General features: G+C 41.1%; 5 protein-coding genes and 1 long non-coding RNA gene across 6 annotated transcripts; 4 read left to right on the top strand and 2 right to left on the bottom strand.

The window, feature by feature from the left end:
* Positions 1-50: 50 nt before the first annotated feature.
* LOC134216847 (uncharacterized) lies at positions 51-648 on the top strand. The gene is made up of 3 exons (XR_009980849.1): positions 51-286; positions 343-469; positions 530-648. It is a non-coding gene; the product is annotated as an uncharacterized LOC134216847 (long non-coding RNA).
* A 6,964-nt stretch (positions 649-7,612) lies between these two features.
* On the bottom strand, positions 7,613-10,747 carry LOC134216846 (carnitine O-palmitoyltransferase 2, mitochondrial). The gene is made up of 3 exons (XM_062695637.1): positions 10,432-10,747; positions 9,618-10,381; positions 7,613-8,979 (listed from the first exon to the last, which is right to left on the bottom strand). Exons 2-3 carry the CDS (start codon positions 10,372-10,374, stop codon positions 7,769-7,771), a joined length of 1,968 nt encoding a protein of 655 aa, XP_062551621.1. The 5' UTR covers positions 10,375-10,381; positions 10,432-10,747; the 3' UTR covers positions 7,613-7,768.
* Positions 10,748-45,709: 34,962 nt separating this feature from the next.
* Positions 45,710-81,700, top strand: LOC134212706 (cysteine sulfinic acid decarboxylase). Its single transcript, XM_062690792.1, has 4 exons — positions 45,710-46,629; positions 74,796-74,952; positions 75,026-75,236; positions 80,707-81,700. The coding sequence occupies exons 1-4, from the start codon at positions 45,916-45,918 to the stop codon at positions 81,305-81,307; spliced, it is 1,683 nt and encodes a 560-aa protein (XP_062546776.1). The 5' UTR covers positions 45,710-45,915; the 3' UTR covers positions 81,308-81,700.
* A 13,198-nt stretch (positions 81,701-94,898) lies between these two features.
* Positions 94,899-95,862, bottom strand: LOC134216845 (membrane protein BRI3). The gene is made up of 2 exons (XM_062695636.1): positions 95,669-95,862; positions 94,899-95,540 (listed from the first exon to the last, which is right to left on the bottom strand). The coding sequence occupies exons 1-2, from the start codon at positions 95,736-95,738 to the stop codon at positions 95,149-95,151; spliced, it is 462 nt and encodes a 153-aa protein (XP_062551620.1). The 5' UTR covers positions 95,739-95,862; the 3' UTR covers positions 94,899-95,148.
* Positions 95,863-97,803: 1,941 nt separating this feature from the next.
* Positions 97,804-137,843, top strand: LOC134212705 (intermembrane lipid transfer protein Vps13D). The gene is made up of 10 exons (XM_062690791.1): positions 97,804-98,295; positions 113,903-114,636; positions 117,252-119,377; positions 119,449-119,588; positions 123,441-123,584; positions 123,811-126,503; positions 126,625-127,075; positions 127,127-127,905; positions 129,084-134,531; positions 137,490-137,843. Exons 1-10 carry the CDS (start codon positions 98,199-98,201, stop codon positions 137,559-137,561), a joined length of 12,684 nt encoding a protein of 4,227 aa, XP_062546775.1. The 5' UTR covers positions 97,804-98,198; the 3' UTR covers positions 137,562-137,843.
* A 1,690-nt stretch (positions 137,844-139,533) lies between these two features.
* On the top strand, positions 139,534-141,396 carry LOC134216844 (protein valois). The gene is made up of 3 exons (XM_062695635.1): positions 139,534-140,049; positions 140,406-140,947; positions 141,008-141,396. The coding sequence occupies exons 1-3, from the start codon at positions 139,690-139,692 to the stop codon at positions 141,189-141,191; spliced, it is 1,086 nt and encodes a 361-aa protein (XP_062551619.1). The 5' UTR covers positions 139,534-139,689; the 3' UTR covers positions 141,192-141,396.
* Positions 141,397-144,179: the final 2,783 nt, after the last annotated feature.

Below are 144,179 nucleotides of genomic sequence, written 5' to 3'. Positions count from 1 at the left end.
TATCATGAGGCTAACACGATGATACTTTTATGCCCAGGGAAGTCGAGACAATTTCCAATCCGAAAATTGCCTAGACCGGCACCGGGAATCGAACCCAGCCACCCTCAGCAGGGTCTTGATTTGTAGCCGCGCGTCTTACCGCACGGCTAAGGAGGGCCCACTACTCGGTGCGTTATATAAACGTTAAAATCGATTGTCCTCGAAATAAGACCCCCTACGATTGGTAGAAAAGGCGTTAGCTCTTTGCTGCCGCAAGAAAACGCATGAAGGAATAACATAAATTGAGGTTAGTTATCCATTCGTTCAACAAGGAACATCCTCCCATCAGCTTCCATCTTCTAGGCAAAGGGTTAACCGTCCGGATCTCCGCAATCGGATAAGCTAGGCAGGCAAAAGCAGCGAACTCGGGTCAGGCAACAGTACCGAACGTAAGAAGCACGGCTTCGCATAGCCAAGTTAGCGAATCAAGGTTAGTTTAGCGCTAAAACATAAATGCGTTGATCTAATCAATTATGATCTTCGAATACAGGCAGGAAACGCAGGCAGCGAAGCGGATAATCCGGAAAGAAAAGGCTTGAGTCTGAGGGCGCTGTTCACGCTCCAAGGTGTCCAAATTTCACCGAAAGAATTGAACTGAGTCGAAATTCCGACCAAGAGTCCGACCAAGAGACTAAGTCGTTCGACAGGGCTCTTGTTTCTGGTTTTGGCTTCGTTTGAGTCACCGTGCCGTCGAAAGAGCTCCAAGGCACGGTCGTAGGAGCGATCTAAGGTGTGGATTAGTCGGCAGGCCGCCTCCCCAACCAGTACTTCCGGAAGCAAGAACCGGTGGTAGTGATCCGCGGGTTGGCAAAGCAGCGGTTGACCGTGTAAAAGGGAAGATTTGGTTTGAAGAGAGCAGTGCTCGTGAGTAGCCCCGTGATGGGAAAAAAGGGGGGAATGGTGTGGAAAATAAGGAAGGAAGCGTAGACGGTTAGCAGGCATGCAGGGTAGAAGTTAAGAGATGGGGAAAAAGTAAACAACCCTGTTAAATAAGCAGATCAAACGAGGAAAATAAAATGTTTGCACACAGCTTTTCATGAATTGAGGCGTTTTTATGTTTGTTAGCCGGTCCGATCCTTGCTCTTTGCCCTCTGACAAGGACGAATCCAACAACCTCATCCTCCCAAACCTTGGTAATCACCCAGTGCAGCGCTCTAGCCAGTGCTTCACCACCGTGTTTAAACAGCTCTCCTGGTAGTTGGTCAACTCTCCAGGGGCTTTGTTGTTTTTCAGCCGGCCGATCTCCTCGTTATTTTTATCGCCACAAATTTTTGTCAGGACGTGGCCGACGCCGACGTTAATTTCAAATATGATTTATTATTAAACTTGTAGGTATTATGAAATTGGCTAATTAGTTTCTTTATCGTTTGATTACCATTCTTGGGTTTGTTTCAATTTTGTTTGAACTACAATCTCCGAGTTATGAATAATGTCGCAAAAATGTCAATTATGATGCACGTGCATCACTTAAATACACTCCACATGCTTTGTAGTACATATTCTTTGTATTTAGCTTCAATCATAGCTACTCGACCTAGGCGAGAGGTAGTTAAGCCGAAGCGGTTTTAAGATTATTTGATGTATTTTTTTTTACTTGCCCTAACATTTAATTACTAATTAGTAAGTAAGTAAGTAATTAGTAAGTACTAATTTAGTAAGTACGTAAATTTGTTGCTTTTCTAAAAAGGGGAATGTTGTATTTGAATCACCCTATTATATATGCATCAATGACAATAAACCAGTTATGAATGAATAGTAAACTACACCACATGTGTCCCACAAAACAAATATAAAACGTATTTCATCTACTAAATCAACGAAATTCGCGACTACAGTGAGAAGACACAACAATGCAACGACAACGATTGAAATTAGCTTTCCGATTACTATCAATGTGGTTGAACAGCCGTAAATATTACTTTATTGTGAATTTTAAACCCGTTTATTTTTTACTCTCCTTACGTTGAAGAAATGATAACACAAACCCCTAATCCGGTATTCAAATGAACAATCGCTCACTTTGAGCGATTGATCGATTATTCTCGCGAAGAATGAACAATTGAACAAATTAAGGAAATGCTAATACTGTTGTGTAGAAGTTGCATAGGTCACATCACTTTCCATGGTGAATCCCGATCTATGTTACTGGTGTAATCAACTATTACAACTTCCTTCCCGTGGTAATTGTGGAGATACAGAGGTATTCTCGGTCTCTAGTAGCAACAAGCAACAGAGCAACAGAAACAGATGTGAAGATCGCGAGCAGAGTTTAAAATAAAAATAGGAAGGTGTAATATTACAAAGTTAATGACAAACGATATATTATTAGACGGGGGAATAAATTTCCTATCAAACTGTGTATAGTATATCGTAGTATAATCAACGGTTGATGAAATATAGTAAATATAATTCATTCGCGAAATCAGCATTTACTTTTACTTCTAATTGGAAGCTAAAGAACAAAGCGGCCTACGGCCGTGCCGTTGTGAGAACAATACCGACAACAAGCTGGCCAATATGTCGGTACAGTGTGATGTTTGCACTAAACCAATAAATGCAGTCAACGATAGAGTTTTCTGTTTCGGTGGCTGTGGACAAGTTTTGCATGCGAAATGTGCGGAATTAACCAGTGCGGGAGCAACAGCTCTGCGTGAAAATGTGTGCATGAAGTATATGTGTCATGACTGCCGAAAGAAACAAATCTGCTTGAATACAATGATGGGTAAATGTGATGAAATTTTGGAAGCAATTAAATGCATTGAGGGTCGCATTGAGAAGATTGAGTATAATTGTGAAAAAAATAGTGCTTGCGAAATGATAAAGAACAGTGAGAACATTTTGAAAACATTTATCCAAAAATGTATTGAAGAGCAAATGATTAAAGTGAAAAGCTATGTAGATCAATGTCTAAGTGCTGAAAAACAGAATTTGAAGAATAATGCCCCTGGTGTAGACGAAGGTTTAGCGCGTATGAATGGAAATCCATCAACCAGCTATGCCAGAATCGTTAGTGGTAAACAAGTTATTGTGAATGATTCTGTATTGCGTTCGGGTCGAATCCGAAATAAAAGTGTGTCAACTTCTAAATCTGTTGGCAACGGTCAAACGTATGATAACGTACAAAACGGTGACAGTGAAAATAATAGGGAAATCGAACAAAAAAGAAAAGGTTTGAAACCAACACTTGAGTGCACGGTGCGCATCAAACCAGTCACAGAGAAAACTAATCAACAGACAAAACGAGAGGTAAGAAATAAAATCAATCCATCCCAAATGGGAATAAAAAATGTGCGAAATGGTATGAATGGTTCAATTGTGGTGGAATGTGGAACAAAAGTGGAGGCCGAAGGGCTTTTGCACAAAGTTAGAGATGAGCTAGGTCGAAGTTATGAGGCAATAATTGAAAAACCCAAAAGACCAAAAATTAAGATTCTTAACGTTGGGGATGAGTACGAATCTGATGATTTGAAAGAAATACTGAAATCTCAGAATGATATTAAAAATATTCAACATTTTCAAATTGTGAAGACGATTAAACACTGCATGGGTGTTTTTACTGAGTTTACAATTATTTGTGAAATAGACTCAGTAACATTTGAGCAGGTTATGACCAAAGGAAAAGTTTTCATCGATCTAGATAGATGCAGAGTGACTGAATGTGTTGATGTTTTGCGTTGCTTTAAATGTTGTGGATATGGTCACAAATCAACTAAATGTATTAATGATCCTCATTGTGCGAAATGTGCTGGAGATCATGATGTAAAAATGTGTTCGTCTGAACAGGTGAAGTGCTGTAAATTGTATAGTATCGAATAAAGAGAGAAAGACGATATTGGATGTTAATCACACTTCTTGGAGTTTTGAATGTCCGATTTATTTAAAAAAGCGTAAAATCTCAAAGCAATATATTGGTTATGATAAATAGCAATCAATTAATACAGCGGACATTCTTTTCCTCAATATTGCTGGAATATCTAGTCATTTTGAAGAGATCGAGATTATTGCTGCTGAAAAAAGACCAAAAATCATAATGCTAACGGAAACACATCTTACATCAGATGTTGATGTTAATGAATATAGTATACAAAAATATAGTATTTGTTGTTGCTTTTCGAACTCAAGACATACTGGGGGAGTAATGATGTATATACATGACTCTATAAAATACACTGAAACTAGTAATACTACATCTGGCCAAAATTGGTTTTTAGCAGTAAAATTGTCAAAGGACTAAAATCAGGATTATATGGTTTGCTATATCATTCACCAAACGCTAGTAATAATGAGTTTTAGATTTTTGGAACACACTTGGTTTGAGAACGTTATAAATGGAAATCAGATGAGCTTGATTGCAGGAGACTTCAACATAAATTGGAACAATGCAAGAGAAAGTGATAATCTGCGAAATGTTGCACAATGTTTTAATCTAAAACAAAAAGTTAGAGAAGTGACAAGGCGTACTAGACTGTCGTAAACAATGATAGATTTAGTTTTTTAACGAAGACTATATTCAAGTGTTAATTGCACACAAAGTATCTGATCATGAAACTGTGGAAAACAATTTTATAGAAAGAACTTAACAGAGGGAGCATTACTTGACCGTAAAATGCTGGAAAAAATAAGATGCTCTAGTGCCTCTTTTTGAGCAATAAAATACAAAATGATAGTAGCAGATTGTTGAGTCAAAAAGCAGATAATTTATCGCAAATACTGAAAGAAACAGTAAATCAACTTGTAACAGTTAGAAATATTAAATGTCGCTCTCGCAAAAAATGGTACACATTAGAACTTAAAAATCTGAAAATATCAAGAGATAATGCATATAATACAGCTAGTTCGAGTTGGGATGAGTCGGATTGGCAACATTATTGTACTTCCAGTTGAAAACCGAAGTGAGCTCTCGCGACAATCGAGTTTTCTCCCGTTTCCTTTTGTCGCAACTACGTCGCGACTAGTGCGCATCATGGCGCACGGCGGTGGCATAGATGCGCACTAGTCGCGATGCAGTTGCGACATCATAAAATAAGGAAAAACTCAATCGTCGCGAGAGCTCACTTCGGTTTTCAACTGGAAGCACAATATAAAATACTTAGAAATGAGTACTCATACTCAATTAGGAATGCAAAGGCTGAGTATACTCAGAGGAAAATAGACCAGAATAAAGGAAATAGTAAGCAACTGTGGAAAACGTTAAAAACATTATGGAGAAATAGGGAAAAGTCTGCGAACTGTATTAGCTTTGATGGGATAAACACGGAAGATAGTAGAGAAATTTGTGAAAACTTCAATACCTACTTCATTGATAGCGTTCATGATATTCATAACAGTATTGAAGATGTTGTTGATAATTTCAGCAATAATGATGTGCAATTACCTGTAAATTGGAGTGGATTTCGTCAAATAACGTTAGAAACGCTAATGCGTGCAATTGATAAAATAAGTAGCTCGTCGGGTATTGATAATGTGAATCTACAAGTACTGAAAGACTCATTAGAAGTAACTGGTGGACTTTTACTAGAAATTGTTAACGAATCTCTTCTCACTGGAGAGTTTCCGAGTGTTTGGAAGCAATCAATTGTTATACCAATTCCAAAAGTAATGAGGACAACGAAAGCTGAAGAATACAGGCCAATTAATATGCTACCGATATATGAGAAGGTGTTGGAAATAATTGTAAAAGATCAACTGTTGGAATATCTAAATGATAGAAACATTTTGATTGAGGAGCAGTCCGGGTTCAGACAAATTCATTCCTGCGAATCAGCCCTAAACTTACTCTTGTATAAGTGGAAAAGAATGATTGAAGAAAAAAAGACAATTATTGTATTGTTTTTGGATCTTAAACGAGCATTCGAAACAATTTCTCGTCCTGTAATGGTAAATACTCTGCGTAAATACGGTATTGGAGGAAAAGTCCTTAGTTGGTTTGAGACATATTTGTCGAATCGGACGCAAATTTGTAAATACAATGATGCAACTTCAGTCCCCAAATTAGTACCTTTAGGAGTACCTCAGGGCAGTGTTTTAGGGCCATTGCTTTTCATTCTGTACATCAATGATATGAAGCAATGTATTAAGTATTGCGATGTTAATCTCTTTGCTGATGATACGGTATTATTTATTGGTGAAAAAGATCCTTTGTTAGCAGTTGAAAAAATGAAAGATGATATTGTAACACTGACTAAATGGTTGAAATTAAAAAAGTTGAAACTGAATATACAAAAACAAAATCAATGGTTGTAACCAACAAAAACAAATAAACTATGACGAATTAAAGCTTTATATTGACGGAACAGAAATCGATAGAGTAACGGTATTTAAATATTTAGGTGTGCATATTGATCAGAGATTAAATTTTAAAGAGCATATAGATAATATTGTTAAAAAAGTAGCAAGAAAGTATGGTATGTTAGCTCGTCTGAGAAGTCAGTTAACTTTTTGGAGTAAAATCTTTTTGTATAAGTCTCTAGTTGCACCGCATATGGATTACTGTTCGTCGGTTTTGTTTCTGGCTGGCGACACGCATCTCAAAAGGCTACAAAAACTGCAGAATAAGTTTATGAGATTCATTTTGAATTGTAATAGGTATACTCCAATCAATATTATGTTGGATGCACTACAATGGCAAACAGTCAAACAACGAATTACGTTTAATGTGCTGGTGCTAATTTTTAAACTAAAGAACAACCTCATGCCAGAATATTTAACAAACATTATTGTTAGAGGACGAAATTTACATCAGCATAGAACGAGGCAAATTGACGATTTACGTGTTGTGCCATTTACAATGACGACAAATCAAAAGTCAATGTATTATAGAGGAATACGAATTTTTAATGAATTACCTTTAGATATAAAAAATGCAAGAACTGTTATTGAATTTAAAAGAAAGTGGTCTGAATTTGTAAAAACTATGTTTATGTTAAGGTGAAAACTGTATGAATTAATTCTAATTATCTGAAGATAAATAAATGAACTATTATTATATCCCAAAAAAAAAAAAAACAATAACCACACACTAGCATTCCCTCCCTTTCCCAACTGACTGTAAGGACTTGACCGGCGCCGTTATTGATAAACATTTATGAGCTGCTGAAACGTGCACAGATGGTAAATCCCAACCACGATTCACTTGGAACGTTCACGTTGGAACAGTTCCGTTCTGATCTATCACAAGTCAACAAAATGTGTAATCAATTAATTAAATAAAGCCACAAAAAATGTAGGAGGGTGGTGACAAAGGAAGCACATAGTTGGGCTTATTCTACGAGTGGAGTGACGTGAGATTGCTCGAATTACGTAAGAAGAGTCGTATAGCTCCATTTGAATAACATGGTCACCTCACGTGAGAATTGATAAAATCGACTCACCTCTCGTCACTCGACTCGTAGAATAAGCCCAAGTATTTGCTCCAGCCTTATTAATGCACGAGAAAGGCATCATTACAGCGATGTAGGTAAATCAGGATGTATTTGAGTTCCATTTGGTAATTGAAGATATAATCTAACTTTATCGGTTACTGAACACTTCCTCATTGATTCATCCGTCATCATCTCGAAATAAAAAGCAAAAGTTATATATGCAAATTTATTTCAAAACATTCTAAATATATCACATCGGTCTATTTTAAATATGAACCTTGACCATAATAAAGGGGATATCTTAATTTTTGCAACCAAACTATTATATAAACATACAAAAAAAACTTGAATTCATGTAACTCAACTATCTACTTCGCAGAAGGACGTGAATTATTCAAAACATTGGAAATGTCTTCATAGGCACTTTTCAAGCAGTCTACAAATTCCCGCCCGTTCCGGTTCGGTTTATAGTTGGTCACAACGCTGCCCAGGAACCCTTCCTGAATATTGTAACCGATGCCATATCCATCCCGAACCACGGGACCGAAACCGCCGGCCAAGAGGGCCGGTGACGAGAGCGTACTGGTGGACAGAATGTTATGATTGATGGCCGCGTAAGCGGGGTCCTCGAAGATGCACGGTAGCGGTATTTCGTTCGACTGGGCAGTGTGGCGCAATCCAAACAGATGTCGGTCAAATCCTTGCCCCATGGCCGCATCTTTGGTCAATTGTCCGTGAATGGTTGAACACTTGTCCATCATGGACCTCAGTTCGGCAGGCGAAGAAGGATTCTGCTTCCGCTCGATGGCTTCGCAAAATTCTTTGGTGGCCGTCGTGCATGGGCGCATAGTTTCCGTTCGACCGTGACGGAACGCGGCAGTGCTGCAAGATTCGTAGGTTGCTACGAATTTAGAGTGCTGCTTGTAGAATGCCAATTGGAATCCCAGTTGCATGACTGAATCGGGACTAATTTTTTGCTTTTTGCAGATACTTTTGTTGATACCTTCATATTTCATGTAGTTCATATCGAGTGCGTCGATTATGGCGTTGTGATGATTCTGGGCAGCAATTATTCCATCCCGGATTTTGTCATCAAGCTTGAATTCAATCAACCTTACCACATCTTCACTACGGTTAGCATCGTTCGGTTGCAAGTTCGGCTCTACAAAAGGATTTTTGATTGTTTCCTTATAGATTTCTTGGAAATAACGCAGCACGGCCACTCCGTCTCCCCAGGAGTGTTCGAAATTGACTCCGGCTGTACCATCTTTTGATACTATCAGAGAAAAAGATTTGTCGAACCATCGATTGGTACCATCACCGAACAAAAAATCTCTTATCATTGGCAAAGGATTTTCCGTATCGATGGTGCCATTATCAAGACAAAGGCAAAATAGAGCGGAATCGACTGTGCGTAGGGCTTTCTCGTTACCGATTTCACTCAGATGGTAGCGAACTTTGGCCCAAACATCTCGGTTTTCGGTGGTGAGTATTCCTAATGGATTATCGGACGGTGGGCGGTTATCGTTGAGTACGTATTTAAATCGCGCAAGCAACGTTTCGGGTTTTTCAATGTTTCCTGTAAGTGCATTCATGGAAATGATTAGTTTAATCCTAATAGCTTAATTTTCTAGTGAGATTCATGTTTCTCTTTTCCTATCAAGAATACTATCAGAAATCAAAAAGAGGAGGGATTGACAAAATTAACATAAGAAATTCTACTCCCGGCTACCATACCTAAGGAGAGAAAGCAACTGTTGATGTTTTATTGCTTAAGGGTCGTACACTTAGTACGTAAGCGAAACTGTTAGAAGGGAAGGGGGGGGGGCGTCTGCCATTTTCTTACGTTTCGTATACATAAAAAATGAAATGTATGAAAATAATTTTACATAGGGGGAGGGGGTTCGAAAAACCCAGAAAAAAATAATGTTCTGTCCCTTAGCTAACGAGAGACCGTAGCTTTAGCGACACCCTTAAAAGTACCATGGAAAGATAATGTGGAAGGTATTTTTTGTTTGGAGCGAAATATATCTGTAGCCTACCCCTACCTGTCTGTGGTGATGGTTTGCGTATATGAGTGCTATCAGATTGGGCAAAATTTGTTAAATCGACGTTTGAATCTTTGTTTACAAAATTGCATACGTTATTTTGAATAAGTAACCCGAGAATTGTTGATCACGATAGAGAATAAATAATAATTATTGTCCATCAACTCACCCGCTTCATCCAACACATCTACTGAGTACATGTGTCCATTCCGCAACACCAACAGATGTCGTGATTTTTCGTTCCTGTAAATCCTATCTTTCCCCGTTTCGGGAATTCTCGTTGCTCCAAACAGTCCCTGGTACTGGCTCATATCCAATGGGAAGGCCTTAAAAGCGTAGGCCACATAGGTGGACACAAAAGACGGTGTCAATGCGGTAACCTGTCTAAAGGTATTCGTGTCGCTCTTGGCCGGGTTCAGGTGAAATATTTCCGGTTCGAGCAGGTGAGCCCGAAGGGACTTCATAAAACGGAGCGAGCTGACTACCAGGTTGGTCGTTCGAATCAGCTGATCGTTATATTCTGGACGTACGTCATGGTTCATCATCAGCAAGGGGTTGTAATTGATCGGCAGTGGCACACGATCCCTTAGATACATATCAAACCATGGTTCGGAGATGTAGCTGGTATGCTTATTTTGGGAATCTTTTTTCTTAAGCAGATCCTGCAGTTTAGGTCCGGTTGAGGAAATGAAACGGTCAACATTATCTTTCGTTTTCCGAAAAGCCTCATCGATAAGCAGTGGTTTTTGAGCTGCTAGATAACGTTCGCATGTCTTCTCCAATGCTGGTATCGGCAATCTTGGCAGCGAAGGCTGGAAGTGCAGCATTGGGATTCGAGTCCTTTGCAGATACTGGTAGTCATCCCCTGCAGCTGAAGCTTTGCCACGTTGAAAGGCAAGCGACGGAAAGCGTGAAACTCGTAACATGCTAGACCTAAAAGCTTAAATGACATTTAATTGAACACAATCACTGAAAAACTTTACCTTCTTTGTGCTCGCAATGCAAATGGAATGGAATGACTCGACCGATGTGCGCTGGCAGGTCAGTGAAATACAGATCAAAGTCCAAATCTGATATGTAACTTGTTTTATCCAAAAACTGCTAAACAGTCGGTATGACTGTCCTTGATAGATTACTTTTCAAATTGATAACAAAATAAATACTGATTTCAGAAAGATAACACTTCAAAATAAGGATGAATAATGAGGAAAATCATTGAGCACCTTGAGCTCCAGCAACAAAATTAATCAACGGGAAATTACAAAAAAAATAATGTCAAACATAACGGTACGATGGGTACGATCAGTAACGAAATCTTATATACGAATGAGGAAACCAAAACAGAATAGACGGTAAATAAGGTGGGTGTGACGTGTACACGCAGAAACAAACATACCAAGAATTAAACAAGCTATATCCCAGATTGAAACTAGCGTAGCTTTTCAAAAAATCCTATTAAGTACAGTACAGTAGTCGTTCGATAACTGCAAAATGTTTACTTTTCAGTTAACGAATGCCGTTCGATAACTGCAACGCATTCTAGACGTCAAACGGTTGTCAATCGACGTCAGATGCAATAAAAGTGCATCCGAATGTGCAGCGCAATGCAGCTATGCCATTCCGAGTTTGGTACATCAGTTTGAAATTTACCTCGTCAAACCATGCCAATCCGCAAAATTTCTTTTCCTTCATCGAATTGCAGTTAAAAAGCATTGCAGTTAAATGACTTGCAGTTATCGAACGTCTACTGTATTCATTCATTTATTTAGTCTACATCTAAACAGATTAGGTAAACACTGAATCAACAATTTGACGCCACAATACACCAGGAGGGTGAAACGCCTGTCATCCGCGGTACAATCGCACTCTACCCAACATCGTTTCTGGTACTTCTGTTTTTGGTACCCAGTTTCTGGGTAGTATACCCTAATTCAGCGCTCATTTTGGGTGATTGGTTCGTACGCAGTTAGTGCTAATTATCGGCAATTGATTTCTCCTAGCGAAAACTTGCAATTAGTTGATGTACATCGAGCCTTTTGTGTTTGTATGGCTTTATGTCGAAAAATAGCTCATCGATACTTCCGAAGTTTTATTATCATGAATTAAACGAAACTAAAACAAAAACATTTTGCGCCATATTGAATGAATGGGGGGTAGGCGTATTAGTCTCCTCTTCAGTCCCCTCCAATACACGGTTCGAGGCCGCATCTCTTCATCCTCCAATACGCCCCACGCTCGCCAAGTCGTTTTGCACCTTGTCAGCCCATCTCGTTCGCTGCGCTCCACGCCGTCTCGTACATCTCGTACCACCATCTTTGCAGGGTTGCTGTCCGGCATTCTTGCAACATGTCCTGCCGATCGTACCCTTCCGGCTTTAGCTACCTTCTGAATACCGGGTTCGCCGAGCTCGTGGTTCATTCTTCGCCACCACACACCGTTTTCTTGCACACCGCCAAAGATTGTCCTAAGCACCCGTCTCTCGAATACTCCGAGTGCTAGCAAGTCAAGCATTGTCCATGTTTCATGTTCGTAGAGGACAACTGGTCTTATTAGCGTCTTGTTCATGACACATTTGGTGCGGTGGCGAATCTTTTTTGACCGCAGTTTCTTCTTGAGCCCGCAGTAGGCCCGACTTCACGACTAACGACTTCACGTATTTCACGACTAACATTGTTATCAGCCGTTAGCAAGGATCCGAGGTAGACGAATTCCTCGACCACCTCGAAGGTATCCCCGTCTATCGTAACACTGCTTCCCAGGTGGGCCCTGTCGCGCTCGGTTCCACCCACAAGCATGTACTTTGTCTTTGACAAGTTCTTTGTCTTGTACAGTTCTGCCACCTTTGCATATGTTCTGGTCGTCCATGTCATCCGCGAAACAAAAAATTGACTGAATCTGTTGAAAATCGTACCCCGGCTCTTACACCCGGCTCTCCGCATGACACCTTCTAGCGCAATGTTGAACAACAGGCACGAAAGTCCATCACCTTGTCTTAGTCCCCGGCCTGATTCGAACGAACTGGAGTGTTCGCCCGAAATCTTCACACAGTTTTGCACACCATCCACCGTTGCTTTGATCAGTCTGGTAAGCTTCCCAGGGAAGCTGTTCTCGTCCATAATTTTCCATAGCTATACGCGGTCTATACTGTCGTGCTAGCAAGTCAAGCATTGTCCATGTTTCATGTTCGTAGAGGACAACTGGTCTTATTAGCGTCTTGTTCATGACACATTTGGTGCGGTGGCGAATCTTTTTTGACCGCAGTTTCTTCTTGAGCCCGCAGTAGGCCCGACTTCACGACTAACGACTTCACGTATTTCACGACTAACATTGTTATCAGCCGTTAGCAAGGATCCGAGGTAGACGAATTCCTCGACCACCTCGAAGGTATCCCCGTCTATCGTAACACTGCTTCCCAGGTGGGCCCTGTCGCGCTCGGTTCCACCCACAAGCATGTACTTTGTCTTTGACAAGTTCTTTGTCTTGTACAGTTCTGCCACCTTTGCAAATGTTCTGGTCGTCCATGTCATCCGCGAAACAAAAAATTGACTGAATCTGTTGAAAATCGTACCCCGGCTCTTACACCCGGCTCTCCGCATGACACCTTCTAGCGCGATGTTGAACAACAGGCACGAAAGTCCATCACCTTGTCTTAGTCCCCGGCCTGATTCGAACGAACTGGAGTGTTCGCCCGAAATCTTCACACAGTTTTGCACACCATCCACCATTGCTTTGATCAGTCTGGTAAGCTTCCCAGGGAAGCTGTTCTCGTCCATAATTTTCCATAGCTATACGCGGTCTATACTGTCGTATGCCGCCTTGAAATCAACGAACAGATGGTGCGTTGGGACCTGGTATTCACGGTATTTTTGAAGGATTTGCCGTACTGTAAAGATCTCACACTTGTCGCCTGTATTGTAGATGAGGTATACAACCCCTTCCTTCCACTCCTCTGGTAGCTGTTCAGTTTCCCAGATTCTGACTATCAGTTTGTGCAGGCAAGTGGCCAGCTTTTCCGGGCCCATCTTGATGGGCTCAGCTCTGATACCATCCTTACCAGCTGCTTTATTGGTCTTTAGCTGTTGGATGGCATCTTTAACTTCCCTCAAGGTGGGGGCTGGTTGCCTTCCATCGTCCGCTGAACTGACGTAGTCATCTCCTCCGCTGCTTTGACTTTCACTGCCTGTACTCTCAGCGCCATTCAAATGTTCCTCATAGTTCTGCTTCCACCTTTCGATCACGTTCCATTTCGGCTCGCGACACAAAGCCTTTTTTTTACAAGGGAGAATGCATTTACACACTAACCCAGCACACGTGCATTGTAGTTGACAAACTACGACACGGAAGTGTACTGGAGTGTCGGACCCGACCGTACCGGTAATACCGACTAAACTCCCTTGGGCTCCGCCATCGTTTCCCCCAGGAACTACCTCCCTGTACTACTTCTGGGGGATGGCAGTACTTAACGTACTCGCTCATTCTCGCTCACACAGGCACCCGTCCCATGCGAGTCTTACTTGGGTGCTCACTCTATTGCACCCTCAAACACACCCTACATACTCTGTTGCACCTCTGTCATGCCGTGTGGGTCTGACTTGTGTGCCCACCCTTCTCATGCCATGTGGGTCTGACTTGTATGCCCACCTCTCTCATGCCGTGTGGGTCTAACTTGTGTGCCCACCCTTCTCATACCATGTGGGTCTGACTTGTAAGCCCACCTTTATCATACCATGTGAGTCTGCTCACCTCTTTCATTCGCGCTGACACATACTACTCTAGTCGTTCGACCTAACACTCGCTCTGGCATCCCTTGTGGGACATTTCGCTTAGGTTCCCACTTCTGACATACCATGTGAGTCTGACTCACCTCGTTCATGCCATATGAGACTAGCTCAACTCAAACATACCATGTGAGACTGATTTGTATGCTCATTCCTTTCGTACCGTCTGAGACTGACTTGGATGCTCACCCACACTCCTCTTCCACGCCGCGGGGTATCAGTAGTCATAGGAACCAACATTCCTGCGCTACTCCCAGCGCGGCGTGTGCAGTCTATACATACACCTATTCATTCACACTTCTGCCATGCTTCGAGGTGACGATCTCGGTTGCCACCCGCTGCGCCAATACCTCTGCATGGGCAGACCATTCACACACTTCTCCGCGTTCGGCACGTTCGCTCTAACTAACCAATCACAAGTTGGTACTGCTTGTCGATTGCTGCTCGGCGCGCCAGATTCTCTGCAAGCTGCAGGCAATCTGAGTGGTTGCAGTCGAGACTGCGTTCCACTTCTCCTCCGCTTGACACATCCGCTGGATAAGGTTATCCGGAGTTGTGTCCCGGCCGCAAACGTCTAGCATTGCTCTTCTTTCGACGTCGAAACGAGGACATACGAACAGTATGTGCTCTGCAGTTTCGTCAACACCTGGGCAGTCAGGGCAGACGGGGACCTCCGCGTGCCCAAACCTGTGGTGGTACTGTCGGAAACAGCCATCCCTAGTAACATTTTAGTTTTGTACTGGTTTTATAACACTCTTGTAGAGTAAATTATGGTCTTCAAGAGCGTTATAAAACTTAAAATGTTACTTGCGATGGCCTGACAGGAATTGTGTCAGATGGAAGTGAACCTCCCCATGGGGTCTCCCCACCCAGCTTGATATGTTAGGAATCAGCCGGTGGGTCCACCTACCTTTCGAGGAGTTATCCCACTCGCGCTGCCATCTGGCAACCGAAGCCACCCTGGTACGCTCGCGGGCTCCTCTGGTGCCACGTAGCTCAAAACACTCCTCGTCTTCCCGGATGACCAGCCCGACTGGCATCATACTCGCTATCACGCAGGATGCGTCGTGCGATACCTGCCGTACCTAGGGATAGATGCGGCAACGCCTGCCAGTAGCCTACGTCTACTGGCGCACACCTTGGAGCTGTTGGACATCATCCTCGATAATGCCGCCACAGCAGTCGAAGCCTTCTTGCACGCATATTCGACATGGCTACCGAAGGTAAGCTTGTCGTCAATGATGACCCCAAGAATCTTCAGACTCCGCTTTGAAGTGATCGCGATGTCTCCAACGTGAACAACTGCATGTTGTTTGCAGCCTTTGCAGGGTGCGTTGAGCTTCTGATAGAACTTGCGTGTTTCTTGAGAACGGCACAGCTGCTCCACCTCCCCGTACTCCGCTTCTTCCAGACAGCGTTTCTTCTCCTGAAAAAGGCTGGTCTGTTGTCTCCGCTTCCGTCTATATAATGTTCCACGTTCTGCCGGGTACCTTGATGCAGCGCGACCGCCCGCGCTGTGTCCTTCTCCACCAGAATCTGTCTGCACTCATCGAGCTCACCCTCTTCCGGCAACGCTGCCTTGAGATGCTGCGCGCATGCAGTGGCGACATCAGATTGCTTCAGTCGCTCTAGGTCGTACCGCGGTGGTCGTCGGTACCGAACATTGTTGATGACGGATGGTTTTGGGCGCAGTTTAACCATCACCAGATAGTGGTCAGAGTCGATGTTGGCGCCACGATATGTCCTGACGTCGATAATGTCAGAGAAGTGCCGTCCATCAATCAGAACGTGGTCGATTTGTGATTCTGTCTGCAGTGGTGATCTACAGGTGTACCGATACGGGAGGCTGTGTTGGAAGTAGGAACTGCGAATGGCCATATTCTTGGAGGCGGCGAAATAAATTAGTCGGAGACCGTTTGAGTTCATCAGCCGGTGAGCGCTGAAATTCCCAATAGTCGATCTAAACTCCTCCTCTTGGCCAACCTGAGCGTTCAAATCTCCTATGATGATTTTGATGTCGTGGCTTGGGCAGCTGTCCTACTCACGTTCCAGCTGCGCGTAGATTGCGTCCTTATCATCATCAGTGCTTCCGGAGTGTGGACTATGGACGTTGATTATGCTGAAGTTGATGAAGTTTGATCCTCAACCAGCACATTCTTTCATTGATCGGCCCCCACCCGATCACACGCCTTTACATATTGCCCATCACTATGAAAGCTGTGCTCGTGTGTGTTGCGCAGCTCTGGTAGATGGTATGATTACCTCTAAACGTTCGCTCCATTGATCCCTTTCAACAAACCTCCTGCAGTGCTACGATGCTGAATCCACGGTCCTTGAGCACATCGGCGAATATGCGTGTGCTCCCGATGAAGTTGAGAGATTTGCAGTTCCACGAACCGAGTTTCCCTTTTCGTCGCGGTGGTCTTCGTCGATGGTTCCGGTCCGTACACTCTTGTTGATTGTTCGTTGCGTATGTTTTTTAAAATCTGGCTTGCAGGGCCTGACACCAAACCCCCTAAATTTCCGGAAGACCATTCCTCCTTATTCCCGGTGGACCATGGTGCACAGTTTCACTAAGAGTCCCTCGCTGGCGCTCGGACGATGATCAGCCGTCCCTAACATGGAGAACAGACGCTGTTGTGAGCAGATTCTGACATGGAGAACAGACGCTCAGTAAGATTTGCACCTCCGGAGAGGAGCAAACCCCCCGTTCCCTGTCAGCATACGACCATTCCCTCCGGGGTTGGTTACTCGATCTTCCCTAAGATTGCTCGTATCTCGACCAGCACCACGAGGAGGTAGGGATAGGAGTCGCTGGGTAAGAGGCTAAGGATCGCTAGATAGGGTCTGTTTTATTCCTTCAGGTACGCGAAATACCAATATGGTACGCTTTACCCAGCATTTGCCGTGCCAGATGTGAATACGTACACACGCTCAAACACGTAGGACCAACATTGACTCCACCCCCAAAAAAATGCTTCTGTGGCTGCTTTGTTTAACCTGTGTGAAGTTGTTCGAACAAGCGTTTGGCAGTTGGCGGCTCGGTTGGAAAAAATCAAAGCGGTTTGTTTTTGGTTTGACCTTTTGGGGGCGGAGTCAAAGTTCGCCGAACATGTTTCAGCGTTTGTAGTGAAGTCGCACAAACCCCTATATATTAGCAACCCTATAGGGCACTGCACGGGCTGCTTTGTCTCTTTCTCGCTGCAAAGAAATTAGAAAACAACAAGGTCAGTAAACGTCAAAAGTTATGAGGAACGAACGAGAGAGAAATGTTTCCGTGCAGTGCCCTATAACCAGAGACCGGCGGAGTGAAAAACTGTAGAAATGGCAACGTATGAAAATGCATGAAATCGTCAAAATAATACTGGCAGCACTTGAACTTTTTGCTTGCTTCTTATGGAAGCAAAAAGTAAACAAGTCGAATTGGAACCGCTTTTGACGGTTCGATTGGAAACAAGATGGCGTCTTCGCCGATCTCTTATTCTAGTATTTCTACTATATATTTTTTGATGGTTGGTGTTTCAGTTAACGGTTCGGTCGTTTTGTGTGATATTGTTCATCGAATAAATTGAGTGTTCGTGCCGCTGTTTGTGGGACATGGTCGATGTTTGATTAAGGGTTTGTCTCATTTGGAGTATTAAACTTGCAAGTGACAGTTCGAAAATTAGCTAATAACCCGGTTATAAGAATGGCTGGTGCTACCCAGCAATTTCAATAAGACATCGATGCAAAATGATTCGATATCTGTCAAAAGTAATCATGCTCTGCGAGCAGGGTTATTCGATAATTATTGAAATGTCACTTTTAAGTTTAATTTCAGTTTAATTCTCCAAATGAGACAGATCCTAAACGAGGGGTGGAGTCCATGTTGGTCAATCTGCTTGACCGGTGTGTACGCTGCATGACTCTCCTCTAATGTGAACGTGTACTATAGACGAATCCAAGTAAAAATAAGAAGAAGACACACGACGGTGTTAACTTTGACAGATCCTACAGTACAGCATAGGGAGATAATTTTAAAATGCTTATAATAAATTCTAGAGAAATTGTAATTAAAATCTGATTAATGTAGGGTACGGAAAAAGTTCTGAATTACATATTCGGAAGCTTATCTCAATTTTTTGAATATTTTCCAAAAATGTATCTATCATACAGTTCGGAACTTTTTCCGTATCATACTTCAATCAGATTTTAATTACATTTTGTCTAGAATTTATTATAAGCATTTTAAAATGATCTTCCTATGCTGTGCTGTAGGATCTGTCAAAGTTAACACCGTCGTGTGTCTTCTTCTTATTTTTACTTGGATTCGTCTATACACATGTATAAGTGTTGGCTCGGCAAATGGATTGTGAGTGATTCGACTATGCGTCCAATTTGGGAATCTCGAGCTCATTCAGTAGCCGCTAGGTTGCGAAGGCCGACGGAGATCCTTCGTAGCTTAGTTGGTTAAAGCGGTTAAAGCACCAGTCTAGCGTACTGAGGGTCATGGATTCGAGTATCATCGAAGGGAAAGTGGTTACCTCCTCCAATACATTTTTCAAATCAATATCTTTCACATAATGTACATATTCAATTTACATATAGCTTTCAGAACATTGTAAATTTATCTATTATTAATTGCCTATGTTCCGGGTATTAAACCACCCGACTTGGACATTAATTTACAATGTTCTGAAAACTCGCGTGTGAATATGTTATATTATAGGCTTTTTGGTTTGTATAGTTATTTTATATCGAACAATACATCTTTCGAAGTATTTATGATTGTACATCTGTATCAAGCTCGCAGTACCACTGAGAATTTAATTGGGCGTCTCCATCTCCGGATTGAAATTCCAATGCCATTGCTGCCAAGACTAACATCCTAATACATTATTTGTGGAAGTTCAACGTAAAACATTAAAACTGGAGGAACCCCCGAATATTTTATTATTCGATATAAATTTTTTAAATTCGATATTACATATTATATATGAAATCACAATTCGATGATAAATTACAATGAACGACTACTTATTATACAAACTTCCTTTCTCTAATCGGCGCCATTTGTTTGCAAAACAAAAACCAGCCGGGTGAGAATGCAGAGTGTTGACTTCCGTATGCCAGATTTGTTACCCAGCGATTCTCCCAGGAGTGAAAAGTGGTTTTAATGGCAAATTAACCTTGACGATTGCCATATACCAGTTTATCCTCTGCTTATGGTAACAGTACAAGTGCATGCTGATTGGCTGCAGGATTCGAAAGCTTCGCAAATAATGCGTTCCGAGATAACTGCTACCAATATATTTTTGTTATAGATCATTGCTCTCTAGTTCAGTGAGGAACCAGATTGCAGACCGTAGGGGAAATCGTCAAATATTGAACGTCTGTTGTTGTACACCCATATATAATACATGTGCGATCGGTTCAACAAAAGGAGAGGGTTTGCCCTATTTGGCCAGAAAACCAGGAAAGATGTTAACTGGATCAATGTTGAGCATGTAGTGGATCACTGGAGTTGCATGACAAGCAAATTCTGTCGACGAGTTACTTACAAACTGGCAAATGAATTTCATTATTTTATTTATAGAATAGACAGGTGTATGGTCTTGCGTTGGAGCAATCAATTTTAAAATGGATCTATATGAACCGAGGGCAAGGGTGAACCACTCAACCACGGGCTATTGCATCCATATGGAAATGGTCACATGTTTCTTCAGTGCGTGATATAACTCGTAGTCGGAATACCCATTTAGATTTGCACGCTGGGCATTAACATGCTGTTGAATTTCAAATTGGATAATGGACTAACTAGCCGGAAGCAAATATTTTTTTAATGTCCATGCAACTGTTATATAAATAATTTCTCCTTTATACGTGAAGTTTGATTCTTATTACAAATTATGCTACTCCTGAACCGTTGTTTACTTATAACTACACAGCAAATAATTTTTAAAATTCAACCACGTGTAAAATTGCAGCTGGTCACAACCAACGAATAAACATTCGATATTCAATAAAATTTGATTGAATTTTACAAGCAAGCACAGTTTAAATTCATTTTGATTTGAAAGAACAGTAACATTAATTGAATTTTGCGGTTATTTGAATGCTCCAAATATGTGCATGAAAATACATTTAAAATCACAACATATTTTCATCTGTGTACTAGTACAGTATTTTTATTTAAAATTTCCCTGTTAGGTGATACAGACAAGATTTACAATTACATTTGCTTGAAAGTATATTTGATCGTTATCGATAATACTTATGTAAAAAATCTACTTATTTATTTGGGGATAAGCGAAGACCACTTGATAATGTGGTCTTCGGGATAAGGCTTTGCTGATTCGTGTTTCAAAGTTTCAAATTATTCGGTCCTTCCTTTGTTGGAGACAAGGGAACTTCACAAAGCCAAACACAAACTTGTTCTCTCTAATAAAAGTTAACATGTTGGATACAGGGACCCTCCTTAGCCGTGCGGTAAGACGCGCGGCTACAAAGCAAGGTCATGCTGAGGGTGGCTGGGTTCGATTCCCGGTGCCGGTCTAGGAAATTTTCGAATTGGAAATTGTCTCGACTTCCCTGGGCATAAAAGTATTATCATGTTAGCCTCATGATATACGAATGCAAAAATGGTAATATTGGCTTAGAAACCTCGCAGTTAATAACTGTGGAAGTGCTTAATGAACACTATAAAGCTGCGAGGCGGCTCTGTCCCAGTGTGGGGATGTAATGCCAATAAGAAGAAGAAGATGTTGGGTACAGAACTATCAAATTTAGCGCCCCATCCTCGCCAGCAAAAGATGTTCTGGACAGCGACAATCTTCATCTTGTAACTAAAATGTCTTTTCCTTTACTTCATTCCATGGTAGGCTACTGACTGATGATTCTGCCAGCAGCTACAAATCTCTTTATTCAAAGAACAGGTAGGTATATTTTCGACAAAAACATGTTTTGCGGGAAAGAAAAGAAGGTCTGATTAGCTCGTTTTCTCATTTCTTCCATCCCGTTGCGGTTATACAATTTTTGTAATTCTCTCCTATAATTTTGCAACTCTTTTGACTCCTCATTACACTGAGCCTCTAGTCCTGAGCTCCTCCTCGCCGAACAATTCCTCCTGGTCCAATCCGTTGCCCGTACAAATGGCCTCCATTCGACGTTTGCAAAGCACCCTCTGTTGACCAGCTCCTGAATGTTCCGACGCTCCTTCTGGACTCCTGCAGACCAACGGCCGACCTCTTGATGAATTCCGTTACCCACCCCACGACTTATGCGGCCGATCGTCGCTGTAGCGTCGACGGCCAATCCATTCCACTGAGATGTAGATCTAGAATTGCTGCTGGGACCATAACCTATTGGAAAACAAGGAAACCCCCTCACGAAAATAAAAAAAAACAAGAAGTTGCCTTTAACTCCATTCCACGGCAGGCTACTGACTGACAATCCTCTTTATTTAAACACTCGGTATATACGGTAATCTATAGCATAGCAATATTCCTTAATTTACCCAAGAGCAACTACAACTAACTGGGGCCTGCTTCTTTCCTATCCACGATCTGATATTCCAATAATGCAATCATAGGCAGTTTAGTTTTTGAAAAAATCTTTGTTTATGAATCAGTGTGCGATCGATCGTGTTGTTGTTGAGCACGCCAGCTAGTCTAGGGGAACACAAAGTGAAACAATTAATTTCTGCATCGAAGTAGAAAATTGATTAGTGCGGAATCGATCGTGTTGTAGAAACCTTTTAAACGAAGCACATTGATTTTGCGTTGGATTGATTTGAAACACGGTTTTCGTCTGCGTGTTTTCAACATAACTTCGTTCAAAATCTTTTTTTTTGTATTAATTTTATTAGCTAATTATCTAATACATGCATTTATCTTTTGGACTAGGTGTTCCGTGTTTTCTTAACACTATCATCCTTATTTGCTATGATACATTTTTAGTTATTATTAATACATTTTAATTGCCTGTGGTAGTTAGGATTTTTTTTAGATTAAACCATGTTTTAAACTTAAACTAAACTTAACAACTTTACTTAATTTATACTGTGGGTACAAGGAGCTAATCATTGCAATAGAAGTCTTGATGTCTAAAATTGGAAATTATTTTATTGGACATTTGTTGCAATGACTAAGGGTCTGTCTCATTTGGAGGATTAAACTGAAATTAAACTTAAAAGTGACATTTCAATAATTATCAAATAACCCTGCTCGCAGAGCAAGATTACTTTGACAGATATCGAATCATTTTGCATCGATGTCTTATTGGAATTGCTGGGCAGCACCAGCCATTCTTATTACCGGGTTATTTGCTAATTTTCGAACTGTCACTTTTAAGTTTAATTCTCCAAATGAGACAGAGCCTAAATATTAGAAATTCTATGGAGTTCATTGGTACTATACCACGGAGGCAACTTCAGAATCATTTTCAAAATTTAATTTTGAATCCTCTAAACTAAACTGCCTCTGCCTTCTTTCTGGTATTGCAGCAACTAGTCCATATTAGCACAGCATACAACATGGCTGGTCTAAAAATTTGTGTGTAAGTGTGTGTAAAAAGTTTTGATTTTCTGTTTATTAGTGGATATAGACACTTAATATTTCTGTTACATTTGGCTTAAATGCCTTCAATGTGATTTTTAAAAGTTAATTTTTAATCTTAGGACTTCTGCTAAATATCTAGACCAATTAATTGGAACCCTATTCATAGTGACAATATGTCTTTTATGAGGTTTCAAATAAGTAGCTCTCAGCTTATTATGTGGGAAAATTATAAGCTAAGTTTTGGAAGCATTCGGCGTAATTTGCCATTTTTGCAAGTAAGTGGAGAAAATATCCAAACTTTGTTGCAATCTACTGCAAATGACAGGAAGGCTTCGCCCATTGGCTGAGAGGCCTGTGTCATCTGCAAAGATTTTTGACACCCTTGTGGTAAATCAGGTAAGTTGGAAGTAAGAATGTTATAATGCCCCAGTATGCTGCCTTGGGGAACTGGTAACTATTTATTATATTATGGTCAATATTTTTGGATCAGTTTAATAAGGCACAGAGGAAAATTAAAATTCATCAATTTTACAATCAAACCTTCATGCCAAACACTGTCAAATGCTTTCTCTATATATCAAGAAGAGCAACTATAGTCGAATATCCTTCAGATTTGTTGAGTCAAATTAAATCTGTAACTCTTAATAGCTGATGAGTGGTTGAATGCCCATGGTGAAAACCAAATTGCTCATCAGCAAAAATAGAATTGTCATTAATATGTCATGTATGAGTCATCATTCTATTTAAAATAATCTTTTCAAAGAGTTTGCTTTTTGAAGAAAGCAAACTGATTGGGCGATAACTAGAAGCCTCAGCAGGATTTTTGTCCGCGGCTTCAAAATTGGAACAATTTTGGCGTTTTTCCATTTATCTGGGAAGTATGCCAATTGAAAACATTTGTTAAATAAATTAACCAAAAAGGATAAAGAGCTCTCAGGAAGTTTTTTGATAAGTATGTAGAAAATACCACCATCGCCATTATTCTCAAATTTGGTATTTCTCAGAATAGCGAAACGTTTTTTAAAATCATTTTGCCAATCTCGCCAAATAATCGCGAGTTCTTTGGTATTACCTTCGCCTCAAATTTTTAAGACGGATCAGTAGCTGAAGATCGTCGTCAATAATAATGGAGTTGAATTTAATTTCACATTTAGGAATTGCAATGCCTCTGGCTTCGACAATTAAATGTGTCAAAGATACGAGAGCATTATCAATATCACTTTTGGTATCGAGAGGAATCAAGATCAAAACCCCTATCGATATACGTTTTATATAGGGGAGACTGGATAGACTTGATCCCCTTTTCTGATTTCCGATGTATCACAGCCAAAAATAAATAAACATACGCGATTTCCACACAGACTCTCTAAGAAATATAGTATTTAACTTTACTGATGTATGACTGTCCTTAAATTATTGTTGTTATTGATATACAATCGATTTTTGGAGTGCTGTCAAAAATCGACTTTTAAAATATTCGGGGGAAATTGATCCCTCTCCAAGAACTTGTTTTGATAAAATTAGAAAGGTGCCCTAAGATTTTTTAAATATTTTTCCTTCAAAATACGCGGAATTTTCAAATTGCTATGCGTATACGTGAACGATTTTTGTTATTGAATTCGACAGCACATGCAATTTTAAAATTTGGGGGGACTTGATCCCCTATTTATGCTATCTACGCAATAATTATTCCTGACAACCCTTCATCAAATCTGTCAAATCTACAAAAAATTAGAACCCTGAAAATAGATTTATATTTTTTTGAATTTTTTCGCCTAATTTTTGTATGGGTGAATAATTCGGGATCAAGTGTCCCCATATTGAGCCAATTACTTCAAATCCAAATATCCCAAAACTTTGATGGAATGTTAACATTTTCATCAGTACAGATCATTAAGCATATTTATGGTCTTGTGCTGTGAAAAATCGAAAGCATTTGGTCATTGTTATAAAAAGTTGTTCAAATTTTGCTTAACCAATAAAAAAAATTTAGGAAGGTCAAAACATAAAAACCGCCCTGCAGAATAAATAAGGTTGTCAATCCAAAAAATAACTCACCACATAAAGGTCATTTATCTAGAGGATCTACACTAAAAAATACGGTGGAAGAAAACTACTTCAGTCCTCGATAAAACAGGGGGTGATCAAGTCTCCCCGGGGATCAAGTCTACTTACCTTTCCCGTATATCCCAATCAGCTCTTTGATAATTAAAAGTAGAGCTGATTTGGATTATCAATGACTTGTGATATTTCAAACGTCACAGGAAGGTTATCAGCATTAGCGTAACTAGCCGCGATGCCTAGAAAGGCTATAGCCCCTTCATCTTTTTTTTTTCTCAATTTTGAGGTTCTTTTCAACATTTTACCACCTCATTAAGTTATCTTAGTCGTAATGTGATAAATACGGTTCAGACACCTAAGGCAATTGCGAATCAATCACACTCATCCATATTCTATTTTCTCAAGCACGTGTTCTCTGTTGCAGCCCACAGAATCGAAGTGTAATCGTTTACCAGCCGATGATTGCTACAAACAACGAATCATGTTGATAGCGTATGCCTATTGCCCCTAAGTGACTAGTAACTACGCTACTAGTCAAAGAACAATATGTGACGGATCGTCTCGACGGAATCTCCAGAGATTTCGACGGGAATACTCCAAGCATACCCAAGGGAACCTCCGGGGATTCTGAAGGCAATCCACCAGGGTATCTGACAAGAAGCCACTCTTCGAGGGATTTCAAAGCAAATCGTCGAATAATTTCGAAGCAAATTGTCGAGGGATTCCGAAATCCGAAGTACATCGTCGAGGGAGTCCGAACTAAGGACTTCGAGGAATTTCAAAGCAAACCGTCGATGTATTCCTAAGCGAATCCTCGAATGATTCCAAAGCAATTCGTCGAGGGTTTTCGAAGTAAATCATTAGAAGAATTCCGATCATCGATTGATTCCGAAGCAAATCATTAAGGCAAAATGTCGAGAGTCTCCTAACCAAATATTCAAGGGATTCCGAAGCAAATCGTCGAAGTATTCTGAAACCAAACTTCAAGGAATTCCGAATTAAATCTCCGAACGATTCCGAAACCAATCTTCGAACGACTTCGGAGGAATTCTGAAGCAAATCAACGAGAGATTCTGAAGCAGATTCCCAAGGGTATTCATCAACGATACCGAAAGGAATCCAGTGTGAATTCTTCTGAATACCGGTTGGAATATTTTGATGATTCTGAAAGGAATTCTTTAGAGATTCAAATGGGATTTCTACTCGGAATCTGATGGGAACTCCTCGGATGCTGATGGAAATTGTGGAGCTTATCACGCTGCTATGCAAGTGGAAGTCTGTTTGAAAACTGCCAATCCAGTCCGTGATGGTTGATCCTCGGGTTGACCCTATGTCTTTGACTGCTGGCGAAGTGGCACGATTGCTTTGGTTGATATTTTGGTGGCATTCAGTTGCTGTCTATCAAGCTTACTTTGATGCTGTCAAATCAATTAGATATTGCCTTTTTATAATTAAAACATAGTGCAATTTCACTGCCACACAGGAATCTTTCTCAGAAACGAGAAACAAGCTCATTTGTCTTCCACTAATTTAATTATGATACGTTTGATATGGGAGATAACTCTCTTGTCTTCTAACTTTCAGAAATCCATTATGCTATATGCTGAAAATTTATATCACTGATAACTAACTTTTCAAATTCTTGGGGTGCTAGTTTTTATCTAGGGATGGATAAGACCACCCCTCCCCCTGTGTACGCCCATGGTTATCAGAGTCAATCACAGCATGAGTTACCAATTGGCCACACAGCTGACTTGAATCCGTTAAAACTAAATCAATTGTTGAAGGATTTCGACTGGAAGAAAAACAAGTTGATCCATTGGGATATTGTATATGTAGTATAATATCCCGCAGAACAATCTTCAAATAAAATTTTACCATTAGAATTGCTTTGAGCATTATTCCATGAACGGTGTTTGGCATTGAAGTCACCAACTATGAAAAATTTGAATTTGTTGCGAGTTGAAATTTGAAGATCAGCTCTCAACAAATTCCTTTGCTGCCCATTGCACTGAAAAGGCAAGTAGGCAGCAATAAAAGAGAATTGTCCAACATTGTTTGAACAGAAACTCCCCAAGGTTTCTCAAACTTAGGTTTCGAATGAAGAATATAGTTTATGTTTGATACGTCTATTATTGACAACGGCGGCCTCACAACAGGCGATCATTTCGGTAAATAAAATAATTTAGATCTCTTTTGATGAAGAGTCCATCAGGTTTTAAATATGTTTCAGTTATAATGACAATGTGCACATTATGACCTGAAGGGAATTTAAATAATTCATTTTCCTTGCCCTTTAAAGAGCGGCCATTCCAATTAAAATTTTCAAAAAAATATTTGGATTTGGATCCATTAAAACAAGTCCAATAACATTTTTTTAGCAAATTTGATACCAACCAGAATAGTTTCAGTTTTGGTATTTGCTCTGAACATCGCATCAATCATGTGATGCAATTGTTCAGTTAGAAAATTAAAATCGGAAGCAGACATGCTACCTGAATCGTCAGAACGAACGTAATTCTCCGTTGAAGAATGGGAAGGACTGTTCATTAAAGTAAGTGAACACCTTTTTATGATTTAATTGCATATTATTCGGCAACTCGGCCGTACGAAAACCATTTTTCTGTTAAATATCTTGGCTGTGCCCTCCTTAGCCGTGCGGTAAGACGCGCGGCTACAAAGCAAGACCATGCTGAGGGTGGCTGGGTTCGATTCCCGGTGCCGGTCTAGGCAATTTTCGGATTGGAAATTGTCTCGACTTCCCTGGGCATAAAAGTATCATCGTGCTAGTCTCATGATATACGAATGCAGAAATGGTAACTTGGCTTAGAAACCAAGCAGTTAATAACTGTGGAAGTGCTTAATGAACACTAAGCTGCGAGGCGGCTCTGTCCCAGTGTGGGGATGTAATGCCAATCAGAAGAAGAAGAAGAAGATCTTGGCTGTGCATATGCACAGCACATGTTTCGAAATGGACAAATTGATATGAAATTTGCGAAAAAGAATCCACGTGTCTTGGAAGGGCTCGAACCCTCAACCTCCTACTCTCTAGATAGGCGTGATAACCCCTACACAACAAGACCACTTAAAGGTCACGTTTGCAGAAAAGCCATCAGAATCCGAGTACCAACCTCCACCGCGGTTAGCTCTCTTTTTTGCAAATTGAATATCTTTTCGGATGCTTGATTTGTCCAATCTCCACATGTGCTTTACTGTTGTATACACGCTTAAAGTAAATTACACATCGCATGAATAATTTTCACACATGACGACGATGACACGAGAGAATAGCAATCTGTGTGAAAATTATGTGTAAGACATGCACAGTCGCTGTGTAATGTCTTTTATTATTTTAATATGTGTAAGAAACTTTGCTTCGAACTGTCAAGTCCATTTTGACTGCCATGATGGCGGTTGCGTCCGGCATGCACCGCAACGAAAATGACTTTTTCTGTGGATTTTCCTTATGTTTCGATACGATACAACTAAAGTGTGCGACTATAAACATCGCACTTTAGTTTGGTCATATCGAAACAAATGGGGACTCCTCTGAAATAGTATAAAAATGTTGCGATAATTTTCAATTTACATGAAAAAATATAATTGAGGTTAGGTCCGTTTTCCGACCGCTCTCTCACTGTGTGAAATGAACTCATCGGAAATCGTTCACCGTCAATTACACTAAAATGAGTAACATGGCAGTTACTCATAATATGTGTTGTTCCAGGTAAGCCCCTTTTTGTGTGTACGAAACACAAATTTGTGTGAATGACTTTAAGCGTGTATCCACAGTCAAGCGAGAGCACATTGTTTATTAAACGAGAGGATCGCACTCCATGCCCCCAACAACGGGCTGGGCGGACTGATATAGAATGCGAATCAATCGCACTCTGCTGTGGCTTTAAGTGGTCTTGTTGTGTAGGGGTGTGCTGTGCATATGCACAGTCAAGATATTTAACAAAAAAAACCTTTTTATGAATGGTTTAATGTTAAAACTTAACGAAAAATTGGTAATTTTCGCTCTGTGTGTAAAGACATTGTTTATTTTTGCAGCACTGAACAATTTGGAAAAACCTTAGAAATTCCGAACTCGCAGATCAATTCTGCACAAATGGTATGGGCCTTTTCACGAGACGTTTTTGACAATTCACAGTTCAATTGACAGTTCTTCTATGAAAGTGACAGCTTCGGACTTGCAGGCCTGTTCAGCGGTTGTAAACAAGTGCAGTCTCGGCAGTGTCACATGAAAAGGCCTATACAGTGCATTTTGATGGACGACGAGATATACGTCAAATTGGACACCAGTACACTTCCAGGGCCAGGGCCTGAAGACGTGCGATATATCCGAACCTAAAAAATTGGGGAAAAGGTTTTGGCATGCCAAGCAATTTGCTCCTATTACTTGACGAGTTCCCCGTATTTCACAAACAACGGTGAAAATTAAAGAAAATAATGTATCAAAAAACGAGTTCTAACCTTCTACCGAAAGCATAGGGGAGACTGGGTAGACTTGATCCCCTTTTCTGATTTCCGATGTATCACAATCAAAAATAAATAAATATACGCGATTTCCACACAGACTCTCTAAGAAATATAGTATTTAACTTTACTGATGTATGACTGTCCTTAAATTATTGTTGTTATTGATACACAATAGATTTTTTGGAGTGCTGTCAAAAATCGACTTTGAAAATATTCGGGGGAAATTGATCCCTCTCCAAGAAGATGCTGGGTCATTAGGCCGATGGCCGTTAGGCCGAAGGTCATTAGGTCGAAGGCCATTAGGCCGAATGGTCATTAGGCCGAACGGTCATTAGGCCGAATGGCTATTAGGCTGAATGAGAACTGGGGAGTGAGAAGTGAGTAGTGCGCAGTGAGGAAGAAGTAGAAAGGAAGAAGGAAAAAGGAGGAAGAAGTAAGAAGGAAGAAGGGAGAAGGAAGAAGGAAGAAGGAAGAAGGAAGAAGGAAGAAGGAAACAGGAAGAAGGAAAACGGAAGAAGGAAGAAGAAAGAAGGATGAAGGAATAAGGAAAAAGAAAGAAGGAAGAAGAAAGAAGAAAGAAGAAAGAAGAAGGAAGAAGAAAGAAGGAAGAAGGAAGAAGAAATAAGGAAGAAGGAAGAAGGAAGAAGCAAGAAGGAAGAAGGAAGAAGCAAGAAGGAAGAAGGAAAAAAGAAGGAAGAAGGAAGAAGGAAAAAGGAAGAAGGAAAACGGAAGAAGGAAGAAGAAAAAATGAAGAGGAAAGAAGGAAGAAGAACCAAGAAAAAAGAAGGAAGAAGGAAGACGGGAGAAGAAAGAAGGAAGAAGGAAGAAGGAAGAAGAAGGAAGAAAGGAGAAGGAAGAAGGAAGAAGGAAGAAGAAATAAGTAAGAAGAAGAAAGGAAGAAGAAAAAAGGAAGAAGAAAGAAGGAAAAGAAAGAAGAAATAAGGAAGAAGAAGAAAGGAAGAAGGAAGAAGCGAGAAGGAAGAAGGCAGAAGGAAGAAGGAAGAAGGAAGAAGGAAAACGGAAGAAGGAAGAAGAAAGAAGGAAGAAGAAAGAAGTAAGAAGGAAAAAGGAAGAAGGAAGAAGGAAAAAAGGAAGAAGGAAGAAGGAAAAAGGAAGAAGGAAGAAGGAAAACGGAAGAGGGAAGAAGGAAGAAGAAAGAAGGAACAAGGAAGAGGGAAGAAGGAAGAAGGAAGAAGGAAGAAGAAAGAAGGAAGAAGGAAGAAGGAAGAAAGAAGGATGATGGAAGGAGGAAGAAGGAAGAAGAAACAAAGAAAAAGGAAGTAGGCAGAAGTAAGAAGAAGGAAGAAGGAAGGAAGAAGGAAGAAAAAAGGAAGATAGAAGGAAGAAGGAAGAAAACGGAAGGAAGAAGAAATAATAAAAACCCAGATTAATCCACCTAGCAGTGATGGAGCCTTTCTCGTGAGTTATAAAAATAGTATTTTGGCCATAACTTTTGAGCCCATAGTCCGATATGACCAATTTTCAATAGGAAACAATGGGACAGGATTCCGCGTCGGTCCGCAAGCAAATCGGTTAAAGATAATTGCCTAAAAAATGAGTGAGAAATTTTCACGCGCCCGTTTTTGGTATAAAAAAAATTGTATTTTGGCCATAACTTCTGAGCCCATAGTCCGATCCGGCCAATTTTCAATAGGAAACAATGGGACAGTACTATGCGTCGAATGTAACTTGTTGCGAGCAAATCGGTAAAGGATAAGTGCCTGAAAAATGAGTGACATTTTTTCATAGTTTTGCACACACACACACACACACACACAGTTCGGTGCATGACCGTCGAGGGATCGAGACTACGTTGCAGTGGAGCAGTGGATTAGCCAGCCAGTCAGCGAACTAGCCTAAGCTAGGGGCCGGAATTTTAGAAGAAGTGCATGAGCACAGCCCCCCCCGAAGTAGTCGCAGCATCCCGTGGTCCCGGGGGGATCGAGGCAAGGAAGATAAGGGACCCGGTTTATCCGGGAGGCACATTTTTAGCAGGTCGGGAGGAGCCCATCCCTGTTCGCCTTCGAGCATAGTGTGGATGCTCGAGGTGTCTGTCGCGCAGATTTTTGATGGCCTTTAACCCTTGTAAAAAAAAACACACACACACACACACACACAGACATCACCTCAATTCGTCGAGCTGAGTCGATCGGTATATAACACTATGGGTCTCCGGGCCTCCTATAAAAAGTTCACTTTCGGAGCGAACATATAGCCTTTACGTATACTTTGTATACGAGAAAGGCAAAAAGAAGGAGGAAGAAAGAAGGTAGAAGGAAGAGAGAAGCAGGAAGAAGAAAGAAGGAAAAAAGAAGATGGAAGTAGAAATAAGGAAGAAGGAAGAAAGAAAAAGGAAGATGCAAGGAGGGAGAAGGAAGAAGGGGTAAGGGGAAGAAAGAATTTCTCATTTCTTCTTGCTTCTTTTTGCTAATTCGGCCTAATGGCCATTCGGCCTAATGACCATTCGGCCTAATGTCCATTCGGCCTAATGACCTTCGGCCAAATGGCCTGACACCCTCCAAGAACTTGCTTTGATAAAATTAGAAAGGTGCCCTCAGATTTTTTTAAATATTTTCCCTTCAAAATACGCGGAATTATCGAATGGACCAATCAATAAGCAAAAACTGCCGCCATGAAATGAACAGATTGCGCCACCGTAGACATGTTCTGTCAAACACACATGAATAGAAATATGCATAGAGTAGAGTGGGGCAAGAGTATGCACTTAGTTTTCAATCGATCATGTGGCCCTTATGAAGCAAGCTTCTGCATATCAAATCAGTGTCGATGATTCATATACTCTTCCTTTATGTTACCCAGTGGAAAAAATATTGAAATTATTGAGTTTAGTTTTAGTAGAACCCTTATTGCAAGACAAGTGAAAACGCACTCTTACCCCACCGGTGGGGTAAAAGTGCGCATCAGGTAAGGTAATAGTACGCATTTATCCAATCATGTGCTTTGAGTATATATTAACACAAATAAGAGTTAATAACATTTAATTGATGTTTAATGAGCATATATTAGGGAATGTTTAAAGATTACGTAACTCTTAAAGGGGAGGGGTCCTAAAATGTGCATTTTCATTCGAAAAACCATTGTTTTTTTTATATATACAAAAAACTACAGAGGTAAAAATATATATCAGGTTTCGTGTGGCGTATACAAATGCATTTTCCTTAAAGAAAGTCCACCAATCACGTAACGTAAAATTTGGCAATTTCATCACCCCTCCCCCCTATCTTACACTATTTGTATGAAACCTCTAAAAATTATATGGATCGTCACGCATCTCGCAACCCCTCCCAGCTAAACGTTGCGTAATTTATGAATGTTTCTATTGATTAAATGAAATTATCATTTAGATGAAATTGTGTTTTCGTACTATGTTCAGGTGTACAACAAGTCCTAATACAATTTCATTGTTTCGCTTCAGTGCTTTGTTCGCTAAGTCCTTTTTAACACCGAATTACTTCAACTTATCCTAAAAACTTGTGATAACTTCGAATTCTGTCCCTTTTTTCTTAGTTGTTGATCTTTACGCTTTGGAAGAAGTCTTATTACGGCCGGAGATACGGGTTTGACATCATAAATTGAAGATTCATATGCGTACTCTTGCCCCACCGATTCCTGCGTACTTTTACCCCACAGTCCCAAAAATTATTCAAGTAATGGTTTTGACTTCTTGGAAAACCAACCGGATTGGTGTTCTGTACCATAAAGTACTCTATACAATAGGTTATCGAAATGGTATAATGTTCACCTGATTGAACGTATATATGGTAATGAAATACTAGTTGCGGAAATCCAATTATTTTTAGCAAAATGACCAAAAAGTTATCTAACTCCATATCTCTCTTGTTGTTTATTCAAATCGTTTACAATTACACATGATAAAAGTTGGCCAGAATACCTGTCAAACTGATGCAGTGTTGCTAGTTTATCTTTTTTTATTACTTCAAAAAATCGAAAACGTACTCTTACCCCACGCGCACTCTTGCCCCACTCTACTCTATACAGTGCCGCCGTTGTTTTGATGCGGTGAGTGCAAAATGAGTTACCTTGATTGATCCATTGCTGTGCGTATACATGAACGATTTTTTTTTAATGAATTCGATAGCACATGCAATTTTAAAATTTGGGGAGACTTGATCCCCTTTCTATGAGATCTACGCAATAAATCATTTTTCCTGCCAACCCTTCATCAAATCCGTCAAATCTACAAAAAATTAGAAGCCTAAAAACAGGGGGTGAAGTCTTCCCGAAGATCAAGTCTACCCACCTTCCCCTACGGATCTTCTACAGTTTTGGCCGGATCTGGCATCGGCTCACTACGCTTCTGCTACGTTGGAGATGCTGAAGAAGGAAAAGGTCGATTTTGTAGAAAAAAATGCTAAAATCCACCAAACTGTCCTGAACTGCGTCCTATCGAAAAATACTGGGCAATAATTACGCGGCATGTTAAGGTAGATGGAAGAGAAGCAAGCTCTGTTGACTGCTTCAAGAAAATTTGGTCTGTGGCACAATTGAAAGTTACGGAAGAAGTTGTGCAGCATCTAATGGGAGGTGTCAAGAGAAAAGTCCGAACATTCTTCAGAAAAGAGAAGTAAAATATTCAAAATCACGTGAATTCGTTCATATGTATGTTGATTGTCATTTATATAAAGCAACCATATGAATTTGTTCCAAAATAAACATGTTCCTTTGAAAAATAGGTGTCCACTTCCTTTAATGAACAGTCCTTATGAAAATCGTTCATCGTTCAAATTTTCAGAAACGAAATTTTGCCTGCCTGCAGCTTGCATAGGTAGGTATGTTTGAAAAATTTGAATTCGGCGAACTGTTCGTTACCCGGTGAGAGCAAAGGGTAGGGTATGAGGGTAGGAGCAAAATTTTTGTTCGTTGATTGTGGTGGGTATGAATTGTTCGACCGGCAAATGATTACGGATTTTGAGCGTTTGTAATATGTTTACCCGTCGAATCAGGGGTCCTATTAAAATTTCCCGTCATCAATTTTGCATGGAAATTCAAAACTTTTGACGTAGGACTTACGTCTCTCTTTACTATACCGGGTGTCATTTCAAAATATTCAAACCGACCGCGTTACGCTGTGTTGAAAGATTTTAAACGTTAATAGCGTTCGTCTCCGTGGACGAATTTCTGCGGTAAGCCCCTCAAGCGACAGATTTCAAGTATGCCTTCCATGTCCATGCTTGATAAGACCCGAAAAACTTGTTTCAATAGGCATGAAACTGTTTTCAATGAAAAACATTGAGATCAAGGGAACCTATAAATATGGGTACCTCTTCTTGCATCATTCCATTATCACCTTCTCATTGGTGCAGACACCAGCGAATCATTCCCTGTGTCGCATCGGACCGAGTCAGACGCATTTAGTTTGGATCTCTCACGCGAACTCGATCAAGTGCTTTTTTACGTTGCCAAATAAACGGCACCGAAGTTTCGCAAGGTGAATTCCTGGCGACCAGAAGGAAGCGGGCTGTAATTGGTAAATTACCAACCGGTAATCATTACAGCGTCGTGAATATCAGCATTCGGATAGAGCATAATCCATCTCCGTACGACGACGTTCGTAGACACCTACAAAGGCAGCAACAAAACGGCTAAGTACCTATTCGCTTTGTATTGTTTGCATGCGGTGGAGTTGGGTACACTTTTTCTCGATAGAAAGAATCGGACAGTGCAGAAAGAGTGGGCATTAGCCTGGTCCAAAAAATATTTTTCTTAAATAAATTTATTTAAGTTTTTTTATCTTTGATACATGGACGAAGTGAGTGGAGGCGAAACGCCACCCAAAGACAATGTCGTTCACACGCGATTTTACCAGGCCACATCACCTGGTCCTGGGTTGTTTACTTTCGGCAGAAAGTGAAAAGTATTGATTTTTAGGAATCAAACGTGACTTGACGCGTCGTTTTCCGAAAACTGATTTTCATCAGATCAATCGGAACAAACTACGTGTAACCGCAGCTACATTCCAGGATGCAAATGCTATCGCAAAAGACCAGAACTATAATGTGGAATATTTGGTTTATGTCCCCTCGCGGGAGGTTGAGATTGAAGGCGTAATTAACGCAGCGAGCCTGACTTGCAAGGATGTACTTGCAGGAAAAGGCCGTTTAAAGAATGCCCTGCAATCTACCGTGGATATTCTGGACTGCAAGGAATTGCATTCAGCAGCCATGGTAGATGGTAAAAAGTATATTCGAAGTCAGGTTCGCTACGAGTAACGTTTGCCGGTTCGATACTCCCAAAATATGTAGATATCGAAAATATGTTGTTTCCGGTGCGTCTTTTGTACCCAGAGTTTTCAATTGTACCAACTGCAAACAGTTGGGGCACACTGCCGAGTTTTGCGACAACAAGCCCCGTTGTGGCAAATGTTTTGAAAAGCATAGGGAGGAGTCCTGCCAACAACAAGTTACAAAGTGCGCTTATTGTGGCATGGACCTCCCCATGGTTTGCAAGAATGCCAGTGTACAAAAAGCGCACCCAAAAGTTAAGCGCTCGTTGGTACAGCGCTCTAAGCAGTCATATGCAGAAATGGTGAAGTCGCAAGACACATCCGCAACTGCCAACGCAACGGCTGCTATTTCAGCTGCCGTTCAAGTAAGTGATTTTATGATGTCATTTCCATAGACGAATCGGACTCTGACGTAGCCGATATGGATGATTCTGCGGAGGTACACGTACCCGAAAAGAGGAAGAAACTGTCTTCCCAGGGATTGCGCCGTAAGAAACAAAAAATCATCCCTAGAAGCTTGCCTAAATCTGATGGTAATGGGGGATTATTTAAAATTCCGAAGCAACCTGTCTATACTGCTCCTTTTGACCCATGTTGCAGTAAGACATTCCCGCCATTGCCTAAAACTGATGTTACAAAGAAACATCAGTCAAGGAATATCTCTGAGCAGAAAACTGCTACTCGTACTTCCAAGAAAAGAATCTCGTCCAAGCGAGGATTGATATCCTTTAAGGACCTTGTGGATCGTATTTTGAACTTATTCAATATTCCGAATTCATTGAGGCCAATCATTGACCTCTTTATTCCAACAGTTGAAAGTTATCTGAAGCAATTGACTGTTTCATGGCCCCTTCTTGCAGGACTTGTATCTTTCGATGGATAATACGGCCATACAAGATACAACCACTGTGCTGCAGTGGAACTGTCACAGTCTGAAACATAAATTGGACGTGTTTAAGTTTTTAATTCGCAACTCCGATTGCGATATATTTGCACTCTGTGAAACATGGCTCTCTTCTGAAGATGAAATCAACTTCCACGATTTTAACATTATTCGCCAAGATCGGAATGATCATTATGGTGGCGTTCTTTTGGGAATCAAAAAATGTCACACTTTCTACAGAATTCCCATTCCGACTGTTAATGGTTTAGAGATCGTCGCTTGCCAAGTAAATGTAAGGAATAAAAACCTTTGCATAGCTTCAGTGTATATTCCCTAAAATGCCTCACTTAATCGTCGGCATCTTTGGAGCGCAGTCTCTCTTTTATCATCCCCAGTTTTAATACTGGGTGATATGAATGCACATGGTATTGCATGGGGCGAAACTAGAGACGATAACAGAGCGCCTATTTTCTATGATTTGTGCGACGATTTCAACTTGAATATTTTGAACACAGGCGAAGTAACTCGAATAGGACCTCAAGGTCAGGAAAGTCGAATAGATCTGTCTTTATGCTCTAATTCACTATCATTAGATTGCACGTGGAAGGTAATCCAAGATCCCCATGGTAGTGACCACATGCCGATAGTCACCACAATCAAAAGCGGCTATCAACGATCAGTGCCAGTTAATGTTCCTTTCGACCTCACGAAAAACATTGACTGGCAAAAATTTGCATCGGCGGTAAAAATAGGTATTGAATCAACTGATATTCTTCCTCCACTGGATGAGTATCGAGTCCTTACCGAATTGATTCATAAAAGCGCACTAGAAGCTCAGAAACGACGCGTTCCAAGTACATCTGTCATAAGAAGACCAGCCACTCCTGGATGGGATGATGAATGCACTAAGTTGTATTCCGAGAAATCTGATGCCTTCAAGGCTTTCCGTAAACACGGAAGGTCTGAGCTTTTCGAAGAGTATTTGAGGCTTGAAAGAAAGCTCAAAAATCTTCTCAAGGCTAAAAAACGTAGCTACTGGCGACGTTTTGTTGAGGACTATTACGAGAAACCTCAATGACAACACTTTGGAAAACGGCCCGCAACATGCGGAACCGCATTTCCACCAATGAGAGTGAAGAATACTCCAATCGATGGATATTCAACTTCGCAAAAAGGTCTGCCCAGATTCCGTACCAGCAGAACCGCTATTTCGAGAATCAGTCACTGATCCCGGTTCTTTGGGTGGACCATTCTCAATGCTGGAACTTTCTATGTCTCTTCTTTCATCAAAAAACCCTTCTCCGGGAGGCGATAAAATCAAATTCAATCTTCTTAAAACCTCCCAGATATCGCTAAAGACGATTACTTGACCTGTACAACTGTTTCATGGAGTACAACATTGTGCCCCCAGAATGGCGCCAGGTCAAAGTAATAGCTATTCAAAAGCCTGGGAAACCAGCGTCTAATCACAATTCATACCGACCGATCGCCATGCTATCGTGCATGAGGAAATTATTGGAGAAAATGATCCTTTCAAGAATTGACCATTGGGTCGAGCAAAATGCATTACTGTCAAATACTCAATTCGGTTTTCGAAAAGGTAAAGGAACAAATGACTGTCTAGCGTTGCTCTCTTCAGATATACAGCTGGCCTATGCGCACAAGGAGCAACTGGCTTCAGTTTTCTTGGATATTAAGGGCGCTTTTGATTCTGTTTCCATAGAAGTACTGTCGGAAAAATTTGTACAGTAGTGGATTACCCGTTATTTTGAATAATTTCTTGTACAATTTGTTGTCAGTAAAACATATGAACTTTACTCTCGGCACTCTGACAACTTCCAGAAATAGCTACATGGGCCTTCCCAAGGTTCATGCTTAAGTCCTTGTTTTACAATTTCTATGTTAAAGATATTGACAATTGTTTGGAAGGACAATGCACTCTTAGACAACTTGCAGATGATGCCGTGATCTCCCTAAGAGGTTCATGTGCAAATGTCCTGCAAAGACTATTGCAAAATTCCTAAATAACCTGACTGTTTGGGCCAGACATTTAGGGATCGAGTTCTCTCCGCAAAAACTCAATTGGTAGTGTTTACTAAGAAGCGGTACCCAGCTCAACTGAAACTAAAGCTGTTGAAAGATGACATAAACCAATCTTTATCTTCTAAATACCTTGGGGAAAACCCATATTGATTATTTGTTAGAGAAATGCCGAAAAAGGATCAATTTTCTCCGTTCTATCTCTGGAACTTGGTGGGGCGCTCACCCGGAAGACCTCATCAAACTATATAAAACGACTATTCTCTCTGTTTTAGAGTATGGCTCTTTCTGCTTCCTCTCAGCAGCTGATTGCCACCTGATCAAATTGGAACGAATTCAATATCGCTGTTTGCGTATTGCTCTTGGCTGTATGCATTCAACGCATAACATGAGCCTGGAGGTGCTTGCTGGAGTCACTCCTTTAAAGCACCGCTACTGGGAACTCTCACTTAGAATACTGATCAAATGTGGAACAAGTAACACACTTGTATTAGAAAACTTCGATAATATGCTTGAACTGGCTCATCGTTCAAGATACCTGCGAGTCTATCTCAACTACATATCGACAGATCTCTGTCTTCCATGTTATAATCCACCTCGAGTTCTCTTCGTCAACGACAGTTCCTCAATTGAATACGATCTGTCCATGAAACATGCTATTCAAGGAATACCAGATCATCTTCGACAAATATCTATTCCTTCCATTTTTTCTGAAAAATACGAACATGTCAATTGCAATAACAGATATTTCACTGATGGTTCTCGCATTAACGGATCCACTGGCTTCGGTGTTTTCAACGTAAATTCAACCACCTTCCGAAAACTTCAAGAACCGTGTTCGGTTTATGTTGCTGAGCTGGCAGCAATTAATTTCGCTTTGGGGATAATTTCCGATCAGCCCGTAGACCATTATTTCATCTTCTCGGATAGTCTTAGTTCTATCGAGGCACTCCGGTCGATGAAACCTGTTAAGCACGCATCTTACTTTCTTACAACTATAAGAGAGCAGATGCGTGATTTGGTCGAAAGATCATTCAAGATTACCTTTGTATGGGTCCCATCCCATTGCCTAATCTATGGCAATGAGAAGGCGGACTCGCTAGCAAAGGTGGGCGCACAGGAAGGTGAAGTTTATGATAGACAAATCTCGAATAACGAGTTTTTCCCATTAGTCCGTCAGAGTACTCTTCAAAATTGGCAAATGATTTGGTCACACAATGAACTTGGACGGTGGCTATTTTCCATAGTTCCTAAAGTTTCTGCGCGAGCGTGGTTCAGAGGTGAGGACTTAAGTCGAGGCTTCATTCGCACGATGTCGAGGCTTATGTCCAATCACTATTCACTAAACACACATCTCTACAGAATAAACCTGGTCGATAGCAACCTATGTAGGTGCGGAGCCGGTTACGATGACATCGATCACGTAGTTTGGTATTGCTCGGAAAATGACGCCTCCAGAGAGCAACTATTGGATACCCTTGTGGCCGGAGGTAAACAACCTTCCGGGATATAAAGGTGTTTTGGGAGATCGCGATGTGATATATATGCAGGCCATCTATGCCTTCCTTTGCTTGGCTGACATCAAAGTTTAATGCCTATATTCCTCTTTCTCAGTTGTTTTTCTTGGCCGATTCTGTTTCTCTGTACCATGTACACCGAAGCTCTGGCCATCCGGAAGATGCTCCCTGACGAACCAAAATCGAGCACGACGCCACGCAAAATCGTTTTCAACGTTCAACGTCAAACGCCCGGATGAGCAGCTGAAATAACCTAAACCCAAATCCCTACCCCGTCCGTCCTGTATTAAGTTTTTTAACCTTGAGTCGCCACGAGTATTATGGTCCATGTTCCTTCCCAACTAGCTGTTAAAATAAGATGATATACCATGTGAAAAATATCATACTTGAGAATTGCGGCACCGCAAAGTGTCACACATGACTGAGCCTACCAAATAAATGAACTGGTAAAAAAAAAAAAAAAAAAGACACCAGCGAATGAGCAGCCGCTGGGTCTGCCGAGAAGCCATAAAATAGCGCAACGCGATTTTTTCCTTTCATTCTGACCGGGACAAGCGAAGCAACCGCATCATCGATTGAACAGCACTCACACCTTTTAGCAGGGAATGAAGTCTGCACCGACCGCTTTTTCGGCTCGACACCATCGAAGCGTCAATCATCAGCCGAAACCTAGTCAGTACATCAGCAGTCCACCCTACAGACCCGACAAAGCAGCAATGCTGAGCAGATACCGGCAGCAGCAGCAGAGTAGAGTCGAGACCGGCCGGCATCGGTGCTGAGCCGAGACAGGCTGAAGAAAAGCCACATGATGCAGCATGTATGGCCAAAAATCAAACGGTTCTTCAGAGAGCCAATAATAGAGATCAATATCAATGCTTTCAATACCCTTTGGGATAGAAAATGTACTTGGGTGCCAAATCCAATATTCTAGAGATAAAATTTTATGCATGATTTTCATAAATAGCGTCAAAACTAACAGTGGATAATTTTTCTGATTTAACCGCGAAGTGGACGAAGGACTTCGCTTGACCATGCCTTTAAAGATTCATAAGATGTCCAAATCTCTCACAAAATCTTATTTGGATAAAAAAAAACACCGATAACAGCTCAAACATTAATAAACTATCAATCGATTTTTCATCAAATGTTGGATTTTTTGGCATTAATAAAAAAAATATGTAGATAAACATTGTTTGATACTGACCGCACACAAAGCGAACGTGACTGAATGATCGTCCCGTGTTACCAATTCTAAATCTTATCACCCGAAATCCCATGTCCGGGTGTTTCCTTCCTTCTACTACTAACAATGTTGTCTCAGAAAAGAACACGTACTTCCCACCTGAACTGCAATTCTAAGCTCGCTTGCCCGGCTTTTTGGCCTGTATCTAGCGAAAAGTCCCGTTAGGAAATAGACGCCAGCAGCGAGCAACAAGCGTAAAAAAGAAGAAGCCCTTCTCGAACGCGTTGATGATGATGACGCTTTAGCTGACAAAGAAGCGGGATACAAGACACTAGCTGATTGGCCCACCAATTGGGAAGCAGAGAAGATTCAAAATAAGGTATAAAAGAAAAGTGCATTCGCTCGCAGAGCATTCAGTCTTTTTTATACCATCACTAGAAATTCGCGGTTATTTGAAAAGATCGTTTTCTTACTTTTTACGTTACCGAAGCAAACAGCCTTTTTCAAGGCTCTAAGAGTTAAAAATAATGTTCTCCTTCAGTCGCTATCGCATTTGGATTAGAAGGCTCTTCAGTGGAAGGGCTGAGAAACAGTCTACATCCCCTGCTGAGCCAACATGGGGTTTATTTCGGGCAGTCCTACAGTGGGGATGGGGCACTGTCGAGGCTAATATTTCGTGACCGGACAGATACTTCCTGAATTTTTTTGATGATTCTTGTTCGAGGTAGATTTGATTTCTGTGTCGGTTTGATGAGAAGATTTTGCCAAGGAATGGTATGCAACGCCGATTATTTATCCAAAATAGTTGATGTGAGAAATTTGGACATATTATGTATCTTAAAGGCATGGTCAAGTCAAGTCCTACGTCCACTTAGCGGTTATGTCACATACATTACCCACTGTTCGTTTTTTGCGTGAAGGGCATTGCCAGAAATTTAATTTGTGATTGCCCCCACAATTGGTAAATTTAAATTTATTGGAATTGCATTGGAATTGCTTGACCATGCCTTTAAAGATTCATAAGATGTCCAAATCTCTCACAAAATCTTATTTGGATAAAAAAAAACACCGATAACAGCTCAAACATTAATAAACTATCAATCGATTTTTCATCAAATGTTGGATTTGTTGGCAGTGAGAGAAAAGATGTAGATAAACATTGGTTGATACTGACCGCACACAAAGCGAACGTGACTGAATGATCGTCCCGTGTTACCAATTCTAAATCTTATCACCCGAAATCCCATGTCCGGGTGTTTCCTTCCTTCTACTACTAACAATGTTGTCTCAGAAAAGAACACGTACTTCCCACCTGAACTGCAATTCTAAGCTCGCTTGCCCGGCTTTTTGGCCTGTATCTAGCGAAAAGTCCCGTTAGGAAATAGACGCCAGCAGCGAGCAACAAGCGTAAAAAAGAAGAAGCCCTTCTCGAACGCGTTGATGATGATGACGCTTTAGCTGACAAAGAAGCGGGATACAAGACACTAGCTGATTGGCCCACCAATTGGGAAGCAGAGAAGATTCAAAATAAGGTATAAAAGAAAAGTGCATTCGCTCGCAGAGCATTCAGTCTTTTTTATACCATCACTAGAAATTCGCGGTTATTTGAAAAGATCGTTTTCTTACTTTTTACGTTACCGAAGCAAACAGCCTTTTTCAAGGCTCTAAGAGTTAAAAATAATGTTCTCCTTCAGTCGCTATCGCACGGATTAGAAGGCTCTTCAGTGGAAGGGCTGAGAAACAGTCTACATCCCCTGCTGAGCCAACTTGTGGTTTATTTCAGGCAGTCCTTCAGTGGGAAGGCTGCCACTGTCGAGGCTAATATTTCGTGACCGGACAGATACTTCCTGAATTTTTTTTTGATGATTCTTGTTCGAGGTAGATTTGATTTCTGTGTCGGTTTGATGAGAAGATTTTGCCAAGGAATGGTATGCAACGCCGATTATTTATCCAAAATAGTTGATGTGAGAAATTTGGACATATTATGTATCTTAAAGGCATGGTCAAGTCAAGTCCTACGTCCACTTAGCGGTTATGTCACATACATTACCCACTGTTCGTTTTTTGCGTGAAGGGCATTGCCAGAAATTTAATTTGTGATTGCCCCCACAATTGGTAAATTTAAATTTATTGGAATTGCAGGACAGGCGTCCTTGGCGTGAAAGGTACCACCAAAAATCATGCATTTAGCATCCATGAGGCAATGTTTAGTTCCGTGACCCCACTTTGGCACTTACGGCACTGAGTGGGGTTTTGAAAATTTCCCCCAGGCCTGCGGAAATGTTTCCATGTAACACGGACATGGGACATAATGCAGGCCTTTTCCAAACTTTTCCGTGACGTGAGCTTCTAAGAGGTTTTTTTTCCAGAACGGTGTCCTTGCAGGATTTCCACCGCTTGTCGGAATTTTACTTCCGCAAATGTGTCCAACGTAAAACGTAGGCACGCGTCCAAGCAAAGATCGTAACGGGATCAGTGGGTACAAATAGCGCTGAAAAGGACTGTTGAAATTAAAATAGCTTCGGATAGTATTAAAAACTTTCTTCAGCAAAGAGAAAAAAGAACCGCACAGCACGAAACCACAATGTAATCTGGTTCAAAATTAATATTTATTCGCTTACCTTTCCACGAGGAGGTAATGCATAGGAAGCCACCTTCCCATGAATTACCTCCTCAATAACCCAACTGTTCCTTTCCCGTGGCGCTCACGGAGATGCAGAAGATTCCTCGGTCTATTGTAGCAATGAGTGTCGAACTATTTCCTCTCCTAATCCTAAATTTTCTGTAACCGGCATCGTCATTGGTTTTGAATTATTGAAACTCCAAATCATGTACAGTGAGAATAGCTTTTTAATCCCAAGAAGACTATTCAATTGGTAAGCTGTGCTAAACTAAGCTAAGCTAATTCTTTTTTGTTTATGAAAATTTACAATTTTTTAGGGGAATTACATAAACAAATATCAAATTGCTTCTGCCCTTGTCTTTAGTAAGTCGAGTCAAGTACGAGAAATGAAATTGAATGGAACACTTCTAACTCGTCTTATATGACATGTGACGGATGCTGTTTGTTCCAATTTCGACCCTCCAACTGCTAAAAACTGCTTGAAAAAGTTGTTTTCTATACGCATACTATTGGTCGCAAACACGTTTCCTAAATCCTAATAACACCAAGCGGTACCATCGATTATCTTCGACGGCACACACATTGAAAGTGAATCCTTTGTGCATTAACACTCCATATCATATCAAACAGATAGCTATTTCTGATCTGACTCAAGTAGACATCCTCGCGACTTATTGTTCGGAGGCAGGAAGTTCTCGTGAGAGTTGTAGCAGCCTTTTTTTATATTCTCGCGTAACAGGTTTAGGTTCGCTTGGCGCTCGCTCAAGTGCCGTTGGGTACAGCAGGTGACGCGCGCGCGGTAATTTAATGGACCAGCCCGCGTGGCGCACGAGAGATCTACGCGATTCAGTAGAAAAAAATACAAACAATCCCGCGCGCGCGTTTACTCGATCTTTCGCGCATTCTCCCCTCGGCAGGTGCTGTTCTGTGTACGATTAAGTGTAATCAAGTGAATGGAGGCGAAGCACCGTGGCCAAACATTGGACCAAATTCGGAAGAAATCAGTAACTATGTGTTAATTTTTAAATCATTTACTTAGAACGTGCTGGGCTCAATCCTAGATGACCATTATTACAGGTATCGAACCGATATTCAATTGACTTTTAAAATTGTTGCGTGTCATCCATGGTGGAGTGCAGATAAAAGGCAATTACAACGAAATTCCATACGCGAGGAGGAGACGACTACGATAGTCAGAATGTCAAACAACCGCGCCCGGTGAAAGTATATAATTTTAGGTTAATGATTCGCAGTTAGTGCAAGGAGATGGAACGATCAGTTGAAAGAAGATGTGCATGTCCTCGGAAAAATGTGTTATTGGCAAATCTGCTATGGACTGAGAGTACCATGCACATAAGGTAATTTGATATAATTTGAAGGCAAATCAATAAACCTAACCGTAAGAAAAAAGTACCTCACTCAATTCGAGAATTCAGTATGGTATCCCAAAACTACGTTATTTTTTCTTAAGATTATGTTAAATTTACTGGCATTTGTTTAAAATATACTTAAAGTTAGTTGGTAAACACGATTCTATTTATTGTTTTCTAATTGAATAGCGGTCAATAAACGAGTATAGCAAAGAAAATCTAAATAAATAAAATTTGAACCGATTCCCGGCCACTGCGAGCGAAGCGATTGACGATCGTTCACACAGTTGGTCAGCACACAATCGCCACTCGTATCAAATTAAATCATGGGGGTATTCCTCGATTGGTACTTCCACATGGACGGTCGACCGCACGCTCGTACCGTAATCAGGGGGTGAGATTTGAGCAGTTGTAGATCGGTTCTCATGTAAAGGGTAGAACATGCACTACGGCTGATCTCTCAGGGGGTTGCTGCCCGAAGCGGCGTTCGCACTCGGGTTTATATATAAGCGCGCCCCGTCGCTGCGGCAGGCTTAGTTTGAATCCGATTACTTCAAACAAGACCAGCCCAATAAGCCACCGAACGGCTCTAGGTGCTTCTTGTTCTCCGAGGAAGCATTTCAGTTCAGTTTCGTTCCACTAGTCACCAGTTTGTTGCAGTTGTCTTAGCATTCTTTACTAACGCGCGAAAAGTGCCTCGAAAGTGTGACAGTGTCAGAGTGCCAAAAATGCCAGCTAACGGAATGTTTGACGTCGCTCTGCAGGTCATCGACGACTCCAACTTGTCTAGTGGATCGGACAGTGCTGGTGTGTCGGAAGATGAGGATGTTCAACTGTTTTGCAGTGCAGGGAACACGATAGTTTCAAAACCGTTAAAAAGATCCGTATTAAAAATCAAAGATGAAGAATTCAGCAAAACCGCCAAAGCAAATGAGAAACGATACGCAAGTCTTCCGAATCGTGAACAACACCAGCAGTTCCTGACCGACTTCCTTTCCGAGGTGCTGAACAGCGCCGTTTTCGGGGCCACTGAAAGGGCCAACAAGGTTCTGAATTGGGTGGATCCAGAACAGCTCAAACGAACGCTGGACCTGGAGCTGAAGGATGAACCCGATTCGGATGAAAAGCTCCTGGAGCTGACCAGGGCCACCATCAAGCACTCGGTCAAAACGGGTCATCCCTACTTCATGAATCAACTGTTTTCATCGCTCGACCCATACGGATTCGCGGGACAAATCCTTACCGATGCTTTGAACCCAAGTGTCTACACATTCGAAGTGTCTCCGGTGTTTGTTCTGATGGAGGAGGTTGTGCTCAGGGAGATGAGAAACATCGTTGGCTACCCTGATGGGGCTGGGGATGGTATTTTCTGTCCCGGTGGGTCCATGGCCAACGGGTACTCGATCAGCTGTGCCCGCTTCAAACACATGCCCAATGTCAAGGTAAGTCCGCATGGTTTTACCGCCGGAATGCCAAGAATGAATCGATTTCGGAGAATGTAGTGACAATTATCTTTAAATGGCGAAGTGCTAGAACTTTTGTACAACTTGAAAGTGAAAGTGTGGCGGCCGTAGATAGGGCCGGATTTAGCCGGGAGGGAGCCCTTGAATGTACAACAAAGGTTGATTTTGAAACACAAGGATTTGTGGGGGCCCGGGGCCATGCCCCACTAAATCTGCTCTTCATATTTTATTCTAATGCAGTGAAAGGTGTTTTAAAAAGGTTTATCGATGGCGTATAAATTGTATAAGAGTCAAATACCAAAAAGGGTTGGGGCAGGCATCTATCAATGGCCGCCCGTCGCCGGCGACTTGTTCTGCCGGTAAAGTTTGATTGAAACCTGCTGCGATCGAATCGGTCAAGTCCTTCTTTAAGATTAAGATGTGCTCATACTACACGCATGACCATACATACACACACAAACATATATTTGAACAGTTTTTCGAGTTGAGCTGTACCAATAGAATTTACATTATGTTCCTACGATTTATCTATCAAAAATTATGTTTTTGAGTGAAACTATAGTCTTCTAATACAACTTTGTTGTTCTAGAAAGGCAAAAATAATTAAGATTGCCAACGAAATGCTCCTTCATTATAATTAACACCATGCAAATGATCCGTTATTTTGAATAGTGAACCGAGATGAAGATAGAATGCACTAGAAAGTTACTTTGATGTGATATAATTTTTATTGTTCTACTAATAGCCAGTTTTGCAACCGGCTGGGAGTGTGGCTGAAGCGTGGTTCCTGTTAGGTATGTTAGTGCCAACGCCGGCAGTGACACACGCCCTCGTGTGCCGATATTGCGACCCGACGCGACATGAGTAGAATATGATACAACGAAAGGTATTTAAAGGAAAACGTTTTTGGCATCGTCCCAGACAGAAAGGGAAATTCGCGAGACGCAAGCAGTTTACTTCCTTCAGTTGTAATTATACACTAATCGCTCGGCTTAATTCAGCGAATAAATGACGAAATGTGTTTTTTGTAATCTACGGATGTATTACGTCTTGGTGGAAATTTGTAATTCAATAGTGCTATAAGTATTATTCACTTTGCATTCAAAAGAAAGGAAAATTAGGGTCATGGTCGGATTCATTCTATTTTTAACATGTGTGTTTTTGACCCTTCCTTCGGAAGTTCCATTCGATCAAGGTAGAGGCAACTCTTCTTCGGCTTTGGTCCGATTCATGAATTAAAATCGAATTAAACTTAAAAGTGACAGTTCAAAAATTTTCAAATAACCCTGCTCGCAGAGCAAGATTACTTTTGACAGATTTTTGATAGTCCGATTCGCGAATTAAAATTAGTATTGTACCGTGGACCCCAGATAATTTACCTCATTCAATTTTTTGGTACTTCGCGTACCTGAAGGAATAAAATAGACCCCATTTTGCCGGCCTTAGTCTCTTACCCAGCAACTCTTATCCCGACCTCCTCGTGGCGCTGGCCGGGATACGAGCAACTTTAGGGAAGATCGGGTAACCAACCCCGGTGAGAACTATGATCATATGCTGACAGGGAAGGGGGATTTGCTCCTCTCCGGAGGTGCAAATCTAATCGAGCGTCTGTTCTCCATGTTAGAAGCGGCTCACAACAGCGTCTGTTCCCCATGTTAGGGGCGGCTGATCATCGTCCGAATACCAGTGAGGGATTCCACAGTTACCAAGATTCCACAGTTACCAAGAAATCCAAAAGTAGAGCAAACGGATTGATTCAACGGCAACGAATAAAGGCCAACGATTGGAAAGTCGGATCTAGGAACGTGAGAACTTTGAATGAACCTGCACCTGTTGGGCTCCTGGCTCGTGAGCTGCAGAAGATCGGCGTGAGTGTGGTAGCAATCCAGGAAATACAGTGGCCCAGAACTGGAGAACGTGAATTCCGGGTGGTGGATCCCATAGCGAACACTTCATTCAAGTACCACTGTAGCGGTGATGACAGAGCAGAACGAGGGAGTTGGCTTCATGGTGATCGGGAAGCAGATGAACCGTGCTATCCGGTGGAAGCCGATAAGCGACCGCATTTGCGTGTTGAGAATGAAGGGCAAATTCTTCAACTATCAGCATCTATGCCTCAACGAACAATAAGCCTGATGACGTGAAGGATGAGTTCTATGAGAGCCTTGATAAGGCCTACGGAGAGTGCCCAACACACAATGAAAAGATTGTCATCGGGGATGCAAATGCGCAGATCGGAAGAGAAAGTTGCTTTTGCCCTTTCATTGGAAAGCCTTCATTCCGCTACCAACGATAATAGTCTGCGACTTGTAACCTTTGCTGCTGCAAGAGGGATGGTAATTAGCAGTACCTACTTCGCACGTAAGAATATCCACAAGACACACCTAGCAACATCCGAGTGGAGACACTTGCTCACCACGTGCTGATCGACGGACTACATTTCTCGGATGTTATAGATGTAAGGTCCTCAGAGGTCCGACTTGGATCACTATCTAGTAGTAGTTGCAAAAATTTGGGCGCGACTTTTCCAGCGTCAAGAATTCACGAAACAACAGAACGATCCGTTTCAATATCTAACGCTTGTCAGTTGAAGGAGTTGCTGAACAGTACCACCATAAGCTGGATGAGCGGATAGGAGATGCCACCGGATCTGGCGATTGTGGGAAAATATCCACGAAGCTATGACTACAACAGCGCAGGGAGTGTTAGGCACTGCACAGCGACGCCAACGGAATGGTTGATTTGATGAGTAGTGCCAGCGTGTGACGGTCGAGAAAAATGTTACTAGGAGTCGAATGCTAATAGCTCGTACCCGTTCCAACAGAGAGCGGTACAGTGTTGCATGGTTAGAAGAGAAACGAATCCAACGCAGAAAAAATGCAACACGAAGAGAATGTGATAGCTGAAGCGCAGGAGAACATGGATAGAAACGATATGCGGAGGTTTTACGCAACTGTCAATGGCGCGCGGCATAAAGGCTCCCCCAGACCTAAGCGATTTCATCGCCGCGACGGCGCTGCAGGCAATGTTCTATTTACGCTTCCATACCAACGGCGACAGAATCGTTGTCGCCAAGCGATAGAATCGCATCGCGACTGTCGCGTCGCGTGTGTTTGGGGGAACCTTAAGACTGCGCCAGTGCCCGCCATGCGCAATGACCGAGAAGGGAGTTTACTGACAGACAAGACTATGGTGGCAGCCAGATGCAAGGAGCACTTAGGGAGTGTCCACAAATTACGTAACACTTTGAGGGGGAGGGGGGTTGGCCAAAGTGTGACGATCCATACACAATTTTCAGACGTTTCATACAAAAAGTGTGACATAGGGGGTGAAAATGCCCAATTTTTGCGTAACGTAATTAATGGATCTTCCTTTAGAAGATTTGTTGAACTGTTAAAATAAAGGTGTATTAAGGAGCAGGATGGACATAATCGGCGACGGTCAAGCTGTGGAACCACCAACGCTAGACGAGGTAAATAAGGCTCTAAACGAGCTGAAAAACAGTAAAGCTGCTGGGAAGGACGAGATCCCGGTCGTGCTTCTCAAACACGGGAGTGAGCAGCTGCATCAATCAATCCACCACATTATCCAAACAATATAAGAGGATGAGAACTGCCTGCCATCTGGATGGATGGCCTCATATGCCCAATCTACATATAAAAAAGACTATAGTGTGCCAATTACAGAGGGATCACCCTGCTGAACTCGGCGTACAAAATCCTGTCACGTATGCTTTTTAACAGACTGAGACCACTTGAGGAGTGCTTCGTCGGCGAATACCAGGCAGGTTTTCGTGAGGGCCAATCAACGACGGATCAGATGTTTAGCCTGCGGATGATTCTTGATAAATTCCGGGAGTACAACTTGCAGACTCACCATCTGTTCATTGATGTCAAAGCAGCCTACGATTCAGTGAAAGTGAAAGAGCAGTAGTGGAGGCTTTTGTCCCACTGAAGAGGGAGACGGCGAGGATAGGCTTAACCATTAACTCTACCAAGACAAAGTACATGATGGCAGGTAGAGATAGAGGAAGACCTGGTGGTGTTGATGCTGAGGTAGTGCTTGGTGGGGATGTGTTTGAAGTTGTTGAAGAATTTGTTTACCTTGGTACGTTTGTGACATGTGACAATGACGTTTCCCGTGAAGTGAAAAGACGTATTGCTGCTGCGAATAGGGTCTTTTACGGATTACGTAACCAGCTTAGGTCCCGCAACATACAGACGAAAACGAAATTTGCTCTATACAAAACTCTAAGAAGAAAATATTGTGAATCGTATAAGGTCATGTCACTTAGGGAAGATCCATTAATTACGTAACGCAAAAATTGAGCATTTTCAACCCCCCCTCCCCCCTATGTCACACTTTTTGTATGAAACATCTGAAAATTTTGTATGGACCGTCACACTTCACTCAACCCCCCCTCCCCCATCTAAGCGTTACGTAATTTGTGGACGCTCCCTTAGTGCGAAAGTCGGAAGAAAGAATAGCGAAAACAATATTCAACAGAGAACCAGATAGGGCCGATGACTTCGTGGAAGGCCACGAACGCGATGCCTGCATGCGGTGCAATCGGACCTGGGGATAGGGATGAATCGATACAAGTAAATACTCGATACTTTTGATTCGATACCAAGTACTTTTGGAATCGATACTTTGATGCCCGATACCAAGTAAGTATCGAATTGAAGTAGTTGAATCAACTGAGTACTCAAATCACAATCCATTACATATAATAAAGGTAAATAAAAAAAAATTCTTTATTTTGCGTAATAATCTGATACTAAAATTTAATAGTATTTAAATAGAATAAATACTTTCAACTTTTTCCGCTCAACACTTATTTCTGCTAACTGCTATAAACTATTAGTGAAAATTGCAAAAGCGAAGTTTTATTTCAATGATTTCGTATGAACAACTTGAGATTGAGAAATGGAAATGTGCCCGATTTTCAATCCAATTCAATTAGAATTTAATAAATAAATTAATAGATAAATATAAATTAATAAATTAAATATTAAGAATACCCAATCTTGACTTTGCACTAATATTTGCAGCTGTTTTTTAGTAACTAGTCTTATTAAAGCAGCATCAGAGATTTTCATCGATAGGAACATGAATTAAAAATACAGTAACTATCAATGTTATGATAAAAAGTATTAACTATTGGTTTACATTTAAAATATGTTTTGCTGTTTATACACTCTCGAGGTAAGTTAATTATATAATCGATGGATAAAAAGTAGTGGGAAAGTGATTCCTCCCGGAATCCGAACTTAAATCTACTCGTGTTTTCAAGGGCAAACCACTCAATACGGAAGCAACGCACAACTGCTATTTTTATTATTTCAATTTTTTTCATTACAGCTAAATTATGGATAACTGCTTGTTAGTGACAAAATCATTTTATTTCAAATTTATGAGTACTCATATGATACGAGTAGGTATCGATACTTTTAATTCGATATTTAGTGGTATCGATACTTTTATTCAATATTACTTTAAAGTAAAAGTATCGATACCTTAGTGGTATCGTTTCATCCCTACCTGGGAACCCTGAACGTTCGGGGAAACAGGAGAAACATCACCCAAGACCGACGATCTTCGTATAGGTGTATCGACGCTATAGCCAACCAGGTATCCAGAAGAAATATATATGGGATAATTCCTTAGGGATTTTCGGTAGAAATCCCTGTGGCAATTTTCCGAAAAGTTCATGGTAGTTCTTTGTGGGTGGATTTTCAGAGTAATTTCAGGGCAAATTCCTGAGAAATTTCCGAATTTCCGAAGGAACTGCAGAAGGAAAACCTATGGTATCTCTTAAGGCATTTCTAGAGAAAATCCTGAAGGCATTTCTGGATGAATTTCAGCGGAAATTCCAGTAGAAATTTCTCAAGGATATCCTTCAAAGAGTTCAAAGGCATTTTCAAAAGAATTTCCGGAGGTATTTCTGAATGTTTTTCCGGATGAATTCCTAGAGAATAACCGGATAAATTTCTGGGGATAATTTTGGAGTTCTTTGCGGAGCTAGATATCGTTGGAGAAATGTTTGGAGTCCTGGAATTAGAGAAATAATAAATGAAGAATAAACGAATTAACAAATTCACGAATTAATGATATGACGAATTATCGGGATAGCAAGTTAATTTAAAATTTTCATTTTATCTATCAGTTATCTTATTAGCCAATTTAACGAATTTACAAAATAAATGTGTGGCAAACTGTTAATTCCACTAAGGGGCGATTCAAATATTACGTCCACTACTTTTTAAGATTTCTAGACCCCCCTCCCCCCTCTGTCACGCTTTTTAGTATACCTAGTACATGGACTGTCACAAAATCTTAGACCCCCCCCCCTTAAACCTGTGACATCATTTTTGAATGACCCCTAATTAACTAATTAGTGAATAAAAAATCCCATTTGAGATTAGATTTCGAGAAAAAGAAGTAGGCAACTGTGCACACGCATTGATTGGAGCTAATGGGAGTTATTCGGAATCATTGCACAAAGTGAAAATTCCGACAAGAAGGAAGATGGGCTTTGCCCTCTGACAAACATATGTTGTCCGGTAGTGCTGGCAGAAACATTGATTTCTTGCATATGGTTTGAACAATCAATTTTCGAAGCGTAATAACATTTTTTTGTAGACCTTCCAGCTAGGTAGCTCCTTCGCCAAAGTCTTTCGGCATCTTTCAGACTATATGCTAACGTATTGAGTCACGCGATCGACGACAAATTGAAGCCGCTACACTGTACTATTTTATTGAAAAATATTGAAACAATCATTAGAATGATACTAATTTTTAACATTTTTGCTTCTCAAATGTTATTTAAAACTAATTTTCCGTAGTTTAGAGACAGCATACATGTACCGTAAATTTCATAAGCTTGTCGACCTATGCAATGTGGCACGATAGCATGGAATATGATTGTTCTCTGCAGCAACATGATTTATTTGGTGAAAATGATCATACACACTTAAAATTCTAAGTTTACCGATTGGCGAGAATCCAACAGCCGAGATATTGGTAATAATTTCGACGAATTTCGGTAAAAAATTTACCGAGATTTCGGTAAACTTTACCGAGTCATCGGTAATCGTTACCGAGATCTCGGCAAAAAATCCACTTTGCCGATTTTCGGCGAAATATTGACGAAATTTCGGTAAAGGATCTCGGCTGTTGGAATCTCGGCAAAAATTTTGCCGAGGTCTACAAAATAATTTAAGTTTATATGGAGTAAATCAGTTTGTACCGTTTTGCTACAAATTTACCATATTAAAGCCCATTGTCATTGCAAAAAAATAGCGTGTGCAACTCGTTGCAAAACTCGATTTTTTCATCAAATATGATGATCTATCAGCCCCCGAAATATTTGATCTGAAGAACCTAACACCCTAGGGGCTGTCCATAAACCACGTAGACTCTTGAGGGGGGGGGGACGGGTTTCGAAAAAGTCTACGATAGTCTATGAAGGGGGACGGGGGGGTATACCAAAAGTCCACGTGGACTTTTTATTTTTTTTAAACGATTTATAGAGCAGCTTTATGCTAAGTTCACTCGTTTGATTTTTTTTAGGATTTCCGGTTTATTTGCCGAAACAATCTCTCGCATTTCTCCATAAAAATTCTTCTGTGTTGAGCAAGAAAATTCTCCAAAGTATTCTATAAAAACTTTCGAAAAAATTCAAAATCTTCATTGGATTTGCAGTTTCCACTAGATTTTTTTTTTTGATTTTCGGACGGAACTTATTTGGATACTATGGAAATTAAATTATGTCATACTTCAACGGATTTTTTTTTTTGAATTTGCAAAGGAAGCATTTTGGAATATCCAAGAACAAGTCTTTGGAATGGCCAAAAGAAATTTTTTGGAACTTGTAGAATGAATTCTCCAAAATTTTCGTGAGAAACCCTTCAGAATATCCACTGGAAATTTTCTGGGAAGTCCCCGGAAAATTTTTCTCAATTTCGGAAATTCTTCGGAATTTTAGCCTAGAATTCTTTGCACATATAAGCAAAATTCTTCGAAATGACCGTGGAAACTACTTCGTAAATTTCTTCGGCAGTTCTAATGCAATTTCTTCAGAATTATCGATGGAAAATCTCCGAAATTTCTAAATAAATTGTTAAAAACTTCTACAAGAAATTATTTGAATTCCCCACCAAAAACTGTTTGAGTTTCCACAACACAAAATTGTTTGCAGTTTTTGTAAAAAAGCCTTTGTAATTTTTATGAAAATTTATTCGATTTTTTTACGAAAAATATCTTCCATAAAAAATAACTGAAAACTCTCCATAATTTCCACCAAATATTATTCAGAAAATTCTTTGGAATGTCCATAAGATTTTTTAAATTTCCTTAAGAAATTGCTCCAAATTTGCAAGAGAAATTTGAAAAATATAGTAGGAAACTGTTTTTCTAAGTTTACACGGGAAATATATCGAATTGTCCGTTTAAACTTAAAATTACCTTGGGAAATATTTCTACATTTTAACGAAAAATTACTCGGGGTTTTTTTTAACGGGGAACCTTTTGGAATTTAAAAGAGAATTCTTGGGATTTCAACAGATGATTATTCAGCGCAATATGGCATGAAATTTTCATGAAGAGCATCGGAATTATCACGGAGAGTTCTTTGGAGTATTACCTGGAAGCTTCTAGGTTATCATTTGGGAAATTTTTACGAAATTTCCACGCAAAACTTATTAGAATGTAGACTTGACATTCTCCGAATTTAACTCTAAATTTCTCGAAATTCTGATTTTTTTTTTCTGTTTTCACGAATAACCGGCGTTCAGAATTATAGGACGCGCCGATGCAAAAGTGTCGAGGATGGTGACGCACACCTCTAGGAGGAATCGAATGAAACAGAAATTAAATTACTTGGCTATGAAATTTGATGTCAGGAGCTATGGACAGAGGATTAAATTTGATTTCCTTTAAAATTGATTTTTGTTTTGGATTTTGGATTTTGTTCAGTTTGATTTAGTTAGGTTTGAAATACGAGTTTTATTGTAATGTTCACATGGAAATGGATTTGAATAGCTGACTTGCTTGAAACGTAGTTGGTTTCCATATTTTTCCAATCACTATGATGTTTCGTAAAATTTGGAAAAGTCTAAGTTGACTTCAAGAGGGGGGGGGGTTCGGAAAAGTCTACGAAAGTCTACTAGGGGGGGCGGGGTGGTTTGAAAAAGTGAAATTTCGGTCTACGTGGTTTGTGGACAGCCCCCTAGAAGTTTTTGCCTTTCTCGTACAACAAATTTGTACCGAATATCATTTCACTCCAAAATCGAACTATTTATAGAAGTCTCGGAGACCCAAGATGTTATATACCAATCGACTCAGCTCATCGAACTGAACAAATGTCTGTCAGTCCGTGTATGTGTGTGTCTGCACACGAAAGTAATTCTAGGTAGTAGAATTTTTAATCGATTTTCTCGCAGCTAGTAGGTAATCCCTAATCGATTTTCTCGCAACAAGTTGCATTCGACGGGACCCTAGTTGATCACTATTGAATATAATTATGATCGATCATTGCCTTCAAAAGTTATGAAGAAAATGTTGTGTTGCACCATATAAGTTTGGTTGTTTGATTCGCTATACAGCGTTTGCAAGAGCCGTAATGTAGGCAATTTTTTATGTAGTGTATCACACTAAAGCGAAACCAAACGATTGAATCGAGAAAGGCATCGTCGCTGCTAGGTGGATTAATCTGAGTTTTTCCATAACATGTTTGATATCCCAACCCCATTATCCCCTGGAAATTTGCGAGGAGCAAAACTGTCAAGTGCCCATTGAATCGATTCAATAGATATGATGCATGACCCCAAGACCCATAACTCAATCAAAAGACATAAGGAACATCTGAAGATGCTATTTCCACACATTCAGGAAAGTACGTATCAAAAAAGTGCTCTAACGCTTCTTCAGAAGAAGTGTAGTCGACATTTGGCTTACGAAGTTCGCCAACTGAGAAATCCAGAGGGGGGACAACGGATTTTTTTTCATATGGAGTTTGGCAAGTATGACAGTACCCTCTTTTTTGGCGCATAAATTTATACTCCAATGTCAAAATGTTCATATACTATTATAAATTTTGGTGGTATTTGTAAAAATTTGTATTGTTTACCGTTTTTACAAGAGAGAGTGGTGTCGAAAGCACATATTAAATTAAAGATCGCAACGAACAAAAATACACCAAACCCGTAAATATGTAGTGTTTTCACTTTATTCCTTACGCGAAATATGCACATAAATAATTATGTTGGTAGAAGAAACTCTGTGGTGAGCAGAAACAGTTGTTTCTTGCATTATCCAAACTTTGTGCGTTTCAGAACATTCTCACTCACTGCAGTGTTTATTTTTCATAGACTATGGCTTGGTGTTAGTGCCGTCGGCATTCGCTCGATTGGTGGCAACGAAAATTTGACAGCTTAGCACCCGCCTGGAGAAATCCTTAAATCTCGCAAGTATTTTTTAAAAGACTGGCATCACTCAAACAACATTTGCACAAAGGTTTTTCAGCCGGATCACTCAGCAGATCGTAGAGCTTTCTTGTGGGCTTATCGAGCCAACTCGAAAGATTCCGTCCCTGCTGATTGGCGTCTATTCCAATTCCTTCCGATCTGCTTCCTGAGCTTAGTTAATCAACAAGTATATCGCATCAAACTCACATTAAATCTTCAGCTTTTAAACTTAGTCCTAACATGCTCCACCCTCTGTATAACAAGATGCATCGATGTGTTAAATACTTGGATAAACCTCTTTAACCTTCCGGGGCTCGCATAGTTGTAAAAAGTACAACACCTTTGAAAAAAGCACGCTTGTCGTTCAAAAGAGCGGCGGGGCTGCGTGAGTGATCCAGGACCATGCAAGTCCCGGAAGGTTGAACCGGCAGTCAGCTTTAGCCCTTCGGTAAACATGCAAGCTGATTATCACAACATTGTCGCTGTCGTGTCAAATTGTCCCCGGCATCGTAAAAAAAACCGTACAAGGAAACAGTTTGTTACCAATCTACAGCCACAAGAAAGAAAAACAACCGGTCAAAATTAATTCCACCTCAACGAAGCTGCTGCACTTGACATTGAATCAATAAACCGGAACGGCAATTCGCGCGTCGTCATCGTCGAACTCTACCTCCTAGCGGTACACAACCCGACCGAGACCAGGCCCGTGCTTCTATCCTTCCGTTCGCCTCTCTGCGCACTGCAACCGCCGGCTGCTGAACTGAATCCGTGAGTGTGTTGACCGCGATCAGAATCTACGACGCGTGCCCAGCACAAACTCATGGTGACCAATTCAAATTCTGATCCTTGTCCCTGGTGGCGCTTCGTTCGGAAGCAATTTTTCACTTGAATTTAAAAATTCTTTGGTCTAGCGGTTATTTGCTTTACCACAATCAAGGCTATGTTACGCTCGACTGGAATCGTGATCTAGCCATGTGAAACAGGATAATGGGAAATGCCCCTTCATAAACAATTAAATTGACATGATGCCAATGAAAAACCCGCGCAATTGCATTCAATAGAAAAGCCGAGTGGAATTCCGCAAGAACCTCGATCAGCAGGTAATCGGAAATTAATCAAATGCAACTACTGTTTGTTGGTACAAGGCAGGCGATTACTCATAAAGGAACACCTTTCGCGCGAATCTCTCAATGAATTTAATGACATAATTGTGCAGCATGCACCCGGTCGGCGCAGTAACCGCCATCAATCAAATCCAGGCACAGACAAGTAGCGTGTGCCTGACCTAATCCAATCGCGATCACTATTCGCGATCAACGGCAGAGCAGGTGTTATAATGATTCATGTTTAGAGAAAAAAATGGGATTGTATTGTATACGAGTTTACAGGATGATTAAGAAATATCATGAACAATTTATAGTTGAGTTATAATGATAAATATAATATTGACGTCAAACTAGCACTATTTTTTGTTCAGTTCCAACATATTTTTCTTTTTCCACATTACATCCCCGCTGGGACATTTCCACCTCGCAGCATGGTGATTATAAAGCACATTCATAGACATTAATTGCGAGATTTTAAGAAAAGTTACAAGCCGTCGTATATCATGCAATAGGAAGTCAATAAAATCCCAACACGAAAATTTCATAAGCCAGACCAAGTCAGAAATTAAAACTTCAAACTTTCTTGTATTTAATTATCAGTTTATTGCAAAATCTGCTTTACTATGATTGAATAATGTGGATTGTAGGTGTGCCCCAATTGACCTTTCCCGCAAAAAAAAATTGTTCGATCGATTCTTTGGCTTATTCAAGGTCAACTTTAAGAACCCATATTTTTTTACGCCTCTAAGTATTTTTAAAATTTAAAATAAAAAACTTAAAATCGCTGTTTTTTTATTGGCCCGATTTTGGCCGGTTCACATGTGCAGCACTTTTACGGTTTTTGTTTTCGATTTTAAAAATAGTTAGAGACATAAAAAATTATGGGTTCTTTGAGAAAGTTGACCTTAAATAAGCCAAAGAATCGTCTGAGACAATAAAACGAGATACATTTTTTGACGGAAAACGTCAATTAGCAAATGACGACTGAACATTTGCTTCTATACTATACTCTATCCTAATGTATCCTTTTTCAAATTATTATTAATATATCCTGTAATAGCGAGCTGAAAATCAAAGCACTCGGTTATATATTAATTTAGTTTTGATCGTGGTTTTGATCAATGGATTCCCCTTTTCTGGATCAATAAATTGTCTCGACTAAGCATTGGCTATTAGGGACCATCCAGAAACCACGTGGTCATATTTTTGAAGATTTTCAACCCCCCCTCCCCCCATGTGACTTATCGTGGTCATTTGGCTGAACAACCCCCCCCCCTATGACCACGTGGTTTTTTTCAAGTACAAAAATTTAAAAAAAACCTTATGTAACTAAAACCATATATCCGATCAATTTTGAAGATGGACAATTTCAATTGATTCAAAATCAAACTAAACCCAGCATGGAAATTATAAATTTTCATGAAGTCGAAAATTTTGATGACACCTTCAATGCAGCAGGAGGATACAAAAAAAATGTGGACTCGCGAATATCTTATAAAAATTTCGAGAAAAATTTATAATGGTTTAGAAATTTTCCAAAATATCCCTATATTTTTATTTTTTTTTAATTTTTTTATTAGTGTTTTTTTAAATAATTTTTAAGATATTAACCTCAGCGAAGCATCTGAACTGAACTCCTACAACGAAAAGTTTATCAGAGAATCACAAAGTTAATATGTAATCTTAGAGATGCAAATAAAACCTCCTACTGTTGTTTCTTTTGAGTAGCATTCTTGTACAAATTTCAGTATTGTTTTCAGAATCATCAATATTAGAAATAAATAATTATAAAATATTTTTTTTAATTGTTCATTATTGATTAATTCATGAAAATTTTGCATTTTTTCGCTGAAATTTTGATTTTTTATGGAAAATTCTTATTATATAATTGCAATTTTTGCTTTTACAAGTGCTAATTTATTATTATTGTGTGTATTATTGTTCTTTATTAGCAATTTCCTATTTTATTATGGAAAATTTCTATTTCTCTACTAAAGAGATTTTCAATCGAGAGCTGGCTCATCTGTCAAAATTTTTAATTCTTCATTGAAATTTTATTTTGATATCGACTCGTGGAAGCCAATGATGCCATACTAAAAATATTTTCTCGGTCACTCTGATGGTTCTTTCGAATAATTTCCCAAGGAACTTCTATTCCACATCTCGAATATGCTTCAGTCAATGGTCCTTTCATAAGCGACTCATATGGGAATGAATGTATTATAGACCAATAATTATTTTGGATTTCGGATCATTCGATTTATCCAATTAACCAACTTATGAATGATGTATGATATAATATCCCAGTAGGTTCATTGGGTTGATATGACTTCAATTATTATTTATACAGTAGTAGACAGACTTTTTAGGTTATACAAAACGTCCTGGAAGTCGTAATGTTTGAACTACTTGATCATTCAAGTTCGTGAACCCAAAGATTCTAAGGCCCTACAAAAACAAACCTCATAGTCATTGTGCAACTTGATGTTGACTCAAGATAATGTTGGGTACCTTGTCTCTTGGATCTCATGTTATTGGAAATTAGGATCATATGCTTATTTCATCGGATTGAGTATGTACCGATGATGAGAACATTGCTCTGATTCGTGGGCTGAACTTGAGAGTATTTTGAAGTACCTTGAGCACCTCGTATTCCTGAATAATAATCACTGGCTTAACGTTCAGGATGACCCATCTTATCTGACCACCCATCTGTTCAAAATGATTCAAACATTTAAACTTTATTTATATGCTCTTAGAATCGAAATCTTCCCAAGGTTTCGGATATCTGAGTTTTCATGGTCAGTCAAATTTGAGCTCCCATATTTTTTCTGTAAAGCCAATATCTAGATGAACAATTTTACTGAAGAAAATGGTGGCCTAGCTCACTTTTGTGATTTTATAGACAATCTAAAACGCTGGGCATATATGACCCATCATTCCTGAAAGGGTTGTTGAGGGTTGTTTTGGAATTTAATTTCAATCGTTATTATAACACTATTTTTTAACCTAGATTGTTTTAGGAATTGGAGTGTTTTTTTCTGGAACACTCGCACTTTTTTCATATCGCAAGAATCTCCTTAGTTCTAAGACCCTTTTATGAATTTAAAAACCATTTTATTTAGAATTTCATGTTGATTTTTTATATGCAAGCTTCTCTATGTCATAACGTTTTTCATGTGCACTACTAGAATTTTGTGCATTTAGAACATTTAGGTGCATTATTAATTTTTTATCATAAAAACCAGGCTTCTTAAGCCTAAATTATTGCCTACATTTATTGCTTGGATTAATTTTAAATTCCAAGATCTTCTTAATTTTCAAGAATAATTATTCTGGAGTTGCAAGGGAAACCCTTCGGAATATTGATAAGAAATTCTTCGGAGTCTCCCCGGAAAATCTTTAGAATTTCAACGACATTTTTTCCGAAATTCTGTGGAAGAGTTCCGAAAAATGTTCGGTAGAAATTTTGAAGAACTAGAAGAATCCGTAGAAGGATCCGAAATGCATATTTACGATGAAAATTCCAATAAACATCAAATTCCGAAGAATTTCCAGTATAAATTAGAAAAAAATCCAGCTTACTTTTTTACAGAATCTCTAAAGATTTTTTTCAAAATCCTGGGCAACTTTAATGAATCTTCAAAGGAAATTCTTCTAAATTTCCAATGGATTTTTTTTTTCGTTTTCCAAAAGAAAATCTTTTTTCAGCAGTTTTTTTTTTTAATTTCCAAACGAAATTATTCTGAATATGCCAAAATATTTCCGATGGAAATTCCTACGATTTTCCAGTAGAAAATCGAAAAAAGTTCATCTGAAACACCAATAATGAATTTCCCGAGGAAATTCCGATGTTTTTACAAGTGGAAATAACGAAAAAAATTGTACTTTTGTAGTATTTGTAAAGGTTGTACTTTTGAAGCATTTTCAGTAAGAATTCCTAAAAAAATTAAATCAAAATTTTAAAGATTTCCTGATGTGAAAATTCCTTAAACTTTCTAAATCATTTCCTGTGCATCTTTGCATGGCAAAGATTTGAAGCAATTAGCTGAACCTACAAAGAAATCAAAATGACATCCCGAAGAAGAATGAATTCCCGATGAAATATTGAAATGATTTCTGGTTCAAATTCAAAAAAACATGAACCTTGAGAATTCTAAAGATTTATTCTTTGAAAATCCAAAGAATTTTTTGAAGATAATCCATAGACTCTTCCGTGGAAATTCTAAATAATTCTGAATGCCAGCACTTTATCAGGATTGTATGAAGTAATGTCAAAGTTTTTACAGGAAATTTCTTTACTTGATTTTTCCTGAATATCCACAAGAAATTCTTTTAAATTTTTTTTCTCAACATTTTTTCTTGGATTATTGTAAAAACATGAAAATTTTTCAAAATTGTAGCTGCAGTCCGCTGATGCAAAAGTGTCGGCGGCGTGATGCCAAAAACCGGCGGAATTTTTTTTAAATATTTTTTCGTTTATTTATGCAACCTGTTTTTTCGTTTATTTATGTATGGATATAGGATCTTAGGCTAAGATGGTAAAATAATGCAGATATGCATCGGCGTTGCGACCGACGTTGCGTTATCGATTTTTCTCGATGCACACTTACGTCTTTTTACCGCTGAGTTCAAAAGACGCTACGTGGGCATCGGCCCTTAGATGCGCTTTGCGTTTAATGATTAAATCATTAAATTTCAATGATTTGTATTTTTTACACCGTTATTGTTATTCATTAAAAGTTTTTCGTGTAAAAAACCTCGTGGTTCGAGAGCAACACCCCCCCTTCCCCCATGTGGCTTATCGTGGTCATTTTCCAAACCCCCCCTCCCCCCATATATGACCACGTGGTTTCTGGACGGCCCCTTAAATGATCGTGGAGGGTTCCCAACATGTCAATCAATAAGTCTTACTTGGATGAATTTGTTGTCAAACTTGAAAGACTGTACAGCAAGTCGCGTGTCATTTCAATGAAGGCGATCGACTAGGAAATATCAATCACCTCTATAAGCAAAAACCGAATAAAATAATTTACGCAACGATGGGAATTTTTACACTCCTTCCCGTAGCTATCGCGCTATGTTCTTAGTATATAGGTATATCGATTATCTGCCTCATGCAATGCTAATGATTCGTCAATTACAGTAAGGTCAATGAAATAGTGCATGGAACTAACAATTTGTTGCATTATATCTACGTCAAAGTGAACGATTTCAATGCAGGGGTTGAAACAATAAATATTTATCACGAAGTTTTTCGTTATTGACACATTCTTCGGACAGGTCCACCGAAGCACCAATTTTTCAAACTCAATTTTTGACATTATCTAGGGGAACTGTTCCTATTTCCATCTCAGTTCATATATTCATCCTACTTTGCTAGCACTACTTTTTAACTAATCAAAACGGCCAATATTTACACTGTTCGTTCCACGTAACTATTGAAACACATTCGTAAGGGTTTAACTTAGATTTATTTTCCAAACAATATGCTAAAATCTCTTTAATTTAATGAAAATTCTAACAAAATGTAAAGTTCACTTGATTGAGAGATGAAATTCTTACCTTTGTAAAAGCGATTCGTCACTCTGGCCTTTTCCTACTAGCGAAAATACACTCATCGATGTCCAACTTTTTCGCTAAAATACAATATTTATATTTCACTAACCACTAGTTATCACTGCATATAACTATTTCAGCACAATAGATTTACAATTTCACTTATAAAATTCACTCAAAATAGCTACTGAAAGCTATAAAACTGTGGGATGAATTTTTTACGGAACTGCTAAATGTTTGCCCACATATTCAGCTCAATCCATCACCTCCAAAATAACTCAGTGCTGCCGGATTTTAACGAATGAAACACCTTTGAATTATATGCTACTTGCTTTTTTTCTTCGAAATTCAAAAAGTAAAACTGTTTCATATGGCCTTGCATCACATTCGAATACTAGAAGAAACTTTTCCTAACCCAATAATAAATATTTCGGAAAGTATGATTGGAAATAGAATCAGTACATTGTATAACTAGTTTTGCGTCTAGTTGAATTCCGTAAATATGGCACCACAGCATGCATGTCGACTTAGCACCGTACGCGCATGCGCTAACTGATGTGTTTTGGTAAATAGACAAATCTGTGCATCGCGCACATTCCTTTATGTTGTCAATCCTCTCGTTGTGAAAATTCAAAACAAATCTAATGCGAATGTCATTCTCTATATGCACAAAAATTTCGAGTTTGTTTATATAAACAGGTCTATGCTTCACGGATATGACTATGATTGTGTGAAGTAGAAACAAAAATTGAGATGGATATCGGTACATCGAAAGTTTTTCAAATGGGATGGAAAATTTACAGTGAGATGGATATAGGTTTGAAATGCTGACATTTTTATCAATTATTCAAAATAATTGAAGCAGTGAAATTAATAGTTTGAGAATATTGGACAAGTTTTGAATTCTGAGCAAGCTCGTGAATTGTTATACTTTGATCAATAGGTTCACTTTTATTGAGTTATTGCCGATTATTGCATTCATGCTTGCAAATGAGATGGATATAGGTACAGATACCCTATGTGTTTCCCATATTTTCCAATACCTAAATTATCAGATAAAATATTTGGTATGATAATAGTTTAGCTTAAAATAAGTTTTTTACTAACAATTAGTAGGGTAAGGGAGGTATTTTGGACCGCTTTAGGAGATGGCCGAACAATTTTTCGAATAAAAGTTAGATTTTGTAATAATGCTTGATCAATTCCCTATGAAACTACAAAGTGGTGAATGCTAGGTAGGATTTGTAGGTAAAAATGATGTAAATCCCACCGAAAGAACCAAACTATCATAAATTCTGAAGATATGTAAGATTTAATTTTGGACCGCCTGTTTTTATTTTGGACCACCTATTGAACATATTTTGGACCACTCAAATAATTTTGTATTGCTCGCAAAGTTATGTTACTATTAGATTAAATTAGTGATCTCCAGCATTTTCGGCTTTTTCATCCTGAAATTCCTTGTTAAGCAATACATTTCTACAAGCACTCAAAAGCTTAGAATAATATCTACAAGCTAAGGGTATTGAAACTAATATCAATTTCAGTACCACTCACTACAGCATCATGAAAGCAAAACAAACGTGCGGCCCATGGCCGTGATGTATGCACCTGGTCACTCCTACCCTGCCACATTTTTATGTAGGTCTGTTCCATTTGCGCCATTGATAGTAGTGGGTTGCCCGGTTCTTTCTTGCTCCTTGGACATTCTTTTTCAAAACGAAACGTAATCGTAGAACTCTGTTGCATTGGCAAGCAGCACGGATGGAGAGCTCTAGCAAAGATTGGTTCTTGTCATAGAGCTTTCTTAACTGTTCTGCCCACAATAGCATATTTGTCCCATATGGATAGGAATTCTAGTAAAGATGGGACTGATATGCGATCATAGGCAGTATTTTTGTATGGAAATAATTAAAAAAAAACATTTTTTAATGTTTTTCATTTTTCTAATAAACGGTAATTTATAAATGCTATATGAACAGTAATTTATGAATGATTTGATACTAGAGAAACAAATGGTTGGTAAAAACAAAAGTTTAAGAGATCTAGAACTTAAAAAGAAGATATGTCGAAAATATGTTCGGCTCAATGAAAAATGAACCTATTTTGGACATGCCTAAGAATACTGTTTTTAAACTTACAATGTTTTACTCGAGATAGGAAACTGCTTCTATTAGGTTGTAATAATTCAACAACATCATTCACATGTTTTAAATCTATGTACAAATAAACTTACAGCTTTTGAAAGTTGACTTAAATTTTACAATGTCGTCTTTGTTTTGGTCTAATCCAGCTAGAATGGGTAAATGCGTGCAAATATTCTTAATAATTGCAATATTTCATAAGAAACAAATTTAGGAAATACCGTCCTGATAGTTTATTTTTGCAATAACATTTAAATGTTGGATGTTTTATTTAGTTTTGTGTGATATAAATGCAAAATTCTGCTGGGTGGTCCAAAATATGAGCCCTGTCCAAAATACAGCCGTTACCCTATAACTGACAATAATGAAGAGTGACGGCTGTTTAGACATATTTTCCCAAATTGACTGTAATTTGGGTTCTGATGCACCAATTTGCACTCTGTTCTCACCTATTCAAAGATGAAAAAGTATAGAATTAGTACCCTATGTAAAATCTGATTTAAAATTGTAAGAAATATGAGTTTTGACAAGGTGAATTCTTTCACATAAAAGCGTTGTAACGTCACGAAAAATGGACTGTTTTAGATTTTTTGAGAGGTACATATAATCCTCGAATTTAAAATTTCGTATGCTCTTTGTACTCGAAAAAAGCTTTGTTTTGGTGGTAATAGACATGAAATCGGTGGTAAATAGCCTGAGTTACACCTAGGTGAAGTTTGCGTTGTAACGTCACGGAAAAATATTCATCATAAAGCCTATGGAGCTTGGCTCAATTCATATTTAGATAGATGGAACATATCAACATAAATACAGGAAGCAAATTTTTAATCAATGTGACATAGGGTGAAGTAGTATTTCGGCGATATCACCCATTTCCGTCAGTATATGCAGGACAAGTGAAAAATCTGTTTGCCCACAGTACAACCACCGTCGGACCGACGTGTCACTGGCGATCTCTGATTGTCCCCCACTTTTTAACGGTCATTTGCTTTTGCGGGCGATCACTCCTGTCAAATGAGTTAATACACAACTCCGATGCATTGTTGATACACGTAAGTTGGTGGCTGAGCTACGAAAACTTCGCGAGCCATTATGAGGTTGGCGGTAGTGTTCGATGATTATTCATCATGGCGTCGTGGGCAGCAAATTTGAATCAAGGTACACCGGGGCAAGTTGAAACGGTTTTTTCAAAGTTGAAATTCGAAGTGCTGTAAAAAAATCACCCTTTGATATTTTTTGATTCCGTTTGCGATGCTAGCCAAAGATTATGCATAAAAAATAAGTTACCTTAACTAACTTTTTTATAAATATTTTGTATATTTGAATTATTTTTTTATATGCATCGTTTCAACTTGCCCCGCGTATCGGGGCAAGTTGAAACACTGCGTTATATTCAGACGTAGGCTAATTTTGCCGTATTAATAACAAAATGTATGTACTCAGTGAGACTCAAGAAGCACGAGGTTGTAAAGGTGACTATAATACTGCCAGGATTCACATAAGAGTCCTATGTAAGTTTTTGACGATTTTGATTTTCTTCCAGAAATTAGCTTAAGATTTCCTGTATAAGAAAAACTGATAAAATAGTAGGCTTTGTTCTAGAAATTTGAAAACAAATCCCACTTTTGCTGTCTCATCTTGATATTTACTCGCATAAAAATCGCATTCCAGATTTTGATACTCGTTTACACAAAAAATAAACTTAAGTATGGTCCATTTAATTGTCCACAGCAATATATACAAATAAAGAATATTATGTCAAATTTTTGGAAAGATAGCATTTTTTAGCGGAAATTTATTACATTTATTTTCAGAAGTTTTCTTTTTTTTTTAATTTATGTATTCCGAATGTATGTATGTTCGTAAACCTTCATCATGGTCCTTCATCTGGAAAAAAATATTACTTTTAATTGCGAGGGTGACGTTTTGAATCGTTGTTTCAACTTGCCCCGCACCACGCATTTCTATTTGCCCCGATGAGTTAAACATGCGGAGCAATATCAAACAACCAAAATACAAAAATTAAAACGGGTCTTTCATCGATTTTTCATAATCATTATGCTCATGCAACATTGAATGATTATCTACCGTGAACATTTGTTGAAAAAACTCTTCCAAACATCGTTTGAGGCCTGTTTCATTGGCACGTCAAATAGTTGGTTTGGATTTTGCAAAGGGCGAAAAATAAACAATGGCAGGAACTGGTTTTGAAAGCTGCAATCTTCCGGGAATGGCAGTCAAAAGGTGCGTCTAGGGGAGTAGTTTGTTGAAAAAAATAATCAGAGCACTCGGTCATTTCCCATCTAAATTACAGCTTCCGTTTCAACTTACCCCGCATTTCAACTTGCCCCGGTGTACCTTATTTTCTATGGAGTGACGCGTCGGTAAATAAATAAAAAAGCGACATCAAAAATTTCTCTATTTTCGGAGTTTTACGAGAAACTGGCCAAATTAGAAACATGGCTGGTACAGTTACCCTACATGTAGACGAAATAAAGTCGTGAAGGACTACTTCGATATATGCTAAAAATATTAATGAAACTATTCAATAAATAAACTGTCGTAATTCATCTAATTTAGGTCTATTTAATGATAAACTTATATTTATGAAAAAATAACTTAAAAAGGTCTGTTCTCAATTCTCAATGAGCTAATTCGGTCTCCCCGTGTCGAAATATTCATTCTAAAATATCGCGCACACGAACATACATGATCAACTAGACCTCGGCCAGGTTTTTGAAATTTGTTCTGCCGAAAGAAATACTGCCCGCAGAGATCCAAAGGTGCCAGTTTAGTTAGGTACAGTACTTTGCAACCATCAATGTGAGATTTCTCGGTGTAGAATTCTGGACGTTAATAAGTCGTTGTGGCTGTATCTATAGCCTCCCGGGGCTCAGAAATCTCAAACCGCATTAAGAGTGACTAGGTGCGTTCATCGTTCGTCTGATACCAAATGAAATGAGATAAGCCTAAAAAAAATTCTTTAACGATGGTGTTGATAAACAATGTACTTAAGTATCAGGTAACTAATGGTAGATTTCTTAAAGTATCTTGTATTTTACGTGGAATAGACAATCAGAACTAGTTCTGCTATTGCAGTTACTTTCAAGAAATTTGGCGTTTGAAAACCCAAGCATCAAAGCGAGCGTTCGGAATATAAAGTCTAATTGTACACACTTGCTTCTACTATTATAATAAAATTTTAGATTTCAAATGCATTTTTCATAAAATTTTCAATTTTAGTTATGCCGCAATTTTGACATAAGACCAAACACTGTGTATTATGCTCGAACGATCAGCTTTTTGTTTCTACTCGGTTAAATCTTACAAAGAAGCCAAAATATGGGTTCCAGTTTGCAAATTTGGGCATTGGAATTAACGCTACGTGCCATTGATTAAAAGCCAGGATTTCACCTAATACAGTATCGAACATATCTTTTTCATTTTACAATACCATACACTATGGATTGAAAACTCATGTTAAAATTGATTTTAAAGTGGTATACTTTTTCGTGACGTTACAACGCTTTGAAAAACCTGTTTTTAGAGCACCTCGCGTTGTAACGTCACGAAATGTTCATGTCGAATAAAACGAACTTAGTCCGTATTTTAGGCATATTACCCCATAGGGTCATCCATTATCCTCATATATTTGAAAGGTGTTCATTATTTTTGGAGTAAAATAACGACCAGAGCAGAGAATTAACCATGTTTAAGTCAAGGTACAAAATCACGAATTCACGCGCGTTGTAACGTCACGCAGCAAATTGCATCCCAGAAAGCCATTTTTCTACACATATTTGGTGTTATTATATCTATTCGATCCGAAATTTTATAAGGATTCAGAATATGTAATAATATGCATATGTTTACTGATGTTTTATGCAAGCTTTCTCCAAAAAACCATTTAAAGGTACGTCAAAACGTTGTAACGTCACGCCGGAATGTGTCTATTTCATTACCATACTTAGTGAAGGAGTTTTGCGCAAATGTTATTACTCAATGCATTATTCAATAGCTGAAAACGATCAGAGATCAGGACATACTTTGAAACTGTTCCTGGCCGTTCATGATTTTCGCCGAAGGCAATTTGGCATTAGCATTGTTACGGTGTAATCCGTAGATTGGACACAACCCGAGCAGGAGAAACTAACTCAATAATACCTCATTCTGTTATTGATACCATACTCTGTTATGAACTAGCCTTGTATAAAGCCATAATACCAAAGGAGTAATACCAAAATTAATATGCACGATACATTGATAAGACATAACATATTTCAATACCATACGCATCACAAATTACTATTCGTTTGGTATTGAAATATAATCGGCAACGACCAAGGCGACGAATAAAGGATCACGATTGGAAGCTTGGAACATGGAACTGCAAGTCGCTAGGCTTCGCAGGTCGTGACAGGATAATCTACGCTGAATTACATCCCCGCAACTTCGACGTCGTAGTGCTGCAGGAAATCTGCTGGACAGGACAGAAAGTGTGGAAAAGCGGGCATCGCCAACGAGCTGGGAGCCGGCTTCATAGTGCTGGGCAAGATGCGCCAACGCGTGATTGGGTGGCAGGCAATCAACGCAAGGATGTGCAAGCTGAGGATAATCAGGATAATCAACTATCAATCATCAACGTGCACTGCCCACCCGAAGGGAGACCCGACGACGAGAAAGGAGCGTTCTATGCACAGCTAGAGCAGACATACGATGGATGCCCACTGCGGGATGTCAAAATCGTCATCGGTGACATGAACACTCAGGACCGTATAGACCGGTCATCGGACCGGATAGTCTGCATACCGTATCGAATGACAACGGCCAACGATGCATAAACTTTGCAGCCTCCCGCGGAATGGTAGTGGGCTACGGAATGGTGAGTTGACATCCGGGAAGGAGCACCTAACATAGCACTGGTCCTCACAAGTTCCAATACTCACGCTTCCACGGGTCTTCCGATGACAATTGACCGCCAGCTAAGGGTTGCGTACTTAGCTGGTAGTATACGCTGAGCACTGATGTCCTTCTGATCCCAAGCAGGCCAACAACCTACTGTTCCCGAAACAACAATTTGTTCGAGAATCCGATAATGAAAGAATACGGACTGATTTTACGGCGACGACTCTTAGCGCGAAACAACGGACACGAATAGGAACATGGAACGTTTTAACCCTAGCCCAGCAGGGTAAATTGGCACAACTTGCCAATGAGGCACGCCGCATGAAGCTTGGAATCCTAGGACTGAGTGAAGTCCGTTGGCCAAACTTTGGAGAACACAGTACGCCGTCGGGACAAGTTCTGCTATACTCTAGTTTACGAGGTGAACACGCTCCCCGACATCGCGGAGTTGGCCTCCTACTAAGCGCTCAGACACACTCTGCGCTTATGAAGTGGGAACCTATAAGTGAAAGGATAATCGTTGCCAGATTTAGAACACGGACTGCAAGACAAAGAGAACTTCTACAGTCAACTCAATGCCTCGTATATAGAATTCCAAAGGAGGAGAGAGTTGGACGACGGTTCAACACACGCCGACTGGAAGATGTCACGGTGAAACGGTCCTTCGTTAAAGAACTAGAGACGCGTGCTGCGGATATTCCGGAAGTGGCAGCGTGGAAGACCAATAGACTGCCATCAAGAATGACTTCATCACCTTCAGCGATAACAATCTGGGAGAACTGCGCACCCAGAGAAAACAATGGATCACCGATGATACAGCCAAAGCCGCGATAAAGCGATCAAAAACCAGAGGAGCCAAAGTCTTAGCCCGTCAACGATACTCAGCTCTTGAGAAGGAAGTAAAACGCTCATGTCGACGGGACAAGCGAGCGTGGGCAGACTCTCTGGCCGAAGAAGGAGAGAGAGCCGCAGCAACCGGGGACATTCGCCTCCTCTACGATATCTCACGACGCTTAAGCGGGGCGAAGATGAATGCAAGGATGCCTGTGAAAGACGCGAATTATCAGTTATTGACCGACCCAACTGACCAGCTGAAACGCTGGTTCGAGCACTTCGAACTACTTTTTCAAGTGCCAACCAGGCCACCACCATCTCGGGATGATCTGCCTAGGATCCGACGTATAACACGCGTCAATACCGAAGCTCCATCGCTACTAGAGATTCAAACAGCCATTCAAAGCATGAAATCGAATGAAGCCCCAGGGGTCTATTGCATATCAGCCGAGATGCTCAAAGCTGACCCCATGACATCCGCTCAACTACATACTGCATTGTTTGAAAGAAATTTATAAAACAGCCAGGTTCAGACAACACATCTGTGATTTCAAAAGTACATCTGACCATTGCCCTTATTGATTCAACCAGTTTGAGTTTCAGACTTGATTTAAACAAAAGCCTCTAATTCTAAAAGTACATTAAAAAAAATGGTGTTATGGATTCAACGGCACTTTTCCAAAAAGAAAAACAAAAATTTCTAAAGAAATAAGTTCCAGTATTTTTTTAATTTTATAAAGTTTATGCTAAATTCACTACTGGATAAATATGCTATAAATATTCATATCCTTTGCTTTCTCTAAAGATTCTTTGCTATCATTTTCCATTAAAATTTCAAATTTTCCATGGATTATTTGCATTTTGAACTTTTTTTTCGTTTCCTTGTTATTTTTTTTATTCCCCCCCTCGTACTTTTCAAGAGCTGTCGGACATAAAATAAATTTAATATTTGTATCGGCCTAAAATATGTAAGATAAGTTGAGAATATCCATGTGTAATCATTTTAAATATTTTTCAGCCAGTGCAAGTCGTACAATGTTGGTGATCCTGACGAAAATGGGAATATTATTGTATTTTTAATGCTATATGATGCATATTATTTGTTACATCAATGTCAGGCAAATAAATCTTCGTTATTAAAAACTTTAAAAAAAAATCTATAATTTGGAAAACAATTATGCGTGGGTCAAACACTATATGTCATCAATTTGATATATTTTGCTGAATAGTATCAGCATGATGCTGTTGAATCCGAACCTACTGAATTTTCAGCAAACTTCTAGAATTTGCTGATAATTCAGTAAATAATTGTCAATTGAAATGACAGTTCACTTTGCTGAAAATTTCAGTAATTTATGTTTGCTGAAATAATTGCTGATCATTCAGCTCGGTAAAATTCAGCAAAATTTTGCTGAAATTCGTCGAAAAAAATTTGGTGTGATATTTCTGTGTTTTTTTCAGCAGTAAGCACACATGTTAAACAACCGTCTAAGACGAATTAAGTACTGTCCATTTAATTCCACCAGTTAATTTTCGTTATCTTTGCAGATACGTATTTCGACCACAACTGTGTGGTCACTACGAGTACGAGACACTGAAGACGACCACACAGTTGTGGTCGAAATACGTATCTGCAAAGATAACGAAAATTAACTGGTGGAATTAAATGGACAGTACTTAATTCGTCTTAGACGGTTGAATACATTCCACTAAAAGAGCTTAATATATTTTTCTGAAAAACACACATGTTAGCAAAAAGAGTCAACGAAATTGGTGTTGTATTTCTTTGTCTCGCGATGAGATGAATATATTAAACTAACAAGCAAAGGTGTCAATCCGTAAATGGCTCAATGTAAGTGCTAAATGGATTTCTATGAGATTGTAAGAATTGAATTCCTCAATGGATCCTCTGGATAGCAGGAGGATTGTTAGCTCACTCACTCACTCACGCATGTGTCCTGAGCTCCCTAGGGCCAACGCAAAAAATCTTTTGCGTGATCTTTGCTTTTGCGCACTTGGAATTTTCGAGAGGAAAGTGTTGAGTACTATCTTTGGAGGGATGCAGATGGAAGAGGTTAATGGAAGAGGCGAATGAATCATGAGTTGAAACGGCTGTTGGGAGAACCATCCATCGTTCAAACCGCGAAAATCGGAAGACTGCAGTGGGCCGGGCACGTAGCCAGAATGTTGAACAAGAACCCGGTGAAAATGGTTTTCGATATCGATCCAACGGGCGAGGTGCGCAGCGAGCAATGTGGATCAATCAGGTGGAATACGATTTGTGGACCCTCCGCAGAATGCGTGGCCATGGACCAAGCTGAATAGAGACGAAGAGAGTGTACTGCCTTAGACTGAATAAATCATAATAACGTTGTCTCGGGGGTACGCTATATCGAAAATATAACGTACTTTTCATAGATTTTTGAGGTCCATGATGGTTCTTGGTGAATGTAAGTAATTCTAGACCATAACAGATTTAGAAGCTTACTCCCGGCGTGCTGCTATAGGCAGGCGCGAAGCCATTAATTCATTGCTTGATTGTACATGATTGTAGAACACAAAAATCAATGTATCTTACATGTACAGATATTAATCTTTGATGTTACAATACAAACTTACACATGTAAATAATAGTAACCGTTACGTCTTAATGAACGTTACATCAACCTGGCGGTGATTTGACGCCCAGTACTTCAATTTCTTGGTGAATGATCTCCTCATTGATGGAATCCGCAACTAATGCTACAATGTTCTACGATCTTTGATAATCGGAAATCTAGTTTCACTAATTGAGCCAGTAATTGATCGGAACAATAACTTAAATCTCAGTCATATCAAATGTTTGAAATTGACCCGTCATTTCGATCATAATTATAACACAATCAAATCGACGCGATTGTGCTCCGTCAGGTTAATTACTGCTCACTCACTTTAGGTTTCGTTGCTCAGATTCCACCTTTGTGATATCATACGTAAAGTTTCACACGCCGTATGCTGCCTGTACAGAAGATTGATAATCGTTTGCATCGAGCATTATAATTAATTTACGCTCTTCATACTCGTTAATTCGATCATAAGATTTACGCCCTCTCTCATTTCGATTTCATCAACCGGTCTTTTCGTTACAGGCAAAAGGCTTACATTCACTTCCGCGCTTGGTAATCTTCACATCAGAAGACGCACATTACTCGGTGAAAAAGTTGGCATCATTCATGGGCATCGGTTCGGACAACGTGTACCCCATTCGTACGGATGCCATCGGCAAGATCAGAGTGGATCATCTAGGTAAACCTTTTGATGTTACCAATTCCTACAGAATCCTGATCGAATATCTTTCCACAATTCTCATTTTCAACAGAGTCGGAAATTCTACGTGCCAAATCGGAGGGAGCTCTGCCATTTATGGTATCGGCCACCGCAGGAACAACCGTAATCGGAGCGTTCGATCCTCTGGAACAGATTGCAGATCTGTGTAAAAAGTACAATCTCTGGATGCACGTGGACGCCGCCTGGGGTGGCGGTGCACTCATGTCCAAAAAGTACCGGTCGCTGCTGAAGGGAATCGAACGGTGAGTGGCAGTAAATTGAAATAAATTGAAGTTAAATCCCAGCGGTGATTGTTGGAAGGCAATTACAACCAATTATGCCATTAGGGGTGCATTCTAGACAAAGGAAGCAGTCGATTGCTAATTGCACTCGCACATCTGTGTAATAATAAGCATTCACTTTATCAGTAAACTACTGCCACGAAGTATGCCGTTCTTTTGTTCAAGAACCGCGACCTATGGACCTGTGGTCAGCCCGAACCACAGCAACAACAAAAACACTATATGTATAAACAAAATTTGTTGCTCGACGTAGTTATATAAACTTCTGAATTGGCTGTTCAGCGTATTTTTATGTGAATCCAGTTCTGAAGTTGGGTAAATAGCTTGTATCTCATCTTCGGTAATAAAAGTCTACCAACTTTTATCCGGATATAGGTACAATATTCTTTACATATTCTGTCGGTTAAAGGTGTTTAAATTAGAATTGGAGCCTAATGGAACGCATGAGGCTCAATCGCCAACACTCAACAAAGCAACTGCAAAATGTTACAAAGTTCTTCAATTTAGATACTGCATTTGGGCACCCGATAAAAAAAATCGGTTGAAACATCCTTCCGGGTACCGAGACTATATTTACGAAAGGATTGAGATTTGACCCGACCACAGATTCGAAGGAATGTGCAGTAATTATTGAAAAACGGTGAAAAACGCACCCAAGAAAGATTTCGAATAAGGCCGATATAATATTATTTTTTTTATTTTATGTTATGTACGTGGATCAATCCGGTTGGATCTCCAAATATTTTGAAAACTCACCAAGTTAGCCCTAGTATTTCTGATTCGTGCTTCCATGTCGATCCCAATATCACCATCTGATGATATCAGACTGTCAAGATATTGAAATACTCCGATCGTTTGACTACTGCAACATTTGAGGGGCTGTTCCCGTTGACACTCAAACACCTGGTCCTGCTGACGTTAATGGTGAGACAAACCGCAAAGAACCATACGGTCAGCTCGTTAAGCCCACTCGCCTAGATGTTCCACAACAATAAATTGCCAAAGCAGCTCAAGGCATAGCACACGTCCAATCCCACTATGATCTTATCGATTACGCTGAGAAGTGATAGTGGAGATGAAATGCATCCTTGCCTCACATCAGCGACTGTCCGAATGGGGTATCTCAAAGCTTCGATCCTATGTATCTGAAAATGCCTTGCATCTCTGGGTGCCACACTGTTTTTCATGATTCAGACAACAGAAATCCCCCCGTAAGTCAATGAATAGCATATAAAGGGACGCTTCCATAATAGTATTGCATAACAGTTTCTACAACATTCAGCCCTGAACACCGACAGCCGATCGAACTTGGACCTCTTTAGATTTTATGCTTCGAATGGCTGCTTTTTGAAGAACACTCGAAGAAGCTGTTCGTAGTGCTCTAACCAGTTGCTGCAGCCATCCTTTCTTCATCGGTCAGGAAGTCCACCCATGCCCGGCTGACCTGTCTGCGCAGCATCGCCCACTTACACAGATACATACCGTTGAGGGGACTCGTTCTTCACTCCATTGATTCTTCCTGTTCCTCAGCCCTAGCTTCTTACTTACTTGATACTTGATGGGCTACAGCTCTTCGATGAACCTACGCCGAATGGAGTATCCTTCTCCACTCGACTCGATCCTGGGCCGATCGCTTCCAGTCGCCCTGAACATTAAGCGCCCTCAGGTCCTCTTCAACTGCAAAAAGCCATCGTATACGCGGCCTTCCACGAAGCCTGCGGCCTTTTCCGGGTTCTCTACCAAATATTATCTTCGCTTGACGTTCTTCCGGCATACGAACAACGTGACCAGCTCACCGTAGTCTGCCGTGTTGTAATAATATCCAGCCCTTTATATACCTGGTACAATTCGTGATTCATGCGACGCCTCCAGATACCGTTCTTTTGTTTACCGCCGAATATTGTCCGCAGCACCTTACGCTCAAACACTCCGAAAGCTCTCCGATCAGCCTCCTTTAACGTCCATGTTTCATGGCCGTATAAAGCCTCCGGAAGAACCAGAGTAGTATACAGCGCGAGTTTTGTTTTCTTTTGCAGACTACGGGACTTAAGCTGGTTACGAAGTCCGTAATAAGCCCTATTTGCAGCTGCAATACACCTTTTCAGCTTGTGGGTAACATCATTATCGCACGTCACTAATGTTCCAAGATACACACATTCTTCCACCACTTCAAATTTTTCACCATCCAGCACCATTTCACTACCACCATCACTAATTAACCCACGTTGATTTCCAGCGACCATGTACTTCGTTTTGCTGGTATTGATCGTGAGTCCAATCCTGGCTGTCTCCCTCTTAAAAGGCACAAAAGCCTCTTCCAAGACACGGCGATCAATTCCGATAATATCGATATCGTCCGCAAAACCCAGGAGCATATGCGATCTTGTGATAATGGTACCGCTTCTTTGCACGCTAATCGCTCCCTCGAGCACCATATTGAACAGTAGATTCGAGAGTGTATCACCCTGCTTTAATCCATCTAAGGTAACAAATGACGTCGATATTTCATCCGCAACCCTTACACTTGATTTCGATCCGTCCAACGTTATACGAATCAGCCGTATCAGTTTCGCCGGAAAACCATGTTCAAGCATAATTTGCCATAATTCATTCCGTTTCACTGAATCGTACGCCGCCTTGAAATCAATAAACAGATTATGTGTCTGCAAGTTGTACTCCCGGAATTTATCAAGGATTTGTCTCAGGGTAAACATTTGATCCGTCGTTGCTTGGTATTCGCCGACGAAGGACTCTTCAAGCGGTCTCAATCTATTACACAGAATACGGGGCATAATTTTGTACGCTGAATTAAGGAGGGTTATTCCTCGGTAATTGGTGCATTACAGTCTGTGCCCTTTCTTAAAGAAAGGGCAAATGAGGCCGTCCAACCAGCCAGCAGGCATTTCCTCGTCTACCCATATTTTCGACATAATATGGTGCAGAACTTCATAAAGCTGCTCACTGCCATGTTTGAGAAGTTCAGCCGGGAGCTGGTCCTTCCCCGCAGCCTTATTGTTTTTCAGCTCTTTTACAGCTTTTTTAACCTCATCTAGTGTAGGTGACTCCACAGCTTGTCCATCGTCGCTAATATTCATTCTGTTCACCGATGCACCGTCACTTCCACAATTCAACAAAGTCTCGAAGTGTTGCTTCCACCTGGCAGCCACTTTGGTTTTATCTGTCGGCAAATTCCCTTGTTGGTCGTTGCACATGACCGGAGATGGCGCTGTCTTTCTCCGCACGCCATTGACAGACTCATAAAACCTCCGCATATCGTTCTGCTCCATGTTTTCCTGCGCCTCACTAATAACTTGTTCTTCGTACTCTTTCTTCTTCCTGCGGTGGGTTCGTTTTTCGGCCGCTCTTGCTTCCTTGTACCGATTCGATCGGGTACCCGACACCAACATTCGGCTTCTGGCAACGTTCTTCTCGTCTGTCACTCTATGACACTCCACATCGAACTAACCCGTCCTGGGTCGCCTCTGTGCAGTGCCCACCACTTCTCGTGCTGTTGTGCTCACCGCTCCATGGATCGACTCTCATAGATCGTTGATGTTGTCGCTAACGTTGATTGCACTTATCCGTTCGTCGAGCTTCTGGCGGTACTCTGCCGATACTCCTTCCGCCGACAATAGCTGGATATTGTAACGCATCGTTCGCTTTCGTTCAATACAGTTGATAACCATGGCCGAATTTTACTGACAACGAGGTAGTGATCAGAGTCAATGTTCGGACCTCTGAATGTCCGCACAGCGATAACATCCGAGAAATGGCGCCCATCCACCAGAACATGGTCTATCTGGTTGCAAGTTTCACCATTTGGGTGTCTCCAGGTGTGCTTTCGGATATTCTTTCGTGCAAAGTAGGTGCTACTGATGGCCATCCTTCTGGCAGCAGCGAAGTTTACTAGCCGTAGGTCGTTGTCATTGGTAGCGGAGTGAAGGCTCTCTTTACCGATTATGGGACGGAAAAAGTCCTCTCTACCGACCTGAGCGTTAGCGTCTCCGATGACAATTTTCACGTCATGCTTTGGGCACTCTCCATAGGCTTTATCAAGACATTCATAAAACGTGTCCTTCACGTCGTCGGATTAAATCGATAAATTTTATCGTTTGTCGGTGCGTTGATTAGGCTGTAATTGAAGAATTTGTCCCGTATCCTCAACACACATATTCGTTCGCTAATGGGTTTCCACCGCATCACTCGTTTCATCTGCTTGCCCATCAATACGAAACCAACTCCATGCTCTGCTTTTCCGCCGCCGCTGTGATAGATGTTTTACTTGAATGCAGTGTTGGTCGTGGGGAATTCACGTTCTCCGGATCTGGGCCATCGGACTTCTTGAATAGCGGCCACGTTCACTCCAACCTTCTGCAGTTCGCGAGCCAGAAGGCTCACTCGTCCAGCTTCATTTGGGGTCCTGACATTCCAGGTACCGAGTTTCCAACCATAGTCCTTATTTCGTTGCCGGGTCGGTTGCCAAAAATAACGTTCTCTTTTTCTTCTATCTCCATTCTTCGTGGTATATGAGAGGCTTCAGTAAGTTACCTTACCGGGGTCACGTTACCTACATCGCGCTGGTGGGGCTGCCACCTTAGGTATAGCTGACGCGATACAGCATTTCGTTGAACAGCCGCTGGGTACCAGGCAGACGCTGTTTGAGCCGCACCTCCTGGTGAACAGACGCTCGAGGCGTACCTTCTCACTCTAGCTGATGTCAGAAGGACAACAGTGCCCAGGCTGCACTACCAGCTAAGTACACAACCCTTAGCTGGCGGTCTTTTGTCATCGGACGACCCGTGGAAGCGTGAGATAGGAACTTGTAGGGACCAGAGCTCTGTTGGGCGCTCCTTCCTTGATGTCAACCCACCATGTTGCAGCCCTAGCTTCTATACGCTCCTAAATCTTCCATCGTGTTACATTTGTAATCCATTCTTTTCGCTGAGTGCGCAGTGCGCACCTCACCCAAGTTGTTTTCGACGGTTTCAATAAAAGCATTCTTCCCCGCCCACTTCTCTTCTACGCTGCCACCTCCCGGAACATCCACTACCCGAGTTCCAAGTTCTTTAACAATCGATCTCTTTACAGTTGGGTCCTCTAGTCAGTCTATGTTGATTCGTCGCCCGAACCTCTCCCCCGCTGAATCCGAGCGGTTTCAAAAAGGTCCAAAGTCTCCATTTGTGGGTGGATTCCCCGGGACGATGGGATGAAAGCCGCAACACCCGGCGATTTTTGTCTGCTTTACATTATTTCACGACGCGTGATTGGAGCTCTATCAACGCAAACGCGCTCTATCATGTTGAGTAAACTAAGATGTTCGAGGTCCTCCAAAATGATCTTGAGTTGAGATCAAGGTATCTACTGGATACACAGTGACTAAGAAGGTTTTGACGTTACTAATAAAATTTAATTTCTGATATTTCCATTGCAGTTCGGACTCGGTCACATGGAACCCACACAAACTGCTGGCCGCTCCTCAGCAGTGCTCAACTTTCCTAACCCGCCACGAGGGTATCCTTTCGGAATGCCACTCTACCAACGCTAGCTATCTGTTCCAAAAGGATAAATTCTACGACACTCAGTACGATACCGGCGACAAGCACATCCAGTGCGGCCGACGTGCGGACGTCCTCAAGTTCTGGTTCATGTGGCGTGCCAAGGGTACATCCGGATTGGAGCAGCACATTGACAAGGTGTTCGAAAATGCCGAGCACTTTACCAACAGTATTAAATCACGCGATGGTTTCGAAATGGTCGTGGAGAATCCCGAGTGCACAAATGTGTGCTTCTGGTACGTGCCACCCGGTTTGCGGGACGTGCCTCGAGATAGCGCGGAGTTCACCGAACGACTGCACAAGGTTGCTCCCAAGGTCAAGGAGCGCATGATGCGGGAAGGATCGATGATGATCACGTACCAACCGATCCACGATAAGCCGAACTTCTTCCGATTGGTGCTGCAGAACTCGGCGTTGGACAAGTCAGACATGAACTACATTATCGACGAGATCGAACGACTCGCGGCGGATTTGTAGGAGGCAAATCAGCGGCGACAACTTAGCGGAAACTTTGTTCGTTTCTTTCTTGCATATTTTTGTGTGTGGGGAGTTTTGTTGAATTTTTATATTAAAGCATTATTTATATTATCGTGTAAAAAACAAAAGAAAGTATTTATTGGAAGCATTGTTATGTTCGCTGAAAGCACCATGTGGTTGAGGGCTGACAGAACGGTGCGTGAAAAAAAGAATGTGAATGAGAATATAATCTATGAAAGAAGATTTGTGATTGTGTAAAGTAAAGGCAATCGAAGCGAAACTGTAAAATGTGGACATATCTTAACATAGTTGAACAGAATAATATAATGTACAAAAAGAATAATAAAACACGTTTACTGCTACATGAAAAATAAAACACGATTACTTATATTATGAATGATCTTCTTCTTCTTCTTATTGGCATTACATCCCCACACTGGGACAGAGCCGCCTCGTAGCTTAATGTTCATTAAACACTTCCACAGTTAGGGGCCATCCATAAAGTACGTCACGCTCATAGGGGGGAGGGGGGTTCCGAGCAGCGTGACGACTCATACAAAAATTTTGGAGTTTTAATACAACAAGTGTGACGAAGGGGGGAGGGGGGCTTGAAATTCGCCAATTTTTGCGTGACGTACTTTATGGATCTTCCCTTATTAACTGCGAGGTTTCTAAGCCAAGTTATCATTTTTGCATTCGTATATCATGAGGCTAACACAATGATACTTTTATGCCCTGGGGAGTCGGTTTCCAATCCGGAAACTGCCTAGACCGGCACCGGGAATCGAACCCAGCCACTCTCAGAATGGTCTTGTTTTGTAGCCGCGCGTCTTACCTAAGTTTTTAAGACATCGCATTATGATTATCGATACATTTTTCTAGCAGGAAATAAACAATTATTTATTTATAATCAAATTTATTGCGTTTTATTTTGCAAATTTGGTTACTGCATTTATTGGAATTACATTAGTTTTGCATTTATTTTATGTGTGCGTCGCACATAAAATGTATCAGTCACAAAATTTCATTTTTTTATGTGCATCATTAATAAAAAATATTTGCAAAGCTTGATTGCAAAAATATATGTGCGCTGCACATAAATTTTAAATGGAAATTAAGCTCAGTGTGGTGAACAGACGCCCGAGGCGTACCTTCTCACTCTAGCTGATGTCAGAAGGACAACAGTGCCTAGGGTGCACTACCAGCTAAGTACACAACCCTTAGCTGGCGGGCTTTTGTCATCGGACGACCCGTGGAAGCGTGAGATATGAACTTGTGGAACAATGATATGGAAATGCTAATCTCATCTTCGAAACTTAGACGTACGTGTTCCTGATAGAATCAGAGGCAAAGGATACGGCAGGCATGAAGAATGTTTTATAGAAGTCGATTTGAAACACGAGCGGAGGGCAATATTTGTGATGGTATAAATCTCACGACCTTACTATTGCCAAGCTCCCGTATGAAGAGGGAGGGATAAGTATCAGTGTAAAAGCTGATATATCTCCACTGGCCTCTAACTATATCATGAACATCTATGTCTAAGTTAGGAAGATGATATAGCATTCCATATCATTGTAAATTTGCAGGGAATCAATAATCGGGCAACGCAACGCCTAATGGAACGTACACACGGTCAAGCAGTTTGACCAACATTGACTCCACCTCTCGTTTATTCAAACATCCATCAAGTTTTACCAACAGCGACACGAATAATCAATTTATTCGACCAACAATATCACACACGAACGACCGAAGCGCCAACTTGAGCACCAACCATCAAAAATATATGGGGTTTGTGCAACTTCACTACAAATGCTCAAACATGTTCGGCGAACCTTGACTCCACCCCGACAACTCAAACCAAAATCAAACCGTTTTATTTTTTCCAACCGAGCCGCCAACTGTCAAATGGTTGTTCGAACAACTTCACACACGTTCAAACAAAGCAGCAACCGAAGCGTTTTCTTGGGGGCGGAGTCAATGTTCGTCAAACTGCTTGACTGGTGTGTACGTTGCATAACAATATACCCTTTGTAATGGAACGTACACACGGTCAAGCAGTTTGACCAACATTGACTCCACCTTTCGTTTATTCCAACATCCATCAAGTTTTACCAACAGCAACACGAACAATCAATTTATTCGACCAACAATATCACACACGAACGACCGAAGCGCCAACTTGAGCACCAACCATCAAAAAATATATGGGGGTTTGTACAACTTCACTACATATGCTCAAACATGTTCGGGGAACCTTGACTCCACCCCCGACAACTCCAACCAAAATCAAACCGTTTTAATTTTTTCCAACCGAGCCGCCAACTGTCAAATGGTTGTTCGAACAACTTCACACACGTTCAAACAAAGCAGCAACCGAAGCGTTTTCTTGGGGGCGGAGTCAATGTTCGTCAAACTGCTTGACTGGTGTGTACGTTGCATAATCAACAGAGTTTGTTACTGACAAACGCACCTCGCAACAAGCCTTTATCAGAGCTCGAACCCTGAGCTCGAACCGACATGACAGGAATCAATTGCCTTATATGCTCCGATATTTCCGAGAATATGATGCTATTTTTGTGTTCAGAGTTAGATTCTCTAATATATCCATAAAAGCAGAAACTACGATAACATAAAACCGAAATTTGCCCTCGAGATAATGCAAAATAGCGGGCTGAAAACAAAATTGTTTTCTTTTTTGTTGCTAACAAAAAAAATTTCGGATCTTTGTCATTATTATCTCCGACAAAAACAAAGCTTTATCGTTGGCTCTCTTCTGTCGCTTGTTTCGCATGCGCTTCCAAGAAAAATTGATTCCCTGTAAATTTGATCAAATCTGTCCGCCAGTGTGAACGCGACGCAACTTATGCAGTGTACACACCAGTCAAGCAGTTTGACGAACATTCACTCCGCCCCCAAGTAAACGCTTCGGTTGCTGATTTGTTTGAACGTGTGTGAAGTTGTTCGAACAACCATTTAACAGTTGGCGGCTCGGTTGGAAAAAATTAAAACGGTTTGATTTTGGTTTGAGTTGACGGGGGCGGAGTCATTAAACCACTTTGATTTGTTTCCAACCTAGTCGCCAAATGTCAAATGGTTGTTCAAACAACTTCACACATGGTCAAGCAACCAAATCAATTTCTCGGGGGCGGAGCCAATGTTGGTTCAACGTGTTTGAGCTTGTGTACACTACATTATGGAACGTACGCACGGTCAAGCAGTTCAACGAACATTGACTCCACCTCTCGTTTATTCAAACATCCATAAAGTTTTACCAACAGCGGCACGAACAATCAATTTATTCGACCAACAATTTCACACACGAACGACCAAAGGGCCAACTTGAGCACCAACCATCAAAAAATATATGGTGGTTTGTGCAACTTCACTACAAATGCTCAAGCATGTTCGGCGAACCTTGACTCCGCCCCCGACAACTCAAACCAAAATCAAACCGTTTTATTTTTTTTCCAACCGAACCGCCAACTGTCAAATGGTTGTTCGAACAACTTCACACGGGGTTTTGATAGTCAGAATCTAGGAAACAACAGAACCGGAGGAGTGGAAAGAGGGGGTTATATGCCCCATCTACAAGAAAGGTAACAAGCTGGAGTGTGAGAAGTTTCGAGGAATACCATGCCGCCTACAAAGTGATATCCCAGATCCCGAGTAGCACACTTGTCATATATCAGTCACTGTGACTCATATACGACCAAATAAAGTCACATTGGCGTTGCTGCAACCAAATCGAGCTGAACTGTGCTACTCGGGATCATCTTTCGTCGTCAGTCACCATTAGTGAATGAGTTCGTGGGAAGTTATCAAACCGGCTTCGACAAGGTGAGAGACTTTCGTGCCTGTTGTTCAACATTGCGCTAGAAGGTGTCATGCGGAGAGCCGGGTGTAACAGCCGGGGTACAAAGCGCGACAGGGCCCGCCTGGGTGGTCGAGGTGGTCGAGGAATTCGTCTACCTTAGGTCCTTGCTAACGGGCTAACGGCTGATAACAATGTTACTCGTGAAATACGAAGGCGCATCATCTGTGGAAGTTGGGCTTACTACGGGCTCCAGAAGAAACTGCGGTCAAAAAAGATTCGCCACCGCACCAATGTGTCATGTACAAGACGGCTGCGCAATGCTACCTCTGCTTTTCCGCGTGTAGTCGCGTAGCCACCGTACTCATAATCAGCAGCTCTCAAGTGTAAATTTCTTGCAACTTTCGGACTATCGATTGCTTCTTTCCCTTTGATGGCGTCTTTTGCGATCGTGGCAACAGCGGAGGAGAATATTTCTGCAACTGTGAGATCTGAAGTACCCTCGACTGGAAATCAGGGGAAGCAGTTCTCAAGCCACAATTTTCATGTAAATCCTCTCTATAATATCTAACAGAGGCTGTTGTGAATCCTTTCAAAACTTTAACGTGTTTCAACTTCCCGAGTTGAAAAAATACTTTTTCGGTATCATATTACAGATGAATATACTTTTTTCGTTTGTGTTGTCAGCCGGACGAAACCACAATTTTTTTGTGAAGCCCATATTTTTTAATTCAACATACATATTGAATAAGCTAGTTCCAAATTTTTTTGATTGTAGCTTGTAAATTAAATTTTTGGTGTCTTGCTGAAGTTCATTCCGTGTCTTCCGAACAAATATGTATGGGAAAATGAAATTTGGCTAAACTTTTTTGGAAAAGATTCGAAAAGATCTGGTATTATGTATTAAAATCTATTTTTTGTCTACTTTCCGGTGGTTAGTGTGGTGAATTGCGCATAGCTGCGCCAAAGCGGGAAATTGACTGGTGCAATGTTAGAATGAGGACGCTGTCTTTGTTCTAGATCCTAGGGCCTGGGCTTGCGGAAGCCCTTGGATAACATAAAGTATGTCGGATAACCATTTTAACCTCAAAATGAATTCAACGTTTCAAAATTACTCTGTGGTGAAGTTTTGAACGCAATCTCAGGTTTTGTCCGGGATTTGTATGAGGGCCCGCCACTGTGCAATGATTGAATATACTTTTAAATATATATAAAGTAAATTAACATACGATCCATTGTATATTTTGATAATTATATGGCAAAATGTGCGAACGAATTCTTCTTCTTCTTCTTCTTCTTACTGGCATTACATCCCCACACTGGGACAGAGCCGCCTCGCAGCTTGGTGTTCACTTCCACAGTTATTAACTGCGAGGTTTCTAAGCCAAGTTACCATTTTTGCATTCGTATATCATGAGGCTAACACGATGATACTTTTATGTCCAGGGAAGTCGAGACAATTTCCAATCCGAAAATTGCCTAGACTGGCACCGGGAATCGAACCCAGCCACCCTCAGCATGGTCTTGCTTTGTAGCCGCGCGTCTTACCGCACGAACCAACGAACTTAATATAATGGGGAATATGATGTTCGTTTGATTCATACACTAGTTAAATAATTTATTTGACAAATTATGAAGAAAATGGTGTATCGAACCATGAAAATTTGGTGCTTGAATATCTAGAAAGGTTTTGTAGAAGACGTGAGGTAGGCAATTATTGTTGGTATGTACGGCGAAAGCAAATGATTATAACGAGATTCGAGAAAAGTATCATAAGGACCCATTCACAAATTACATAACGTTTTAGGGTCTGGGAGGACTACAAAAATTGACATGTCATGAAGCCAATCGTGTCGCTATACTAAATTGTGAAATGGAAATAACATAGTATGATTGTTATCCGTTCATCTAATGTGCGAAAGTAGGTAAGTCTATTGCCCAATAAAAGAAAAAAAAACCTTGCACAGCCTGCCTACTTATACTATGTTCGCACTAGGGCCTTGTAACATGTTATTCGGCTATCTTGATTAGCTTTATTCTGTCGATAATTTGAATAACATGTTATTCAGGCCGTAGTGCGAACATACACTGAGAAAAATTATGTACACGCTAAAAATGAACTACTCAAAATTGAGTCGAATCCGACTCATTTTCATTAAAAACGGGACAACACAAAATTTGAGTAAAAGATACTACTTCAATAAAATGATGATTGCACTTAAACTAGGAGTCTGTTTGTCATAAAATGCACTTAGATAGATAGATAAACTTGATTCGCATCTGTCGTATTAAAAATTGATGGAAGGCCAAGCTTATCTTTCGCGAAATCATCATTTTATTGAAGTAGTATCTTTTACTCAAATTTTGAGTTGTCCCGTTTTCAATGAAAATGAGTCGGATTCAACTCAATTTTGAGTAGTTCATTTTTAGCGTGTAGTAACATTAACTATTCACTTTCGTTTAATTTTACTATGACCAAATGCCACAATTTAATAGTAAAACTAACTACAATTGCATTCATACCAACAGAATCATACCTGAGGTTACTGAGCACGTACTAGAATATCCATAGTAAATCTAATTATGCAGTTCAGTTACCGCTAGCCTCATCACAAGTTATGTTTTTTATGAACCTAAAACCGGTAAGTTCCTTTTGCCCCAGTCATAATCAAAATAAATTAAATTATTTCTATACAGATGCCACGATCATATTGACTCCACCTAAATAAGAATTGATAAAAAGGACATCGATGGACATTTCTTATGATAAGTGCAGAAATCGGCATAGTTCCCGCGGATTCTATTTAAGACAAAACAAACAAGATCTGACTGAATTAGCCGTGGCTGGTATGTATTCCAAGATACAAGATATTTTGCAGTAAAACTGGATCGCCTGTTTATTTATGTTTCAGATAACCATCCTTGCTCACAGAGGCGCATCCACGTTCCGAATCGTGGGTAGGACAAATAGGAAATGCCAATTTGGGAAACAGTTCTGGAAAAAGAATTCCCAGCCTCTTCAAGATAAGCTTCCGAGCCTCTTGAATGGAGGCTTCCGAGACTGTTGAAAGAAGGATTCCAAGCCTCTTAAAGGGAGGCTTCCAAGCCTGTTAAAGGGAGGCCTCCGAGCTTCTTTGAAGCCGGCTTTCGAGCCCTGAAAAGGGGACTTCAGAGCCTCTTAATAGGAGGCTTCTAATCCTCTTGAGAAAAGGTTTCCGAGCGTCTTTAAGAGAGGCTTCAGAGTCTCTTGAAAGCGGATTTCGAGCCTCTTTAAAGGCTTCTAAGTATCTTGAAAGTACGTTTCTAAGCAATTGAATCTCTTGAAAGTAGTCTCCAAGCCTCTTGAAAAAGGCTCCGGAGCCTCTTGAAGGGGGCTTCTCAGTCTCTTGCAACGAAGCAACTGAACTTTTCGAAAAAAATATCCGTGCCTCTCAAATGGAGACTGTCGTACCATCATACTCTAGATTTTAGTTCAGAAGCGAATAGATTGATTGCATAGAATTTTTTTTAATTTGTTCATTCAACGTTTTGTTCTATTGATCTTTTTATCGCCCTTTATACACTGTGCTCGTTTTGGAGGGCAAGATTCAATAGGCTTTCATTTACTAATCGTCATGCATATTATGTACAAGACTTGTAATAAAAAATTCACAATTATCAAACTTTATCAATAAGTTTGATTGGAATTGTAATACAGTCGACTCTCTACATCACGATGTTCTATTCCTCGATGTCTCTTCCTATGTTGATGGTTTTATCGGTCCCTTCAATCTACATACATTTGGGCTTTCTACATCTCGCTAACTTTTCTATCTCGATATCTTCTGGTCATATTTTGTTCAGGATTCTCACTTCCTATGTCGATATATTCGAATTTCTAGACTACTAGACCAGTTTTTGACAATAACAAACACAACAAAAACAAGAGATGACATTTGTTTTGTTATCGTTTTTCATTGCAACGAGCTTTTATCGATCTAGTACCTCTTTCAATTTTCCTTCCTCTCTTTATATCGATGGTCCCTTCATTATCGATATGTGGAGATGCGACTGTAGAGCCGCCACTATTCATTCTTGTCCGAGGTACCCCCTGGGGCCAGCGAAGGTACCCCCAGGGGTACATGTACCCCAGGTTGAGAACCGCTGATATAGATTACCGAGACTTTCAGCCCGAGGCTGGCTCGTCTCCAAGAATCTGTTTTCGGAGCTCAGAACTCTTTAAGAGTGGTCTTCGGTATGTTTCTGGTTCCTCGGATTTCAATAGACCTTTTGAGGTTTGAAGAAGACTTTTTCCGCGGGGTTTGAATAATCCATTTAATCGTGCTTAATCATAACGCCTAAAATATTTAATTAATCGCATTTGCAGATTTCAGCAACTTCTATTTCACCTCGGTAAAACATAGACATCTTTGAGCGCTTTAGGGATTTTAAAGTGCCTGACAACAATCAATCAGTAGTCTATTCCTTTTCCTAACACATAAATTCTTTCCATCCAATGACTTCATATGTTCTTACCAGAATCATGGGTAGGACAATGCTTTGACTGTCCCGCCCAGGAACATTCATGCGTAGGACATGTCCTACCTGTCCCACCCACTCCCGGCGCCACTGCTTGCTCACCAAACAAAAAAACACTCTCGTTAGCTATTAGTGAAGAGAAGAGCCTCATAAACAAATGGATGCTTGGGGAGGAATTTCCACGAATAGATTTCGACAATATCCGCGATTTTTTACATGATTGAAACATGCAGTTTATTATTTTTAATATATAAATATGCCTTAATAAAGATTGATTGTTCTTTTGGTACACCACGCAAAAAAAAGAGAAAAATAAATAAACGCTTACATATAAATCATTTCTACCGTGCATAGTAGTATGCAACCAGCTTCCATGGTAAATTTGACTTTGTTTATTTGGTATGTTTTCTAGTACTCATAACGTAAAAATCAGAGTCTATTATTGAGATTCTCACGTCCGACTGTGTGAGTGGCGATAAAAGGAAAACAAACACTCCAAGATGGTGCAACTCAGCAATGCTTGGGTTAAAATGAGTATATTTCCATATATTTTTTGACTCCTTTCCAATCATTGTGATGACCCAATCAATTTTGAGGTTATGAGCAGAAGGAAAACAAACATGTATTTACACATGCCAAAGTGCACATTAGTGTGCGAGCACTAAACGTCACTCATCTCAATATATAGAGTTACGCAAAGAGTGAAGCCAAATCTACCTATTGAACTGTCAAACCGTCTACCTATCGAGCAAAGTAAACAAATGCTTGTTGGTATGGCGGAAGTATTGTTATCGCCTGATGATTATTATGGCGAATTAAAACTCATGAATTTAAATGTATTAGATTTCTTTTAGAAACAGCTTCAAAAAACTTCAATACACCCCCCAATAAAGTTGCACCAAGAAACTCACGTGTTTGCACTCTGTAGGTGACTTTGGTTATCGAATTAAAAAGCTTTAGAAGTGATCACTCCCGTGAAGTCACTTGATGGGTTGAACAAAAATGAAAGTTTTCAACATAATAACAAGAGCATCATTCAGAATAAGAGTAAGAAGATCCTCTTTGCGCAACTCTATATAATAGACTCTGGTAAAAATATTTCATTCTACTACTTCCTAGTTTTGGGAAAGTCATGGTAAATTCAACTGTTGTTGCAGTGGTTTCAAAAGCATTTTGCGTTCTGTCGAAATCAAGTGGTAAAATGTTTTTGACATTACCCTTGATATGGTACGCATTACCATGTCGTTGATTTTTCCAGGTTTTTTTTCTAGGTACCGCCAACGGGGGTGTCATTGGGCCAAAATGTGGTATGCTCCAAGTAAATGTTACAAAGCTCTAGTAGTTAACATTAGAATCAAGTTTTAATTAGTTTGGTACAAGCTTGAACAATGAATTTACCACTGTGTGAGGAAAAAATAATAAATGAGGGAAATTCTTCAAAGTTATATGTTGTTTAAAATTGGCCCATTCTCACCCCTCACAGGGGGTGACATTGGGCCAAGTACAATAAAGTTCAGCGGTGACGATGCAACGATTCAATCGTTCATTAAAAATAATTGCCTACATTACGGCTCTTACCAACTATGTATAGCAAATCAACGTAAGGCTTGCCTCAATCTCACCCCTTTTCAGCGTGCATTGCTCGTTGCTAAGAAAAACCAGAACCGCTATACAAATATTCATAAAATTCGATAAAACAACAACAGATTATCGTAACATGATAACCAGGTATCCATCGATCTGAAAACTAGTTATGTAATAGATTTGTGGGGCATTACTGACACTATTTTAATACGGGTTCATTCGATCAATAGTTTTACATTCAAATTCCAAGCATTATGGTACGAGCACCATTAGTTCTTGGAATTTGTTTTGTGATTTCCTAGACGTGAATTTTAATATAATTTCGAACCGTTTAAAATTTTCATCAAAATTCGTAACAGTTTCTGAGATAGGGGGAATGACGGCTTTGGCAGGTTTTGTTCTATTATTGGCAGGGGGGTTTTTTATGACTGACTAGGCTCAAATTTGGCCTAAACATTCTTTGCATATCAAAGAATATTGTGGCCAAATTTCATAAAATTCGGTCGACAAAAACCCCCCTGCCAATAATAGAACAAAACCTGCCAAAGCCGTCTTTCCCCCTATAAGGAGTTCAAACATTTTTCGTTTTTGGCCCAATCTCACCCCCTAGGCCCAATGTCACCCCGAATGACGGTATTTTACATTAATTTCCAGGTAAGAACAAACGTGCCATATATAGATGTTAGCAGCAAAATAATCAGTTCAAAAAAGTAAAAATTGGAAAAATATATTTTTTAAAGGATTTTTTGGTAGCTTCGCATAAACAATGTTGTAAATTACTTAAGAAATTCCTCCAGGAATGCCTTCGTAAGTTCACCCAGAAATTGCTTAAGCCATTCAATCAAAATTCCTTCAGGAATCACATAGGAAATTCCTCCAGATATTCCTTCGAAAATTTCTCCATAGATTCCATCTGAAAATCCTCCGGATTTTAAGAATTACTTTAGAACTTCCTCCAGGATTTAATTTGAAAATTTCTTTGCTAAAACTTTAGAAAACATCTCAAGGAATTGTTCTGGAAATTCCTTTAAAGATGCATTTGGCGATTCCTTTACGATTTTTTTTTAAATTCCTTTAGGTGTTTGTTCGAAAATGTATTGTGAAAATCCCTCGGAAATACCTTTATAAAATACTTTGCCGATTTCTTCAGATATCTTTCTTTTTTTTAGGAATTTCTTTGGAAATTTGATTAAGAATTCTTTCGGAAATTTCTTTGAACTTTATTTCAGCTGTTAGACGGTTTAGGTATAGGTAGACGGTTTGACAGTTCAATAGGTAGATTTGGCTTCACTCTTTGCGCAACTCTATATATAATAGACTCTGGTTTGAGAATTTCTTCAGGAAATCCGTCAGAACTTCTTACGGAAACTCCTTCAGGAAATATGTTGATGCAAAAATATGAGATTGCTGGGTCCATGACGTTAGGCATAATACCTTCTTTATATCGTGGGCTGTTTTTGGGGCATATTATGCTTAACATCCTTTATGCCTAACGTACTCATGCCTAACGTCCTTATACCTGTTCGCGTGACCAACATCTAGTTTGCTTGGACCTAGCAGCCAAGGTACCAGTACTATAAGTGTCAACGGCCAAGTTATAGCCTATTCAGATTACGCCATTTATGATCATAAATATCATGATAAACAACAACCTGATGCCATCTCAGAGCTGCAGCCGGCTGGTAGCGATCAATACTGCTCAAAATAGTGACTTTAGTGACCAATACTGGCGAAAAAAAGGACCAAATAGTGACTTTCATCTGCAGAAAAAGTTACCAAATAGTGACTTTTAATTTCATTTGCAGTGACAGAAATGGACTTTTATTTGAAGTTAATAAGGGATCGTTCAAAAATTACGTCCATCGTTTTTCGGCATTTTCAACCCCCTTCCCCCTCCTGTCACTAACTGTCACAAATCATTGACTCCCCCCTCCCCTGTACGTACATGTGTCATTTTTATTTTGGAGATTATTTTGGTTTTTCTTTTTCGTACAATATTTTTACAATAACGTGATGATTTATGTCCCTTACTAACAGTTTGAATATGTTTTTAAAATGCAAAATGTCCCTAAAATGCTTTCAGGATTTTTTCTTGTGGATGGACGTCACATAAGACGAACCCCCTCCCTCCCCCTGTCACAAACTGTCACAAAACTCTGACCCCCTCCCCCCCTCAAACCTTGGACGTAATTTTTGAACGGCCCCTAAGGCTGAAACAAATAATTTTCAAAAATTATGTCTCTCCCTAATATCTTTAGGTCGAAAATTTCAATTTGAGTGGGCAATAAATTCCAAAAAAAAAAATGAATTGGCAAAACATTACTCAACAAATCCGATGAAAATGAAATTGACAAGTGAAATTTGATAAGTTTGTTTTATTTGATTTATTTTAATATTTTTTTTCAAATTTTCCTCCCCCTTCACCTCTGGAAAAGCAAAACTTTAAGGCAAGTCATACAGAATAATGTGCAATAATGTTTATTATGGCTTCGAACTAATTCGGAAAATCTTCCCTTGTGTTCAAAAATACAGCACTTTTTTATGACAGAAATTTATATAATTAATTTTTAGACATAGATTTAATTCGACTCACATAGTTTATGAATCTGAAAGCTAAGAATTATTTCAAAACCTAAAGAAGCTAAGAAACAAGAAGAAGAAGAAGTTTGAAAAATTCTTAAGTTTTTATCTGAGCAGATGTCTAGAGACCATTCATGTTACGGAAACATTAATCTATCTATGGGGATCCCTTACACACTAAGTTTTTATTTCTCCAGCTTACCAAGGTCAGATTTAAAGGGGGAGGGCGTGGTACGCTACAGTACAGTTGCTGATGAAGAATGTGTATAGCCGCCAGACATGCTAAATACTCATGCTCCTCTAATGTGGAAGTGTACTACACACATGTGGAAGTGTTGTCTCGAGCTCGTTCAGTAGCCGCTAGGTTGCGAAGGCCGATGGAGGTCCTTCGTAGCTTAGTTGGTTAAAGCACCAGTCTAGCTTATTGTAGGGTCATGGGTTCGAGTCCCATCGAAGGAAAAGTGGTTACCTCCAATACATTTTCCAAATCAATCTCTTCCACATAATGTACATATTCACATATGAGTTTTCACAACATTGTAAATTAATGTCCAAGTCAGGTGGTTTAATTCCCGGAAATAGGCAATTAACTTTGATTGAACATAAATAAAGTTAAAAAAAAAACTTATCAATGTACTAATTGCAACGTGTTTTAAAAATCAACATAAAAATATTCGTATTTATTGACAAGCAAAACAACTTGTGCAAAGCACAAACTTGGCAGCTTAATAAACTTTTACTCTCGTTTGTTGAAATGGTGCCTTATTTCATGTTTTACTCATTCAACGCATTGATTTGAATGGTCATGTATGATTGTGAAGTGAAATGGATTAATTCTATGCTTCATTATTGAAATATTTGAGTTTTTTCACTTACCCCACTGTACCTTACACTTTTTTAAAGATGAATATTTCTCTACAAAACGTTGTACATATTATCGCTGAATTATAGATTAATTTGCGTGATGAGCCAACGTTACATTCAGGGCCAATATTACCTCCCGTTACTCAGATTTAAAGTTCATAATTTCCGGAAATTATTGTTATCGTATAATGGATTTCGGATATATCGAAACCATGAAATTGAATATAGTTTTCGTTTATACCCCTTATAAAAATACATTTACATTGTTCAATGCACGTTATTCATATACATAGGTGTGTAACAGTAATATTTGCCTTTTACTCTAGAATATATATATATGAAATAATGATATTACATACCTATTTTTGGTTGTATTCGATATCATCGAATTCGCGATCGCAGTTTCTTTTGTAGCTCTCCGCCCAAACACGCCAAACAAACCACATTCATTATATCGTATCCTGTCAAGATCGGTTCCCTAGAACTGTGCCCCACAATTGGTACAGCGACGATTTTTCATGGCCAAACAGCAAATTATCCCAACCGGGAAGCAAAATATCGCACAACAGATTCCGCAGCAAGTATAATCGTCTTCCAGCATTCCGATTCGGCACGCCGGGCATCCACCGACAACAATGATCTCCTGTGGTATCACCACAGTCGTAGTGGTAGTACTTCCGGAAATTCCGGAAGCTCCGCCGGGTCCACTCGGCGGAACCACTATTGGCAGGGGAACTTTCGCTCCGGACGAATCCATCGAACCGTAATTGGGCAACGGCTGGGTCGGAACACTCGGAACATTCGGATATGGGTAGAACTGCTGCTGGGGGTAGGGAGCGGATGGAGCTACCGTCATGGCAGTCGCAGTATCTGAATTTATTGAGTTAATCAATTTCAGAAATCAATTAAATATTTTGATGATTCGGCTGGATGCTTAGGAATGAGTCATCTCCAAATACAATGATATGCCAATCCATTGTATAAACGCTGTAACTTACCGTGTCCTGCTTGCTGGGTGCTTTCGGCCATCACTTCTGCGTAACTTGGAGGGAGATTCGAACTGGCCATAGTTCTAGAACCGAATGTTACAACAATTCACGTTAAAACACGCAAAATGAAATTTAAAACCGAAGCATGCAAACTACTGCTGAAAATTTTTCTACGATGGTGGAAACATTAGTACATTAGTAATCAAAACAAATAAGTACACTGCAATCCAAAAGTTTTGTCACGCAGGTTCAAGTGGAAAATATAACTTTAGTACATAGGGTAGCCAACTTGAATGCTCCAGCCATTTTTTCATTATTACTGCACAATGGAAACATTTTGCTATGAAATTCCATCGGGAGAACCTACCTTACAGTCCTATGATTTGATAACATGCATTGAAAATGCTATGGAAAGTAAAATTAGATGATTTTTTACAATTCTATAAAAAATAAACACGAGAGTGTCCATTATAGGAATATTTTGGGGGGTCCATAATAGGGAAGAAGAACGTCCCGAAACGAAACATGAAAATCAAATGAAGTGTCGACTATAGGGAAGCAATTTCCTATTATGGACCCCAGGGGGTCTACTATAGGGCAAATTCAGTCCGACTTTAAAATGTTAATTTCGAAGAATAACGTCGAGTATTTGAGTGTACCATGTATGCATCGTGAAGAGGAGATGCAGAGCTTGATATTAGATATTGCGCAGATTCCGCCTTATTAGAACCCTGCGCGCAAATTATTTGCGTGAATATTTTCCCCGTGTCACAAACAAAAATTAATTAACACTAATGCTGTCCAATGAGTAGCTCGAAGTAGCTCGAAGTTGTTCCCGTCCTGCTCGTTCTTTTTTGTCAACAAATGGGCAAGAGAGGGATGGGAAGAACTTCGAGCTACTTCGAGCTGCTCATTGGACAGCACTACTGTTTGCTGTTTGTTTGAGTAAACAAAAACACGTGTGTCCGATAAATAACAACATAATAAAACAATTACAAAGATACTTTGAATGTATTGGTGTGCACGCTAAAAATTCAAAGCAAAATGAAGTTGCGCCAGAGTCTAAAAATTGATGCAACGGGCAATATCACGCAAAATTAATATTTTGCAAATTTCCACTCATTATGCCCGGGGTAGCAAAATTTCGCTACTAGGGGGTCCACTATTGGGCATTTTACCCTAGAAGGTGAGGAAGAAGAACAAATTAAAGTGTATTAGTGGACGATGAAAAATGTAAACAGCAAATGGTGACGTACATATTTGCACGGCTTCTTATGGGAGCTCGTTCGAATGTAGTAGTGAAAGATTTTTCGCCATACACAAAAGGCACGCACACAATATATGAATTTCCATACCTTAGTATTTATTTACATTGAATGGAACCCTTAACATCGTTTTTGGTACTTCGGTTTTTGGTATGTACCCAGTTTGTGGGTAGTATACCCCAATGCAGCGCTACCCATGGGTGATTGGTTCATATATGCAGTTAGTGCTAATTATCGGCAATTAACTTCTCCTGGTGAAAACATGCAATTAGTTGAGGTAGGTACATCGAGCCTTTTGTGTTTGTATGGCTTCCTTATATGACGAAAAAAAGCTCGTCCATACTTCCGAAGTTTTGCTATCGTGAATTAAATGAAATTAAAACAAAAACATTGTACGCCATATTAAATGAATGGTGGTATTAGCACAGACAAACAGACATAACACATTGAACATTTACTCATCAAATTCATCGTCATTTAAACACTAACGACATCTGTTGATTTCAGTTAGTTGGGCAAATCACGAACCAGATGGCGGTAGTGAGCAAATGTCAAACTCGAACAAATCCGATGCGCGCGCCACTAGTGTCCGATTGGCCAACTAATGATTATTTGAATTGACCAGTAAATCAGTAAACGATGGAAATTCGACGAGTGTTATGTCTGTTTGTCTGTGGTATTAGCCTACTCTTCAGTCCCCTGGACTTACCGGACTTACGACCTATTCTCAAGACACTCTAGAATTTATTTTAGACCAAACAAATGAACAAATCCCTTACCGCTGGCAGCCCTGCAATCAGCTGTTTTTGTGTCAGCTGTCAAAAAATAGCCAATCGACACGCATACATCAATGTTCTGTGACACAAACACGTTGTTGATTCATTGACGGAACGGGAGCAGCAGTTTTTCACGAGCCATCAGCAAGAGTGCTGCAACCTACAGAAGCGATCAATTTCGAACAAAAGTTTCTAGTGTAGAAAACGCGTCATTTCCCAGAATATTGCAAGACCAACAAAATTTCTCGTGTTAATAAAGTGCACCGGTTGAGGAGCTACTGAAATCGTATTACTACGCCGCGAAAAGTGTTCGGTCTACTCGGGAAAAGGTGCTTTCCAAAATCGTCGTCTGGGGCCACTTTCCGGAGGGAGAGCCCCACCACGACCACGAGCGATTGCATAAACGGTGCGCCTAAAATTTCGTGCAAAAGAAAAAGTTACGGAGTTTGATTTGTGATTACATTGTGCACAGAAGATCCGGATGCCACAAACGGGATAATGTTACGTGAGCTGATCGCCTGGGTGCTGAACAACTATCTTGGCAAATATGTGGAAAATTTGAATACGGCCCAGCTGACAATTGCACTACTGTCTGGTAAGTTTTTTTTATTGGTTGCCAATTAGTCTGAGCTGTGGTACGGCCAATAGTCCAAATAGCGGCTAAATATTTTTTTCCATATTGTCCGCATCAAGTCAGTGACATCATATTTATAACAACAGACCAAACAGATTGCGGCGCACTTCAATAAACTTGTCAGGCTCGGGCAAGGTGCACAATTGCTACGTAAATCGCTTACTGACTAGTCATCGGGCTAAATTTGGATGTTAACATAATTCCTCTAGCAATGAACAAACTACTTCTTTTTTGTGCTTATAGGCAACTGTTACTGTAACTACTGTTCTTGCTCAATTTCCACTCTATGGACATCTTGTTAACGGAAAATGTCGAAAAGCGCTTTTCGCGAGACCGCAGGCTTCGTGCCTGAGAATCATACCATTGTGAAGCAATCAAAACACGATGACAGGGTTAGTTACGAATAGTTTTTTAAAAGTACATTCTATTAATGCACCTCATTAAAGTTATATTTCTGGAACAGATGGCAACGTGGTGTCTCATATTCATTCAGATCACATCAGACCAATGTTTACGCTTTTCAGCGTTATTCGGGTTTGTTGTTTTTGATCGCAGTAAATCTGGAAATCTGAATTGTGTATAAAAGCAAAAGCAAAATTTTTTTTCAACTTGGTGTAATGATAAAAGGTATAAACCAACAGAATATCGTACTCAATAAAATTACAATTCAAGACAAAATTTTCAAAACGACTTATCTGCTTTTGTAAACAAAGATTCAAACGACGATTTTGTCGTATCAAAACTTTTTTTCCAACGCCGCGAAAAACACCGAATAAAAATTGTGCACCAAATGAACGTCTAGCTCTCGCGAAAGTCGTACACAGAATGACGTCCCTCTCTTTTTCTCGCTTGTTGAGTATTTCCGGTGAGTCTCCGCAAAACTTAACGTTTTGCAATTGCGCCATGAGTTCTTCGTTCATTCGTCGACTTTGTTGTAGTTCTTCCATAAGCTGGGTCGTTCGTGCTTTTTCAGCTGCCAATTCGTTGGACAGTTTTTTTTTATCTACTTCTCTTTTCCTGATTATCTACATGTATGAGCTCAACACTGGTAACATTTTCGCTATCCGCCCGTTGTGTTAAGTACGTTTTTTTTGTACCCCGGCTTTTCTGTACATCTCGCAGTTTGGGCGTCATCTACTGGCTCCGCCATGTCGTATCAAAACTTTTTTTCCAACGCCGCGAAAAACACCGAATAAAAATTGTGCACCAAATGAACGTCTAGCTCTCGCGAAAGTCGTACACAGAATGACGTCCCTCTCTTTTTCTCGCTTGTTGAGTATTTCCGGTGAGTCTCCGCAAAACTTAACGTTTTGCAATTGCGTTTTCACCAAACCAGCTGTCATGTTCCAATCTCGATTCTTTTTTTTTCCAAACTGTGCTGCCAGTTTACTTTTCTCTACGACAATTGATAGATTCTTATAAATATTCAATCTGCTTTACTACAGATTTGACGAATCTGATAGCTCTCCCACCCAAACCAACACCACCATTAGGTAGGTGAAGGTTTCCGCTATCTTTGTTTACAAAAGCAGATAAGTCGTTTTGAAAATTTTGTCTTGAATTACAAGAATTGCAACTTGGTAAGCGGTTGCTAACAACCCTGCGGTTGTTGAAGGTTTTGTTTTGATGATGGAATTCACGCAGCGATTACGTAATTTCCTTCCGTACATATATCATATATACCTACCAGCAAACATAATGCTCGTTGACCGAAACGAAGAATACAAAAACAGAAGGATAAAAGACGTTATAAAAATCTGCAACAAAACAAACGCCTTGCCGTTGTGGTGCATAATATAAAAATGTATGGTAATATGATCAATAGCGAAATTTGGAACTTGATAGATATGTATCAGACGAGAAAAATAATACAATACAATTTCCTCCGCACGTTCTATACATAAAACATTTAGGTACGTACAGGGTTACTGATTCCTACATAGCATCATCTTTCGCTTGAGATGCCGCTCAGTTATGAATACCACAGCTTTTATTCGTGTGTATTCGTCACGCTTGAGAACACGATACGCAATGAACCAAACCATACATTTTGGGCATCCCTTTTCATCCGTGCTTTTGCCAATCACTGAGTTACCAGTATCTGCAAATTGGAAGCAAACGGCACTCACCAGTTATTCGTATCTGTACGGATTCTTGCTTTGCGTATAAAGTGTTCATCGGATTCCTTGTTGATTGCATCACGAGCGATGGATCGCCAAAACGCATCGCGAGTGATGATGATTGGGTATGATTGGAAGTTGTAGGGAGCGATACACAGGATTCTCTTATGGATATAAAACTAGAGGTTCTGCTTTAGCCTTTCGGAACATTTGAAGCGCGAGCCCACGAGCTTTGTATTTAGTGCATTTAGACGTTAATTATTGTTATATCGCTTCAAACTTAAAAGATAGACGTTTACAGTCTTCATTAAAGTTATTTGGGAGATCTCGGGCTTTTAGTTGAAGATGAGTTCAGGGATGCATCCGCTTGACAGCGGTAGCGTATGTGCGACGACGTAATGGGGTCGAAACTTATACGATTTTACTCTTTGAAAGGCAGAAGAATCTAAACAATAAATTGACAAAAACAACAATAAGACGCAATGTTTACATGGTATTAAACTCGAATGAATGTTTGTTATACATTAAACAGTTCAGAAACATTGGAAAATTTGTGGCAATATATTTTGCCACTGCCTTGCAAGCGCAATTTCAGCAACAACAAAAATAAATAAAATATTTTTAAAAATTAGGTTTTACGCTGGGTGCTGCGGATAGAGCCGCTTTTCTGCGCTCAAGCGAGTAGAAGGATATTTTGAAATCACTCCCATGAACAAAATTATTTTGCAGTTACTTGGTTGTCAAACATTTCCCGCTCTTAGAATTTTGCTTTCCATGCTGATAATTCGATGCAAATTTTTGATATTGTTGCCTGTTCTTTTATCTCTCATATCAATTAAGTCCACATCATGTTTTATTATTCTGTTCATGGCTTCTGCCCGGGTTGGATTAACTCAAAAGTGGTGAAAAGTGAAATTTTATGGTTATGTGAGTGGGGCAGTATAGGAGTTTCGATGAAAATTTATTTAGGAATCCTTTCTAAAATTTCTTTTTTTTTTATTCTTTCAATTAATTTAGTATTTGTATTTGGTGAAACTCCAGAAAACTTCTTGATGAATTGTTCCAGAAATTTCTTGGAAATTACAGGAATTTCTTCAGAAAATAATTTGAAGATTTTTTTTTACAATTTTTTTAAGACATTCCTTCGGAAATATTATCAAAATTGCGTATATAATCAAATTTCAGAATAAACATTCAATTTGGTGGGTCACGTGCCCCATCACGCCCTAGCTCCATCAGTGCATATACACTAGCGCCGTTAAATTATTGAATTGCAGACTAAACTTACTTCCATAATAATGGTTCTTATCTGTTCTTACAAACCAAATGGATTTTTGGTTTTGTGAAGGCTGCCTCAAAAAATTGTCCTGTTCCGCCTCAAAAAATGAGCGGAAATCATTTTGTTGAATGCAGGTTAAGTTATTTGAGGAATACATGTTGGTTCGCTACCAACTTGAGTAAAAAAGTCTTTGAGGTCATTGAATGTCTCATAAGACTGTCACTATAGAACGTCGTCAGTTGCATTCTAGTAAAATTCTGCTGAGGCCTACTACACATGATGGTATAACTGCAAATATACATTACCAGGTGACAGATGGTGTTATGTTGTTGCGTATTTGTATCAATGTGGTTCAGCTTCAGCATAAACACTAGCTGTATCTGCTGTTCAATATAGTAGATTTTCTATGTTCCTTCCACACACACGAGGTGGAGAACAGCCTTGAAGGAATTTAAAGTAAATAAATAACTAGAGTTGAGTATGGAGACATAATGAAAGCTCTTTTATTGTTTTGAACTGAAACCTATTAAATATTCCAAGCATTTTTTATCCGTATTTTATATCGATGAGATGCGTAGTTGGTGAGAACTACGCATGGTGAGAATGGGTGATTTGTCCAAACAAGGAAATTAATTATACTTTAAATGTTCTGGCGCCATCTCTTTCAAACAGCACCACCGTTTTAGTACAGGTTCCCTGAAGACAAATTGGAAGAAGCACTCCGCGCCCTATTTAAGAAATCTAAGACTTCCGTTTGATGCCAACATATCGAAAACCTATTGGAAAATGAATTTTTGCTATCACGTTGAAATCTTGGGTAATGTTTTACCCCAATTCATAACTTCTTCAATGCATTATAATGAATAAATTATTTGAACAGTGCTAATCACATAAACCAATGTGGTAAGATGATGCATAGCACACTCTGTTTTTGTTCTTCATAAGAAATGCTAAGCCATGTTTACCAGTATTAAATATATCCGCATAACAATATCAATAGAAACTTACATAAACATTAAATAATGTTCAATTTGTCATGCTATCAGTAATCTATGGTAAACTACGACGAGCAGCGATATCATTTGAACCTCGCTCCATACCTCCCATACCTAGGTAGGTATATTATTCTTCACCGGCATCGCTTGCTGTCCGTTGCAATGTTTGCTGGCGGACTGCGATGATTCAATTTTTCTATCATCATCACCACTCATCGCCATTCATCATCGCATCCGATCGCAAATCTCCAAATTCTGCTGGAGATAAATCGAGGCCGATGCAAAAGCAGTACGAACAGTACAACACTTTCGCACACCGGAGTCACTCACCACATGGTGATGAATCAAACCCGAAGTTAATGCAGTACGAATAAATACGAAACATATTCATACAGGATTCACTCGTCAGCTTTGGGAAGATGTATTTTGTGCGGTTCATTCGGGATGCATCATTTGTCGTTCTTTTCCGATTCCGTTCGCAAAGTATGAGTGAATGCGAGATACTTGATGTGATTTCCAGTAACCCTGGGTACGTATTATGCTATAAGTATTATGCTTTGAATTCCAATGCATGAAATCATATTATTGGAATGCGAGTTTATATTATGCTGTGAAAATGTAATTATGTCTAGATGATAAATTAAAATAAAAAGGTAAGAGGGTTATATCGAAATCTGTACGATAGATTACTAATTGGAAGATGAAAAGCCTATGACTTTCCAAAGAATTGCTGTGAGATTCTATTATTCAATCGAAGTTCGTAGCAAACGCCACTTTTCAAACCTACAACAGTCGCTCACCTGATTGTAATTACCACACCGATCCAAGGCTTCACGCTATGCGGTTGCATATAAACAACGCCAACTGAACTTTGGCACAATTGATACATCGTAGAAGGAATCTCTGATTTGGTTCACTGCGCTCTGCTGTCAAGGACTCGAAAGTCGCGGCGAGGGTTACCGGTTAGAATTGTGAAGAATCAATCAAGATATATCCAATTCACGTTTTATTTCCTTCTTATGGAACGCCGCTCTAATAAATAAATGACCAAGTAGTTTTAGCTTTACCAGAGCAGGAGCGACGACCTCGATAACAGAAATTGTTATGAACTAGCCTTGCATAAGAGGTAAAATACCGAAAAATTTAGCATTAGCATTGAGCAATTCGCACAAATTCGTAGGTGGTACAAGATTGTATGAGAGTAGCATTACTTTCATCCGTTACCTCAGATATTGATTTGGGACTAATCACTGTCTCTTAGATGGAAGCATTGCACTTTCCAATAGTCAAGATCTGTCCTGGCCACGTCCTTGCGAAGAGCTGCAGAACCACACTCAATGCGGTGGCGAATGTAGCCAGCGGTGGTAAATCTGTAGCGTTCATGGGTGGTACGGCAACTGATAGCAGCGATCGAAGGAAAGTGACGTTCAAGGCGGACTCTGGTGCTAGCGATCATCTAGTGAATCACAAAGGCTGTTTTGTCTCCCTGGAAAAGATGAAGCAACCAACAATCATCAGTGTGGTAAAGGACGACCAATCGCTTACTGCTTGGCATACAGGCAAAATCGTAGGTACCAACCAGCAAGGTGTCACATGTAACATTGACATTTACGAGCAAATCTATTATTATTATTTATTCAGACTAAGGCCGAAGTGGCCTGTGCGGTATATAAGAGTCTACTCCATTCGGCTCGGTCCATGGCTACACGTCGCCAACCACGCAGTCTACGGAGGGTCCGCAAGTCATCTTCCACCTGATCGATCCACCTTGCCCGCTGTGCACCTCGCCTTCTTGTGCCCGTCGGATCGTTGTCGAGAACCATTTTCACCGGGTTACTGTCCGACATTCTGGCTACGTGCCCGGCCCATCGCAGTCGTCCGATTTTCGCGGTGTGAACGATGGATGGTTCTCCCAACAGCTGATGCAATTCGTGGTTCATTCGCCTCCTCCACGTACCGTCCGCCATCTGCACCCCACCATAGATGGTACGCAGCACTTTCCTTTCGAAAACTCCAAGTGCGCGTTGGTCCTCCACGAGCATCGTCCAGGTCTCGTGTCCGTAGAGGACTACCGGTCTAATTGATTCTATAACATTCCCCAGAAAACCATACCCCAGAAAACCATTCCCCAGAAAACCGTTCCCCAGAAAACCACTCTCCAGAATGTACCATTCCCCAGAAAACTATTTCCCAGAATGAAACATTCCCCCGAAAACCATTCCCCAGAATGCACCATATCCCAGAATTTTTTTTCATACATTTAAAAAGATTCTTGCAATGAAGAAAAAAGATTTTGGCAACTAAAAAACTGGAATGAAAAGAATGGCTCGGGTTCGCTTGATAACATGTACAATGCGTGCCGCAATACTTTCTGTTTCGACGGCATGTTAAGCAATGCTGGAGTAAAAGTGTGTGTCATATTTCTGTGAAAGCATTATTATTCTGATAGAAAAGTATTGAAGTCATTAGTGATGAACTTTGTCAAACTTAAAAATCACTCTAATAAAGAACAAAAAAAAAATATTGAAGTCATTCCATTTTTTTAGGTTGTTACCCGTTATAAGCCTAAACCAACCCGACTAGAAGGTCATATCAAAATTAAATCAACCTATGTTATTATGTTATACTAAATTTTTATAATAAAATTTGTTAGAAACATGGTGCAGGATGTTGTTAAAATATCAAAATTTCTATCAAAAACTACACTACTGGAAACAAAAAACTATCAAATTTTGTTACAATTTTATCATAAAAATAACATATTTTGTTAGAAATTTATAACAGAATCAGATACAAAATATATTATTTCTGTGCGGTTGCAAATTTCTACAGCTCGTGATAGGTCTCCAGATTGTGATCAACAATCAGAAATTTTTGTTTTTGTCTGAACAAGAATATTTTTCGAGAACATGAAATTAACAACATTACAAATAAGGCAACCTTTGCAAATTATATTTGCGTTGTGATATCCATATGGCTGGAAGACTTTGCTACATCTATTTTAATTGCCTATTGTTGGGCAATTCGGTGTTAAGCATTTTTTAAATCATATTATGATAAAATCCTGTTACAACATTTGAAAGATAATGGCTACTAAGAACAAAATTCTATCAAAATAAGTTATAAATATCACAATATGTTAATATTGTGTTCAGTTTCAGTTATGCTCTCTTAGTCGGGAATGGACCTTATTATTCACGCCAATTTTCGAATTACATGAATGGTCGCTCTTAATTGGTATAAGCGAACTTTGCAAGAACAAATGTAGAATCTGCAATGAGATACTAAACGCGTGCTGTAAAAAGTAAGTTTGAGCAAATGTGTGCTTTTCTAGAAGCGTTAAATTATGATTTACCTTATTCCCGGAAAATGCCTATAGTAACCTTTATGTGGATTCTCCTATGCTGCCATCATACGTATATTTGTCCCATATTTGATGGGATTACTATTTGCATAAGACAGTTTTGCGTGTAACGACAGTATTTGAAAATTAATTAAATTTTATCCAATAAACCTGTGGATTTTTATTATTGCGGGTAAATTCATATTTCAAAAGAAGGCATCATCCACTTGTTTGCTATACTCCGGGCAAACGCGTGATTTGAAAGAAGGCGTATTTCAGGAAAGTGTGTGAGTCAAAAGAATGTATCACTCATTTGCCCTTTTACGAACAAATGCGTAGTTTAAAAGAAGGAATCATTCGTTGACATTATTTCGGGCAAATTCGTGCCTTTAGAGAAGGAATTATTTACTAATTTTTATATTCTGGTGCTTTATTTAGGACAAACGCGTGCGTAGCACACATAAATTATAGCCACCCTATAACCAGAGACCGGCGGAGTGAAAAACTGTCGAAATGGCAACGTATGAAAATGCATGAAATAGTGAAAATAATACTGGCATCACTTGAACTTTTTGCTTGCTTCTTATGGATGCAAAAAGTAAACAAGTCGAACTGGAACCGCTTTTGACGGTTCGATTGGAAACAAGATGGCGTCTTCGCCGATCTCTTATTGTAGTATTTCTAATAAATTATAGACTTATTTGCCTTATTCAGGGAAATGCGCGTTTTAAAAGAAGGAGTCATCGACTTAATTGAATCATCGACGGGTAAATGATTGGGTCCCTATTTGTTTCCCCAGTCAAGTCGTGCTTCAAAATAAGAAGGATTTTTTTTTCTGTTTTGGGGTGAAGCCAGAATAGACGTGATCATATGCTTTGGCTATGCTAAGCCAGAATAGCCGTGACCATGCGGTGCGACGTGACGTGACAGTGCAGTTTAACAGTTCATTGATAATAATTGTTATTCCTTTGCGTGAATCGGGTCGCGTCGCATCGCACGTCGCGTTTACTCTGGCGGCACCTTCCCGAGCAGCACCCATGTTTCAAATAGATCACTGCAACATCTATACGACCAGATTCAGTTACAAATAAGTCGCAGCAACCAAATTTGCATCAATTATGCTGTTTGGGTTATGGTCATTATGCCAACAGGCACATTGTATTGGAAACTATAGTTTCTAACAATTGCCACAATGGCCCTTGCACATCCAACTCATCAAGACAAAAAAAACAAGAAAATGAAATCATGTGCATCTATATATTCTGTTTTCTGGGGAACGGTACATTCTGGGGATTGGTTTTCTGGGGAATGGTACGTTCTGGCGATTGGTTTTCTGGGGAATGGTACATTCTGGGGAATGAAATTCTGGGGTATGGTTTTCTGGGGAACGGTTTTCTGGAGAATAGTATAGAACCGTCTAATTAGCGTTTTGTAGATTGTCAGTTTGGTACGGCGGCGAACTCTATTCGATCGGAGCGTCTTGCGGAGTCCAAAGTACGTACGATTTCCAGCCACTATGCGTCTCCGAATTTCTCTGCTGGTATCATTTTCGGCAGTCACCAGTGAGCCCAAGTACACAAATTCTTCTACCACCTCGATTTCGTCACCACCGATGCAAACTCGCGGTGGGTGGCTCACATTGTCTTCTCTTGAACCTCTTCCTATCATGTACTTAGTCTTCGACGTGTTGATGACTAGTCCGATCCGCTTAGCTTCCCTCTTCAGTCTGATGTAGGCTTCCTCCATCTTCTCAAAGTTACGTGCCATAATATCTATGTCGTCGGCGAAACCAAATAGCTGGACGGACTTATTGAAAATTTTACCACTCGTGTTAATCCCTGCTCTTCGTATTACCCCTTCCAAAGCGATGTTGAATAGCAAACACGAAAGACCATCACCTTGCCGTAACCCTCTGCGGGTTTCGAAGGGACTCGAGAATGCCCCTGAAACTCGAACTACGGACATCACCCGATCCATCTTCGCTTTGATCAACCGTGTCAGTTTATCCGGAAAACCGTGTTCGTGCATTAGCTGCCATAGCTGGTCCCGATCGATTGTATCATATGCGGCTTTGAAGTCGATGAATAGATGATGGGTGGGCACGTTGTATTCGCGGCATTTCTGCAGTACTTGGCGAATGGCGAACACCTGGTCCGTGGTGGATCGTTCGCCCATAAAACCCGCCTGGTACTGTCCCACGAACTCCCTTGCAGTTGGTGCTAGTCGACGGCATAAAATTTGGGAGAGTACCTTGTAGGCGGCGTTCAGCAATGTGATTGCGCGGTAGTTGCTTCAATCCACCTTATCGCCCTTTTTGTAGATGGGACACACGACACCTTCCATCCACTCCTGCGGCAAAACTTCCTCCTCCCAAATCTTGGTAATGACCCAGTGCAGCGCTCTAGCCAGTGCCTCACCACCGTGTTTAAATAGCTCTCCTGGTAGTTGGTCAACTCCAGGGGCTTTGTTGTTCTTCAGCCGGTAAATCTCCTCCTGGATTTCCTGGAGATCAGGAGCCGGTAGAATTATGTCCTGCGCGCGTTCTCCCAGGTCCATCACCATATCGCCATCTTCGTCTGCCACATCGCCATTCAGGTGTTCTTCGTAGTGCTGCCGCCACCTTTGGATCACCTCTCGCTCGTTCGTAAGAAGGTTCCCGTTTATGTCCTTACACATATCAGGCTGTGGCACGTGGCCCTTACGTGAACGGTTTAACTTCTCATAGAACTTTCGTGTGTTATTAGCGCGGTACAGTTGCTCCGTATCTTCACGGTCTTGATCTTCCTGCTGGCGCTTTTTCCTACGGAAAATCGAGTTTTGTCTGTTTCGCGCCTCTTTATATCGTGCCTCGTTCGCCCTCGTGCTGTGTTGCAGCAATCTCGCCCATGCTGCATTCTTCCACTAACTGCTCACATTCGCCGTCATACCAGTCGTTTCTCTGATCCGGGGGCACCGTGCCAAGTGCAGCGGTTGCGGTGCTACCAATGGCAGATCGAATATCTCTCCAGCCATCTTCAAGAGACGCTGCGCCTAGCTGCTCTTCCGTTGGAAGTGCCACTTCCAGCTGCTGCGCGTATTCTTGGGCTAGTCTACCGTCTTGTAGCCGCCCAATGTTAAGCCGCGGCGTCCGACTTCGACGCGTGTTGTACACCGTCGAGAGTTTTGAGCGCAGGCATACTGCAACGAGGTAGTGGTCGGATTCAATATTCGCACTGCGGTAAGTGCGGACGTTCGTGATGTCGGAGAAGAATTTACCGTCGATTAGAACGTGGTCGATTTGGTTTTCCGTTTCTTGGTTAGGTGATCTTCATGTGGCCTTGTGGATATTTTTGCGGGGAAAGAAGGTGCTTCGGACTACCATTCCGCGGGAGGCTGCGAAGTTGTTGGCCGTTGTCATTCGATACGGTGTGCAGAATATCCGGTCCGATGACCGGTCTATACATTTCCTCCCTTTCTACCTGTGCGTTCTTGTCACCGATGACGATTTTAACGTCCTGCAGTGGGCATCCATCGTATGTCTGCTCCAGCTGTGTGTAGAACGCTTCTTTCTCGTCGTCGAGTCTCCCTTCGTGTGGGCAGTACACGTTGATGATGCTATAGTTGAAGAAACGGCCTTTAATCCTCAGCTTGCACATCCTTGCGTTGATTGGCTGCCACCCAACCACGCGTTGGCGCATCTTACCCAGCACTATGAAGCCGGTTCCCAGCTCGTTGGTGGTGCCACAGCTTTGGTAGAAGGTAGCCGCTCGATGCCCGCTTTTCCACACTTTCTGTCCTGTCCAGCAAATCTCCTGCAGCGCCACAACGTCGAAGTTGCGGGGATGTAATTCATCGTAGATCATCCTGTCGCAACCTGCGAAACCTAGCGACTTGCAATTCCATGTTCGAAGCTTCCAATCGTGATCCTGTATTCGTCGCCTAGGTCTTTGCCGATTATATCGAGTCGCATTATCTCTTATATTGTTCGTAATGATTGGTTTTCTAGGCGGCTTATTGGGCCTGCGCAAACCTCCTGTCTCGTCGGAGGGCCGTCGTGTCAGGGCTGTTTAGCGTCCCACCTAACACCAGGACTTGGGCTTGTGCGCTTTGAGCGGCACACGGTCGCTTTGGTGGGGCCTACTTGCGGATACATGCAGCTTTTTATAGAGGTTTAACAGGGCCCACTGTCAAACCCCACCACATCCTAGGCAAGCCCCACAACTCGCAGATGGCCTGGGGAGGGATCGTCAAACCCTTGGACATAGTCCCTGCTGCCCGCACGAGCAAATCTACTGTCTGTAAAAAAGTTGACCAAGGCGGGCGTGAGAGTAACGTTCGGAGCAAAGACGGCTGAAATGTACTATGACGGTGAAATGATTGGAGTATGTCCAATGGGAGGAGATTTTTATGAGTTGGATGGTTACTTACCAAATGCAGTTGCAAATCTGTGCAAAGCTGAAGAAAACACATATTTGTGGTGAAAACTCATATGTGAAAATGTACGTTATGTGGAAGATATTGATTTGGAAAATGTATTGGAGGTAACCACTTTCCCTTCGATGGGACTCGAACCCATGACCCTACAGTACGCTAGACTGGTGCTTTAACCAACTAAGCTACGAAGGACCTCCCTCGGCCTTCGCAACCTAGCGGCTACTGAACGAGCTCGAGATTCCCAAATTGGACGCATAGTCAAATCATTCGCAATCCATTTCTCAAGCCAACACTTCCACATGTGTATAGTACACGTCCACATTAGAGGAGCGTGAGTATTTAGAATGTCTGGCACCTGAATCAAACACTGCACTACATAAAAATACATTTTTTCCGTATCGTTATCGTCCCTTCGCCTGATTAACTGCCTTCCCAATCATCAGCTGCTGTTCAGTTGTGGTACTTCCATCCATGGTAAAAGAAATCATTGATATCCTAAGTGCTTCCATTTTCCAAACTTGATGTGCTTGATAACTTACTTGGCCAACTTAATTTATTCGAGAAATAAGGATTTTTTCTCTTTAAAAACTTGCTGTGAAAATTTTTGACGTTTATTTTGATTCACTGCGATCCGCCCTGTTGTTACATTCGGCGGTGCAAAAATAGTCAATATTCAACTCCATGGTATTTAGAAGACTAAGTCAGTGACCTCCTGCCAAGTTTCATTCTCTTCCTACAGTTACGGTAATGAGCGGCGTGGCCAGGAGTAGCAATACTCATTCTTTAATGATTTTGGTCTTTTCGTGTTTACTAATAACATTCTAGATAAGGATTCCAAAAGAAAAACATGGGGATCACTAGACTTGCCCAGGAAACTAGTTTCCAATCTACGAATTACACCGTAACAATGTTAATACAACATGTGGCTTCACTATCTGATTGTACTCCTTACAAAAGTCATTATTTGGTCACTTTTTCGTTATCGTTGGTCACTAAAGTCGCTATTATGAACAACATTTATCACTACCAGCCCTGTGATGATCAATGATCGATAGAGTTTCAACACCCATGTAGGCTATTGTGCGCTACCAAGTCTCATGCAGAGCGTCGGTGGTCCGAAAGGCAGCAGTAGGCGTCTTCTGCCGGCCGTTCCTGTCTGGGGAGCTACGCTCAAGACTCAACGTAATCGCTGAAAGTTGAACAGCGTGTTTCTTCCGATGTTCATCCGTGTCGCGAGTGCGTACCGAACCACTTCGTCGGAAACAGTTTGAGTTATCGCCGGGATAACTCCAATCTGCATAAGCCGAGGATAGGATGATATCGAGTGCTACCAACAGGGAGGAACCAGTATTATGAGGAAGACGGTGACACTGGGCTCTATGGTCACGTAGCAATAGGAGTGAGACAATGCAGAGAATGGAAGGTGGACCCACCGGCTCATCCCCAATGCATCGACGTGAGTGAAAGGGGAGCATGGAGAGGTGAACTTTTACCTCATACATTTTCTGTCCGGACCCGCCAATATCTCCACCGATGTGGCTATCCATCGTCCCCTTTTTACACAGGCTTTGTTGCACGACCACCGAGGAGGTTTGTTGCACGACTGAGGAGGGATCGAGACAACGTAGCGAAGATTAGCCAGCCGGACTGCAGTCAGTGAACTAGCAAGGGGTCAGAATTTTAAAATAAGTGCATGAGAAATGTAAATTTCGTTAATTTTGTAGTATTAAAACTTTAATGTTCTACGTGGTTGAAGGTCTGTTAGTTAATTTGGTATTCTATATCCACTTGAAGAATGTGTCTGTGAATGGCTGGGTTTAATACCATCATTATTTTCAAGACTTCTGAAGTTACTACTAGGGTTAGGCGGGGCAAGATGGGTCACGGGGTAAGATGGGTCAGGGCCGTTTTTGAGCATCGTGTACATTTTAATGTGGAGATTATGACTTTGTAGGAGGAATAATTTGGTTCTACTTTATTATCACTCGATTTGATGATAAAATTTTATTTTGGTAGTGTATGGCAAGGTAAAATATTTTTCAGCATTGTTTCTTATGCGAAGCACACTTTCTATAAAACGTGTAATCTCGTCGAGCAATGTGAAATTTAAACATTTTTAGTAACATAGTGAACGTATTATAAGTAATGTAGGTGATGTTATACTAACTGCGTTGAAATAAATAAATTTGATCGAAAATTAGACATTCTAACGTGAACTTACAAATGGGGCAAGATGGGTCAGCACATACTGAGGGGCATAGTTCGTATTCAAAAAAATTTTTCCATTGGTGGCTCAATCATTTTAGGGTTACTTTTGACATAATGATGTTAATTTGTTCATTGAAAATGTCTATTTTTTGTTTTTAAGAAAACTATTCTTAGAGGGCTTGTTTTCATAAGAATTTGCAGATATTTTTAAATGTAGAGCCATTTCTTCATCCAAGGCTTAAACATTATTTTTTATTCAATATAATCATTTGTAATAAAGCTATCTATCTGTGTGTAATTGAATATTGGGAATGAAAACAATATTAATTGCAGTATTTAAATTTGACCCATCTTGCCCCGCTGTTTGACCCATCTTACCCCGCCATTTTTTGATTGACAGAAAAATAGACTTCTACTTTAATGACTCGAAATGGAATAAAAAGTGGAGTTTTTGTTATTTTATACCCCTGGCTTACAGATTATGAGCTATTTTTATAGATCCATGTTGAAAAATTAAAATAAAATGTTTCTGTTTTGAGAAATTCAGGGTTCGCCTTAGGCGACCCATCTTGCCCCATCATACCCTACATTTTATTCAGATCATCCTCAACATTTGACAACATTTTTTTTATGTTTTCTCCGCATATTTACTTATCTTTTTTGCCTTTCGCGTACAATGACGCAGAATGCTATGCTATTGAATATGGGCCCGATTGGACCAAGGATTGGACATTGCGTTTGGGATTTTTTTTAAATCAAGTATGGTGCTTTTCCCCAAGGGTGGTAGCAATGCATAATAATTAATGCAAAAACATGCAAAATGAAATAAAAAATGCGATCTAAACCTCCAAAGAGGTTTTTTTACCTTTCTAATATGATTTTTCCAATACTTTTTTTATGCACGAGAAACACATCATCACCGCTAGGTGGATTAATCTTATTAGCTACCGGCTGGGATTTTACAATTTATTCATGTGCCTTACTCGTTTCTGATTATCTCATACCAATGTGAGACTATTTTGCCCTGCTCCTGCTGCATTGATTTTTTCAAAGCAATGTTCTGTTCACTTGTTCATCATTTCACTCAAAACTCGAGCAGTACCTACCAAGTTTTTATAAAAATCGCAATGCATAATAAGCAAATTATGGCAAAACAAAGTCAATCAAATAATTTTCCAGCCATTTTTTAATACATATTCTCACTTTCCAGGTCAAGTGGAGCTCGAAAATCTCCCGCTGCGCAAGGATGCCCTCCGCAATCTGGGACTACCGCTACAGATCATCGGTGGAACGATCGGAAAAGTGAAGCTAACCGTCCCAGTGCGACAATTCCGAACCGCCTCATGGTGCCTCAACATCGACAACGTGAACGTAGTGTGCGGCCCCATCGATCTGAACGAATGGAACGCGGATATCGAACAGCAAACTGAGCTTGACTTCAAAATTGCATCGCTAGATCGATTAGAAGCAAAGTGGCGAGCCCAAAGAGAAACCCCCATCACCGAGGGCAGCTACTATGCCTCGTCCTATTCCGGTTGGCTTAGCTACGGAACCTCGTTGATGACAAACATCATCGAGAACCTGCAGCTGAAAATAAACGGAATACACGTCCGTTATGAAGATGCACTAACGGTTCCGAACCAAAAGTTTGCCTGTGGAATTAACATCGAAGCCCTCTCGGCGCAGAGTTGCGACCTAAACTGGATTCCCGGCCAAACGTCCAACTGGAGCCAACAGCAGGTCACCTTCAAGCTGGTCGAGCTGACCAATTTTGCCATCTACTGGGATCCGGTGGGCGGCAACGACCAGGTCTACATTATAAATCCGATCAGTGCCAAAGCACAGCTGAAGCGGGATCGAAGTGAAACGCCGCTGCGCACCCGCAGCCGACCCCGCTTGGTGTGCGACCTGATATGGGACGAAATTAAAATTACGCTTAGCGATGTGAGTATGAATTTTTATCTATGAGTTACGTAATTGATGTAGGTATGTTATCAGCTTGACGTCACACAGAAGAAAATGCAATTGATGGCCAATGCCTGATGAAATAAATACATGATTGAACAAATTAAGTTATTAGAAATGACTGATTGAGTGGTTTCAAGAGAGCAGATTGCCAATCGAACAGAATAAGAAAATCAAAACCAATTTTGGCAAGATGAGATTTTCTCTCCAAATAATCATGCACACTGTTAGACTATAGTCCAACCAAAGACTTGACACTGAACAAATATTATAAATATAAAATGAATCTCAAATACAGGAAAATTAGCAAAAATTGGTGAAAACTTGGGTTTTCTTATAAGAAATCAGCATTAGAATATAAAGTCTTTTAACACACAAACATTTTATTAAACCACCCGACATTAATTTACAATGTTCTGAAAACTCAGATGTGAATATGTAGCCGCCAGACATTATAGATACTCACGCTTTTCAAATCAAAAATCAAATCACATCTGAGTTTTCGGAACATTGTAAATTATCTTTGGTGACTTTTGTAATATAAGTTGGATCGTATCCCACAACTGGGACATTTCCATTGTTATCATGGTTAAGGGTCATTTGGTCGAAAAGGACATTTGGACGAACGTCAATTGGCCTAATAGTTGACATTCGTTTCCTTATTAGGCATTTGAAGTAAGAAGTGAGGAATGGTATCTTCAAAGTGAGTAGAAAGTAGTGAGAAGCAAAATTTTATAGGTGGGAAGTGAGAAATAAGAAGTGAGTATTGAGAAAAACAGGAGCAAGAGATGAGAAGCGATAGTTGGTGATTGGGAAGCGAGATGTTGAGAAGTAAAAAGCGAGATTATGAATGAGAAATGAGTGGTGAGATAGACAGAAGGAAGACTGAAAAAGGAAGAAAGGGAAGGAAGAATGAAAAAGGATAAAGGAAGAAAGAAGAAGGAAGAACAAAGATGAAAGAAGTAAGATAGAAGAATAAAATAGGAAAAATGAAACAGAAGAAAGATGGAAGAGTAGGAGTAGTAGTAGTAAGAAAAAAAATTGAAGGAAGCAGGAAGGAATAAGGATTAACCCTCTCCCACCCATGGTTTCTGTATAGCACCATCAAATTTTGAACTCTCTAACCTTCATCGAATTGTTTCAACAACAAGAAGCAATAGGGTATGACGGGGCAAGATCAGCACCCTAAGAATGATACTTAATACCTTCTCAGCAAGCATGCTTTTCTATATTACAATACAACAGTTCTTTTTTGTTGCATCTTATCTAACATCTAGACTAGAACCAACAATCAATATGAAACTGGATTTTTTTGTGGTTCCTATTTCGTACGCTATGGACGATCTTCGGTACCCAGAAATGAAGTCGTCACTCCAGTGCGTAATTTATTAATGCCCCCCCCCCCCTAGCACAAATTTTAGCCACAGCAACATTTTCGTAGGTTGATTTTTTTGTGTGTCTTTATTAAGGAGACTTTGAGCCCTAGGCTGGCTCGTCTCCGATTAGGTTGATTTTTTCTTCAAACAAGATTCGATTCTATCAAGCGGAAAATATGGACACATGTTTTTTTTAAATATTCCAAAACATTTATATTCCTATCATGGTTCCATTAATGTTCTCGAATTCTCTTTCAGCAACTATCTAATGAAGATCTGGCTGATCATTTTTATCTTACCCTATTCAGCAATTTGAAGAAATTGAAGAGAATCTTCGGAACAGTCTTTCGAAATGTATTGGTGTAGTTTTTTCAATAATATTTTTGCATATTGCATAGCTTCAAAAATTCTTGAATCTCTTGTAAGTACTATACTTCTTTAAAATGGTTAAATATTTGACGCAAACTTATCATAATTCTTTGAAAAATTCTACTACGATATCATAAATAACCACGGAGACGAGCCAGCCTCGGGCTGAAAGTCTCCTTAATAAAGACACAAAAAAAAAAAAAATAAATAAATAAATAACCAGCAAAGCTGTGAATCCATTCCATAAACTCAATCCTTTCTCTCTTTCTAATCCGGCTGACCCGATCTCAGCTGATCCGGCATCAACCAACTTTTCAATACAAGACGGAAAGTCTAAAGCTTATGTAAATATCAATGTTTAATGAAGATGGTTTATTTATTTAGGGTCTGTCTTATTTCCCAAATTGGTCATCCATTGGTTCTCTGTGCAATTACGATTGCTCTGGTCAATAACGGAGTCAACGGAATAACAACTACAAAATGTATTTATTTATTTATTTTTTTTTTTGTGGTTTAAAATTCAGTTTATTTGTAGTTCATTTACAATTAAAAGTTATTTATAGTTTTAAAAATTAACGTCCAAGTGGAAGACTAATGAGTTTACATCTATAGCATCGTTACTTAAATTAACAAAGTTGATGTAATTTGTTAACATTCGTAAAATCTCCACTCGTTTACGTTTGTTCACCCCTGCCAGTGTAGGTATCGCCAACTCTTCGTAAGTGAATCTTCTCCATCCATTCATAAGCCCTGCTATTCTCTGAGGACCGTCACAAATTTTGTCTAATTAATTAAGCTAATCTGAAGTGACGTTAGTTAGTGCATAAAAGTTTCTGCTTTTCGTTCTAGATCCAATACAACCAAATGATGCAATGCGTTCGTGGACTGGACGATATTGCGCGTTATCGGCGTTTCAAATTGCACCGACCGAGCAGCACTGTACGAGAGGACCCCAAAGCATGGTGGCGATACGCCGTTCGTTGCCACGGGCTTCTGCGGCATTCGCAGTGTGATCCGTTTGTGATAGCGAGGGAAAATTTGCGATATATCAATGTGTACAGCAGGGTGGTCGCCAATCCCAACGAAGTGCTCTCCAGTGATAATAAAAGCTTCAAGGATCGGATAGAGCGTGAACGAGATTTCGATGAGCTGAAACTGCTGAGGGATGTGTGCATGATGCGAATACCATCGCTGGATAAATCTCCTCAAATGAATCAGGGCAAAAACATGTTGGTTCATTTCTTTCCTCAATGGTTGGGATGGTACAATAATAATAATGGCAGTGCAGCGGAATCACCGCATACGCCAGAACAGAATGGGGATCCATCGGAGCCAAACTGGGGCCAAGAGGAAGATCTGAGCCCAATCAGCAGTTTTGAAGACGAAATTCTCAATGCACTCTCTGACTCCGTAGACACCAATTCGCTTCTTAAACGGGATGCCGTTTTCGGTAGGTTCAGTTTTGTGTTAAGACAGGGCACCATGGATTTCTGCAGTGCTCTGGAGATGACGCCTAAATTACAGTTTCAGTTCCAAAGTCTTAAACTTGATGTAGAAACAAGACCACGAAGCGGATCTCATTACTTGAGGTTATCGTTAGGATCTATCCATATTAAAGATCGTATCACCCCAAATTCACAGTTCCCAGACCTGGTGAAGCCACAGGCGAAAGATGACTTGCAAGTCACCGCCAAAGTTGGGCCGGTCAAATCAAGAAGTCAGTCGTTACAGCAAACCCCCCTGGAACCAATTTTTGAAGTGCAATATGAGCGAAAACCTCTCTCACACGATACCGATTATCGACTGTTGGTGAAATCACAGTCGCTGGATATCGTTTACAATATGGATGCCGTCAAATGGATAGTAGACTTCCTTACCAAGCCTCATCAACAGTACGACACTAGGAGGAAACTAGAAAACATGAAGAACAAAACAAAGATGGAGTTGATGCGAAACATGAAAAATATTCTCGAAGGACACCTCAATACCAGAAAAACGTGGACGTTGGAATTCGATATCTTCGCTCCTCAGATCATATTTGTGGATAATTTCGCCGATAGGCAAAACAGTACAATTGTTGTAGTTGATTTCGGTCGGCTACAGTTGACGAATGGTAACAAACCATTTCTTGGGTCCAATCTGGTGGGAAAGTCAGCCAATAATGATAACTCCCCGGAAATGACAACGGAGAATGATGAAGAAGATGCATTTATGACTCCTTGCTCAACACCTCCGGGTTCGGAGGCCAGCACAACTAACTCTCCCACTCTACAGTCGGCTTTATCGGAATTACCAGAACTCAACTTTACCGCTGGCGATACACTAGATGAGCACTTGCTCTACCAAAAGTTGTACGATCGTTATCACATTCACCTTACGGACCTCCAGGTTCTGGTTTGTCGAGGGAAAGAACGATGGAACTTTGCCAGTACGAAAGGCACATCGACTTTGCACGTGTTGGATCGTTTCAGCATAGCTCTTCAGGTGGAGCGACGCGTAGTGTACACAAGCGATCCCCAATATCCCAGCCTGACGCTTTCGGGGACTCTCCCGAAGCTGAACGCTCATATCAATGAATACAAAGTGTCTACCCTTGTTACACTTTTCCATAGTCTCACAAAGTCGGGTCAAATTTGGACGACGACTGGTGACGTTCCGGATGTGGCAGAAGTTGCCCAACCCGAGGGTCACGCTGCAAGTGACGATGATAGTATCACAGATAGCAGTTCAGCGTATCGGCGCGAATCCGCTAATATCATCGTGTTTCAGTTTACGATCGACCAGATGTCACTTGAGGTGCAATCCAGGGGAAGATGTGTAGCGGAGCTGCAAGTTTCCGGCGTGAAGGCCGGCTACAGTAAGCGGCCGGAGGACGTAACGCTGACTTTGTCCGTGCACGGACTGTTGCTGGCCGATGCCATGCAGTCTTTCGGGCCCGATTTCGAGTTACTCATCGCGAGTCATCGGCACGTTGGGTAAGTTGGTTTAGAATAGCGGCGTGGTATCATTTATTATACGTGACATACGCCTTACTCACTTTTTTCAGAATGGATAGTTTATCGGGAAGCCTAAGGCAGAGCGAGCCTTGCTCTCCTTGTTCGCCAGGATCGCCCGATCCGAACATGGAATATCGGAGACCGACGAGTCCATTGACGATTTCAAAAGCACTAAACAACTTACAGAAAGGTTAGTATAAATTTATGTTAATTTTAAGCAGACACGAAAATTTTAATTTTTCATTATAACAATTATGAAGATTTCATTATGTGAATTTTGTGTTGCTGTCGCTTAATTCAAAGTTCTTCACGAATAATAAACATCCATCTTCTAGGTTTAAATTTTCCATTATTTGAATTGGAACGATCCATTTTGCTAGATCTGGGTCTATGGCGACTTATTAGGCCGTTACAAATATTTAATTAACTTTTTGTCCTACTGGTCACCGAAAGGTCAAGGGGAGTTTAGTTTAGTTTATGGATCCTGTACACCTCCGGTGGTGCAAAGAGGTGACTTGAAAGATCTCCATCCTAAGCGTTGCCCGGCTATCGCTTCAACCTGTTGCAAGGTTAGATTTTGGTTTTGATTTCGACTTCTTTTATTTCTTTATTGAGGCTTCGCCTCCATGAGCCTCTGGATCTGCCTCTGCTGCGATGTCCCGCTGGGTTCCAGTCTAATGCTTGTTTACAGATTTCGTTCCGCCCCTAGGTAGAGTGTGGCCGACCCAGCCCCACTTCCGATTTCGAATTTCTGTTGCTATCGGCCTCTGGTGACAACGACGATGGAGCTCGTTGTTTGAGATCCAGTTGTAAGGCCACCAGGCCCGAATTATATACCGTAGGCATCTGTTAATCAACACCTGCAGCCGTTGAGTGTTCTCCACTGATACACACCATGTTTCGCTAGCGTATAACAGCACAGATTTCACGTTAGAGTTTAGAATTCGTATTTTGGTGCATTCACTTATCTGCCTGTTTTTCCAGATATTTCTTAAACTCGCAAAGGCAGCCCTTGCTTTCTTGATCCGTGCGCCTATGTCGATCTGACGCCGTCTGACGCTACTAAGATATTGGAAGCTTTCAACATTCTCCACTGGTTGCTCGGCTACTGTGAAACTGGAAGGAGTCACCGTGTTTACTTCCAACGATTTGGTTTTGTTGACGTTGATTACTAAACCTGCCGAGGAGGAGCGCTCGGCAAGGTCGTTGAGCTTACTCTGCATATCAGAGCGCCGTTGCGCGAGGAGTGCAACGTCATCAGCCAATTCGAAGTCGTTTAGGTGCTCCATGGTTATAGGCTGCCATAACAGCCCGCGGTTTGGTTCACGGTCAATCGCATCTACACCGCACTCTACACGAAAAGGCCTCGTACTGTGCTTCGATGAGGCCGATGATTTTCTCAGGAACCCCTTGCATCTTAGGGCGCCCCACATATTCTCGTGATTGAGACGGTCGAAAGCTTTTTCGTAGTCATTGAATACCAAGTAAAGGGACTCTTGGAATTCGTTGACCTGCTCCAGAATTATGCGGAGCGTGACAATATGGTCCACACAGGATCTTCCGGCACGGAATCCGGCCTGCTGCTGCCGGAGAGTCGCATCGATCTTCTCCTGAATCCGGGCTAGGATAATTTTGCACAGCACTTTGAGAACGGTACACAGCAACATAATGCCTCGCCAGTTATCACATACAGTCAGGTCACCCTTTTTGGGCACCTTCACGAGATACCTTGCATCCAGTCGACCGGGAAAGTTGCGGTGTCCCAGATATTACGAAATAACCGATGCAGTAGTTGAGCGGATGTCATGGGGTCAGCTTTGAGCATCTCGGCTGGTATGCGGTCGACCCCTGGGGCTTTATTCGATTTCATGCTTTGGATGGCTGTTTAAATCTCTAGTAGTGATGGAGCTTCGGTATTGACGCGTGTTATACGTCGGATCCTAGGCAGATCATGCCGAGATGGTGATGGCCTGGCTGGCACGTGAAAAAGTTGTTCGAAGTGCTCGAACCAGCGTTTCAGCTGGTCAGTTGGGTCGGTCAATAACTGATCATTCGCGTCTTTCACAGGCATCGTTGCATTCATCTTCGCCCCGCTTAAGCGTCGTGAGATATCGTAGAGGAGGTGAATATCCCCGGTTGCGGCGGCTCTCTCTCCTTCGTCGGCCAGAGAGTCTGCCCACGCTCGCTTGTCCCGTCGACATGAGCGTTTTACTCCCTTCTCAAGATCCGCGTATTGTTGACGGGCTAAGACTTTGGCTCCTCTGGTTTTCGATCGCTCTATCGCGGCTTTGGCTTCTCTTCGCTCCTCTATCTTCCTCCAGGTCTCATCGGTGATCCATTGTTTTCTCTGGGTGCGCAGTTCGCCCAGATTGTTTTGCTGGTGGCGATGAAGGCATTCTTGATGGCGGTCCATTGGTCTTCCACGCTGCCACCTTCCGGAATATCTGCAGCACGCATCTCCAGTTCTTCAACGAAGGACCGTTTCACCGTGGCATCTTCCAGTCGGCGTGTGTTGAATCGTCGTCCTACTCTTTCCTCCTGCCGACGAATTCGCGCAATGCGCAGGCGTATTTCGCCGATGAGGAGGTGATGATCAGACGCGATATCGGCACTAAGTTTATTCCGTACATAAAGAAGGCTCCGTTTCCATTTTCGGCTGATGCAGATGTGGTCGATTTGATTTTCTGTAAAGCCGTCACGGGAGACCCACGTGACCTTGTGAACCGGTCGATGAGGGAAGAGCGATCCCCCGATCACCATGTCGTTATTACCACAAAATTCTGCGAACAGCTCTCCGTTTTCGCTCATTTCTCCGATACCATGGCGTCCCATAATGCGCTCATGGTTCGAGTTGTCGGATCCGATCTTCGCATTGAAGTCGCCCAAATTGATCTTGATATCACCCTTCAGAATTCTATCTACGACGGCATTGAGTTGACTGTAGAAGTTCTCTTTGTCTTGCAGATCGGCAGCATCGGTTGGCGCATAACATTGGATTATAGTAAGGTTTCGGACCCGTGTTCTAAATCTGGCAACGATTATCCTTTCACTTATAGGTTTCCACTTCATAAGCGCAAAGTGTGCCTGAGCGCTTAGTAGGAAGCCAACAACTTAGTCAAGGGGGGGGGGGGATAATAAAAAATAAATATTGAAATGAATCAAATCAAAAAACTCCTCGGATTTGTTAAAGATTGTTTTGAAAATCCTCAAAATTATTCGAATTTTATTTTATTGCTCCCTCAAAATATTTTATTTTGGCAAAAAAAATCCGAGGGGGGGGACAAAATAGTTCCTTATTATTTGTATCGGCCTTATCTGTAAGTTAAAATATATAGTAAGATCACGTAAGATGGGGCAAGATGGGTGACGTGGTAAGATGGGTCAGTGCCGTTTTCGAGCATGGTATACATTTTAATGGAGAGATCATATGCTTTTGTATAAAGAATAATTTATTTCTACTTTATTGTTACTCGATTTAAACATAAATTTTCATATTGGTAGAATATGGCAAGCGGGGTCTCCAGCAGCCTTGCGAGCAAAGGCGTAGGATTGCCAACCCGGAGATGGCGAGTTCGATTCTCAGTCTAGGATTTTTCCGTTTGGAAACATTCTCGACTCCTTGGGCATAGTGTATCCATTGTACTTGTCACACAAGATACATACTCATACAATGGCGAGCATAGAAAAGTTTTCAATGCCCCGCTGTTTAATTCAGCTTATCCCGGCATTTCTTGATTGTCAAATAATATACTTTTATGACTCAAAATGAAGAAAAAACTGGAATTTTGTGGTAGTTCCAGGAATCATTTATCGCCTTTTCTGTGGAAGGCATGTTCCATTTATTAGCTCGCCAGTAGGTCGTCTTAAGCTGTCTAATCATCTCTTGGACTTTGAATATTATGTCTACGCTTTTTTACCCTCATTTTCTATTAAATCTGTCAAATCCGCACCCATTTAGCCTATGTTTTTGTTATTGTCTTTTTCGGTTTATTTTGCATGCAACACCTTTTGGTTCATCATTACTACGATTTGCCTAACGCAGAGACATCTTCCCCCACGTGGAATGCTACACAATTCGGTGACCTAGATGCGTTGATCACGGTGGAGATCACCTTCGTAAACAACGAGAAGGTTGGCGAAAATCTACAAATGGCTAATATTCAATTCAACAATCTTGATATAATCGGTAAATATTTCTCTATAAATAAAGGTAAAGGTGAAAGTTTTATTACTGGTACGGGTTTTTTGGACCAGGAATTCATTCTATAATTCGGTCGCATGATGCATTGATATACAAAATCCTTAAAAAATACCCACCAATAAAAGAACAAAACATGCCAATGCCATTGTTTACCCCAGCTTATAAGCCACCGACAATGATTCTTTAATTCTAATTTTTGTGTTTCTTACAGCCAATCAGGAAACCATTGTTGAGTTGCTTGGGTTTGTGAAACGGGTGATTCCCAAGGCTCCCCCTAAGCCGCCTGAACAAACGAGGCCGATACCGAAACCGGAGGATATAAACGCATCCACAGGTTCGATTGCGACCGCAGTCGGCACCAACGGTGAAACCGTAGATGTCTCTGCAGTTCGAACGGAAATTACATTCGACTTTCACCGATTGAACGTACTGGTTCTAAGGGCGCTGATGAGGGACAACTATTTGGTAGGTCGTAAGGTCGGTACGTTTACGATGTCGGAGGCGAAGATCCACGCATCGCTGGGAACGTGTGTGACCGTAGAAGGGTCTTTGGGCGGTCTACAGGTTCTGGATCTGACCCCTGAGGGTATCAATCATCAGCGAATCCTATCCGTGGGTAAGGACCCCCTGACCGATCCTCCAGAAATGCGTCAGGGCCCAGACCTTATGACATCTCTAGCACAGGAAGTTTACGGCGTCCCACAAAAATCTGTAGATGGACTTCAAGAGGAACGACAGGCTCTGTCTTTCGGTGTTTCCAAAGATATCAACGCAATCATCGACGTTAGAGTGAAGATGGCTTCGGTGTGGTTCATTCACTGTGCCAGGTTCATGCAGGAATTGAGTTGGTGTGCTTCTGAGTTTAAGCACTACTTGAAAAACTTGGCAAAATCTATTAGGGACAAAGCAACGGATATGGCCTTGGGCTTGGTGCAATCCAGAAGCGAGCTCAGCAACAGTCGTCCAGAAAGCATATACAACTCGCCAAGGCGTGCGAGAAGACAACGGACGATTTCTCTGTCCAAGACGCAGGAAGTTCTACTGAATTCAGAGTACACACTCAAGGTGGACATTACCCTGGAGACCCCAGTGTTGATTCTACCGAGATCGGGTAGTAGTCCACAAGTTTTAGTAGCACATTTAGGCCGCATAACAGTAAGCAACACCCAGGATCTGCAGGACAGTCCTTCTAACGAAAGCAAAATTAACTTGACTGATACGATAGTCAACGAAGAGAATACTTTAGTTGATGATGTCGCTTACAATTTGAGCGATGTGGACGGAGTATTTGAGGCAATGGATGACAATAATGACACAAGTCGAATAAGATTTGCCAAAGAAAACTCAATGGAGTTTATTGATAGTGTTGTACATAACTATGACCTCTATAGAATCGATATCAAGAACATCAATCTGTATTCGCTCGACACGACTAATCGCAAAGGATTTAGATTTTCCGCCTTACCACGAGCGGAAGAGTTCTACTCATGTAAAGCAAATGCTATTCCAATTATTCATGACACGATATTTTCACTGGAAATATCTCGCGACACCAGTGAAATAGATAGCGACGGATTCAAAATCATTGGCCGTGTAGTGAAACCTTTAAGGGTTTCTTTGAAACGTCAACAGTACGAACAACTTCTGGAAACTATCGATAACTTGTTTAAAATTCCAAAAGATCTAATTCGACCCCCAACGGAAACTACGGTACTGGACAAACATCCAGAAATCATCGAGGAATCGACGTTCAATGCATATCCCATTACGGACAAGGTTCGGCGGGGCCTTCTTTACCAAAATAGCTTCGAAGAGCGCCCATCTTCAATAAATCTGAAGGTGAACTTCGATCTACCCGCCTTCATCATTCAGCTGAACGACATTCGCAATGAACCACAAATACAAATCTCCTTCAGAGACTTCTGTGTACAATTCGAGAAACGGAACAGCTACGAAACGCACGTAAAAATCTCGCTACGATCAATCATGATGGAGGACTTGCTTCAACCGGACACAGCCAAGACTCGTTATATGGTAGTATCGTCTTCTCAAAACGAACAATACGGTCGACCCACCTCCTCCTTCGCATCATTATCTTGTCCAAATCTGGCCGGACTTCTGGGCGACGTTGAAGAACTACCGAACTCGCTACCGACCAAATTTGACGACAAAACGGTTTTCTACTTTTTGACGGCAAATAAATCTCAATGTCCCGACACTCCTCCGCCATCGCCATCGATGCAGAGGCTCAATCAAAGCGCCACTGCCGGCTCCGAAGAGACAAACCTCGTCATCTACACATCCGTGATGGTCGATCCCGCCTGTCCGGCATTTGCAACTCAGTTTAATTCGCTGCAAACGTCTAGCTCGATCGATTTCAACAGTCTGGATCTGATCGTTTCGGTCGAAAGTTGGTTCGTTCTTTTGAACTTCTTCGGACTGCTGAGCGACGATGAGGGTAGCAACACTTCTTCCAAATCTGCGTCCGAACAGAACACGCCGGAAAAGGCACCTCCTACTGGACATTCCAAATTGGAAATTTCCGTGCGATCGTTGTCGTTGGTGTTGGCAAAACCAAGTTACGAAATTGCCAAGGCAAACGTATCCAACGCCCAGTTTACCGTATCCAAGCGGAACCACAGGAAGCAGGTGGAGGGAAAGTTGGGCTCGATTACGCTGAGTGATCTGACACCGTACGGTTTCATGTATCGGGAAAAGTTCATGACCACCGGAAACGAAGCCTTGAGCTTCGTTTACACGAGGGACTCCGCCAAATCCAATGCCAGAAACCTGCAGAAGGATGCCCGACTGAAGATTGAGATGTCGTCTGTAAGATTCGTTCACACTAAGCGATTCATCGCCGAAATCCAACTGTTCTTCAAGGAGTTCTCGCAATTACAAACGGTGAGCCAAAGTCGATAATACAGTTTTGCTTTTTCCAATTTATTTATGTTAGCTATTTGTCTTATTGTTTATTTCACATACTTTTTGGTTCGTTTTTGATAACGATCTCATGTTTTTTCAGCCTGTAATGCGTAAAATTAAAACCACCGATTCGAAGTCCTACATGAAGCAACGTCCAACCCAGCTTGGCCTCGAAATCAAAGCCGGCGCACCAATTCTGATTCTTCCGATGGCGTTCAACAGCGAGCAGGTGATAGTGGCCGATTTGGGTGAGTTTACTCTGAAGAACGAATTCAGGATGAGTGACGATTCCGCGGTGATCAGTGTGTCGAGCGACCCCAGCATGAAGGAAGTCTTGGACGTTATGTATGTCAATCTTCTACACACGAACATTTTTGCGGCTCGTAAAGTCGCCAAACCGGAAGGCCATCAGGCACAGGTTGATTTTGATGAAGCAGCAGTCGATATGAAATGCTTCTGGCTTGTAAAACAGGGACCAAGCTTGCTGAAAGAAAAGTGTCACCTCAAACTGCAAGTAGAACGAAATATGGACTCGTGGAATAGTCATTATGGTGAGTCGGAACAACAGTTTTATATCGCACAAACTAATTTTTTTTGTTCAGTTCCAGACATCAGCGTGCATGGCACACTTTCCCGATTGGAAGCTGTGCTGGATCAGGAGCAGTATCGATTGATTCGCGGTTTTCTGTCGTTCAACTTGGGCGAAAATCTGGACGAACTATATCTGAGGCCAATGTCGCACATTCCAAATAGTACTTTAAGTTTAAACACAGACACCGATCCCATCGAGGAGGTTTGGAAAAATCTTGCGATTCATCTGGAACTTCAGGATGTGTCCGTTCGTTTGGAAGCTCTTGGAAGCGATCGGAAACCCACCCCACTCGCTTGTATCAACTTCATAAAGTCGAAGCTGCTGGTTGATAGCTTGAGCGATGGGGCGCAAGATATCGACCTGGTTTCACAAGAGATTTTGATCAAAGATACTCGATTCGATAAACCGTGCTTTCAGGGAGACATTAAAAATGTTTTTCCCGATATTCTGCAACCAATCGATGCTGGCGAAGGACAGGTTCAGGCGGAGATTCACAGCAGGAGGAGGCAGGATTTGACAAAGTTTACCATACTGTTGAACAACATGCGATTAATGGCAATATTGGACTGGTTAGAGAATGCGAAGGATTTCATTCTCCAGCAGGAAGATCAGCCACAGATGGGACAGGAGATAAATACTGGTGAGAGGATAGTATCGACGGATGCCAGTAAACGTGCTCCTACGCCCAGCGAGGACCACAGAATGGAGTTAAAATTGAACATAACGGATTCGGAGTTGGTTCTGGTGGAGAAAACAGACCAAAAGGACACTAACGCAGTTATACTTAAGGTAAGCTAAAATGTCTTCTCCAGATAGAAATATTCGATCAACAAAAGTTTAGTTGAATTAAAGTTTATTGCCGATGTGAATATGTAGGGTAGGATGGGGCAAAATGGGTCGGCTAAGCATCCATGCCTCAAAACAAAAACATTTTAATTTAACTTTTCAACATGAATTTATTAAAATAGCTCATAATCTGTATGCCAAGGACATTAAATAATAAAAATAACACTTTTTATCTAATTTCAAGTCATTACAGTAAAAGTCTGTTTTTCTGTGATAAAGTAAAAGTGAGAAATGATAAATGAGTTGTGAAAAGTGAGCAGTGAGAAGTGAGAAATGAGTAGTGAGAAGTGAACAGTTAGAAGAGAGAATGAGAAGTGAGAAGTGAAAAATGAGAAGTAAGAAGTGACTTTACGAGTGAGAAATGAGTAGAGAAGTGCGAAATGAAAAATGAGAAGTAAATAGTGAGAAGCGAGAAATGAGTAGTGTAAAGTGAGAAGTGAAAATGATAAGTGTGTAGTAAGAAATGAAAAGTTTGTAGTTAGAAGTGGGAAATGAGGAGTGACAAGAAAAAAGCAATAAGGAAGAAAAAGGAAGAGCTTAGAAAAAAGACAGGAGGAAGAGGTAAAAAAACGAAGGAATAAGAAACCCGATGCAAAACCCGGAAATGTAATCCCAAGAACAGAAAATGTTTTGACATTGGAGAATTATCGACGAAAAACCCGGAGTGAAATCCTGTGCTAAATCCTGCTGTCACATGTAAGGGTCCCGCCTTCTTAGTACACGTGACACGCGATGCGACGCGACGCGACTCACGCAAAAGAATAACAATTTTTATCAATGACCTGTCAAATTGCACTGTCGCGTCGCATCGCATCTCGTGGTCGCGTCTACTCTGGCTTCACCCTAAACCAGCATTAAAAGCATATGAGCGCGCTGTTGTGCAATCTTTGCTTGCGCGTTACCTCCGTGGAGACCTGTGCGTTTTAGAAAAGCGCGACAATAGAGCTGTCCAATGAGAGCTCGAAGTTTCTCCCTGTCCTGCTCATGCCCATTTGTTGACAAAAAAACGAGCAGGACGGGAACAACTTCGAGCTGCTCATTGGACAGCACTAATATATTTCCAAACTAAATTCACATTCACGCCATTCTAATAACCCAACAATTCATTTTTCCCATTTCAGAGTACAACCGTCGTATCATATCGTCCGTTCGAGCTGGCCAAAACAATGTCCATCAACCTGAACAATTTGGAGGTGTGCTCGTGCGTTTTAGGGTCAGAAGATGGTTCGGCTCTATCGATCATCGATCCCGTCACGGTTAACATGGACCTCCGCCAAGGGGTGCTCGATGTGCAGATGCAGAAGCAGCTGTGCATTCGGCTATCGTATAACGACGTGAAAATGTTTCAACGTATGTTGAAGTCCTTGCCCGGTCAAACCAAGAACGCCCGAGATAGTAAGCAAGCCAGCATGGAGGACGGGGTAGAGAACAACACGGCTGTGGAAAAGTTAATTTTACTGGGATTTAAGCGTGAGGATTGCTTGCAAGCGTTGGATCGATGTAAATATCAAATAGATGAAGCAGCATTGTGGTTGACCCAAAACTCGGAACCTCAGAAATACGACATGGCGGTTCCGAAGGGTGGCATGACTGTCGAAGCAATCGAGCTCAAAGCTCCGTGCATATCAATTTGTGTAATTGATGACTGTCGAGATGCGGATGTGCCACTTGTGGAGTTGTCCCTAAGTAAACTTGATTTGAGGCAAGAATTGGGCCAACGTGCAGTGACGAAGGATGGAGCAGATACGGCGATGCAAATTTGTTCCACAACCACGAGGGATTTCGTTGGATTCAAAGCTGGTCGGATGATTGGAGTATTTGCTGGCGATTATTACAACCGAGCTTTGAGCGGCTGGGAACCATTAATTGAACCTTGGAAAGTTGAGGCGCAGTGGGGATACAGCCTAGGGCACACTGGTACCAGTAGGAATCTTCTGAATCTGCGAATTGAGAGCAATGATATTTTAAGACTGAATATTACCAGTACGTTAATTGTATTGTATCAGATGGTTAAAGATAATTGGACTCAGGATTATTATAATTCCAATATCAACATGGCAAATAGGAGCCCTGTCAATTACCGCCGACGCACACCATTTGTACCATTCGCTATCAAAAATGATACCGGAGTTCGGATATGGTACACAACGCTAGTCTCCACCGAAATGTCGCGTTTGAATGTTCTAACCGATCCCAACACCCGGTGGACGCTGGTCGATCCCGGGGGGACGTCTACTTTCTCATATGCAACGAAAAGCAAACAAAGGCATCGCGACACCCACAAGTTCAACCTGCATCAGATAGCTGTACGTGCTGACGGATGGCAGGAAGTAGGACCAATATCGGTGGATCGTGTAGGAACCTACTTCAGACACGCTCGGGCCGATCTAGTCGATGACTACTCGCAAATTCCACGCGCCAGAATTGTGTTTGCCGTTACTTTGGAAGGATCTGCACAGAAGCTTATCACTGTACGATCTGCCTTGAAATTGACGAATAAATTGGATAGCCCTGTTTTGGTGAAAATGGAGCACCTGTTCGGGCACTTGAACATCCGTAATTGGCCTGACACGCAGACACAAATACTGCATTCGAACGAAGTACTAAACATCCCGTTGACCCATGTGCACGCCACTCTATTCTTTAGACCTCTGCCGGCAAATGTCCCCTTGCTCGAGGAAGTCAACGCAAACAATTCGCGATCGGAAGAGCTGAGTAACTCCAGTGATGGTTGGAATTTGTTGCAGAAGTTTGACGTGCATAAGTCGTTCAACAGCAACAACGGTTTCCAGTTCACCGATAGGGGTGTCAAGTGGAACGAAGCAATGGAAACAGGGGAGTTGTATCAGGAGCTGAGAGTCTGCCCAGGGCTACGTGATAGATCATATCGGATGTTAATCGCTCTTCGCAAGGAAGGATATCCGTCAAGGGATGTGATTCGGCTACCAGGGCACCAAATCACCATCTGGCCACCGATACGGATACACAACCTGTTACCGTGTGATCTTTTGTACAAACTGCCATCTGGATCGAAAGGTCGAATTTCATCTTCGGAAACGGCGAAGATAAACGAAATGGACATCGAGCAGTCGGTAACATTAACGGTCACACTCGATAGTTATCCAGATGCAGGTCAAATAAGTATTCCGGCAGGTTTCTATGGCTCTGCTGAGCAAGATGTTCGTCTGTTCGATACTAGAGCAAGAATGCTGAAACTCAAAGCATTTATCCACATTGCAAAAGGCAGAGGGATTCAGATATCAATCAGTGCACCCTTTTGGTTGGTCAACAAGACTGGAATCCCGCTAATTTTTCGGCAGGATGATCTAGATAGTGACAGCGCTGGGCAATTTTCCGAGAACGAACAAGCTCGAATGATATCGCCTTTCATGTTTGCGTTCTCGGATCCATCTTGCTCCGGTTGTTTGACCATGCGGCTTGGAAAACGTTTCGGTTCATCCGTCAGTTACTGTCAGCCATTCAAGCTGGATCAGGGCATCACACATCGACAGCTGATTGGCGGTAGCGAATCATTTATCATTGGAATTGAGATCCAACGGGCACGTGGTCGATACAATCAAACATCCATAGTGACCTTCTCGCCACGGTACCAGTTGTACAACCGAAGTTCCTACAAGCTCCAAGTAGTACAAAAATGTTTTGCTACTACGGTTCATGATGCGGTAGCGAAATCTAATTCCATTGAAGCCGTCCCAGGTTGCCATATAGCTTACCACTGGCCTCGTCTGGATAGGGCGCAGGAATTGTGTGTTCGGCTTCCGGAAATCAACGAATGCTTGTGGTCTTCGGGAATCCCAATCCGGGAAACTCAAAGCCTTTACATCAACATAAGAACCGTCAACGGTGCCATGAACTTCCTTCGGTTGGAAACCATACTTCAAGGAGCAACAACGTTCATGATTTTCAGCGACGCCCAATTGCTCCCACCGCCCATTCGAATAGATAACTACTCCGAAGTGCCCATCTTATTTCACCAAAGAGCTTCTGCACACACAGAGAATCATTTGAAGTCATACGTTAGACCACACAGTTCCATCGCCTATGTGCTAGATGATCCTCTCGGACATCAATATTTGCAGCTGGAAGCACCCGGTGGCGATTTTCAGGTTTGCTCACTCGACAGATTCGAAGATTTCCGATTAACTTATGAAAACTTTATCTACATTGCGTTCAGTCAGACCTTTGTAGCCACACCCACATTCGAATTCGGGTCTACGAGCGACCCGGAATCCCAGCAGTTGGTGCTTGGGGTAGTAGAATCTCGAGTTATATTGGTACGAAAACAGGCTGGTGATCGTTCGCAATTGTGGAGGATGAACAACGAGAAGCAATTGGAACATGAAGGCTCTACTCCACCTAGTGAACCAGGTAGGAAGCAGCAACGATTCGTTTTGGATCTGGACAGACCGCCGCAGCCTACGCAGTTTATCAATCTGGTTGTCCGACCGGCCAATCGACAACGGAAGTCAACCCAAACTTGGCGATTTACCGAAGATGGCCGACTAATGTGCGAACATTCAAATATGTGTGTGCAACCTAAAGGCGGAATTTTCGGACTGCAGATTGGATCTGATGCTGTGTTGGGAATGTGTGTATCGGAAACCAAGGCATTGAACCGATTCGGGGTAGCCTATGACCAAGCTATAGAACGGCAGAAGCTGCGACCTGGATCTGGTTTACTTGCCGTTCGGAACAGCATGGATGGCCCGATCAAGTGCATTGAAATAAAAGATGTGAAAAACCTTTCTGGTGGTCCTCTGATGTTGGATGCATCGTGGAAACACGTTTCGCACATTTTACACGAACGAACTGGAAGGAGATCATTTGAGCTGATTCAGAACAAAGATCAAAACGAATACAATGTGATTTTAACGCTGAAAAGAGGCGTGGGATTATCTCTCATTTCCAACCAACCATGTGAAGAGCTGGCTTACGCAACATTGGAAAACATTAAAATGCATCTCATTTCAACTCCCAGTGAAGTCTCACTGGACTTCAGTGTTGGTGATATGCAGATTGACAATCAACTTTTCGAAACCTCGTGCCCCATAATGCTTTATACGATAAGCTCGACGTCAAACAACGATTCGGCTAATTCAGCAACGGAAAGGTCGCTGCAGTTGGATGTTACCCTGCTCCCTAGTCCCAACACCAACGCTGTAATCTTCAAGCATTTTATCCTACAGCTCCAACAAGTGGCTGTCTACCTTGAAGAGCGTCTAATTCTTCGGTTAATCAAATTCTTCGGTCTCGCCAAGAGCACTACCTTTCCCAAAGCCCTGCCAGACGAATCGGACCATGAGACTCAAAAAATTATCTACAAAGTTTTGGATGCCAACGTGAAACGTTACTATTTTGGTAACTTGCAGATCATCCCTAGTCAAATCCGCCTCAGCTTCATAACCGCTTCCAAACTGGCGCCAGAATTTGCAGAAATCAAACGCAACCTTGGATTCACCTTTATCAAGTTCGAGGACGCCGTTATCAGTTTTGAGAAATTTACGCACAAATGCCATTTCGAAACGCTGGATGCTTACCTGAACGCCATTAAGGCCCACTACAAGCAGGAGATAAAATGGCAAGCGGCCAGTATCCTTGGCTCGGTGGATTTTCTTGGTAATCCGCTGGGATTTGCCAATGATCTCACCGAAGGAGTTTCCGGTTTATTGTTAGAAGGATCCATCTCTTCACTGGTGAAAAATGTTACGCATGGAATTTCTAATTCAACAGCCAAGTTAACGGAAACAATTTCCGATGGGCTGGGGAAAGTCGTTTTCGACGATGAACATGTTGAAACACGCCAAAAAATTCTGGATGTTGCGGTATCGGGAGGCAGTGGAAGCACTACTGGCGACCACCTAGTGGCTGGATTTAAAGGATTCACTTTCGGACTACTGGGCGGAGTAACAAGTGTAGTCAAACACACCTATCATGGGGCTGTCAACGATGGATTCTCCGGTTTTGTAACAGGTCTAGGCAAAGGCCTGGTGGGAACAGTAACGAAACCTGTCATAGGAGTTTTAGACCTTGCTTCGGAAACAGCCAACGCTGTTCGAGAGCAAAGCAAGAGCTCAAGTCGCATACTACCTGAACGGAAACGAAATCCTCGCGTCGTTACTGGAGCACCCGGTGGACTTCTTCCGCCTTACTCGAGCATCCTTAGCAAGGGTCAACACTATCTGTTCATCATAAACAAACGAAACTTCTCGGAGCACTTCATGGCCTATGAACCATGTCTTCTTGATACCAAAGATTCAAAAATGCGATTTCTCGTGTCGGCGGAGAATGTGTATGGTTTCTCCAAGAACGAAGAATCCACGACAACCGTGTTTCAATACTCCCTTAGCGACATAATTTCTTGCCACCCTGTTGTGGTTCCACCACCGACGGCGTCCGACACCAATGCGCGATCCAAAAGAACCACGACGTACATTGAATTCTGTTTGACGCTTCCATCGAAATCGCTAACCCCAAGCGCACCGGAAATGGTGAAGAGGCCACGCGTCCGTTGCCAAAACGAGGAAATCGCCAAGAAGATCTGCCATCATGTAAGTAGCTATTGCACGTTTTATTGATGCCTTTTTCACTTCGAAGAATAGATTTTGATAGAAAGGTCAAAGGAGCGTACTGCCGTGAATCGCATATTTGTCCCATATGAATAGATATGCGATGTGTGTGTGCGCGCGTTTTTTTTTCTGAGCAATGGAGGGAGAATGTGCTCAACAGACTTCCTGGGTTGGACTTCCAGGAAGTGCGGGGTTAGGGACCAACTCCAACAGCAAACGAGGGAGGCAGGACTACATCCCCGACCCGCTAAACCGTTTCTAATGCCGCCAAGCCCATCGTCCCTTCGGTACAAGGGACGATTCAAATATGACGTCCACTACTTTTTGAGATTTCTAGACACCCCGTCCCCCCCTCTGTCACGCTTTTTTGTATACCTAGTATATGTACTGTCACAAAATCATAGACCCCCTTCCCCCCTAAAACCTGTGACATCATTGTTGAACGACCCCCAACCAGAAAGTAATATTTCAAAAGGGGGCCAGTGCACAACGCACCCTCGAGGTTAGCTGCGTACCCTTGCAGCACCGAACATCGTGACTCGCTTTTTTAGAAGAACACCATGGTATCGTGCCAGCGCATTGCCGGATTTCCAGGTGGCCTTACCACGCCCGAGCACCTTCCCCACCGTATCAAGCAGGCATATTTGTTGTTCGGAAGCCTCAGCAATGGCCGCTTTGATGGCCAGGTTCGAAATACCATCCGGTCCTGGCGCCTTACCTACTCTAAGGGACTGTGCAATCCCCGCAAGTTCCACCACGGTTACTCTTCCCTCGTCGGCCACCCTGCCCCTGGCAGCTCCACAAAGTGAGGCCAGGGACTTGGGTCATGACGTGGGAAGAGCCCCGCGATGATCCTCTCCAGCCATCATCTACCCTCCAGTTTGAACTACTCGTTTGGCCAGGGCTCCAGAACGTAACTTCGATAATCGACTCGGTACTTTTGGTACCGACATTGGTCAAGTCCACATCCAACATGGCCAGTCATTCCAGCAGCATCTGCCCCCGTTGATTCGTGGAACGGCTTCCCCATCCTACGGCCCAAGCGTTGAAGTCCCCCGCCATCAAGTTAGCCGTCAAAACAATCCAGCATACGATCGACCATCGAGGGGGCGCATAGCAGCTGCAGAAGAAGACCCTGTTGACTTTAGCAATGACGAAGCCCTCGTGTGTCGAAGACACCAACTCTTGGACTGGGTATTTCCCCGTTGTCCATATCGCCGCCATTTTAGACCCATCGGTGACCCACCGTTCCTGGCGGGTACCCGGTAAGGATCCGCTATGATGGCAATATCCGTTCCCCATTCAGCAACTGTCTGACACAGCAGTTGTTGGGCTGCATTACACCGGTTCGGGTTTAGCCGCGTTACCAGCACTGTTAAAGCACGCTTCAACGCCGGGCACTTCGAACTCCCCATGGGGTGCTTGCTGTTCACAGCTTTGCTGGAACAAATCAAACACTTGGGAGGGTTCGTACAGCATTGTGCCTTATGTCCCTCCAATCCGCAGCGTCGGCAGAGCTTGCTTCTGTCAGGGCGTTTGCAGTTCCATTGCTTGTGCCCCGGTTCCAGGCACTTGAAGCAAACTTCGAGTTGCTCGTATATGCTCACAGGGCACACCGACCATCCCACCTTGACGCACCCTAACTTGACTACCTTGGAAACGTCCGCTGCAGATAGCCGAACCAGTGCTACCTGCGTCCCTGCCGGACCTTGCGTGTGCGTGCGTGTGGGTGTGCGCGTGTGTGTGCGAGTGCATATGTGCGCTCGCGTATGTGTGCGAGTGCATATGTGCGCTCGCGTGTGTGTGTTACAAGGATAAAAACCCTTAAAAAAAATCAGGGCGACAGACAGCAAATGATCCGGCTAACCCGCATAAAGTGTGTCTCCCAGAAAGGCATAAGGTGTTAGCTGGGTCCCTTGTCTCCCCTTGCCGCGGACAACACGGGATGCTGCAACCACTTCCGAAGGGAGGGGGCTATGCTCATTAGACTGGCCCAGCTTAGTATGGGGAGAAAAAAATATTGTCGAATTCCACGGGGCACCCCCCAGGATTGTGTCTTTTGGTAAAAAATCAATCTCTCAAAATTTCAGCTCAATCGGTTGTTGCATAAGCTGGCGCATTTGATTTAAAGTTTGTATGGAGATATCAGTCAAAATATATAGGAAAATACACCTCCGTCACTCATTCGATCTGGAAATTGGTTCTGATTGCCACACCAGTGCAGATATTGGCAGAAACAGCCGTCTCCTATAGGAACTGTGTGAGATAAAACTTCATACTTCCATGCTCCCTGGTCACCCACGTTGACACATTGGGGATGAGCGGGTGGCTCCACCTTCCATTATCCGCATTGGCGCTCTCCTGTTACCACTGGACCATACAGTCCAGCCTCACCGTCATCCTTACATCTCTGGTACCTCTCAGTTGGTAGTACTCAATATCCTCGGCTAGTGTTATGCCGATTGGAATCACCCCGGTGATAACACAAGCTGCCTTCGACAAAATGGTTCTGTACGCACTAGCGACTCTGATGGCAATTAGACGAAACACGCTGTTCAGCTTTCTGTGGTTACGTTTCGTCTTGAGCCTAGCTCAGTAGGCTGGAACTCTATGTCCTAGTATCGAGGATGGTACTGCCGCCAGAAGACGCCTACTACTGCCTTTCGGACCACCGACGTTAGGCATGATCCTCGCTAGTCGACATGGGTGTTAAAATTCAACCGGTCATTGATCATCACTCCTAGATGTCTTAAAATACGCACCACCGGTATGTCATGTCCTCCGATGGTAATCTTTGTGTGTGTGAAATGTTAAATGGAAACTCTCGTTTCATTGTCTCAATAGATAACTAATTTGAAGGCAACGTATTTTTTCGCCAATATAAATGAATGAGAGTAAATCAGTAATGTCAACAAATCCTTATTATTTTTTCCATTTCAGATAAATTTTGCAAAATGCATCTACGACGAACGCGAACAAACGCTCTATTCGAACGCTGTGATTGAAACGTAAGTGAGTTGGTTTCACCCAAAGTACACATTTCCCAACCAACTAAATATAATTATAGATAAGGGAAAAACAAGCAAATCAAAAAAAAAATGTTAGTACTCGCATTGTTGGCCCCTTTTGGGGCAGTGAAAGGTTGACATTCTATGTCATGGGTCATCGCCGTCTATTTATTGTACTTTTCTTCTTTTCTGTCGAAGAGAAATCCCCGATTTTTAAATCCCGCGAATTTCATTACCGTTGATATATGAATAAATTATTTTGTAAACGAAATAAAAGTTGATCGCAAATACTTTTATCTGTCCGAAATTTTACCTACGATAATATTTCAATGTGCAAAATTAAATCATGTTTATTCAGCAGTTTTCATCAGTCATCTGTTAATCTAACTAAATGCAATAGAGGTATTAAACTATAGAGGACGATTGTCGCTGTGGTTCCCTTTGTTATTAACCATCCCCTAACATGTTGGGTACCTATCTGTCAAAACGTACTGATTTTTCCTTCGTTGACATTTAGTGTTCTATCATCGCCAGCAAAAGATGTTTCGCCAGTGACAACAGCGACAATCTTCCTCTATTATGCAACGTACACACCAGTCAAGCAGTTGGACGAACATTGACTCCGCCCCCAAGAAAACGCTTCGGTTGCTGCTTTGTTTGAACGTGTGTGAAGTTGTTCGAACAACCATTTGACAGTTGGCGGCTCGGTTGAAAAAAATTAAAACGGTTTGATTTTGGTTTGAGTTGTCGGGGGTGGAGTCAAGGTTCGTCTAACATGTTTGAGCATTTGTAGTGAAGTTGCACAAACCCTCATTTTTTTTTTTTCGATGGTTGGTGCTCAAGTTGGCGCTTCGGTCGTTCGTGTGTGATATTGTTGTTCGAATAAATTGATTGTTCGTGTCGCTGTTGCTAAAACTTGATGGATGTTTGAATAAACGAGAGGTGGAGTCAATGTTGGTCAAACTGCTTGACCGTGTGTACGTTCCATTAGGGTCTCGCCGACCTTCCTCACCAACATGAACGCACGGTTCGTGGTTGCAAACAATCCCATTTGATTTTGCCGTGACAGCTGCTCGTGGTTGCAAACAAACTGAGTAAAAGTGTGAGTGAAATGTGCGTGTACGTACACGCTCGCAGAAAGCCTCTACATTACCTCTATACCTCTATTGTAAAATTCCATAAGGAACTGTCAGACTGTGCGTGAAGAATTTACCTTCGTAGTCGCGAATTAAAAAAGACAATTTCTGATCATTTAGACTTAAATTTTTTTTGCTACATATTCACCTTCTCTACTCTCGTAATGAATTTTGTTATGTCCTTATTCAAATTCTCATTAACTAAAACATTAATTCAGGCCTCAAACATTATAGTCCAGTCCTATTTCGCTATCTCCCGGTTACGCTATCAGGGCCCAGGAAAACGATATATACTTATGCCTTTCTCGATGAAGGCTCGGGAGCAACACTGCTCGATCAAGATCTAGCCGACGAGCTTCAACTGGATGGTACGCCGAGCCCAATATGTCTACGCAGAACGGGTGGTACTGAGCGGTGTGAGAAGAACTCGTGTATCGTTCGTCTGCAAGTAGCCGGACGACATGAAGGAGCAGAGAAGTTCAAATTAGAGAACGTGCAATCGATGATGAGCCGCCCCTAACAAGGAGAACAGACGCTGTTGTGAGCCGCTCCTAACATGGAGAACAGACGCTTAGTAAGATTTGCACTTCCGTAAAGGAGCAACCACCAAAGTCAAATTTTTCAAGCAAATCGATTCTATTCGCACCACCCTAGTTTTCAGGAAGGTTTGAAAAATGCATGTGTTCAAAATCAAGTTGCATACCCTATATCTGTTACATTAACTTTCAAACTTAATTTTTGGGTACTTTCTGGTTTCAGTGTTCACTAGTTTCAACGCTTTCAACGAAACTTGTTTTTTTCGAACGTCTGCCGTTATTTGTTTTTTGTTTGCTGCCGCTTTGGTGGTTTTGGTTTGCTGATAGATCTGTCAGAACTCAGAAAACGCATCATAATCGAATCAGAAAAAAGACACTAGCAGAAGCAGCGTGGCTGTATATTGTGATTATTACTGATAAAAATTGATACTACTTTGAAGTGCAGAAGTTCCCTGACATAATGGATTATCAAAAGCGGCTTGATATGGCGGAAATGTTCAAAGAGCCTCCGGAGTACAAACCACCGAGCACGGCCGAAGCATTATCGTTCAGTGTCGATTATCCGAATCTGAATTCCCTGCAGTACCGCATGACGAACAAGCCGGTGCCAAACATACTGCATCCTTGCCTAGAACTTGCTGCACGTAACGTAAATGGACAGGTCATTGTGGCCGGAAATGATCTGATGGGCCGCCGATGGGGATCCAGTTTTTACGGATGGGAAAGCGCGGCCGATGTTCTGACCGAGTCCAAGGTCAGTTTCAAACGACAGTGTCGGTACTGCATTACGACAATGCAGTTCACGAAGGACCCCAATTTGGTGAGTAGGTATTTTGCTTGATTTGATAATTTAAAACGCGCATAGAAGTGCGTCTTATGAGATAATTCGTAACAGGAATAGCAAGCATAGTTTATTTGAAGATAGGCCACATTTCCGTTTGCGACTTTCCCCGTTTTTGAAACAACATCAATTGCACAATTTCATCGGATTGTCCTCCTTGTAATTGCATAAACATTAGATTTTTTTATGTTAGTATTTTCTTATTATATTTTTACATGCTTGTTTTAACATTATGAAAAGATTAATTAATAAGTAGGTACTAACTACTACGGCGCACTAGATGTTTTTCTGCCACAAAGCTCCCTCTTAAGAAAATTACATCAACCGTCTTTCAGTTTATCATAGGAACGGACAAAGGTTCGGTGGAACTGTGGTCTACCAGGAATGAAGCCCGCGGTAAAGATTATTCTTTGTACCTCGTCGATGCACAATCCGAGCACATCGAAGGTGTTTCCGCCATGGATCAAATCGAAGATGGAGAAAATAAATTGATCACCGGTTCACATGATGGCTGTCTAAAAGTTTGGAATTACGCGGCCGATCTACATTCGGTCAAAACCATGACGATGGCCCACACCGATGCCATATCCGGAATATCTACCAATAGGGAGGACGATTCGGTTTTTGCTTCCTCGTCATTAGACCATTCCGCATTGTTGTGGGATTTACGCAAAACGCGACCTGCATCCGCATTGTTCGAAGGCCACAGTTTTGGTTTCACTACAGTGTATTGGACCGGTCAGAAAGAGGCAAATCGAATAGTTGCTCTCGGTGATGAGGCCGGCAATGTTCACTTCATCGACATTCGACAACCGGACGCTCCTACGCATTCCTTGAAGGTGTTCAACAAAAAGATTCACAAAATCTCGTTTAATGGGTAAGCGATCATTTCGAAAATTCATACTCATGTTTTTACATTATAAATCTTTGCAAGCAGCACACACTTCGTTGTACTTGGAGATACCAATCAGGCTCGGTTTTACGACGAGAATCTTGCCTTGCTGCACGAATGTTCTCCAGCGAAAAACTATCTCCGGGACGTGTTATGGGAGAGTTGTGATACGAAATCTAGCTGTTGGCTAGTTGGATGGGATACTTTCTTCCAGAAGATTGAATACTGAAGATGCTCAACAGTAACAAGCATGGACAAACGCGTACGTAGACTCTCATCAGCATTTCCAAACATAGGCTCTGCAATTTTCTTCATATACACCCTCATTACCTCAAATATGGATAATTAGCAACAAAACGGTCAGAAGCAAGATTACTCGAAAGAATCTCCCTCTGTCTCCATAAAACTGAATAAAAATAAACTTTTCCATTTAACCCTTTATAAGACAGACCAATCTAAACTATAAATTAACAAAAACAACAATAAGACACAACGTTTAGGTAAATACATGGTATTAAACTCATGTATGTTTGTTATACATTAACCCTTAAATGCGCAATTTTGTTTTAAAACAACAAACCGAAAATACGTTCAATGTTAATGATTTTAATGGTTGTTCACGTTAAAAATATTTTCGTCGATTTCTAAAAAAATCGCCTTGCGCCTTTAAGGGTTAAACAGTTCAGAAACTTTAAAAATTAGTGGCAATAATAGTCGCCACTGCCTTGCAAGCGGGAGAATATTGGTGGCAATATATTTGCCACTGCAAGCAAAATTTCGGAAACAACAAAAATATATAAAAGATTTTTTAAATTAGGTTTTTGGGCTTATTCTACGAGTGGAGTGACGTGAGATTGCTCGAATGACGTGAGAAGAGTCGTATAGCCCCATTTGAATAACATGGTCACCTCACGTGAGAATTGCTAAAATCGACTCACCTCACGTCACTCGACTCGTAGAATAAGCCCATTTACGTAAAGCAAATTAAAACAAGGCACGTTACATTTTTTTAGTGAAAAGTCCTAGTCAGAAAGCGCATTATCAGTGAAACATTTTTGTTTTTACACTTTGGCTCCCAATTCCGTCAAAAATCCAAGCGCAGCTGGAACGTGAGTACGACAGCTGTCCACGACGTTTAAATCAGCATAGGAGGTTTGAACGCTCAGGTTGGCTCAGAGGGGTAGTTTAGACCGATTGGAAAGTTCAGCGCCCACTGGCTGACGAAGGAACGGCTTACCACTAATTGATTTCGCTGCCTCCCAGAATATGGCCATTCGCAGCACCTACTTCCAAAACAGCCTTCCGTATCGCTACACCTGGAGATCACCACTGCAGACTGAATCACAAATCGACCTGCAGTGGTGATCTCCAGGAGTATCGAAATCTGATTGATGGACGGCACTTCTCCGACACATCGACTCTGATCACTATCTGGTGATGCGCCCAAAACTATCCGTCATCAACAATGTTCGGTACCGACGACCGCCGCGGTACGACCTAGAGCGACTGAAGCAATCTGATGTAGCCACTGCATACGCACAGCATCTCGAGGCAGCGTTGCCGGAAGAGGGTGAGCTCGATGGGGCCCCTCTTGAGGACTGCTGGAATACAGTTAAAGCAGCCATTAACGACGCAGCGAAGAACAACGTCGGGTATGTGGGACGAAGTCGACGGAACAATTGGTTCGACGAAGAGTGCAGACAGATTCTAGAGGACAAGGACGTTGCGCAGGGGGATTGCACTGCAGAAAGGTACCCGGCAGAACTTTATAGACGGAAGCGGAGACAGCAGACCCGCCTATTTCAGGAGAAGAAACGGCGCCTGGAAGAAGCGGGGTGCGAGGAGGTGGAACGGCTGTGCCGTTCTCAAGAAACACGTAAATTCTATCAGAAGTTAAGGATGGGAGCATCTTGACGGACCAACGTGTGATGATCGAAAGGTGGAAGCAGCACTACGAGGAACATTTAAAGGGTGTCCTACGAAAGGCTGAAACACATAAGGCTGAAATCCCGAATAAAGATGGAAGAAGAAATAATGATGAAGCAAGAAGAAACAATAAAGAAGGAAGGATAAAAATGGAAGAATGAAGAAGGAGCAAGAATGAAGAAAAAAGAAAAGGAAGAAGGTAAAAGAAAAAAGAAGGGAAAAGGAAGGAAATTGAAGGAAGAAAACAGGACAAAAGAAGAAAGAAAGATGAAGAAACAAGGGACAAGGAGAAGGGAAAAAAAGAAAGAAGAAGAAAAGACGAAAGAAAGAAAAGGAAAAAGGTTGAAAGAAGAAGGGTAACAAGGTAATGAAAGAAGGAAGAAAAAGAAAACAAGGAAAGGAAGAAATAAGAAAGCAAAAGTAATGAATGAAGAAGGTAGAAGAAGAACAAAGAAAAATGAAGGCAGAAGGAAGAAGGAAATAGGAACAAGGAAGGAGGAATTAAGAAGGAAGAACTATGGAAGAAGAACTAAGAAGAAAGGTAGAACGAAGAAAGAAAGAAACTGAAAGAAGGAACTAGGAGAATGAAGGAAAAAAAATGAAAAAAGAATGGAATAAAAAAGTTGGAAGAAGGAAAAAGGGATAAGGAAGTAGGAAGAAAGAAGGGAGAAAAAAGAAGCAAAAAGAAGAAGGGAGAAGAGAGAAGAATAAAGAATAAAAAATAAAAACAGGAAAGTAATCTAAGGGAAGATCCATTAATTAAGTAACGCAAAAATTGGACTTTTTCAACCCCCCCTCCCCCCTATGTCACACTTTTTGTATGAAGCTTCTGTTAATTTTGTATGGATCGTCACACTTCACTCAACCTCCCCTCCCCCCTCTAAGCGTTACGTTATTTGTGGACGTTCCCTAAGTTACCTGTGCTGTGTAGACTAAAAAATAAGAATTCTGTATAAAAATTGAAAAAATTGGGGTCCTCCTTAGCCGTGCGGTAAGACGCGCGGCTACAAAGCAAGACCATGCTGAGGGTGGCTGGGTTCGAATCCCGGTGCCGGTCTAGACAATTTTCGGATTGGAAACTGTCTCGACTTCCCTGGGCATAAAAGTATCATCGTGTTAGCCTCATGATATACGAATGCAAAAATGGTAACTTGGCTTAGAAACCTCGCAGTTAACAACTGTGGAAGTGCTTAATGAACACTATGCTGCGAGGCGGCTCTGTCCCAGGTGTGGGGATGTAATGCCAATAATAAGAAGAAGAAGATAAAAATTGAAAGACAACAAGAAGTCG

Source organism: Armigeres subalbatus, chromosome 2 (genome assembly GCF_024139115.2).
Source record: "Armigeres subalbatus isolate Guangzhou_Male chromosome 2, GZ_Asu_2, whole genome shotgun sequence".
In the NCBI taxonomy this organism is placed as follows: Eukaryota; Metazoa; Arthropoda; class Insecta; order Diptera; family Culicidae; genus Armigeres; species Armigeres subalbatus.
This window is presented reverse-complemented; position numbering and strand designations above follow the sequence as displayed.

What these genes read in the sequence shown, in the direction of transcription:
- LOC134216846 (XM_062695637.1), bottom strand. Translation starts at nt 10,374, where the DNA reads ATGTTACGAGTTTCACGCTTTCCGTCGCTTGCCTTTCAACGTGGCAAA. An exon ending in AGATGTGTTGGATGAAGCGG is followed by an intron (nt 8,980 to 9,617) that starts GTGAGTTGATGG and finishes ATGCACTTACAG; the next exon opens with GAAACATTGAAAAACCCGAA.
- LOC134212706 (XM_062690792.1), top strand. Translation starts at nt 45,916, where the DNA reads ATGCCAGCTAACGGAATGTTTGACGTCGCTCTGCAGGTCATCGACGAC. An exon ending in AACACATGCCCAATGTCAAG is followed by an intron (nt 46,630 to 74,795) that starts GTAAGTCCGCAT and finishes TTTTCGTTACAG; the next exon opens with GCAAAAGGCTTACATTCACT. An exon ending in GATCAGAGTGGATCATCTAG is followed by an intron (nt 74,953 to 75,025) that starts GTAAACCTTTTG and finishes CATTTTCAACAG; the next exon opens with AGTCGGAAATTCTACGTGCC.
- LOC134216845 (XM_062695636.1), bottom strand. Translation starts at nt 95,738, where the DNA reads ATGGCCAGTTCGAATCTCCCTCCAAGTTACGCAGAAGTGATGGCCGAA. An exon ending in CACCCAGCAAGCAGGACACG is followed by an intron (nt 95,541 to 95,668) that starts GTAAGTTACAGC and finishes CAATAAATTCAG; the next exon opens with ATACTGCGACTGCCATGACG.
- LOC134212705 (XM_062690791.1), top strand. Translation starts at nt 98,199, where the DNA reads ATGTTACGTGAGCTGATCGCCTGGGTGCTGAACAACTATCTTGGCAAA. An exon ending in GACAATTGCACTACTGTCTG is followed by an intron (nt 98,296 to 113,902) that starts GTAAGTTTTTTT and finishes CTCACTTTCCAG; the next exon opens with GTCAAGTGGAGCTCGAAAAT. An exon ending in CTAACGCAGTTATACTTAAG is followed by an intron (nt 127,906 to 129,083) that starts GTAAGCTAAAAT and finishes TTCCCATTTCAG; the next exon opens with AGTACAACCGTCGTATCATA.
- LOC134216844 (XM_062695635.1), top strand. Translation starts at nt 139,690, where the DNA reads ATGGATTATCAAAAGCGGCTTGATATGGCGGAAATGTTCAAAGAGCCT. An exon ending in TCACGAAGGACCCCAATTTG is followed by an intron (nt 140,050 to 140,405) that starts GTGAGTAGGTAT and finishes ACCGTCTTTCAG; the next exon opens with TTTATCATAGGAACGGACAA. An exon ending in CACAAAATCTCGTTTAATGG is followed by an intron (nt 140,948 to 141,007) that starts GTAAGCGATCAT and finishes CTTTGCAAGCAG; the next exon opens with CACACACTTCGTTGTACTTG.